Source organism: Cupressus sempervirens, chromosome 8 (assembly GCF_028749045.1).
Source record: "Cupressus sempervirens isolate cs-2001-9-10 chromosome 8, ASM2874904v1, whole genome shotgun sequence".
NCBI lineage: Eukaryota > Viridiplantae > Streptophyta > Pinopsida > Cupressales > Cupressaceae > Cupressus > Cupressus sempervirens.
The window spans coordinates 493,200,034-493,344,212 of NC_143125.1; the positions used below are offsets into that span (position 1 = coordinate 493,200,034).

Consider the following 144,179-nt stretch of genomic DNA (forward strand, 5'->3'; position numbering starts at 1 on the left):
TAGCTCTGATACACTTGATGAAGAGTGCTCCCCTTAATACCATCAACCATAATAGAAACAAAGAAATAACAACAAATGTGAGAATAAAATGTGGACTTCTTATTTGTGTCACAAATGTGGAATTACAGAATTCACAAGTACAATATGCTAACCTACATGGGTGCCTTCATTACAATAATCTACAAGATTAAGTTGTGAGCTACCACCCAGAGTTGTCCTAGACAATGTTTGGGCCTTTCTTAAATAGGCAATTTTATGGTGCCCGAGAAGGTTTTAGACATTGGAACTTAATACCTAGGGCCGACAAACCTAACAATACATATAGAGTCGACCAAATATATCTTTGACAATTATTTTAGAAATTTCAGGTAGCCCAACTTTGGAAGGCCATAACTCTCGAACCGTTGCTTTGATTGGCTATTATAACCACTTTTTCGAAATGCCAACTTATGATCTACAAGCTTGTAATGGCACAAGAACCCTTTTATCAAGGTTTTGGACCTCATCTGGGCACTTTAAGGCCTTCAATGGTGAGCCTTAATATCTTTCTGCAAATTTTTCCATTGAAAATCCATAATAACTTCTCTATTACTTAAGTTGGAGCAATGAGATTTTTATGGTAGGCTTATAATTATAAAATGAACCTTCATGTAGAAAATGAGAACATTTCGAGCTTGTATGAAAAACTTACTAAAAATAACAATTTCCCAAAAATAGTAACCACCCTATCTACTAACCCTTATTAAAATAGAAGAGACTAAAAAGGAAAATATTTTTGGGTAATGCAAGATTGCTCTTACACCTAGGATGCTCCTACATCATAAAGACTTCAGAGAATGGATTGAAAATAATAATCTTATAGATGTCCCTATCAACAATGATATCTTTACATGGAATAACAAAAGAGCATGATTTTGTAATATTATGGAAAGATTAGACAGATTCTTAATTAAAGGTGATCTCAATATTCTAGGTATGACCTTTCACACTCACATTCTTCCCCTTGCCAGTTCTAACCACTATCTTATCAAATTGGAATTTTGAGACTTAGTTAAACCTTCAAGAAATCATTTTCAAGTGTGAAAAAATATGGTTTTTAGACGAAAAACTAATGGAGAATAATTTAAAATGGTGGACAGAATGCTCGTTCAAAGGATGTAGAATGTTCTGCTTTGTATCAAAACTAAAAAGGATTAAGGAAAATATATTTAAATGGAACAAAACATGTTTTAACAATATCTTTAAAGAAAAACTAAATAACAATGAAGAGCTGAAAAAATTAAATGAAACAATTATTAAACAAGGTGTGGACAATGAAAAATATATAAAAGAAAAAGAGTTACTAGGAAAACAAGAAATTCTATTGGCAAAATAAGAGAATTTTTGGAAACAAAAATCAAGAGAAACATGGCTATCTAAAGGAGACCATAATAACAAATATTTTCACAATAGTACATTAAATAATTGTAATACTAATAGAATAACTAAAATTAGAAATCCTGAAGGGGACATGGAAGATGACCCCAAAAGAATAGCAGACATTTTGGTAAAATATTATTAAAATATCCTGAATAACTATGAGAACTCCAAAGGAAAGAAACAAAGAAAAATGTTTAATATTATTCCCAAAATCATTACGAGCAAAGATAACAAAATGCCTAACAAACCCTTCTCAACAGATGAAATTAAAGCAACCTTATTTAAAATGAATCCAAACAAATCCCTAGGCCTAGACAGTTTTCAACCCTTCTTTTTAAAAAATGTTGGGATATACTCAAAGAGGATCTATGGAGAGAAATAGAAGCAATAAGAAATGCATGTTCATTAGTAACATAAATTAACCGTACATTCTTGGCTCTCATTCCCAAAAAATCAAATGTTTTTGACCCAATATATTGTAGACCTATAGCTCTTTGTAACACCATCTATAATTTTTTATTGAAAGCCCTAGCTATTAGACTTAAAACTATCCTTCCTAGACTTATATCGGAAGAACATACAATTTTTGTACCTAGAAGGTCAATTCTAGATGGTATAATCACAATACAAGAAACTATTCATTTGGCCCAATGTAATAAAGAGGTGTGCATGTTTCTGAAAATAAACATTCAAAAAGCTTACGATATGGTGGATTGGATATTCCTATGTAAAATTTTAGAAGCATTCAAATTCTCTAATCAATGGATAAAGCTCATATTTAATTGCATCTCTTCTCCCAAGATCTCAATTTCTGTTAATGATACTCCCAAAGATTTCTTTAGTATCTCAAGAGGTATATGACAAGGGGATCCTATCTCTTCCTTCTTATTTATTATTATGGCCAAATGTTTCAGAACATCCATGAAAAAATATTAGGAAGAAGGCAAAATTAAAGGTGTTAAAGAGACAAAAAATGTTCCTAACATAACCCATCAACAATTCACAGATGATACTATCTTACTAGGTATGTGTTCCTTAAATAAAAGCTCAAAATTTCCAATTAATCATACTAGACTATTCAAAAGCCTCTGAGAAAAAGGTAAATGCTAAAAAATCTGAAATTTTCTTCATCAACACATCACTCATACAAGAAATTGACATTTGCAATATGATGGGATACCAGAAGGGTACATTCCCGTGCAAATATATAGGCATCCATTTAGAAAAGCATAACAAGAACCCCAAAGCCTAGAACTCAATTCTAGAAAAAATTGACAATCAAATATCCAATTAGAAAGGACAATGGCTAACCAAAGCAGGCAGAACAACTAAAATCAAAGTTGTTCTCATGGCCATCCCATCTTATCAACTCTCTTGTCTCCCCCTCCCCATAGGAATTAACAAAAAACTGGAGAGCAAACTATATTTTTTTATTTTGGAAAGGTATGGAAGATAACTAAAAATTAGCTTCAATCAAATGGGAAAACATTTGTAGACCCAAAGAACAAGGAGGATTAGGTATCAAAAACCTAATTTAGCAAAATGAAGCATTCAAAGCTAAGCTCATCCTACATATGTATTAGGAAAAGGAAAGCAAATGGGCAAGGATCCTTTATCAAAAATACATAGAAGAAGAAAACCCTATTTCACTATTTCGAGTTAAAATCCCACCGCATAGTTCTAACACTTAGAACTTTATGTTATCTTGTTAGTCACTTATAAGTTAAAACATTACCTAGGACATAGGAAGGGGTGAGGAGGCTCTATTGGGGAAGATTCCTAAAATGGTCTCCCTCCCCCAAATAATTACCACCTCTCTAATAACATAAAAAATACTCTAACACAACTTTGGGGGAACCAAGTAACCAATTATGGATGTCCTATAATTATGAATGGAGGGACTGTTTGGGAATGGAGACCCTTAGAAGAAGTTAGTTTATCACAAATTGAAATAGAGGAATCCCCATATTTCTTGAACCAAAGACCAGTATCGTATAAAAATAGGTAGGACAAGCTAATATGGGCACCACCTAATGATGGTATCTGTAGAATTAGAAAATTCTATATGATCCTTAATAACACTTGTAATGGGGAAGAGATTTGCATTCCCCTTAATCTATGTTGGGATCTTTCTTACCTTTCCAAAGTAGGCATTTTCCTATGGACTGTAATACAAAAGAGAATATTAAATGTTGATCATTTTACCAAACTTGGCTTCGAAGGACCTTCAATATGTACCCTTTTCAAAGCCCATTCAAAAGACATAGAGTATCTCTTATATCAATGCTCTTATTCTAAGCAATGCTAGGAGTGGCTCAGGCTGAAACTAAATTGGTCGACGCATCTCTCTAAAAATCTAGAGAGTCTTCTAAAAAGCTGGCCTATTCACTACAAGAAAAAAGTATATAACAAATTATGGAACATCTTGCCATCCATTCTAATATAGGAACTATGGAAAGAAAGAAAGAAAAGAATTGTTAATGACTCTCTCTTATACATCCCCTCATTTCTCAACAAAATGGGGGCAATCATTCAAGAAGTTATGAACAACTATCTAAGAAGATCAACTCAAGAAGAAGAAGCATTTTCAAATTTGGATGCAGAGATGAAGAAAAATTGGTCTAACCTAGTCAACCCTCCACTAATATACACTAAGAAAAGCCTTCAAGCTCACAGAGATTGCATATGGAAACCACCCCCACTAGGGTGGACAAAACTCAATTTTGATGGATCATCAAAAGGAAATTTAGGCATAGTAGGAATAGGGTGAATCTTACATACACATTCTAGAAATTGGATAGTTAAACATTTGAAACCTATTGGGAAAGCATTAAACAACATAGCCGAGTGAGAAGCTCTCAAAGAAGGGCTAAAATTGAGTTTGGAACATGGAATTCAAAAACTTGTTATTGAAGGTGGCTCCCAAATTATTCTCAATGCATTGAGAAAGCAATCTACCCCCAACTGGTGCATCAACTCCAAATTGGAGATGGTTTTATCTATATTAGATTTATTCAAAAAAACCAAAATCCAACACATTTATAGAGAGGGAAACAAAGAATTTGATCTCCTAGCCAACATTGATGAACTAATGGAATAAACTCCAAGATCAAACCTTGAGTACTTAGCAGCTAATATTATTTTTGTGGTTCATTTTCCTACTTGGTTTCTTGTTTGGATGTTTTCTTTTTCTTTATCCCTAACTAGTTTTATTTTCCTAGATTCTCTTCTTTTATTTCGATCCTATTTGTGCCTCCTTTTCCCTATACCTATCTATAGTTCTTGTGTTGCATGTCTGGACTTATTCACTTTTATTAACCTTTGTTCTTTTTAGCCTTCTTAAGTATGACTCCCACTTTAATTATTAAAAGTTGCATCTTTTTTGGCATGTATAGCTCATTATTAGTCTTCCCTTGCTCATCCCTTCTAGGAGTCTATGATTCTTTATTCTCTATGACATCAACACATTCTAGATGGTTCTAGGATTGTCTTGGACTCACATAAAGTAAGCTAGGTTGTCACTACTTCTTTCATTCTCCTCTCCTAGCATGCAGTGTCTCATATTTTATCAGTGACAAGTATCTTCAGGCTTAGTATTGTTAGTTAGGATGGAGTCCTCAATTAGCTTTTGAAGTGTGTACCATGGCTTTTAAAGGTTCAGTGAAGCCAAAATGATGGAATGGATTGCTCAATTTGGTGGACGCTATGACTAGGGTAGCCATTATTAGAGTTTTAGGAGAAAGATCCTTTAACTATGACTTTACCTAACGTACCAACACATACATAGTAGGCTCCTTTATTTCTTGTCTGGCGAAAGCCCAAATAGCCCATTGGGATATCATTTGACTATGCTAAAATTTATTTGATACTACATGGCTAGATGGTCTAGAAGAGCCAATTCTTAGTAAAGACATGAATTTGAAGATTCCCTTTGCTTAGGAATATATGTCTCCCCCTCCCAATAGCTTTTCCCATGTCATCATTCCCAAATGTCTCTTTTTGCATATTAGAGACTTGACTCTATTCAACAAGGAACAACCAAAGATGCAAGCCAATGCTATATTTAGGTGGAGAGGAATTGTGGAGGACCTAGGTAGAGAATGGATTCTCAATTATCTCAGAATCTTTGACTCCTACATTGAACATGAAATTGATTTCTCAGACCTTGACAAATTGGATTTACAGTGCCAAATTTCAACTAGTCTAGTCAAGAGAAAATAATCTTTGTCCTATTTCATGGAGCTCAACTAACAGAAGTCGATGAACTTGATGACCTCATCATGGATTATTATAAACTTGAAAATCAATCTTCTTAGGCTTGGGTCACTCTTGTTTATCTTATGTATCTGGGCTTTTGTTTTCTACTCCCTTTTGGTTAGGTTTTTGTCTGGGATGTAATTACTCTTGTTAGTTATGGGTTCTTGTGTGATTTTTTCTCTATTTTGTTCATCCTAGCCTATTTTTTCTATAGCTTGGTCAATTCCCTTTGTGGTTTTTTGAGTCATGTTGACCAAGTCTCTAGCATCACTTTGAATATATGAAATCTTTGATGCAAATATATATAATTATGATATTTTTAGATTTAGCTCCTTTTGCATCACTTTTTAATGGCTGATAGTTGATGTACTTTCAGAATTTCAAGGTATTTCACCATTTCTTTATAATGATAGTTCCTATGATTCTAAAGAATATTTTATCACTACTTAAATATTAGGCATTAACCCTAACAAGCATAACCACATTTTAGCATTAAATGATCAATCAATAGTTTATTAATAAATCGACACTGTATGTTGGTATTTTCATTTATTTTAATCTTGAATTTGTAACCCTTAGTATTAGCTTCGCTTCAAGCCTCTATTTTTGTCATTCATTCGTTTATAAACTACATATTTGTCTCATGAGTACAATCTAAATACAAACTTTATTGATCTTCTCTTCTACCATGGTATAGTGGTTCCCCCAGTCCTTCTTGCAATTTTTACATTTCTTTAGCTTCATCTGGCATTAGGAAAGGAGATTAAGAAGACTCTCTATCTAAAGACTCATCAATCTATAGAGGATTTAATCACCCTATTAGGAGTGGCCTTATTAGAGGTCTTTAGGCACTTCAATCTAGAAATGCTACCTTGTTAGAGGGTTTACAAATAGTTGTTAAGAAAACTATATTAAGAGATTTAGATCACTGCTACAATGGTTAGAAAGTAACAATGAGATGACCTAATTTCTAATGCAACTGAATTTTTGATTATAGATCTCAATTCTGGCTTGTATACTTGATCCTTCTTGATCAAATGTATCTTTGCAACTCCACAAGGATATTTTTCTTATCCTTCAAATTCACTTCCTCTTAGCATCTTCAAATCTTCTATTTTCTTCCACACATTCAATCCTCAACTTGACCTTATATTTATATCTTACACATTGTCAAGTCGGCTTGAATACAACTTAGAATACTTAATATTCATTTCCTCAGTCAACTAGAACCAGCAAACAAATAAATTAAACTCAATATTCCAAAACAAGAAAATCCTTTTTTAGTTGACTTGGCTTGGTAGACACTAACCAAAATAGATTTTCTTTCATTAACTAAGTGAGCTCGGTTAACATTGGTTCTCATGCCAACTTGCTTTGTCTCTCGAGTGAACTTGGTAGACACTACCTTCTACAAATTCTCTTTGGTAACCAAGTGAGCTTGGTTAACACTCGTTGACTTCCAACTTTCCTTTGTCTCCCGAGTGAACTCGGTAGATATTGGCTTCTGAACTTGGCAAACACAAGAATTCTCAGCATACACAGAAAATTGTCTTCATCGCCCGAGTGAGCTTGGCATACATTGACTAGCAATGATATGAAATTTTGTGTGACATCAAAGACAATGCACAATTAACCAATTATTTTCAACAATCTCCCTTTTTGGCATTGATGGCAACACAACATGGCATAATATAATGAAATTTTAGAGCAAGAATAAAGTAAGGAACATATCCTTAGCTTCATTCTAATTCTTATCCATGAGAACTCCCTCTATCAATGTGAACTTCCTCTGCCTTCATTTTTCTCCCTCTTTTAGCAAAATTATGTCTTCAACATCTCCTTCTGATAGAAAACTCTCCCTTTATGATATCAGACCAAGTTCATCCCTTTCTTTAAAGAAAAATTGTGTGAAATGTGTACTCTCCCTCTTTATAAATTTTTTTGTTGTATGCCAACAAGCTCTCCCTCTTTGACATCTCGTGCCAAAGACAATATATAAATAATATTAGTGTACCTTATGTACTATTTCATATGTAATGTGTCTTTTTCAATACTGCATCAACTGATTGATCTTCAACATGCTCTAGTTGATGCATCACTAAACTTCATTTAGTGAGCTTCAAATAGGGGAAAGACCCCTAACTTACCTCTTAGATACAAAAATTCATCCTTAGGTAATGGCTTAGTGAATATGTCTACAATTTATTCTTTAGTATTCACATATTCCAATCTTACCTCTTTATCTTGTACCAATTCTCTTAGAAAATGATATTTTATACCAATGTGCTTGGTTTTGGTATGCATCACTAGATTCTTTGATATGTTGATTGCACTAGTGTTATCATAGAAGATAACTACTGGATCCTTGATTTCTATCTTCATAACTACCAATAGTTGCTTGAACTAAACAACATTGAAATAATTAACTAATGTTGCCACATATTCTACCTCTATTGTGGACTGAGAAATACAATTCTTCTTTTTTCTTGTCCAAGGAACTAGTATTTTACCAAGAAAGAATGCCCCACCACTGCTTCTCTTCCTATCATCAATGATTCCTACCCAATCAACATTAGTGAAGGCTTGTAACTCTAAGTTTACTCCTTTCTTGTACCATAATCTTTAGTACCCTTTAGATACCTCATAATTCTCTTGATTTTCATCATATTATTTTCTTTAGGATTTGTTGAGAATCTTGCCACCATACCAACTACTAATGCAATATCAAGCCTTGTGTGCACTACATATTGCAATTTTTCAATCATTGATCTATATGTGGTTTGATCTACCTCTTTTGAATCATCATTTTTGGAAAGATTATGTCCAACAGACATAAGTGTTCCAATTGGTCTTGAATCTTCTATTCCAAATTTCTTTAGTATTTCCTTGATATATTTAGACTATTTATAATCCAACAAATAATTTTATCTCTCCAAACATGGATATCTCAAATTTTGTACTCATCTCTTCTAAAAATTCTTTGCACAACTCATCATTTCCATTAAATAAAGTGTTAGTTACAAATATTTATGCCAATACAATCTTCTTGTCTATTCCTTCTTTGATATACAGGCTATTGTTATCACTTGTTCTCTGAAAACCAATCTTTATCAAGTAGTTATGAAGTCTTTCATACCATGCTCTAGGAGATTTCTTAAGACCATACAATGTTTTGTGAAATTTACAAACCATATCCTTTTTGCTAGGATCCACAAAACCTTCTGGTTGCTCTATGTACACTTCCTCTTCAATAATTCCATTCAAGAATGCAAATTTCACATCCATTTGATAAAATTTGAAACCTTTATGTGTTGCATATGCTAGTAAAGTCCTAACACCTTCTAATCTTGCAATAGGAGCAAAAGTTTCACCATAGTCAATGCATTCTTCTTGAGAATATTCTTTACAAACTAACATTGCTTTGTTTCTGGAAACTTCTCCATCTTCATTCAACTTATTTATGAAAACTCACTTTGTATCAATCACATTCTTATCCTTTGGTCTAGGAACAAGAGTCCAAGTCTTATTCCTCTCTATCTCCTTTATTTCTTCATTCATAGCTTCAATCCAACTTTCATTATCCAAAGCATCTTTTATTGATCTAGGTTCAAATTCAGCAAGCAACCATGTACCTTTCAATTTGTTTCTTGTCATTGTTCCATCTAACTTGTCTCTAATGAACTAATCAAGTGCATGGTGCCTTCTGACATATCTTTCTATCACAGGTACTTTAAAATTAGATTTTTTTCCACAGACCTCAACATGATCTTTTGTATCAAGCTCAATTCCCACTATCTATGACTCGAGTCCAACAGACTTGGTTTTCTCTTACAGTAACTTGGTAGCTTTTGACTGTGACTCGAGTCCTTCAGACTATGACTTGGGTTGCACTAGTTGTAACTTGGTAGCTCTTGGATATTTTGGGGACTTGGGAGGTGAAGCTTGTTGACCTCCAATTTGATTTGGAAAAGTATCAGTTTCATAATACATAAATATTCTGTAATCCTCAAGTTCTTTGTTGCTTTCTTCTTCACTCTTTTCTACAAACTCATTGATTCTCACACATGCACTTTTTATTATTTTATGAGTATTTAGATTCAAACACTTGTATAATTTACTTCTGTAGGAGTATCCTAGGAATATGCCTTCATCACCTTTGACATCAAATTTACCTTTCATATATTCCTTTAATATATAAAATTTGCTACCAAATACTTTTAAGTAACTTACATTAGGTTTGTAGCCATACCATAGTTCATAAGGAGTTTGATTTGAGTTTTTCTTTAACTGTACTCTATTCAAGTATTGTAGCACTGATTGCATTCTTCCAGTATTTGATTGCAACATTATTTTCTATCATCAAGGTTCTTGCACAATCCATGATGGATCTATTCCTTCTTTTGGCTATACCATTCTATTGAGGTGTACCAGGGGTTGATAATTGTCTCTTAATTCCTCGTTCGATGTAGAATTCATTGAACTTGTTGGAAATGAATTCACCACCTCTGTTTGATCTCAAACACTTTAGCTTATTTCCAATTTCTTTCTCTACTCTTTCCAGATACTACTTAAATTTTTGAAATGCTTTGTAATTTTCCTTCAAATACAGTATAGTCATCATTCTAGAATAATCGTCAACAAAAAGAATAAAATACTTATCTCCACTATAACTCTTTATTCCAATAGGTCCACATAATTTTGTATAAACTAGCTCTAGGACTTCTTTAGAATGATAGTCCTTTCTTTTCAAATTTGTCTTTCCCATCTTTCCTATTTGACAATTTCTGCATAGACCCATATCAGGTTCCCTCAAACTAGGAATACCTCTTACTCTTTTGTTCTTGCTTATCTTGACCAGATTGTCAAAATTCACATGACACAACCTTTTATGCCATAACTATCTTTCTTCTGCTTGAGCAATAAAACATGAACTTTCACTAAGATCTAGGTAGAATAGGTTACCTTTAGTTTTCTTGCCAGACCCAACCAAATTTTCTTTTCTATCTAACAATTTAGCTTTCTCATTCATGAATTCTACCTTGAATCCAATGTTATTCAATTGTGCCACAATCAGTAGATTATGATCTAGTCCTTTAACCTAATAAGCATTATCACATCTAAATTCATTGGTTAGTGATATACAACCTTTTCCTTTTATGCAATAAGGTTGATTATATCTGAATCTAATACTTCCGCCTTCATAGTGTTCCATATGTTCAAACTTTACATTGCCACTAGTCATATGATGAGAGCAACCACTATCAATAATCCATGTATCATTCTTACTAACATGAGAAATAAGTGTCATTTTATTTGACTCATCATTTGATTCATCTTTACAGCTATATATACCTGCTCATCATCTTCGCTACTATCTGACTCTTTAGCCATAAAATAAGATTTCTTACCTTTGTCCTTGTAATCCTTGTAGCTCTTGAATTCCTTCTTGCCTTTGAACTTGTTGCTTTTCTTTTCATCTATTCCTTCTTTGTTGGGACATCTTGTAGTAATGTGACCAACTTCTTCACATGAAAAACATATTAGAGGAATCTTACCTTTATACTTTCCTCTGCTTTTGGAATATTTCCTTACAAGTAGGGCTTCAACAACTTCAATATCATTGTTTGAACTTTCTTCCTCTTCTTCACATTTTGATCATTTTCCTTTTGATTTTCCACCTTTTTTCTTGATTGAAAGCTTGGTTTCAAATGCAGACTCAATACTTTTGGAACTAGGAACATAGTTATCGTAGTTATCCAACTCAAAATTTGTCAATCTTCCCACTAGAGCATCCAGTTTTATCTTATTATTTGGATCACATCTCATCTCTTGAATAGCATACACTCTAAATGCATAGATAGGAAAAAGGGTTCTAAGTACCTTACTTGCAACTATTTTGTCATCAATATCTCCTCTAGATGCTTTGATTGCACTCACACTTGCTTTAATTCGATGTACATAGTTTGTAATGTTTTTATCCTCTCTCATCTTCATTTGATCAAACTGGCCTCTAATACTTTCTTCTTTGGCTCTCCTTACATTGTCATCACCGCCATAGATATCTTTCAATTTGGTCCACATTTCATGAGAAAAAGTGCACTCTTTGACCTCATCAAATTCAACATAATTAAGAGTTGATGCAATATCAATCATCATGATGCTATGATTTTTCTTTTCAACAATTTGTTCCACAGTCAATGTTCCAATAGGAATCTTGTAAGCATTTTCCAAGTTTTTCAAACTTGAATCATTGATGGTTCCCATGTTCAACTTCATAAGCTCCTACCATGTTGCAAAGTTGTCTCTATTCAACTTAGGAATCTCTCTTCTATAAGACATTCTAATCTTTAGTTTAGGTCCTTGAAACCTTCTCTACAAGGAACAAAAGCTCTTATACCAATTGTTGGAAATATAAGAGGAGTAACTGAGAGGGGAAGGGTGTATCAATTACCACAAAAAAAAAATCCCAAATCCCTTAGATGTCAATACAGATCAAAACATAAACTCTGATCAAACTAAATTCTATTGTTACTCTACAAACACATAGGCACTTGATTAACACTAGCAAATACTACAACTCGACAAGCATTGAGAATCAACTGTAATTTAGCAATAACTGAATATACTAATCTTAATGTGATTAACTATGATTAACCTTAAACTTAACTTAGTTGCATACATATAAAAGAAAATATCATGAACACAAGTGACAACGAGATTTAACATGGAAACTCAATTTGGGAAAAACCACCAATTGCAACTAGTTATTGTTTTCACTCTTTTGAAGTCAACCCTATTAGGAGCCAACCATGTTAAAGGTTACAAAACACACTATTAGGTATGAACCTGTTAGAGGATTTAATCACACTGTTAGGAGTGATCTTATTAGAGGTCTTTAGACACTTCAATCTAGAAATGTTACCTTGTTAGAGGATTTACAAATAGTTGTTAAGACAACTCTATAAGAGATTTAGATCACTGCTACAATGGTCAGAAAATAATAATGAGATGACCTAATTTCTAATGCAACTAAATTTTTGATTATATATCTCAATTATGGCTTGTATACTTGATCCTTCCTGATTGAATGTATCTTTGCACCACCACAAGGATATTCTGCTTATCCTTCAATTCATTTCCTCTTAGCATCTTCAAATCCTATATTTTCTTCCACACATTCAATCCTCAACATGACCTTATATTTATATCTTACACATTGTCAAATCGGCTTGAATACAACTTAGAATACTTAATATTCATTTCCTCAATCGGCTAGAACTAACAAACAAATCAATTGAACTCAACATGCCAAAGAGAGAAAATCCTTTATTAGCCAACCCTACTTGGTAGACACCAACCAAAAAAGATTTTCCTTCATTAACCAAGTGATCTTGATTAACATTGGTTCTCATGCCAACTTGCTTTTTCTGCCGAGTGAACTTAGTAGACACTACCTTCTGCAAATTCTCTTTGGTAATTGAGTGAGCTTGGCTAATACTCATTGACTTCCAACTTTCCTTTGTCTCCTGAGTGAACTCGGTAGACATTGACTTCTAAACTTGGCAAGCACAGGAATGCTCAGCAGACACAAGAAACCATCTTCATCGCCTAAGTGATCTCGACATACGCTGACTGGTAATGATATGACATTTTGTGTAACATCAAAGACAATACACAATTAACCAATTATTTTCAACAATATATTCATTGCTTGTAATAATATAGGACTTGTGTCCTAGGCAAGACTAGAGGTTTTCTTCTTCATTCTTTCCTACCAGTGCCCGTTTGAGAAAAGACACCTAATCTTATTTATTTTTATTTTTTATTTTAATACAATATACAAGGCTTTGGCCTTTTACTGATAAAAAAAAAAATTAGTTAAGAAAATATAATTTTAATATATTTTGAAATCTTCTTTTATTTATGTAAAAAAGGATTATTAAAATTTATAAATTAAAATAGAATATAGATTCTAATATTTTTAATATAATAACATGTTTAACATATTGAAAGATAATAAACTTACAACTTTGCAAAATGAAATGTATTTTTTATTTCGTTAAAAATGAATCCACTAAATTAAATACTTAAAGTTTATTATTATTTTTTGAAGAAAATAACCTTATGAAGTTTACATGTATGTTAATCTCGTGCTAATGTTAATCTTATTTTTAAAATTGACATAAACAATAATTTTATTGATAAATATCTTAATTTAAAGTTTATAGTGTTTTTGCAAAAATTCTTAACTTTTACAATTTTTTATACATGTGTACATTTTTTGAGGGATCGTCAAGATGTGCATTATGAAAACAGGAGGAAGAATATGTGGATCACATTCTTCTAAATTGCCCTTATGTAAAATAATGTTGGATTGTAATATACCAAAAAGTAAGCTAGTACTCAACATATCATGAAAACTTAATAGATTTTCTGAAAAAGTGGCCAACAAAAGTGAACAACAATTTATACAAAGACATTTGGACAATCTTGCCCTCTATAGTTGTTTGGGAATTATGGACAGAAAGAAGCATAAGAATATTTCAAGGAAAAAAAATGTCATCCTTTTCTTTGACAAATAAAATAGAAGCTAGTGTAGTGGAAATTTGGAATAACAAACCTAGAAATTCCAATCATATAAAAGGAATATTGTTACAATCATATAGTATTATTCAAAAAAATGGTTTGGATTATTTATAACCCCTCAATTTGGTAAAGGAGACAACAACAGAAAAATAGATAGAGCTATGTGCAAATGGAATCCTCCAAGATTTGGAAGGTAGAGGATGAACTTTGATGGAGCATCTAGAGGTAGCCCAGGAGCCACTAGTATAAGATGTGTTATCCATGTATGCCAAGGAAAATTACTAGCAAAAATAGCTAAACTTGTTTAGGAAACCACTAATAATATAGCAAAAATGTTGGCTCTAACAAAAGGATTAAAATTATGTAAGGACCTTGGCATTGAATTACTAGAAATAGAAGGAGACTGACTAATTATATATCATTAACACATTAAGAAAAGGAAAAAACCTCAAATTGGAGATTAGATTTTATTCTAGAAAGGGCAATAGAAAAATTAAGTTTCTTTTTGAAATAAAGTTTAAACATATTTATAGAAAAGACAATGGGATAGTTAATGAATTAGCTAATGCATGAGTTGACTAGTAAAATTACAAAAGAGACCTTCCTCAAAATATAATTAATTCACCTCCATATCAATCCATTAAATTACATGCCATTAGAATGTTTATAGTTGATAAAATGTACAAAAATCCAAGTATATATAGATTTGTGAATACAAATGAAGTAATGGAAAGTGTGACTATTATGTCATAGTGCAAATCATATATCTATGTTAGTATGTTTATTTATTGGTTAATTATGTACATTTATATAAACTATACCAACATTAAACAAAGGTATTCAAAGACAAGACAAAAAAAATTTAATTCACACATACACAAAAAACATTATGACACACATATACAACAAAATATGTATACTCATAAATTTATAAGAGAGAAAGAGAGAGAGAGTGTGTGTGTGTGTACATACATACGTTGTTAGACAAAAGTGATGATGATGAATGAGAGAACTATTATGGTTATATAAGTGATGTATGTAGAAGAGTTAGATCAATTGTTATGTTGTCATTGATGTCAAGCTAATTGACAATATTGATTCATGTAAGTTGCAAATCATCTAAAGGGTGTGGTGTTGAACTAAGAAATGGATAGTAAAGATACAAGATGAAATGAAGAAGTGATGGTAAGTATGTGAAGTTAATTGGGTAATTGATGGATTGGTACATGACAAGATAATATTGGTTTGATTATTTTACATGATTGGATAAAGAGCTAAGATGATGCACAAGAAATTTATTTTGGTCAGTAAGAAAGGAATGAAGTTTTAAAGTGAAAAGAGAAGGAAAAAGTGAGTTACACTGAGCTAGAAATTGTGGTTGGTAAAAGAAGGAGAAGGAAGCTTTAACAATGTTACTAAGAAAGAGATGTTACTGAGTAAGCATAGTGTTAACTGAGCATTATGTTAATTGAGTGATGAAGGTGTTCAAAAAAGTAGGAATGTAGTTTGGTTAAGAAGGTTAGTTTGTGAAAAAATGATTAAAGGATGACATAGAGTGAATATCTGAACTATTCTAGAAGATTCTAAGATAAAGAAAATGATAGTTAACAAGATCAATGAATAAAATTGGCAAGGTAAAATCAAATGGTGAAGATTCAAGATATGTATTGAGATCCAAGAAAAGCTCAAGTTCCTAGGTGAAGTTACAACTAGCATGATCTACAAAATGTTTTACCTAAAGTCTAATAAATTGAATGTGAGTTGGTAATTGATTGTGTAGATGAGATGAATTCATGAAAACCCTAATGAATGTGATTAAGCAATAAAAATCCATCTATATAAGGATTGGAAAAGAACTTTAAAGGTGTCAATCAAGTTGTTGAATGAGTTGATAGCCAAGAAAGTGCATAAGGGTATATTGAGTAAATCTAAAGTGTAAAGGAAAGTGGATTATTGGAGTTGTGTGATGACCAATTAGTAAGAAAATATTTGGGCAAAATAGAGATCTGAACAAACAAATGTAGTTGTAGATTTATTAGATTATTTCACTATTACATTTTAACTAGTATAGCAGAAAATATCTTAACCATGTGGATTTAATAGTTCTATTTATAAATCCAATTGTAATGTGACATTCTAGCAGATGTTCTGAGTCCTTTTGTAAGGTGACATTCTAGTGAATGTTCTAAGTTCTTTAGATGGGTCACTCATTTAAGGGTGATAAGGTCTAGATGATCTTTGGTGTAAATCCCATAACATGGTCACATCTAGAAAATGTGTATGTAACTTTTGATAGGGTTGGCTCTTAACCAAGCTCACTTCATAAGAGTAAATTATTTTTGGGTGACAAGTCCAAGGTTTTTTTTTTTTTACCCTAATCGAGTTTCCACATTAGAAACATTGGTTTTATTCCATGAATGAATATCTTACATCTTATTTTATGTTTGCATGTGAAACTGTTATTTACTTTTGTAAAGTTTAATCTATACACCACATGAATTTTGGTGATAGATTTAAATTGTTGAAAGTATTGAGAATTTTTTAAAGGAACTAAGGATAAATAATTCAACCCTCCCCCCCCCCCCCCCCCCCACCTTAGTTATCTAACATATATATCAACTTATATTCACATATACAAATCTGTAAGCTTCCAAATATATAAATTCTACATAATATACCAATTACATTTCAATGTTCAAAGACATCACATAGCTTTACATAAACAAATATTTCCTTTAAACATTTATTTTTTGTCCTCTTGGTCTTGAAGTCTTCACACATGCCCAAAAACACAAAATTGACCTTTTTCTACTTAGGGTTAACATATTGGATGTCTCCCACAATTAGTAAGTAATTATTTGGGTAAACCAAAGTAATTCCTTAACACACATTACCATTTACTTGTATCTACTTTGTTATGTGTGTACATGACTACAGATGATAAATCATTAATAACTTTGTTCATACAACTCATAATGACATGCACTTTGAGATGTACAATTCTCATACCCTATTATATCTTCCCTCATGTGTATACATGCCAATATGCTCTTTGTGAGCTTCACCAATCAAAAATGTATCTCTGTTGACAATTAACATTTATGACAGACAATTTTGTAAGCCTTCAAACCAAAACTTTGTCCTCACAACATGTTGACTTAATACAGATGATATGTTGACATAAATTACAACCTCAATATGTTTCCATACTCTCCTCTTAGCCATATTTCCAACAATCTCCCCCTTCGACATTGATGGCAATATATGAGAAAATTGGCTAAGTCCCAAAATTACAAAATTTGAAATTCTTTACATGGCGATATTTTTTTTTTCAAAATATGGATTATTTCTATCATATACCCTCTTTTACATTATGCCCCCCCTTATTCTATACTCCACCTTATACCTCATCATACTTGCATATAATTTTCCATAGAATACACTCCCCCTTTGACACCAATGACAAAGGTGAGTCAATAAATTATATACAAGTCAAAATTTTGAGTCTACCTTCTACACATTCAAGCTAACTAACTTGATAGGTGTGAGATGGAATCAACAAAGTTTCTCTTCAAATTTGAAAATTCTTTATCCCATGTATCTTGGACTACCTCAGATACACTAATTAGGGCTCATAGTCCATAGGATTCTAGCTCTACTACACTCAAATTTGAATATACAACCTTTTCATATGATGTCTTATCTTTAAGGCATTCATCCCATTGCTTTTGAATATGACTAATTTTTAGAGTGAGGTGTTCCCTCGACAATTAAAATCTCTTTACTATTATCTCCCTTTTCAGCTCAATCAAACTAATATCATCACTTATTTTTCCAATTCTACTTTGAAAGTCTTCAATATGGACATTGGGTAAATGAAGCTCATTAACAATATTTTGTAACTTTCTTGTTTACCTTTTAGCGATTTTCTAATATCTCTGATATAATTGTATGACAGAGCACATTGTCCATACAAGTTGTTGACATTAAGGTCAAGTTTTTTAATTAGCGACTCACACTTAGTCAATTGGTTAGTAGCTACCAAGCTTTTTAGCAATTTGTAGTGTTAACCAAGTAATTTAGTCACTACCGAATTCTATAGTTGCTACCAAGTTTCAAAATATACAGTTAGTTTGCACCAAGTAGTATCTACCAAGTTCATCAGTGACAGTGCAAACCAAGCTTCACAATATTAACTAAGTTGCACAATGTCAACTGTGTTCTCTGGTGTCTACCGAGTTCGCAGTGTCAATGATGTGAGTCTAGTATTGACCAAGCCAAGGAATGTCAAACAAGTGATTCAGTTTATACCAAGTTCACAGTGTTAGTGTTGACTATGCCATGTAGTGTCAACCAAGTGATTTAGTTTATATGCCAAATTTCACAGTGTTCATCAAGTCACAAGTGTTGACCGAGTTCAGACTACTTGGAAGTGATTAGTATGAACCAAGCTTATACATCTACCAAGAGCATGACGATGTTGAGTGTTGACAATGGTTGTCAAGTATCGAAACCTCACCAAGTTTTTCTTCTAAATCTGAGTGCCAACAATTGAGCTGACTTTGTGGATTAAGGTGAAACTTGTATTGTAGTTGACTCTAGTAAGTTATGATTTAGATTGGTCTATATGTAATGTATAGTATCACAGCCAAAGAAATAAGAAGTGTCAGCATATGATGAGCAGAAGTGTGAATTAAGAAGGCTACAAGTAGTATAAGGGACAACAAAGATTTATCTATCACAGCAAGGTGATCATTACATTTCAAAGAAATATCAACCAAAAAATTAGTGTTGCAGATCAGAGATCAGCCACTGGTTCATCCTAATAGGTGTATCAGCTAAATTCTTTAATAGGGTAGACTTAATAGTGTTTTGCAAATCTCTTTACCGAGTGCATACTTCATTGTATGTTTTGTAAATACTTTCACAAGGTGAACCTAGCAGTCCTTATTGCTCCTAATAAGGCATATCATTAGAAGTGATCAATTGTAAACCTTAACTGGACAACTTTATACTATAGTACTAAAGCTTATGGGTATCTTCCCCACCCTAGTTTTACTTTCTATTTGGAAGGTTTTTGGGTGACCATATCTTGTGTCAAAGTGTTATGAATGTTTTACTGCTTTCATTCTTTCATACATACAATTAGATCAGAATATTATATGAAGGATTAATTGATAAAATAAGTTGAATTTTTATTGGTTCCTAATTCACCCCCCCACCCTTATCTCAGTAACCTTTCCTACCTCACATTTCCAATAATTGGTATTAGAGCATTCTGTTTCTCAAAGAAAAAGTTTAGCAGCTTGAGCAAAGATCAAAAGAAATGGAGATATATAGGCTAGATAAGGCTATTGACAATGAAAAGTTGGATTTGGAAGTAGCCATTGATCAACTAAAGAAAGCAAAGGAGCAACTCTCTCAATCATTGAAAAGAAGAAAAGATCTTGCAATACAAATGAATGAGAATCTCTACACTGAAGAAAGAATTGAAGATATCCATCCAAAAAGAAATTCAAATGAAGTTGATGAAGCAATCAAAGGCCTACTAGAAAAGAATTGCAATATTGAAGAAGAAGTTAGAAAGTTGAAAAGAGAACAAGAAATCCAATTAGTAAGACTATGTGAAGTCATGGAAGAAAAAAAATCCAAAGAAGAGATAGAAGGAAAGAACAATGAAATTCAACATCTATCCCTTCAGCAAGAAAAATTCATTGATCAACTTACATATATAAATGAAGAAATCATGAATCTAAGATTAGAGAATGAAAGATTATAGAATGATCTATATACTAAAAAGAAAACCAATGAAAGAATTTTGAAATCTCTAGCAGACATGAATCAATTGAATGAGCAAAGTTAGTATAGATACAAAGGAAAAGCTAGAATAGTATACATAGAAGAGGGTGAATCATCCAAGCAAGGAGCTCAAAAGAATCAAAGGCCTACTTGCAATCATTATGGTAAGTTAGATCATACATCAAACATATGTTGGAGTGATGGTAAAGAAAAATTTAATGGAAAGTGTTACAATTGCAATAAGCATAGTCATAGATCAAGTGAATGCTAGGAGAAACCTAAGTTTGAAGGTAAATGTCACAATTGCAAGAAACAAGGACACATATCATCTAAATGCAAAACCAAGATATTGAATCCAACAGAATAGATTGTGAAAGCAATATTTAAATGGGACTACAACACATGGTGTAGATGCCACTATTGTGGAGAATTTGGGCACATTGAAGCAAATTGTGTGAAACATCACATGAGGAAAAGAGACACCACTAGAAGATGTTTTATTTGTACAGAACTTGGACACCTTGCCAAGAACTGTATGAATAGTGGAAGAGTTGAGGATGAAAAGAAAGCTAGTAGAGCTGAAAATATTACAAAGCAGATGAGGTGGCAATGGATTCCAAAATCTTTTGAGAATGCGAGTGTGAACAATGAAGTAGATGTCACTCAAGAGTTGGTTGACTCAAGCATCTCAACTTGAATTCCCATAGGAATGACTAAAACTGAGACTTTGAAGCAGACATCTCACATCAGTTCCAGCTAGCAAGAAGAAGAGATCCATACCAATATTCAAGATGCAAAGGGATCACTGAGTGATTTCATAAAATCAAGACCTTACTGAGCTAGGTTAGGTTGCAAGACCCTACCGAGTGAGGTTGGGATACACTAAAAAATTGTGTGGACATTGAGCTATGAATGACTCTACCAAGAATTAAGGTTGAACCAAGTAGAAGACAATCTGTCACTGAACGATTGATTGTACTAAGCATTTATGACACTTGAAAAGTGAAAATTGTTAAAAGGAAGGAAATCAAATACATTTTTCAACATGAATTTTTGAAGAGCTATTTGTATAGAGAAAATTCTATGCTTCCAAGCAACCAATGTGTTTGGTGTTGAAGATTTTCATGTTTTCACAAACTTTACTAAGCATGATGTCTTCCAATAGAAAAACTAAGAAAGGATCCAAGATTTTGGTTTGTGGAATTGAATGGAAGGCACCGGACTTCAAGTTGAGTCTGGCAATTGCAAAAGTGCTTGACACAATTGGAGCTCAATCACAAATTCCACCCAAGGTATTACTCATTAACGATATCTATTCACATTTTTGTTGTTCAATACAAGAACTTGGAACCATAGAGATAGATGAGTCTTTAAAGAATTTATGTGTGAATGGTGTGTTGAAACCCGAGCATCAACATTTGGAGACCAAGGGTTTAACACACATTTCACATATGCCCCAAGACTTTCAAATTAAATGGATTAGGTTTATCCTTAGCCATGTACACAATGGGTAGTTATGATTGGAACAACCTATTTAAATCACAAAAATATGATTCATATAATAACAGGGCTCTCAATGTTGAACAGAGCTAAGACTACCAAAACCCTAAGTCCGGTAGAACTAGAAAACAAGACTCTTGTCGAGTGGGATGGAAGAGGAATGAAGATCAACAATGTAACTGAAATGGAGCTGAAATTTTGAATTCATGTGATCGCCCATAAGATGTATAGCTCCAATCATCTCAACAGTGTGTCGTATGAGGCATTTGATCTGGCTCTCAAGGTAGTAAAGAACAACATGTCCTTCAACCTTGCCAAGCTAATGTTGAATTAGCTCAACAAAAACATGGAGAGCGTCAGGACTTCAAAGAACAATCTGTGTAATTTTGGTTCACTCTTGACTTGTTTATTCTTCTATGTGCAAAATTTCTTCCCTTCTAAAGGTTCAGCCATATGGATAAAAGATGTACCAGTGTTATATCAGATAAATGAATATATATAGCAGAGATGGGTGAAAAATTTGTTAGTATCGTGGACAATTATTTTGATTCATTCAAGGAAAAGATGAATAGAAAATATAAAATACCAAAGAAACTTGTAGAAGATTACAAGGATGATATTTGTTTCATGGTAGACTATGACAAAGTGTACATTCAAGCACTCAGACCTGGAGTGGTGTGGTTTAAGCCTTTAAGCTATGAGGTTAACATTGATGACACCAAGGATATCATTGAGGCATTGCAAAATGAACCTGTGGATCCCAAAGCCACATATTTGGGTACCTATGAAGAAGCCATGGCAAGATTAGAACTTGAAATTAAGCTTCCTCAAGAAACTAGCAAAGGAAAGAAGAGGATAGCAAAGTTGAGGCAAGCAAGTTCCACTCTCCTGTTGACTGAAGGAAAAGGAGATGATGTGGAAGAAGATGAAATAGAGGATGAAGCAGAAGAAACAAAGTCTGAGGAAGAAGAGACAATAAAGAAGATAGCTAAGATTATCATAACCAGACCTACTAAGTCATCTACTGCAGTATTCACAAGAAGTGTATCAAGATCTAGAAAGAAATTAAAGTTGGGTGAGGAGGATGCCGAGGAAAGTATTTTCACAAAGCCTCCACCTACATTCCAAAGAAAAGTTAAATGAAATAGAAAGAGGAGCTGGGATGGAAAACTTCAAAGCACTTATATATGAAACTAGGACTATAGATGAGAAAAAGCAAGTTGAAGACATGATGATGTCAAAATTGGGTAAATGGAAATGTTCTCTTGATCAACTTGTACAAAAAATTCCAACTGAGCTTATGCAAGCAATCAAGACAAGATGGGAAAATGCTAAGAAAACTATAAAAGACATATATGAACAGATTCTGAGGCAACTCATGTTGAGTCTCAGTGATAAAGAGGTGAAAGATTCCATGAAGAAAGATGAGGAAAAACTCACTTTCAAGCTCAATACATGTCTTGTGTTGATGAAAGACATAGAATATGTAGTGAAGACAACTACTACCACATAGAAGAACATTTACAACCTTTATCACCTGAATGACTTCATTGTTTATGTTAGTGATAAAGAGGATGAAGATGATAAGGAAGATGATGACAATGATGATGAAGAAAATATAGAAACAAAAGATGATGTAAATCTAGATAATGAGGAGGAAGAACATGAAGCTACCAAAGAGAATCTCCCTGGGATTCAAAGTATTGAGGAAATTGACCTAGAGAAGATAGTAGCAGTAGTTATGGCCTCATTTCTTCATTCTCTGAGAAAAGATTTAATGCCTCGAGCTCAGAGAAATCTTTTATCGAGTTGGTTGTGTTAACTACTACGACACCAAGCACCCAACCAATCTTTGCACCTGTTCAACTGAGTACCATATTGATTGAAGTGATTAGCACTTGATCTACTAAGTAGCTAGTGCCTCCACCACCATTAGATTTGGCAATACAACAACAAGGTATTTCTATTGTCAGTGCAATATCTACTTTTTTTGCTAGCCCCTCTATTTCTACTATTGTTACTATTCCTAGTGTGTGTATAGCAAGTACAAGGATAGTTAAGAACAAGTCTCAACCGAGTACTCAAGTTTCAAGTAAGGATAAAGGTAAAGAAGAAGGCATTGATTTAGACGAGGATATAATTATCCTGAATTGGGGTATCTCTACTCTGAATCTTGATCAAATGAACATCATGGGTGAATTATTGTAAAAGAGAGCTAAGAAACATAAGCTTGGAGAAGAGAAAAGCAGAGAAAACCAAGTGCTTGAAGATGTGAAGAACATATTTGTAGATGCACTAAGTATTGAGGTTGATAGTACACAACCTATTTTGGTCTAGTTAGCAGAAGTTGTCCAAAAATACAATGAAGATTTGAATGGACAAGAAAAGTTGCTACAAACGGTAAAGAGGAAATTTGAGAACAAGGTATTGGAACAAGTGGCGCAGAAAATTGCAATAAATCAAGTAGAATTGTCTACTATTCTTAGTTCATTGGAAACCTTTGCAAATAATGTTACTTCATTATTCAACAAGTTGTGTGATACATCTCTCTTCACTCAGGAAACCAAAGATAAATTATCTAAGATAGATTAAGACTTGAAGGCAAGTGCACATTAGTTGTAACTTGACCCAAGCTATAATTCTACTCACTATTCAAAAATCATATACCTAACAAATTTTTAAGTAGAGTTTCCAAGGGAGGAAGCTAGGATAAGGGCCACACTTGCAGACATCCAAGGCATGATTCTCCCAAACATGGATGCATTGTAGAAGCACATTGCACATGCCAAGACTCTCATCCATGACAATAACTTCTCAATAGTTGATCACATGATGTAGTTATCAGTAGAAGTTCAGATTGCATTTCATGTAAGTAAGGTGTTATAGGAAAATTGAGACAAGACAATGGCTTTGATTTTGAAGGCACATTTTGACTTCTTGTCACATTTTGGCATCAATAGGTAGTATACACCTTTGGCATTTATGTTAAAAAGGGGTGTATATATATAAGTAGGAGAAGTATGTGTATATATTGAGGACGTATAATATGTGTATACATGTGATATATGTATGGGGGAGTAGCATAATATTATACATATACATGTACAAATAATTAGAAAATATCTTTTACAAAAGCAATTTTGAAAAATCTCAAAAATAGAGTATGTTATCGAGTTGAAGACATATGATGGAGATAAAAAGAATGTTTTGACTTGAAAATTTTGAGTATTCAATTTTGAATTGATAAGTATTTTTGTCACTAATGCCAAAGGGGGAGATTGTTGACATTAAGGTTAAGTTTGTTTATTAGTGGCTCACACTTAGTGAATTGGTTCACAACTATCAAGCTTATTTGGCAGTTTGTAGTGTGAATTGAGAAATCCAACCACTACTGAGCTCTATAGTTGCTGTCGAGTTTTAGAATCTACATTCAGTTCACACCGAGTAGTATCTACCAAGTTCATTAGTGACAGTGCAAAGTAAGCTTCATAGTATTAATCAAGTTGCACAATGTCAACCATGTTCTCCAGTGTCTACTGAGTTTGTAGTGTTAGTAATGTGAATCTAGTGTTGAATGAGCCAAGGAATGTCAACCAAGTGATTCAATTTATACTAAGTTCGTAGTGTTAGTGTTCACCAAGCCATCCAGTGTCAACCAAGTGATTCAATTTATTTGTCGAGTTTCACAGTGTTCATCGAGTCACAAGTGTTGACCAAGTTTAGACTACTTGGAAGTGATTATTATGAATTGAGCATCTACGTTTATCAAGAGCATGACGATCTCAATTTTTGACAATGGTTGTCGAGTATCAAACCCTCACCAAGTTTTTCTTTCGAACTCAAGTGCTAGCAATTGAGCCAACTTTTTGGATTTTGGTGAAACTTGTATTGTAGCTGACTCTAGTAAGTTGTGATTTGAATTGGTATATATGTAATGTATTGTATCACATCCAAAGAAATAAGAAGTGTAAGCATATGATGAGAAAAAGTGTGAATTAAGAAGGCTACAAGTAGTATAAGGGACAACAAAGATTTATCTATATCACATCAAGGTGATTGTTACATTTTAAAGGAATCTCAACCAAAAAAATAGAGTTGTAGATCAAAGATCAACCACTAGTTCATCCTAATAGGTGTATCAGCTAAATCCTTTAACAGGGTAGACTTAACAATCTTTTGCAAATCTCATACCAAGTGCATAGTTCATTGTATGTTTTGTAAATCATTTCATAAGGTGGACCTAGTAGTCCTTATTGCTCCTAATAAGTCATATCATCAAAAGTGATCAATTGTAAGCCTTAACAGACTAACTTTATACTGCAGTACTAAAGCTTGTGGGTATCTTCTCCACCCTAGTTTTACTTTCTATTTGGAAGGTTTCTGGGTCACCATATCTTGTGTCAAAGTGTTATGAATGTTTTATTGCTTTCATTCTTTCATGCATGCAATTAGATCAGAATATTATATGAAGGACTAATTGCTAAAATAAGTTGAAGTTTTATTGGTTCCTAATTCACCCCCCACCCCTCCCTCTTAGTAACCTTGCCTACCTCATATTTCCAACAAGTTACCCCCAGTTAAACATTTTCTTAACTCTTTGATGCAAGAGTCAAGAGTCACTAAGTCTCCTATGATATTATTGCATACAACGTCAAATAACTACGCATCATGAATGAATTCTACCTTGGTAGATTCAACTTCCAAAAGGGTGCTATACTAATTATCAAAAACATTAATCACCTCTTGGGCTCTTTTCTCTAGATCTTCTTCACAAACTTTGACTTGAATGATATCCTACAATTTGTTAGTCACTTTCTCAAGAATTCCTTGAGTTCTTTTGATGCCTTTAGTCTTCTCAATAATTTTGATTATGGAAAACACTAAAATATGACTAAATATCTCAATCACAAGGTCTCTTGATGCTGCCAAGGGTTTGTTGCTCATCATTCTTGCTAAAAATGATTTCAGTGGGGATTTAGAAGAGCTAGGAGTTTCTTTTCTTTTCTCTTTAGTAGGAGTGACCAATTGTAATTGCAAACTCTGACTATCCTATTTCTTTAATGATGAGGATGCAATCATACTCACCACAATCATATTTTGTCTTTGGTGCAATTTCAAAATCTGTTATGAAAATTCTCATACATAGGATCATTGTGTGCTCGTGTTATAGCACAAGCATATTGTTCATATTGACTGTTATTGCCATCTCAACTTTTAAATATGTTAAGTTGACATGCAACAACTCACATGTTTTGTTCGCTCTATTGAGATGTGATTTTTACACAATGAGCACATTTCGTTCAAACTTGTTTCCAATATTTCTTGTATTAAGATCTTAAATAGATATGGTGTCAACATTTTTTACTTTAGACTTGCCAAGAGTTGAGCATCAGCATGGTGTTGTGTGAGAATTTGACTAAATTTGAGATATGTAGAAGTGAGAAGTCATAATTTTTTGTTGTTCCTTCTTGCTTTGTTTTGTTTGCTTGCCTAGCCTCTTTCTTGCTTCCATTTGATTCTTGCATAATAACAATGTTGGAATGCAATTTTGTTATCAAGTTGTACTATGTGCATATCTTCATGGCTTGGTATGTTTTGAGGAAATAGAACTATGTTTGTAAAAATGATTTTGTAAATATAGAAATGCTAGTTATGGATAAGCTTATGTATTATGGTTTTTTTTCTTGTTTTTTTAATGTATGACGTATTTTTTGCTTGTAGTTGAATTGTGTTATTGTTAGAGATGCTTTCTTATGAAAGTTTGAATTTAGAAGGGACCATGATATAAACATCTCCTTGAACAATATAAGGTAATTGTATAGAACACACAGATGGAAGATGCACACAACGAGCATCTATACCAAGGCTATAGACAAATAAATATCCTTATTTGAATTGTTTTAAATGTTTAAACTATCTAATTTGGTAATCAATAGTGCAATCACATTAAACATAACTCTACGTGGGAGGCTGATTTTTGATATGATGTTTTTTATATATGGTATATAAAAAATTAGTTGAAACAAAAGCAACCAATATTATGAAGAAAATAATAAGATCTATATATAAATTGGCTTCCATTTTGGGCATTAGAGAAACACTCTAATGCTAACTGACCCACCACAAAAACTAGCAACGAAAAGCCCTTCTAAGACTAGTAAGAGAAGAAAAATGAAAATGTGCAATTTACACTTAACCATACAAATAATGAAAACCTAATTGGCACACCTTATAGAAAAATCACAACACTATCCTACAATTGGTCGACATAAAATCAAAACATAATAGAAACACTATAAATAGAGAAATAAATTCTAGGCTTCCTCGTGACTCTTGTAGCATTCATAAGTTTGCCAAGATGTTGCATTAAGTTCAACAACTATATACTAGACTCAAAAGATAACGATTTCCACAAATCCACTCCAACATCTCACATATTTGATGTTAGTCATGTAGACTAATGAAGATAAGATTTGTATGCACATCATCCTATAGACCTCATTGTGCATACAAAGGACAAAATAAATATAATGTTAACAATAAATAATGTACTATCAAACAATTAGACCACTTTATCTTTTTGTAGGATATGTAAAGTTCTAAATAGACATTTGAAATATTAGTTTGCTTAGAGTCTTGTAGAATAAGACAAATTAGCCTCCACTCAGGACAAAATAGCTATAAGATTGCCTATTACTAATATCCAATCATCATTAGGCAAGAGTCTATACTACAATGGTAAATTGTGAGCTTCTTATCAAAGAGGTCTTGGGTTTGAATCTACTCCCACTTAATAAATAATAATAATTAATCACAACATATAATAATGAATCTTGGCTTTGACCTCTTACCGATAAAAAAAAAATCCAAACACCAATATACACCATTTCTTTATAGGAAATACATGCCTCTAAATAGAAATTTGAATTATTGATCGACTTTTAAGAAGAAAGCAAGACTCACTACTCTTCATAGTACACTATTCTTCATAGTACGACGAATACCAAATAAAGAAGTGTTTCCAAAAAGAAATGGCAATAATAATTTATTGACATAGCATTTGAAATGAATGGAACATTGCAATAATCCAACAATAATCTGCTTGGGTGACAAGGAGGAAAGAACAGCATCCCGCGAGAACTAATAATAATAATAATAATAATATCATCATAACAATTCTTTATATAGGAAAATATTTGTTCTACATTTACTGTGATTAGAAGTTCATTGACAATCCGAATCCTGTAGTTTGGAGCAAATACGAGCTGAACTGCGCTGGAGAATTTAGAAATACCGGCAAGCCGCTTCAATAATCAAAGACCATTAAAGTTATAGTTGCATGTTCAGTTTCAATTCGATTTGATACGTGAGCGGCAAAGGCAAAATAAGGGGATAAGGTTCCAAGAAGAAATGCAAATCGCTCCTCTTCTCCGCTTGCCTTCTTCCTCCTCTCTGCCATCTCATCCATGCTCAAAATTGTCATCTTTTTCTTTGCACAATATCAGTTGTAGCACTGCATCCTCCAAAGTTGAGGTTAATAGCGGTAAATTGTTATCCGCGAGAGAAAGGAGGAAGATGCGAAATGAGCGGAGAGAAGAGGCCATAAGTTCCGTATCTCCTTGGCGAGAAGTGGTGAAGGAAAAGCTGTCAACGATGGCGAGTCAGATGCCGAAGAAGCCTACACTGAAGCAGCTGCTGGATTTGGATACACTTGCAGAGAAAGGAGTGTGCTGGTGGAAGCTTTCGGTGCGCAAGACTTCAGAAAGGTCGGCCGCAAAGACCCTCTTTACAGAATTCCGCAGACGGTATCCTTATGCCGAAGTTGAGGTACTTAAATTCACAATTTCCCCTCAATTCTCTTTCAAAACTTACACTCTATCGATTATACTGCCAAAATCAAATAGGAAATCTAATACAAAATGAAATTGAAGTCTTGTCCAATTTGAAATCATTTTATAAAGATAAAATTGGACTGAGTACTCTTGCCGACTTTTTAAGCATATTGTCATCACGCTTACCTGGACCCCCTTAGATTAAGATCATTCCGCCCCACTTGCTTTGGAAAGTTGCCATTAAGATCACTGGCAGCAAATCTCTGCCAAGTGAACAGCAACAATTTAGAAAATATTGACTCTACTAGAGTCTCATTACTCTACCCTTTGAAGTCAGCCATTTTCTTTTCCCCGTGATATCCATATAAAATTATAAATCCAACAGCAGGAGGTAGCATGACAAACATTTAATTTGACCATGGCATGGGGTATCCTGTTACATCCCAAATTTTTCCCTAAGTTTTAAAAATTGATCATAACCGTTGGTTTAAGGAATCATTTCTTTCCTGATCATGTAAAGTGAGTTAGTTAATTATAGACGTTGTATCAATTTATTTCTTTCCTGATTATGTGAAGTGAGTTAGTTAATTATATACGTTGTATCAATTGATATTGAGTTATTTCATTCATGATCATGTGAAATAAGTTAGTTATTATAGAGGTTGATGAAATCTATAACTATCACTAGATGATCGACAATGGTTTTTCAATTAACGATTAATATATCTTTGAATTAATGTCTTGGCGAGAATGTTTTGTTTGGGTGATTGCAGGAAGAAGATTGAAAAGAGGGGAAGCATTGCTAAACGGGATCATCAGAAGGGGATGGCCGATTGGTCTAGTCATCAAAATCGATAGGTTTGACCTAAGACTACCTTGATAAGGATACTGAGACTTGACAACATGTTGCATTATAGGACCACATGAGCTATTAGAAAAACAATATAATAAAGATTTAAATAATCTAAATTAAGAACATAAAAATCATACCTTTAGAGATCCATTGTTGGAATTTCTTATTTAGTTATTATTATAAACCCATAATTACGAACACATGTATATAAAAATAAAATGACATCAATAGTTATAATTTAATAATCTAGAGATGTCATTTCACCTATATGTACACATGAACGTATAAATGAGTGCACAATAATAATTAAATAAAATAATAATAATAAAAACTCTTCACCTCTTTATTCTTTTCCCTCTTGTTTTCTTTCCTTTTCATAATTCGAATTTACGGGTCATTCAAACAGCCTTCTTGATAACCGAAGGCAGCCGAAGAGTCAAACCGACCATTTTTAAAAGAGCACCGTGGATCATATTCATTCATTCTTCTCACTGCAATTTCCACTACCCTCCCAATACTTGAATTCGTGTTAAATCAAACCAAGTGAATTCTGAACCTTAACAATCGCATAGCCTGCATTCCGTCCTTTTATCTCATTCACGTTCTTAATCATCAATAAGTTTAGAGCAAAGAAAATCACGGAAGAACATCATTTCCGGCCGCGGAAGGAGGGAGTCATAGCAATAGGTCACGTGAGTTATATCAGACCCGATTCTTTGTATATACAGTCTGTTACCCTTCTTTCCTTCACTGCTTTACCAAATTAGCAAGTTAATACTGTCGTCCAATAAATGTAACATGGAATGGAAAATGTGTGCATAAGTATAGTGTCTAGTCGGATTATCACAAGGTCTGATGACATGTTTCCAGTAGTAATAAAATCCATAAGTTTATCACAGTCTTAGATATAAAAGGTGGAACTATAATGATGACCATAAGATAATGCTCCCATTCGAATTTATTTATTTTTCTTTTATATCTAATGCAAAAGTGTGAATAATATCATGATGTCCAAACACCGAGGAATTCACCAGCAGGGATGCCATCGATGGTGAAGAGGTGTAATTGAGATAAAGTGGATGTAATCTCATATGCACCTAGGACTCACCGATAGGAAGCCACAATGGTGAAGAGGTGAATAATTGCCTGCAAGAATAAAAAATTTAAATAAGATAACTACGAAACAAACATATATAATAGCTAATGCATGTCCTAATGATGAAAACAGTTGTCAAGTTGAGTGGTGGAGATCGGGTTTACGAACCCAACTTCGAAATCCTTGGCCAGGGTAAAAACAGGCAGATGTGCCGATCATGTGATCTATTTTGTTTGTCCAGATGCTTTAGTTATTTTGGGGAATAACTGTTGGGACACTCAAACCACCTGATTCTTCAGATGGCTAGACTTAAGAACATCCCAAGCCCGATCCCAAGGTAGGGAGGGCCATTCTATTAAGTTAAGATGTGTGAAGATAAGTATGGTCCGCGGTTGGGAGGTTAAGCCTATGTCAATGCTTCTTCTCTCACCAATGCCGAGGCTTGGACAACAAGACAAAGATAATTCTTCATCATATCTGTATGTTCTTTGCATATTTACTTTTGGATTAATGAAAGCATAATTTGATAGTGTAGAACTATATGCATGTTTTCAAATAAAAAGTAGTTGTTACTTTATATTTAGTTGAACATGTTAGATTGAGTTTAATGATAACGAAGTAATCATTTATTTAATTCCTTTACATTTTGTTGATGTTAATATGCAAATAGCAGTTACTTCTTTCTAGTTATAGTTAGTTGAGATCATTGTCTTGTGAATGGGATTAGTTTCTAGTTATATACTAAATAAAATTGGTTAGGAAAATTCGTATGTTACATATGGTATCAGAGCGCTGGGTTTGACACTGAACCTAGGGCACCCTACCTTCTTGAAACTTGAAAGATTCTGGATTGACTATAGGATGCAAGTACGTAAAACACCACGTAAGAAGACACGACACCCCATCTTTCCCTATCTCATTAAAAATATGACTAAATATGACTACACCTGCAGTTCTATACCCCGAGATAATGAAACTCTGAATCAGACAATTCAGCTGATGAAGAACGAAAGAGTCAGGTGGACTCCTGCTAGCAAAGCAACATATAGAAACAAGCTGATTCAAGGCTGGAATGCTCGGCAGAGCAATCCTCTCTTACAGTTTCATAAATCCTGGATGGTGCAAGATATGTACCAATCTGAACCAAAATTCAATGCTGCAAAGCAAGATTAAATGTTATGTTGATGTAAACCTCCTCAATAGAGGAAATTTTGTAAATAAAGTTGCTTAAGTGAAGCAATGAAATAATAAATTAAATTAAGTTATTTGAAATCATGTGTTTGTAAGACTTTTCTTTCTTGTAAAAGATATCTTCTTTTCTCATTATTGATACAATTGTAAATTAACAGGCATAAAAATGAACAACAATGAGAACATTGTAAATCAAGATATAATACGCAAGAACCTTCAATCTTCTAATGAACTGCTATTCTAGATTTTGCAAGAAACACAACTAAAGTTAGAAACCATGGAAAAAAGAATGAGTGAAATGGTAGCCTAGATGGGGCAGAACCGTGAGGAAGTTCAAACCACACCACCTCCTCAAGTAGAGACAAAAGTCTCTGAGCATAACAAAATTCCCTCTCCCAAACAATCAGAGAAGCCAAAAAAGGAGATAGTAGCTGATTTATCCACAGACATTAAGAAAATAAAACCACCTAAGTTTTTCTAAGTCTGTAGAGGAAGCAGAAGCATGGTTAACTGAAATGGAACAATATTTTGAGATTAGGAATTTCTCAGAAACCTTAAAGGTAGTTTGGGGAATATATCATTTCATCGGAGAAGCTGCAACCTGGTGGGGAAATACCAAGGTTGAACAGAACATTAGGACCACTGAGATCACCTAGGAGAAATTTGTGAACATATTCTGGAAACGTTGGCTGCCGCAAACCTTTTATGATTAGAAGCTTTTAGATTTCCAAAACTTAAAGCAAGGAGACATGTCAGTACATAAGTACTGGGAGAGGTTCACACGATTGCTTAAATACGTACCACCTTATCAGCAAGATACTAATTTGAAGGTGAGGAAATTCATTATGGAATAGGATAGGAGGAGCTGTTGATGTTCTCGCTCCTCGAACCATGGAAGAGGCCCTAAAGAAGGTTGTTCAGCAAGAACACAAGATCAGAAATGATGATTCCATCCGAGACAACAAAAGAAAGACAACCTGGAATTCAGATGGTGTTGATTTTGGGCCTCAGAAAAAGCAATTTAAGGACTACAAAAACAACAAACTAGAGTTAAAGAGCAATGGGGCAAAGGATGTCAAAAGCAATTATTATACGAATAAAAACAATTGGAATAATGAGAAGAAAGGACCACCAAGAGGATGTTTTAACTGTGGAGAAGGTCATTGTTTAAAACAGTGCCCCATTAAACCCAATGTTAGCCAGCTACAACGACCACCTTTACCACAACAGCAACAAGTCTTTCAGCAAAGCATTCACGCAGCTCTAGATAATAGACAAGCAGAGTAGTAGATAGGCCCCATTGAAACTCCGAGTAAGATTTACGGGAACCCTGTGTCCATATTAATTGATATTGGAGCATCTAAATGTTTTATATCACCTAAAACCATGGACAGTCGAGTATGCGAACCAATCAAGGGCTAAGGTAGAGCAATGCCTATTTGAAGCTCAAGTTGACTTCCTGAATTTCTCAACAGAATTGAACTTATATGTAACACCCCTGGGGTCATACGACATTATCATAGGAATTAATTGACTCAGTGAACATAAGGCCAGGGGAGATTGTCTTGCCAAAACTGTAAACTGTGTGGATGATCAAGGCAGACCAACAAGCATTTTAGGGATTAAACATGAAATTAGATTAAAACAGGTTTCTGCAATGCAACTTAAGAGATATGGGAGGAAAGACTGTGAGATTTTCGCAGTTAGGATCGAGGATACAAGGGAACTTAAAACCACCACTTATGGGGATGACTACATCTATGAAGATGGGGAAATCAAGCAAAAGTTAAAAGAGTCCTTCGAAGAAAAATACCCTTATTTGAAGAATTATCAAGATGTGTTTCCTGAGGAACTTCCTGGACTACCCCCTTCCCGAGCATTTGATTTTACCATAGAGTTGATACCAGGAGCGGAACCCATATCCTGAGCCCTGTATAGAATGACAACTACAGAATTAATGAAATTACAGATTCAACTTCAGGATATGTTAGATAAGAAGTTGATCCGGCCTAGTTTCTCACCATGGGGAGCCCCAGTGCTGTTTGTAAGGAAGAAGGATGGAACCATGAGATTACGTATAGATTACATGATGCTTAATAAAGTCACCATCAAAAACCGGTACCCATTGTTGAGGATAGATGATCTTTTTGATCAATGAAGGGTGCGACAGTATTTTCAAAAATTGACTTAAGGTCAGGATACCATCAGCTTCGAATAAAAGATGAAGATATACATAAAACCGCATTCAGAACCAGGTATGGACATTATGAGTTTACAGTATTGCCTTTTGGGTTAACCAATGCCCCAACAACTTTCATGAACTTAATGAACAGTATATTTCAGGATTGTCTGGACAAGTTTGTTTTGGTCTTTATGGATGATATCTTAATATATTCTAAGAACGAAGAACATTAGAGACACTTAGAAATAGTTTTGCAAAGATTAAGAGAACACAAGCTATATGAGAAATTATCTAAGTGTACTTTTTACCAGAAAGAGATTCAGTATCTGGGGCACATTATATTAGCTCAGGGTATAGCAGTGGATCCATCAAAGATAAAAGCAATTAAGGAATGACCCATACCTAGAAATGTAACTAAAGTTGGGAGCTTTATGGGGTTAGCAGGGTTCTACAGAAAGTTCATCAGAAACTTCTCAAGAATAGCCTATCCGATCTTTAGAGAAAAGGAAAGAAATTTATTTGGACGGAGAATTATCAATCAGCCTTCGAGTTTTTGAAAGAAAAACTGACTTCAGCATCTATTTTGAGGGTATTTGATCCACAAAAGCAGTTTGTAGTTATAATAGATGCATCTGGAGAAGGATTAGGAGGTGTGTTAATGCAGGATGAATAGGTTATTGCTTATGAATCTAGGAAATTGAAAAATTATGAACAAAATTATGTACCCCATGATCTTGAATTAGTAGCAATTGTGCATGCTTTGCAAATGTGGAGACATTACTTAATCGGAAAACCTTTTGAGCTTAGATCTGATCATCATAGTTTGAAGTATATTTTCGCCCAACCGAATCTTAATGCTAGACAGAGGAGGTGGGTGGAATTCTTAGTAGATTATGAGTTGGACATAAGTTATATTAAAGGTAAGGAGAACAAGGTGGCAGATGCCCTAAGCCGGAGAAGACACATCTCGGCGATAACTATTGTAGACTTTAGGTTGAGGGACCAAATTTTACGACACCTGGAGTGTGATGAGTTTTATACAGAAATCAGCCTAGCACTTATCAGAGACCCGCAAGATCCTAAGTATTCAGATTTTAGCTTAGAAGAGGATGGATTATTAAGATATCACCACCGAATCTATGTGCCCAACGACCTTGAACTCGGAAGACTGATTTTAGGTGAATTTCACTTAGCCCCATATTCAGGACATCCGGGAGTAATGAAAATGTTATCTGATATAAAACCTCTATATTTCTGGAAGGGGATGAAAAGGGAAATAATCGAGTTTCTAGTAGGATGTTTGGAATGCCAGAGAGTAAAAGCAGAACATCGGTACCCAGTAGGCCTGTTGCACCCAAATGAAGCACTAGAGTGGAAATGGCAGGTAATATCCATGGATTTCATACAAGGGTTACCTATGACACGGAATCGACACAATACTATTTTGATCGTGGTTGACAGATTGACAAAGGTTGCTCATTTTATACCAAGAAATTTATTTGATGGAGCACCCGAGATTGCTCATAAGTTTATAAAAGAGATTTTCAGGTTGCAAGAAATTCCGGAGAAAATTATTTCAGATAGGGATGCTAGGAAACTTCTAAATTTTGGCAAACATCATTTATAGCTCTGGGCACCAAGTTGAACATTAGTTCAGCCTATCATCCTGAGACAGATGGTCAGACAGAACAGGTAAATCAAGTATTACAAGATCTCCTAAGATTATACTATATGGACCGACAATACCAATGGGAAACATATTTACCCTTGGTAGAATTTGCATATAATAACTCCTATCAGCCACCATTAGAATGATTCCCTTTGAGGCTTTGTACGGTCATAAATGCAGAATCCTAGTGAGTTGGAATCGGTTGGAAGATAAAATCATTGTTGGGCTTGAAATGCTTCAGGAGATGGGGGAATAGGTAATTCAGATTTGTCAAAAGTTAAAGGAAGCAAATGACAGACAAAAGAGTCATGCAAACGCCAAAAGAACACCTAGAGAATTCTTAGTAGGGGACAAGGTGTTACTAAGGGTTAAGCCTCAGAAGTGTACTATCAAGTTTGGCAAGAATGCTAAGTTAGCCCCGAGATATGTGGGACCCTTTGAAGTTCTAGAAGTTGTGAACCCAGTGGCTTACAAGATTGGTTTACCACCAGCGCTTGCCAGGATGCATGACGTCTTCCATGTGTCATATCTTAAAAAGTATATTACCCACCATGAACATATGATTGATTGGAAATTATTGCAGGTGCAAGAATCAGGGGTGGTAGAGGTAAGATCACTCAAAATACTCGAGGTACGTAAGCTACGCTTATGAAATTGGGAAGTAACGCAGTGCAAGGTCCAATGGGACCAACATGCTGGGGATAATGCCACTTGGAGGATTATCATGATATTTTTCAAAGATATCCCTATCTTTTTTTTGAAATTGAAAACTGAATATTTCTTTTTCTTTCTATATAACTAGCTAAGTACTACTTAAGTTTGCCATTATGTTCATTGAGGACGATGAAAAATCAAGGGGGTGGGTATGTTACATCCCAAATTTTGCCCTAAGTTTTAAAAATTGATCATAACCGTTGGTTTAACAAATTATTTCTTTCCTGATCATGTGAAGTGAGTTAGTTGATTATAGACGTATCAATTTATTTCTTTCCTGATCATGTGAAGTGAGTTAATTATATACGTTGTATCAACTGATAATGAGTTATTTCATTCATGATCATGTGAAATAAGTTAGTTATTATAGATGTCGATGAAATCTATAACTGTCACTAGATGATCAACAATGGTTTTTGAATTAATGATTAATATATCTTTGAATTAATGTCTTGGCAAGAATGTTTTGTTTGGGTGATTGCAGGAAGAAGACTGAAGAGAGGGGAAGCATTGCTAAACGGGATCATCGGAAGGGGATGGTCGATTGGTCTAGTCATCAGAATCGACAGGTTTGACCTAAGACTACCCTAATAAGGATATTGAGACTTGACAACATGTTGCATTATAGGACCGCATGAGCTATTAGAAAAACAATATAATAAAGACTTAAATAATCTAAATTAAGAACATAAAATTCATACCTTTAGAGATCCATTGTTGGAATTTCTTATTTAATTATTATTATAAACCCATAACTACGAACACATGTATATAAAAATAAAATGACATCAATAATTACAATTTTATAATCTAAAGATGTCATTTCACCTAAATGTACACGTGAACGTATAAATGAGTGCACGATAATAATTAAATAAAAAAATAATAATAATAAAAACTCTTCACCTCTTTATTCTTTTCCCTCTTGTTTTCTTTCCTTTTCATAATTCGAATTTATGGGTTATTCAAACAGCTGTCTTGATAACCGAAGGCAGCCGAAGAGTCAAACCGGCCATTTTTAAAAGAGCGCCGTGGATCATATTCATTCATTCTTCTCATTGCAATTTCCACTACCCTCCCACCACCTGAATTCGTGTTAAATCAAACCGAGTGAATTTTGAACCTTAATAATCGCATAGCCTGCATTCCATCCTTTTATCTCATTCACTTTCTTAATCATCAATAAGTTTCGAGCAAGGAAAATTGCGGAAGAACATCATTTTCAGCTGTGGAAGGAGGGAGTCATAGCAACAAGTCACATGAGTTATATCAGACCCGATTCTTTGTATATACAGTCTGTTACACTTCTTTCCTTCACTGTGTTACCAAATCAGCAAGTTAATACTGCCGTCCAGTAAATGTAACATGGAATGGAAAATGTGTGCATAAGTGTAGTGTCTAGTCAGATTATCACAGGGTCTGATGACATGTTTCCAGTAGTAATAAAATCCATAAGTTTGTCACAGTCTTAGATATAAAAGGTGGAACTATAATGATAACCATAAGATAATGCTCCCATTCTAATTTATTTATTTTTCTTTTATATCTTATGCAAAAGTGTGAATAATATCATGATGTCCAAACACCGAGGAATTCACCAGCAGGGATGCCATCGATGGTGAAGAGGTGTAATTGAGATAAAGTGGATGTAATCTCATATGCACCTAGGACTCATTGACAAGAAGCCACAATGGTGAAGAGGTGAATAATTGCCTGCAAGAATCAAAAATTTAAATCAAATAACTATGAAACAAACATATATAATAGCTAATGCATGTCCTAATGATGAAAACAATTGTCAAGTCGAGTGGTGGAGATCGGGTTTACGAAACTAACTTCGAAATCATTGGCTAGGGTAAAAGCAGGCAGATGTGTTGATCACGTGATCTATTTTGTTTGTTCAGATGCTTCAGTTATTTTGGGAATAACTGTTGGGACACTCAAACCACCTGATTACTCAGATGGTTGGACTTAAGAACATCCCAAGCCTGATCTCGAGGTAGGGAGGGCCGTTCTATTAAGTTAGGATGTGTGAGGATAAGTATGGTCCACGGTTGGGAGCTTAAGCCTATGTCAATGCTTCTCCTCTCACCAATGCCGAGGCTTCGACAACAAGACAAAGAGAATTCTTCATCATATCTGTATGTTCTTTGCATATTTACTTTTGGATTGATAAAAGCATAATTTGATAGTGTAGAACTATATGCATGTTTTCAAATAAAAAATAGTTGTTACTTTATATTTAGTTGAACATGTTAGATTGATTTTAATGATAATGAAGTAATCATTTATTTAATTCCTTTACATTTCGTTGACGTTAATATGCAAACAGCATAGATAGCAGTTACTTCTTTTTAGTTATAGTTAGTTGAGATCATTGTCTTGTGAATGGATTAGATGCTAGTTATATACTAAATAAAATTGGTTAGGAAAATTCGTATGTTACATATCCTCTTGCCTAGAAGATTGTTTGAAGTTTATTGATTTTCATGGTGAAATATACCTTTGACAATGGAGACTCTCTCTCTCTCTCTCTCTCTCTCTATATATATATATATATATATATCAAGGTTGCACGGTATGCCTTTTTTTTTAAATTTCTTTTAAAATTGATATTTAATAGAAATTTTGAAAATATGTGCTTTCAAAACAAGAAATCTGAAAATATGAGTCACTGAATCATTATATGCTGAATGTTTAGATGCATAACAAAGAAGGCAAACTTTAAATATGAATAAGAAGATCATAGATCGTATAACGATATATTGCAAATGATAAATTATTAGTTCTAACTTGAATAGTGAAAATCAGAAAAAGCCTAGTAGTTAACTGCTGATCAACATTGTATCAAAGTTTAAAACTGATTACATATTGAATTAATCCTGATAAACAACAAGCTAATATGCAAATGAAAAACTGAAATAAAAATCAGTCATCTTAATCTATGTGGCAACTTTTTAAACATTTTGCAAGGGGGAAAAATTTGTGAGTTGACATGGTGTTTTTTCTTGCAAGGTATGTACCCAGTAAAGTATTTAGTGCATGATATGCACACCAGTGCTCGGTACGCATTCTAGGGGTCTGGGTATGCCCACCCATGCAACCTTGATACACACACACACACTTTGAAATAACTTACTATCTGTTGTGATATTTTCATGCATTGCCCCATTAAAAATGGGGATCCAGATCCAATTTCTTTTTAAGCTTAGTATTTTAGAGGTCTTAGTGTTAGTCTCTAGTCTCTTACCTCTGCAAATGGGTTGCAAATGGGTTGAGTTGTGGATTTTCAACCAAGTCCTGGGATGTTGTTGATTAAAAAAGCAAGTTTTGAATGGGCCTTGAAACCCTGTATAAAAGATCTAGAGATTAAGCATTAAAGCCCAGTAGACGACAACACACAAAAGACAGAGCCAACACAAGAAAGCCAGCCACCAAAAGACAACACAAAACGACTAGAAAACCAAAAAGACACAGAAAAGACCGGGGCAGAGGGCAGCAGACAGGCATTAACCCATTCTCTTTATCATCTTAGCTGCTTTTTCCTCCAACTCATCCATCTTCTTAGCAACATCTTTGATCCGTTTAATTTTGGAAGAGGCCCCGATAGACATTTTCTTTGTAGTGGCCCTGGTTTTTCTTGGCATACCTTCTTTGTTCTCAACCGCAGGTCCAGAGTCATCAGCAACCGTGACAATGGTTATCTCCCCCTGGCTGCCCAACATCTTAGTGATCAGAATCTTTATGTATTCATTGGAGGCTTTGATAATTTTATAGCTCTGTTCAGCTATACTTCTGAGGGTACCTTCAATACCATTGACTTTGTTTTCCAACTTCATCATCTGGGCTCTAGTCTATAGAAGGTGGCCGAATCAATCAAAGAGCCAGTGGGGGTGTTATCCAAGTTAGTTGCATCCTGGTTCTTGTTCCCACCAGTCCGCTCCTCAACACTTGTCACCTGGTCCTTAAGGTCTAGAATCTGATGAAAATTCCATTTTATTGATCTAAAGTTATCAAGAAGGCTGTTCGTGGTATTGTTGAGAAGGTCGATGTCTTCCTCCTTGCTGTTATCACTAAGAATGATCAATGAGGGATTAATCCATGTCCTGGGATGTTGTCAAGACAATACTTTAATGTTTCAACTAAGAAGAGTGCACAAGGCACTCTCACAATGTTGTGGCTAAGTGTAGGTCTTCAACTTGGTGCTAACATGGTTGGATGAATATTTCAATGTTAGGAATGTATTTAGACAAGTCAAGGAGAAAGGATGCAATTCTCTAGGACCAATTCTGACAAACTTTCTATTTTAACAAATCAACTTTTTTTCGAATTATTTTTTTTTTGCTTTTCCTATTTTTAGTATTTCTAGGTTGATTTGAGAAATGTCTATTTTCAGAAACTTGCATTTTTGTCTTTTTTCTTTTTTTGGGAACTACTTTTTTTTTTAAAAGAAATGCCAAAACTAGAGGATGGACAAATGAATGAAATAGGTGAAAAAAGCTTCCCTGAAGGAATTTTGAATGGGTCAACTAGTCAAATAGACATGTTAAAAATATGATTTTTTTAATAGGTTATCAAAATAGAGCAATTATTAAAAATTAATGTGAGAATAAGAAGTACTAAGAAGTGGTTTTCTCAACAAGTGTTTAATAAAGCTAAGTGTTGAAAGTGAATGTGAACAAGTTGAAAAGAAAAGGACACAGGTTCAAACTTTCCGATAGTTCAAGGAAAAAACAAATGAAAGCAAAATTAAATCGCACCTTATGTTGCTTTGACAAATTTGGGGAAGTTTCAATTTTCTTTTGCTTTAATGATTCATCAACCTCTTGAGGGGAAATAACTGATTAGATAAAAGCAAAGATGGGATTTCTTACTAGGAAGAAGATGATAGAGCATTTTTTTAATTCTATTTATGAGAAAAACAAATAAAGTGACATGTCGACCTTTGCAAGGTCATTAATGAAAGGACACTGATAGAGTGAAATTCATTTCAGCACAAGTCATCTTATAAGTTAGCAGAAGAAAGTTCCCAACTCAGAGAAGAAGAAATAATAAGTTCAAAATCATAGAATAAAGGGACCCAAAGAACTTTCAAGATTAAAGTATAAGGTCAGGGGACAAGTTTCTAGTACAACAAATTGTTTTGCCAAATTTGGAGATGGTTAGGGGACAACAAAAGGGGTTGGCTATTTAAAAAATAAAATGTGTAGGGCAATTTAAAATATTCATATGTAAACATGGATAAAGCATGCACTTATACATTATAGAACGCTAAAATATAAGAATTAGTAAATTCTAATGGCAGATTTGTTTTATTTTGAGAGTCAAAGTCAAATTGCATTGAGATTTCAAAGTCAAAGTCCCCCCAGGCGTCTTTTGTCCCCGAGATTTTTCCAAGACTGGAACGGCGAAAAACAAACTTGGGGATGCATGCTTGGGTACCATAGGATTAAATTCATTAATTACTTGTAGAATTTCGATTTTCATTTTAGCCCTACTTCAAGCTTGCAGCAATAGTGTTTTCCTCTGATTTTTCCTATGTTTTCATAGACAGAGGCCAATTCTTAAGTTTTTGAGAATCCGATTTTAGGAATATATGAAATTTTCATTCTTAACTTGTTTCCTTCTGATTGTTGGAATTTTGAAATGCATAAAGTTCATCAATAAAATCAGAATAGGAATGTATTCTTCTTCCTTAAATGTATTTGCAGCCTTTAAATGTCACTGTCTATGAGTTTCATAAGAGGTACAAAGTCTGCAACAAGAAATAATGGAGCTGTAATCAGGAAAGATCAAGTTAAGGAGGTTCTTAAAGGGTTCTATCCTAAATCCCAATTGTCATCTAAATTGAATAAGGTCAAAGACATCGATTTCAAACAATTCAACATTGTCTAGTATAAGAAAGGACTGTTTGGCAAATCTAGTAGAAGTGATGTAGGTATTTTGAACTTGGAACAATTGAAGGAGAATGTAAAAAAAGAGTATCTCAAAGAATTGGAAACTATCCAGGAAGGTCAGCAAGATGACATGTTTTTCCTTATGATTTACATGAACAATTTTCATGCACAAGAGAACAAGTGGGAAACGGTCCATAGTTTCGTGACTCTTTGCAAGTCGGGTGAGTATCCCAGGTTGGCAAGTCAGGTCAGTCTTGTCGGGTCTGGTATGGCGAGCCAGGTCAATCTTGTCGGTTTCAATATATGATAGCAAAAGGGTGAAGGCAAGGGTAAATCTTCATAAATTTCAAGAGTTTTGTCGCATTGCTGAGTCATGGCCGAGTTCAAGCCGGTTCACGAGTCTAGTTACCCTAGCCGAGTCAAGGCTAGGTCTGAGTTTGGGAACTTCCAAAAACTACTTTCAGCCAAGATATTGAAGGTTTGGATATGATAGGAGTGCAATTAGATACCTTACCCAACATAGAAATGAATGAGCTTAATTCACTTATGGTCAAATTTAGTGCATTCATGGATAGAGAGAAAAACAAAGCGAGTCACATCTTGGGATTTGGTTCTTGCTGATGTGAGTTTTGTTCCATTACAATATACAAATTTGAAGACTCAATATTTCAAGATGGAATACCAAATTTGGATCTCTCTCTTGACTAAGGCCATTTCTCATGCTAGACTTGCCAAGTAAGATCATGAAATGGCTTCAAGGTTCCCTTCAATTGTGGATACTCGCTCAGTGAAATAATGTGATCTACTGGTAATCACTCAGGGGACTTATGCTTGTTCATTCAAGACTAATCAACATACTTCTACATATTTGGCTTTACAATGTGCAATGAAAACGTATCCAACCTTTCCACTTCAACTCAAACCTACACTCAACTTCTACTACTTCTAATCCTAACAATAAATGCAAGGAAGTGTGGATGAATGTGGATTCTACTAGATGCAATCTTGTTGGCAACTCCACCCACCTAGTGCAAGCTTCTAAGGAATACTCAAATTGTTTTCAAGTCAATATCTCCTCTTCAATCCCATCAAATGAATGCAAACTAAAGTTTGAATATTAATTAAAGTTAAGTGTCAATCACTAGCTTGCCCCACAAGGCACTCCTACCATTAGGAAGAGGTTGGTGGCCTACTTTATGTTGAAGCGATATATATATATATATATATATATATATAAAACATAAGGAGAGACTCTTCACATTCAAACAAAAGGTCTCTTTATTTTCCCAAAATATAAATCTTTATTTTCAAATACAACTCTTCGTATTTCCATGTGTTAGCGCATGTCACATGACATGTCTTTATATTTAATATTACCATTTAAATGTAAGTATCCGTATTAGCTGAAATTAACCACAACAGTAATAAGCTAAGTCACAAGATTCGGCGAATATCAAGCTTGATATTCGGATATTGCCGAATTTGAAACTTGCCTTAAAAATTCGTTCAAATCCGCCATTCATTCGACTGCCAAAAACGGACTTCGTCAAGTAAATTTAGAAATTGCCGGCAGAGTTTGTAGGGTATTGTCGAGCAAAAACGTCTATAAAATCCGATGCGAATAAGAAGAAAATCCAATGCAAATGAGGAGTTTGTTGAGGCTGCGTTTTCTGAAACGTTTGTCCAGCGGCATTTTTTGTTGAAGCGGCATTTAACTCCTCTCCTGCATCTTGCCTTCATCGCTGTTTTCCCTCTCCTGGCCTGGGTGAACGTCTGAACCCCTCTCGTGCCCGCTTGGGTGAACGTCTGAACCCTTGTCGTGCCCGCCTAACGTCCTGCGATATATTTATTTTCCGCAATTTCAATAGTAACAACTTTGTAATAATATGATTCAGTTTTTCGCAATTTCAATAGTTGTTATTTGTAATAATATGATCCAGTTTTATTTGTAGATTTATAACTTTGTAATAATATGTATAAGTTTTTATTTTCAATAGGTATTAAGTTTATATTTAGTTTTGTTTTTTTAATATAGTTTTTAGATATAAAATTTGTATATAGTTTTTTATTAATATAATTTGTATAAAAAATTTATTTCATTTTATATAGTTTTTTATTAATATAATTTGTATAAAAAATTTATTTCATTTTATATAGTTTATAAAAAATTTAATCTTTTTATAATTCTTTGTAATCTATTTTGTAATAGTTAATTCAATATTTGATTTATTTTTTAAAATTGACTTAAAATAGTGATATATTAATTTGTAATTAACATAATTTGGAAAACTTTTAAAATATTAGAGTTTAGAGTCGATTAGATATATATTAATATGTTTACTTTATTTTGCTTTGTAAGTTTATAATTTTTATTATAATTTAATAAATAAATAGATATATTATATTATGTTTAGTAAATGTATATTTCAATTTTTAAATAATATAATTATTAGTTTAAATAATATAATTATTAGTGTAAAAAGTTGAACTTTAACATGTTTAATTCTAAATTAACATTTTTAAATTATTTATTGAATTATTTTGTTTTAAAGTTTGAAATAATAATATATTATTTTGTTTTTTATTTTATAGATTGTAATATGGCTCCCCACAAATCAACTTCGGAGGCGTGGAAACATGTGACTCAAAACGGTCCTAATAAAGCTCAGTGTAACTTGTGTCCGAAAGTTATTACTGGAAGTTTAACAAGGGTCATGGATCACTTGCTTGGTATTACAGCAGGTAAAGGTGGGGGTGTTACTGCATGTCCAGGTGTGACCCAAGAGCTTAGGGCGATTTTAGAGAAAGAGCATTCGTCTTCTATTGCTCAAAAGATGAAGAAGGCACAAAAGAAACAAAGAATTGAAGACGTCTCTAGATTCACATCAACTATACCATCATCTTCATGTCTACCTCAGGTTGTAAAGGCAACAAAAGAGAGCGGAACTCTGAATAGCTTTTGGAAACCATGTGAGAAACAAGTAGTTGATGATTTACTAGCTGATTTATTCTATACTAGTGCAATTCCTTTCAATGTAGCTAGAAATCCACTTTATCGTGTTGTATTTCAAAAGGCTGGAGAGTTTGGCAAAGGGTACATACCTCCTTCTTCTGAGGCTTTGAGAACAACTCTCTTAGAGAGGTCAAAAGATAGAGTGACCGATAAATTAGATGTGGTCAAAGCCTCTTGGAAGGCAACAGGGTGCACTATATTGAGTGATGGATGGTCGGATATCTGTCAAAGACCATTGATTAATGTTTTAGTGTCTTGTCCTGAAGGTGTTGTATTCTTGAAGGTTATTGACACTATGAATCATAAAAAAACTTCTGAATATATATTTCAGATATTAGAGGAAGCTATTCTTGAAGTAGGGGTTGCAAATGTGGTTCAAGTGGTTACTGATAGTGCAGCAAATTGTGTGGGAGCTGGCAAGCTGATTGTAGAGAAGTACCCAAAAATTTATTGGAGTCCATGTGCAGCTCATTGTTTGGATTTGTTGCTTCATGATTTGGCAAAATTCCCTTGGATACATGAAGTAATTCATAGAGGAAGAGAAGTTGCGAATTTCATACGAAATCATCGTCTCACATTGAGCCTTTACAGGCAACATGCATCTAGAGAGTTGTTGAGGCCTTGTGATACAAGATTTGCTTCATTTTATATCACTTTGAGAAGAGTGGTTGAAGAGAAAGCGGCTTTAAGATCTGTAATTTGTTCCAATGAGTGGGAAAATTCAACTCTCTCAAAAAGTGGTAAGGGGAAGATGATAGAGAAAATTGTTTTAAATAGTAGCTTTTGGGAAAGTGGGGCAAAGGTTTTAAATATATGTAGTCCAATTGTTGACGTGCTCCGCATGGTTGATGGTGACACTCCTTGCCTTGGAATGCTTTATGAAAGCATGGACCGTTGCAAGGAAGCTATTCAGAGAGCACTAAATAATGTGGAAGCAGAGTACATAGGGATATGGGAGACTGTTGATTCAAGATGGAAAATGATGCACACTCCTTTACATGCAGCAGCTTGCTATTTGGAGCCTAAACTGTTTCACATTGATAGACAAGGTGATGCTGAAATTATGGCAGGGTTTTATGAAGCCATTAGTAGATTTGAACCAGATCCAACAATTGCATCTCTAATTAGAGAACAATGTTGGAAATACAGAGAAGCGGAAGGGATGTTTGGAATAGCAGCAGCCAAATATGATATGACACGAGATGAGGTACCTAGTTATAGATGGTGGATGAGCTATGGGGCAGAAACTCCTGAACTTCAGCGATTTGCCATTCGAATTTTGAGTCAAGGAGCAAGTTCATCAGCATGTGAGAGAAATTGGAGTTGCTTTGACCACATCTATTCCGAAAAGAGGAACAAGTTGTTGTCTGGAAAGTTGGGAGATCTTGTCTATGTTCGCAGCAATTTAAAATTGCTTATGAACAAATCAACAAATGAGTCATCTTCACAACAACAGACTTTGGAAGACATTGCAGTACCAGACGCAGATGAGCCTGACTTTTTTGAGGAAGAATTGGGTAGTGATACTGATGATGATACTACACCATCTGAGCCAAGTGCTCTTGATGACTTCGAGCTTTCTTGAAGCTATGAAGTCTTGACTTTTGATTGAAAATATCTTTGCTATTGTGATTTCACATGTTTCTTATGTTTTGTACTTAATAAATGCCTCATCAGGCTTATGAAGTTGTGAGATCTATTTAGCAATTTTTACTATTTTGATAATTGATAAGATATATTACATACATCTAGAAAATAATTAAAATTGTATAAGGCGAATTTAATTCGAATTTTTTTCCGAATTTTTACTCTTTCCCGAACTTCATTCGAATTTTATAGTTGCCGAACTCGAATTCGAATTCGAACCTTGTGACTTAGGTAATAAGTAATAATGCTCAGAGATAAAAATCTCTGTTTATTGTACTGGGTAAAGAAATCAATGCATACAAACAATAGAAAAGAATAGCAGAACTCCTTATATTATTCGCATATGCTAGAACATTACATTATGCTTGATCAGATGATTACAATGATTACTCGGAGGGTGTATATATACTTCCCGAGGAACCTTCCCGAAGGAGTCTGTCGGCTACATACAACATGTCAGCTACAAACTACTTACCGACGACGTCGGCTACAAAATATAAAATCTACCGATGACATCAATCTGTTGGCTACACAAAGTTTATGACGACATCAACCCGTCGGCTACAAAATATTTACCAACGACACCATCCCCCCCAAAAGAAAAAGTCGTCTCCGGATGACAATTACAAAATATCCGAGACAAATTAACAAAATAGACTACACTAACTGAGTAACAAGATAAATCTGTTTCTGTCAACCACTTTCACATTCATCCCATGCCTGCACCAAACTAGTCTCCAACCCACGTTGCATCCGGAGCCTTTGCTAACACAATACTGTCTCCTTAAGCTGACCTTGATAGCCACCCGTGCTGCTTTCTCTACTTCCAACTCTTGGGTACCCTGAGCCAAGTGTCACTATACTGCCTCCAACTAGATGATCAACTGCTCCCGAGCTCTCTATGCATCCACCAAGACAGCCTCATGTCCAACACCTACTCCAAGTTTTCTGGTACACAGACACTTCATGCCTGTAGCAGCTCCAAGTCTTCTTCAATTGGTCAAACTTCCCACGATTGATAATTGCAACGATTGGGGGCAGCACCCTTGCGGGGTCGAGGGGCCCCTTCCCTTTGGAATCATCCGTTACTCATTTTGAACAATTTGAATCTGTCGTCGTTTTTTTTTTTTGGCTACTCCCTCTACTCGTTCGCTGCTGTGCCTCTTTCCTCTGATCTGTCTCTCTATCACTCCTAACTGCTCTGATGCTTTTGCCTTCCACAGCTGACCCACTAAGGTCATGAGCAATTGCAACCTTCTTGCCGTCTGAGAGAACACGCAAAGCCTTAGAACATAAGCCACGAAAACTTCAAACACATCCGACGGATATTAGAACAACATCCTCGAAAGTAGACAATAACACCGAAGAAGTAAAGTCAAGGCGTCCGCTGAGAGAGGTCACAAACCCTCGCAAGCCTTCCGCGAAAAATAGAAGTAGACCTGATTTACAAGCCTTCGACAGAAAATAAGCACAATGCCGTGCTAATCAAGTTGTTCTGCGGGGAAATGAGGCCATCCACGGAGCAGGAAAACTGATTGCAGAAGCACAAGACAATTCGCGGGAGAACACGCCACCAGAAGTGCATCCGCGGGAGAACATAAAATATCCGCAGAGACAATTGATACCCACGGAAGAGAAGTCGACCGTGGAAGGTGAACATGAACGCGGAAAGAATATTAAAAAATTGTCCACGGAAAACATCAAATGCTGCGGAAGATAAGATACCCGTGGGGCTAGAGACACCCACGGGAAGGGGTTGCGTGGGACCACTCGCGAAAAGTTTCCCACGGGACAACCTGTCCGCGGAGCAACAGTCCGTGGATGTGCTCGCCGGTAGACTTCCGCTCCTTCCCACTTTTTTTTTTTTTTTCCATTTCTTTTTAAAATTTTTTTTTTTGAGCAAAATACAACAAACTCAGTTATCCCTCTAAACTTCGCCATTCTGCGACGACGAGGGAGTCGTTCGGACTTGGCCCTTCTGTGACGATGACAGAGTCTTCCTGGCATGGTACATCTTCAGCTTTGAGCCGTTGATTGCCTCCGGTATTGCTTGTCCATCTAATGTCCGCAATTTTATTGCTCCATTGTCGCCTACCTCACGGATATGGTATGGGCCGACCCAGCTGACCTTAAACTTTCCTGGTTTATTTCATCCGTCATACTTCAACACCAATTGCTCTGGCTGAAACCTATTCAGTTCCAGGTGCTTATCACGCCGCGCTTTGCGTCTGTTCTGTGTCACCTCCGTGGCCCATTGTGCTTGCGGTCATCACTTATCCAGATTATTTCCTTGCTGTCGGCACCCTTCAACTAATTTTATGGTGCAATGTATTCTTTTCTTTCTGTGTGGTCTGTTCATCGTGTGTCGGACGGTGGGATCTTTCCTTTGTCTGGGTTCGTACTATATGTTCTTCCCCTCAACTTCAGTCATAACCGCCTTTCCTTCTTCCAATTCTCTGTATTCCTTCAGACATTCATTTTCCTCTTTTTTCTCACCTTCATCGACCCTTAACATATTACAACTTGAAAAGAGTTCGTAGTCTTCTATCTGCGAGTGGTAAAGACTGTTGACAGAATCTAAATCGTCGTTCGTTGATCCTCCTTCCAACCGCAGGACTCCCTCCTGATTTGGTTCCATACGCTGCCTCCCTTCATCTTCTTCAGAATCTGATGACAGAGCTTCTTCCCCCACCATCTAGGTGTGCAAATCAATGACAAATCTCCGGCCTTTACTTTCAAGTGACAAGGTGTTTTTCTTCCAATTGTGTCTAACTTTGGCTTGAATAAGCCATCCGCAGCCTAGGATGGCGTTGTATCCTTTTCTCTTCAATGGAATCACGACGAAGTCCAATAGGAACAGCTATGTGCCAATTGTGACTGGTTGCGCCATGAGAACGCCGAGAGGTTTTATGCCATGTTGGTCCACTGTCAGCAACTGAAATGTAGGGGGCCACAATGTCGGCTGTCCCAGCATCCTCTAGGTGTCCTTGGGTAAGACATTTACGCCAGACCCTCCGTCGACTATTGTGTCTGTGAGAACATGTCCGAGGATCCCCATCTCGACGACCATTGGATGCCATCCGGATGTGAGGGCTAGCAACATTGGATCTTCTCCGCCTGTGGCAATTTCCTTCCCTCTACGTGGTTCTCCTGGTACCTTAGGAACTGGCACAATATTTGTGAGAGCGGACTGGAGCTGAGGCATCGTAAGAAGCAAATCATTTATCTTGACTGGTACCTCCTTTTGTAAAATTTTCTGTACGATGTTTTGTTCCACGGCATTCCTTGCCGAGGTGCTGGTGGTGTCTTTCAACTAAGAGGTCTCCACTTGCGATGCTTTTTCAATCTTCGCCCACACTTCCCCCAGTTTCCTCTTTTCTTCTGTTGGGTCCGAGTAGACTTTTGCTTGCCTCCGTGTAATTGCGAGAACCTCCTCTTCATCCGTCTCGACAGTGATCAAGTTTACTTTGGATTTTGGGCACTTGGCATCTTCATGATCGCTTGGTTGGCACCATCTGCATAACAATTTCGGTGTGTTTGCTATTGTGCACTCCTGGGCAAAGTGACCCCACAAATTACAGGCTCGGCATTGAACAATCGGTCATCTGTTCGCATCATACTAAATTCGACTCCTCCCGCCATTATTGGTGTTGCCGCTGTTGTTGTTTTGATTGCGCCGATTATTTTTGTATCCTCCCGACGTGGCACCCTCCGTGCTTGTGTTCCCGCTCCCTTCGGACGCGGAAGCTTCCTGTGCCAGGAACACCTGCTGAGATCCTTTGGTTTTCATGTTAAAGGGGCATTCCTTTGTCGAATGTCCCATGATTTGACAAATGTCGCAAAATTGGTTCTTTGGACAGGATCCTTTAGTATGACCATCTGTCTTACACTCTGTGTACCACAGCTCACTTCCTTTTGTCTCCTGCATGTTTTTAAATTCCTTCATCATGTGGATCATGTCCTTCTGTAGGGTGCGGACCTTCTTGGTACTGTTTTCATCATTACTGCTATCCTCTCTGGAGGACACGTCATTGGAGTCGGAGGAACTAGTCTTCTTTTTCTTTTTCGTCCTCTGCTCGCTTTCCAAGTTCATTGCTTTGTTGTATGCTTCTGTATATGATGACGGCGGCACAATTTTCATTTTCTTCTGCAACGTCGGCCGTAGGCCTTCCATGAACCATCTTTTCTAAAGTCTGTCGGCTGACTTATTTTCCATTGTACTTATCAAGTCTTTTAATTTCTTGGCGTAGATGCAGACAGTTTCATTCTTTTCCTTCTTAGTATTGAATATCTCTGCTACAATTTCATTATCATCGTGCAATAGTTGAAATTCTGTAAGAAACTTCTTTTTAATATTATCCCAACTGTTTAGCTTTTGTGGATCTATATCAGTAAACCAATCAATTGCCACACCATGTAGGGTTGCCAGAAATTGCCTTACCCATTCGTTCGCATTTGTTATGCCATTTGCCCTCTAGATCGTTTCACATGTTTTATAGTGTCGGATGGGATCGACCATACCATCGCCATTGAACTTCGGCAGCTTTTCTTTTGGTCCCGCCATCACAATTGGATTTTGTAAACAGGCGTTGCTCGGTCCTGCAACAGTGGCGTTGTTCACTCCCACACCGTGGCTTTGCACTCCCACACTGACGGTGTGCACTCCCACACCGGCGGTCTGCACTCCCGCACCGATGATCTGCACTCCCACACCAGCGGTCTGCACTCCCGCATCGGCGATTTGCACTCCCACACCGGCGGTCTGCACTCTCACACCAGCAATCTACTCTCCCACACCGGCGGTCTCAACAGCTTTGAATCTTGGTGAAGAAGGATCTTCTGAAGTTGTCCCTTGCGGAAGTGTATCTCGGACAAAGAGTTCACTCCATACTCGTGCTCCCTCAGCACTCCGAGCCATGCGAGTTGATTCCCTTCCGTATGGATTCTCTTCCCTTGGTGAATACAAGTTCAACAACTCTTCTCTTGCTTCTTCCACCAATTCCACCCGCTGGCGAGTCTCCTTCAACAATTCCTCAGTGCTCCTATTTCCGTCAACAATCTTCTGAAATCTCCTTCGGCGCTTGGCCTGTTGTGCCAAAATTAAATTTCCCTAAGCTGTGTGAATTTCATCTTTGTCCTTCAGCTTGTTCTTGTTTTTATTCAGCTGATTCGGCATTAGTCTTCATTCTAGCCTCTGTTACAGGTCCATCGGGCAACGACGCCAAATGTTTACCGTATTGGGTAAAGAAATCAATGCATACAAACAATAGAAAAGAATAGCAGAACTCCTTATATTATTCGCATATGCCAGAACATTACATTATGCTTGATCAGATGATTACAATGATTACTCAGAGGGTGTATATATACTTCTCGAGGAACCTTCCCAAAGGAGTCCGTCAGCTACATACAACATGTCAGCTACAAACTACTTATTGACGACGTCAGCTACAAAATATAAAATCTACCGACGACATCAATCCGTCGGCTACACAATGTTTACGACAACATCAACCCGTCGGCTACAGAATATTTACCAACGACAATCTTTGTCGCAACTACACACTCCAACACTCCTTCGCAAGAGAGATATCTTCTAGCTGAACAATCACAGACGACTGCAATCAAAATGTAAGTGATAAAATCTAATCACACAAATTTATGAAATTACTCAACACAGAAAACTTGCAAGAAACACAACCAACCTTCATCACAGACTCTCTCAATGTGATGATGTTATGGAATCTCTCAACATGACACTAAGAGAAGAATTTGTTAATAATCATGGAATCACTCAACATGATAGACCTGAAACTATTACTCATAATCATGGAATCACTCAACAGGAAAAATCACAAACAAGTTTTATCACGGACTCACTCAACTTGATGCTGTCATGGAATCTCTCAGCATGACAAGTTAGTAAGGTTCACAACCGACATTTTATCCCACTCTCTCAAGGTGATATAGTCAGGGATTCTCTCAACATGACTTCCAACTCCCATCGCGAAATCTCTCAGCACGATGTCATCATGGACTCTCTCAACATGATGTTCACTCCCAAAGTGAAAGAGTTATCAGGTTGACCTTATAACGTTCATGAATAAGAACTCATAAAACCATACCTGAAACTCTTTTCCAACACAAGTCTCAAAATCTATAATATAAAATATTAACAATGTGTATAAAAATGATAGGGATTCCATAAGCACTCCCTCTTAATAGAAATGGTTTTAATTACCATGTTCAAATAGATGACGTAACCTCCCTCTAATGTTGAACATCTCCCATGGAAGTAAAAAGCTCCTTCTGAAGCTCAACTTCTCCCTCTGAATATGAAATCCTTATCTTGTTTCATCCTACAACCAAGGTAGATATTAATAAAAATTAACCTTAAAAAAACTTCTCATAATTTTTTTTCAGATCTTGATCTTCATAAAATTAAAGATATCAATGTTTTTAAAAATAAAATGAAAGGTTTACCTTTGATGCTCCAGTCTAAAGAAATCAACTCTAAAAGAATGTTCTTATGCTTCACAATCAACATAAATAACTTGAACTTTTTATTCATAGCCTCCCTCTTCCATTAGGAGTAGAGCAAGCATCAACCATAGAGCCCTCCTTATTCTTCTCTTTTCCATTTGTTGACAGAGAAATAGTAGGAGCCAATCACCTCTTCTGTTGCAGGCTTAATATTGTTCTTTGTTATTTGTTTCAAGACCTTTCTTTTCTTTACAGGACTAATGTCCCATCAAATTCCTTCTTCCTTGCTCCAGCTACCACACAGTTCACTGTACTTAACGACAAAGACATACAACCGGCCTTGTCACTCACTTTTCACAATGATACCATCAATTGCGTTCAATGATTGCAATGAATTTGCATCAATAGATGATCTGCTCCTGTCTTGCTTCCTTTTTTCACTTAGTATCCAAAAAGAACTTGGTCAAGGCACTATTCATCATCTCCAATTGGGGGAAACAACTCAATTGACAAAGGAGACTTGATGCAAAGTGCACAATACTCTTCACCATAACGGAAGACTTCTAGTCTCAATGTTAAGATATAGATTATGCTTCTCAAATTGGCAATTTGTTTTGAAAAACGGGAAAAGCAATGACAAGTGGCACAAAAAACGGAATCTTGGCAACTAAGTAAAACAACTGCCTAATTTTAGCCTACAATTTTGAAGACAATTTTTTAGGAAGATCGTTTATATAAAGAAACAATTTCATTCTTTCTCTAAAATACAAAATGTTGTATACTGAATTGAGAGCAAGAGTGGAATTCAGAAGGCTTGTGAGGAGAATCGTGAAGTAATTTCCTCAAGAAAGTGTGAAGGTATTAAAAATCGTTGAGAGAAGATTTTTTTAGTAATTTGCGAAAAGAGGATTCCAAACTTCATCAGAAAGGAACTTTTTTTAGTGAGTTGGAGAAATTTGCATGTTTATTGAGAAAAGTGTGAAAAAAGAATTTCGAAGAGAAAATCCAAAAACCTTGCCTAAGTTCCAAAATCTTCTTCTTTAGGAGGAATTATTTTTGCATTTTTATGCTTTTTGCATATTCTTATGCACGATCATTTTTTGTTTTGTCGGAAGGAAGAATGGCAAAACCTTGAGGGGCATGAGAGTCATGAGGACAATTGATAAAGAATGGAAAGAGAGGATTTGACACGAAATCCAAAATCATGGCGAAGTGGACAGAATTTGGAGATACAAGCCTTGGTGGCCTCGATTTGAAAGAATTCAAGCGGAGAATGTTTGGATACAATGACCATCATCCTATACACCTGGCCACCAAGATCATGAGAAGTGGAATTGTTGTTGCAGTTGGCTTCCCTCTCGCCTTTCACCATCCATAATTGATTGTGGAATGTGCCATACATTATAGTCTAGAGATAGAACAATCTAGGATTAGACGGAAACATTCTTGCAGATTTTTCTCCGGGATCCATGTCTCAGGCATTTGGGATTCCTTCACACCCTAGGATGGTCACAAAAACACAAGAGCAAGCACTCAGAGTCTACACTGTTGGAATTCAGTTCTGTGAAGAAATAATTAACGAGAAATGGTTGAAAAAGAATGGATCACATGATTCCAAGATTCCTCGAGAACTAGTATGGCTTGATTTGCAATGGGAGTATATTGACATAATAATGATGCTTAATCGTATTTTTGGGGTGCCTCATTCCTATAAATTTGAATCTTGGATGTGGTCCTTCGTTGAGTAGGTGGCAAGTGATAGGAGAAGGTGATAGGATAGATTGGGTTGGACTCATAAATGATAACTTGAATGAACAATTGATAATTTTAGAGCACAAAAGAAAGCTTTACATGAGCTCCTATGTCATCTATATGCTAGCACGAAGGATGAATTATGATAGACTAAGATGCAAAGGACCGACTGAGAGCGGAACCCAACACCTAAAAGTTCATAAATGCTACCCACAGTTGCATTTGTATTTCAGGGATGATTATGTAAGGGTTTGTTGAAAACTACAATTGGAACAATTGTTATGTTGTCATTGATGTCAAACCTTATTGGTGAGATAGTTGCTACATGAGTAGAGTGTCATATCAAGATGATTGATGAAGAGGATTTAAGAAGAAGAGATAACAAGAGGACCTATTGGAAAGGTTGAGTTATGAGGAATTACAATGGGCACTTGATCAGATGGACTTTGGCAAGATAATGTGTTGTTTAGTCATAATACTAAGTGGAGAAGATAGTTGTGTTGAAGCCTAGAAGAGATGATCACTGAAGGAACAAATACATAGGCTTAACCGAGCTTCAAAGAAGATCAAGGAATTTATAGTTAAAGCTGAGCTATGCTAGTATCGATCGAGTAAATAGTAGAAGCCAAGCAAATTCAATGTCGACCGAGCGCCGGTATAAGACAAAGCAACAGAAAAGTTGGACTGAGCATGAGTAAAAGGACTGATTGGAGACAATGGAAGCAGAGGGAGAGAAGATAGTATTGACCAAGTTATCTAGTGATGACTGAGATCGAAGAACATAGTGTTGGTTGAGTGATAACATTTTATAGTTTGTGAAGGAATTGAGATTGCTGGCCGACATAGTTGAATTCTTGGAATATGTTAAGAATGTTGAAGATAAGGATTGATGAGCTGGAACATTTAATGCAAGGGAAACCGTGTTTGAGCGTTTCTATGCATTGATTCAAAGAGAAGTTTCTTGAAGAGGAGGGAGGAAATGAAAAGATGGAAGGATTTGATGAATCTGACCTAATCCTAAGATCAACAGTGGTGTTTAAGTGGCAAAAGGTCAAGCTACCTATTTAAGGAGGCATAAGGATTAACTTAGAGAAGTTGGAGCAGATTTTGATTCTGTTGATTGGTGAACTTGAGCATAAAGCTGAACAATGAAGAGTTGAGGTGAAGAGTGATTGCTTGAAGGGTTGCTAAGTGAATCAGTTATGGATATGATAATGGAGGCCAGCCAATGAATTAGCTGTTGAACTGAATTGTGATCTGCATTTGCAAAGTGAGTTGTATTTATTCAGATCAACCTGTTGTTACTTTTTAACCATTGTATCAGTTGAAATCCTTTAATCAAGGTTGACCTAACAATCATTTGTAAAACCTTTAATCAAGGTGACATTCTAATGGAATGTTTTTAAGTCTTCTAACAAGGCCACTCCTAATAGGGTGATTAAATGCTTTAATAGGGTCACACATAACAGTGTGTATTGTAACCTTTAGCAGGGTTGGCTCTTAACAGAGCTCACTTTAGAAGAGTGAAAAATTGGTGACATGTTGGTGATTTTTCCCAAATTGGGTTTCCATGTTAGATCTTGGTGTCTTACTTGTGTGGATGTTATTTGAGATGTTTTACTATTAATGTTTTACATTCTGCAAGTTTGTTATTATTGGGACAATGGACTGCAAGTTTATGTTATTGATATATTGCTATAGAGACCAAGATACTTAATGATTAGATCCAAGTTGGTTGAAATGTTGAAAAGTTTAATTGGTACATCTAGATCTGAGGATAATAACCCAACACCCAAAAGTTCATGAATGCTACCCATAGTTTCATTTGTATTTCAGGGATGATTATTTAAGGGTTAATGATGTCTTTGCCATATGCATAGTCAGAACTGTGCAAAAGAGATTGCATATGAGATTATCAATCGGTGCATTAAAGTTGGTGGAGGATTATGACACTCGGTTCATTCAATTGCCCACCTTTTCATACATGCAAGTTCAGGGATTTTCCATGGAGCTGTACGAATTTCTGAGATACCCAATGGATAAGATGGTCTTGTTAGAACTTACTCGACAACTCACAGTCTATGACAAGATTTTGAAAGGGAAGAGGAGTTGGGATTGCATTTCCCAATTTCCATTGGAGAAAGAAAAACTGTGACAAGCCCATGTTTGAAGGCAACAGAGAGATCATCGGATGAACTCCACTTCTTTCGTCTTCCACTATATCCCAAAGGTCTGGTTTTGACCCCTAGAACAAGATCACATTAGTAGCGGGATAAATGTACTAGCATAAAGTTCACCTCGAGAATGTTTGGGCGAATGCTCTGGATGAGCACGGAATTAGAAAAAGGATGCATTCAAGACTATTGTTGAGCATTGTTAGAGCATGAAACATATTCCAAGTTCCTGCTCAGATGGAGGAGGATCCAAATGTGATGTCAAAAGGATTCAACCCAAAAATGATAGTTCATCCACATGATTGACAAAAGAAAAAGGTTACAGATGTAGACACTCTTTCAAAGCCAATCTTGTATTTTACAAAGTTGTGGATTGAGTGTAAACTCGCTAAACTAGTTGTACTAGCAAATAGATTTACATATAGATAAACTGACCATTGACCACTTAGGGATGAACGATTGGGGCAAATATTCGAAGGGAGTATTGGAGAAAGAGAAACTCCATCAAAAGGTGTAGAAAGTAGGAAAAGGAAAGAGGTAGCTCGAGAAAACCTTCCTAGGAGTGAGACAGATGTCCAAAAGCGTCAACAGAAGAAGCAAAAATCTGGAAATGTTCTCTCTTCTCTGAGTCACAGTCCTAGTGTTCAAGACATAGAAACATTTGAAAGACAGGAAGTAGAGACAAGCATAAGGAGATTTGAGCGAGAAGAAAATTTGGCCAGGCTAGTACATGACAAATTGAGTATAAATGCCTATGAAAAATCTATGTAAGGGAAAGGAAGAGATCAAGATAGAGCTACGGAGGAAAGTCTCACTGCAATCTTAGAGTGAGAAATGATGGAGGATGAGGTTGGTCCAGAAGAGGAAGAAGCTCTTGCAACAGCAATACAGATTCCAACTGTTGAAGTTGTAGCTCCTGAAGTGACAGTGGATAGTTCGGGAGGTGAAGATGAGATCAACATTCAAGTAGTCCAAAGGAAAGAACAATTGGTGATCCGAGGAGACCAGAGTATACTTATTCCAGAATGGTTAAAGCAATGAATTCAGAAGAGTCAACAGAAAGAGGTTGATCCAACAATTGAATTGCAAAAAAAATTGGACTAAGCAAACCAATTTGAGGAACAATGGAAAGCAAAAGATTAACTAAGGCTGATAGAGGAGAATTGGGTCCAGGATTTTGTAGATTGCAAATCCTACAGTTGACAAGGGTAAGGATCAGATTGCTCCAGATGAGTACCATGTCATGGAAATCTATCTTGGTCGTGCTTCCTAGGAGCAAATCATAGAATAATTTGACGACCCTACTCAGGCTTTAAAAGATTGGCTGAAGAAGCTGGAAGAAGGATACCAGAAACAAAAAAGAGAAATCAAAGCCTTGTCTCATTACATTATCAACTTGCCTCGTCCAATAAGAGAGGAAGGTCCATCATTTGTCCCTATGATTGGTGTTTAAACTGAAGTAGTTTAGGATATTGACAGTATCAAGTGGATTACTCTAGGTGCGAAGGTTTGGGTTGAAAGAATTTAGGAAGAAGCCTTCAAACATGCAGAAGAATTGGTGCAAGTGTATACGAGTGCATTGGTTGTAATCTCCAGGATCTAGTGCATGGAGGAATCATGGGAAGATGAGCATATTTACCAAAATGAAATGATTTCCGATATTCAGAATTTGATGGAGACCCCAAAGAAGGCATTGATCGATGGTGGAGAGCTTCACCAAGGAATCTACTCAATGGAAAAAGGTTGTTGATAATGTCAAGCAGGGGGTGTCAAACGTAGTCGCATCCTTGTTGTCACAAAGAATGGTAGAGGATGAAATGACAATGGATAATTTGAAAGTCAAGTTGGAGGATTTATTTCAGTTGAATGTTTTTGAAAGAGATGATTTTGAGAACTTCTCCATATTTTCGAATACCATGCACACCATTTAGGACTTATTACCGGATTGGGAGGAAACTTTAGGAAAGGCAAAAAGAGCACTTGCAATTATGGAATTCAAGCAAGAATTGACACCAATCATCAGTATAGAAGAATTGGAGACGACATTGGATCGATTTCATGCCTTCAGGCAGGGGAATCAAGGATATTCCACCCCACTCCATGCTTGAACGAGCATGCATAGTGGGTATTTATTATCCACTGTAGTATTTGATTCTTTATTGCATTAATGTAGATTCCTTTTATTTGCCTTAACCCTAATTAGGGTTGATGTGGCATGATTTGGGCCGTCGGTTATTGTGATCATCCGGGCCATCCGTTGTAATCGAAGTCCTATATAAAGGCCTTACTTGTCATTTGTAAGTGAGGATTTCTTGAGATTGTTGCTATGAGCCACAGAGATGATAGAGTTTTCATTGAAGCTTGGTGAACACTTGGTGTCTCTTGGTGCTTGCTTGTTCTTTTAGATTCCCTCATTTAGATTAAGTTTAGTTTAGTTAAAGTGTTGTGATTGCAATGGAGAAGATTATGATGTATTGATGAGTTACTTTGGTTCATACTTTTAATGTTTTAGTTATTCTAAATCGTTGTGCAAAGTTAACCTGAACCCCTTTCATGCATATATTTAACTTCTATCATTCATATACATTGTTCTTTATGATGGTGTATGTGGTGGTTTGAAAATATTTTGCATAACCCTTGAAGATTGCACCAGTGCACGTGTAGTTGTAGCATAACTTGGTGAAGTGGAGCTCAGTAAATTAAGGAATTTGTCCACCAGAGTACAATTTGTTGTCATCAGTTCCATTAGGATTAGAGTAGAATTCCTAAACTCTGTACCATTTCATTTTCTGCATATTCATGAAAATCGAAAAAAGTCAATTGCAAAACCTTTAGATAGCTCCCACATCCAGTATGGAAATGAATCTAATAAACATGCGTAAGGCCCCTTGTGATCATCAGCAAATCATATCAACCACCGAGCTTATCCATAGTCAAGACTTGACATTGAAGGAACCTTGGAGTCGTCATATGATCTTTTTGCAATCTTAGCATACACAAGACCTTTTTCAAGAGATGATAAGATATTTCAGTATTTTGTTCTACTAGTTGGTGGGTCATAAAACACGCATCAACATCTGTGATATTTTGTACTTGATCAACTTGTCCATTTGATTGCCTTCATCTCCAAGAATTCTTGAAACTTCATGCAACTCATTCTCAAGAATCCCCTTTTGTATCATACGTGAAAGCACACCAAGGATTTCCTCTTTTCTAAAATTGCAATAATTTTCTTGTAGTTCCTCAAGTGTTCCCCAAGTGTTTCTAAATGTCTCTCTTCACTTGCTATCCTTCCTCTTCATTGGATGAAACCAGTTGCTTCCTTGATTTTATTCTCAACATCTTCTTGTAATGTGATGCATGTGAGTTCATCCTTTACTTTTATGTCTTCTTCATTATGCTCAACCATGCTGCCCTGATGCAACTCAATTTCCTTGGATGGTGACGCAACATGTCTCTCCTTTGATGTTCAACCTAAAATATGAATGAAATCCTTGTTACCCTACTTCGATGATTCCTCATACCACCCAATTTACTACACCAAGTTTGGCACCAAGCACTTTATCTGATTCCTGTTTTCCTCTTGATAATTTCTTTGAACTCAAAGAGCTTTGATTCTGATTTGCAGAGTACCATACGCTTGTACACTTCCAAAAAAGAAATTCTTTAAACGCCATGTCCATCCTCAAAAGAAATACCAAACAATACATCTGCTCATGCTCTATGGTACCATGTATTCTACAATGTCTTGATGTTGCAATTAAGTGGAGGACAATCCACATAGATGCAATTATTTTCTCAAATCAAACCAAATGGGAAGAACATCAATGTAACAACTAAATTTCTAAGCCTTAATACTCCTTATTTTGTTGAATAAAATAAGCTAGCTACCCATTCGCTTGAAAATAATTAACAAAATGACTGATTAACTACATTCTCTTAGCTAAGATTAATTATCCTTAGAAGAACGATCAAGTTAGATTAACAAAATATAATACACATGAAAGTGAAACGATGTATAATCGAAATATTATAACCACCATTTCATATAAACAGAAAAAGTAGTTGCATAAGAGATATAGCTGCAACTGAAATAAGGTGCGAATGAAAGAAAATAATGAAATTCTAGCAAGGTTCAGATCGCACCATATCAAACGAAGTAGAATCCGATCAGTTCTGTACAAGTCTTGACATTGGAGGAGAGGAGAAGTATTTTAAAAGGCTTAACCTCCCAACCATGGACCTAGTGTAATCCCCACTTATCCTCATCTAAGAATGACCCTATCCTGTACAGGATAAGGCACGTGTAGACTATCTCGTCTTGCCTCCTGAGCATCTTGGTACTAGAGTTGTCAACTACATAGCCGGTTAGACTGCAAGACCCTCCATTAGACTATCCATCCAACTATGAGTTATCCTAACCTCTAGTGATCATAGTAGCATCATTTGCCACTAAAGCTACCCTAACTAGGGATTTTAATTAAGGACACTATGTGCCCAATCACCCACCGCTTGACTTGACCAGACAATACCCTTTTCCCCACTACGAGCTGATATAGTTTGTAATTCATCTAAGTTCTGATATATTTCTTTGTTTTCTATAGGCTATTCATGCTTTCCACAATATATGGACTACACTATTCATTGCTACCATTCTTGGCAATCCCTAATGAATTCTGGTGTACTTTCAAGGTTTCATTATGTTTGATAAATGAAGTAAGGTAACATCTTTTACCTTCAGAAATTTATAAATGATAGAAAGATAAAGAGCTATGGTTTCAATGTAGCTAAACCCTTTCAGCCATGGCTAGGCTTCCCAATCTCAAAAACATATGAGGTCGATGCCTCTGTATTGGAAAGCTCATGACATATACCCATGGTTCTTATTATTATATTGCATAAGTATTAGAAGTGAACCTATATAAAGAAATATTGGAGATCTGATGTAAGCCCCACGGGCTCCTTGTATGACTAATATAATAGTCCTATCCTAGTTGAACTGGCTTGCAAATCCTTGATAGGGTTTGACTGGACGAACACAAGAAATTATTAAATCATGAACTAATATCGATTAAGCATGACATAACCTGGAAAAATTTAAGAGAAATCGATCTGACAAGAAGGCTGCGAAATATTTATATATCACTTGTGTTTCTTTTGCTGACCGAGCTCCAGTGATACTCAAATGGAAGGCACAAACCAATGGATGCTAGCAAAGCAATAATTGGATTGTCAACGATCAATGGTTTCCAATAAGGCTTCTTACAACACTGTTCTATGTATACTGGTTGAGTATGAACAATATGATTATGGAGGGGAGAAATGGGTAGATTGCTTATAGGCATATAAGAGTTGTGTGCGTGAACCTTTGCTCAATTAACTGCATCCGCTTGAAATATAGATGCAAGTTCGGCTATGGAATGGACAAAGAGAGTTACGTTGCATGCAAAATAACAAGGTGGCAAGGCATGCATTCACAATCTTGGTAGAAAAATATGAATAATAAAATGGCCGAAATATTAAATGGAACATAAGATGCCACTAGACTTAATGAGATAAAATTAATTTGTTTTGGTATTTGGTCAGCTCTCACACTATAATAGATAATACTTATATTATCTAAGTGTACTTGTACGTGTTGCTTATACACATATACATATGTTTTACATTAAGGTATACATTCACGTGTATGTACATACGCCTTAAAGTATATGTATGCACATATGTGTTACTTCAAGGTACACGTATACATACATATACATATATATGTATGTATGTATAGTGAAATACGTACAAATATACCTAGGTACCATGGGTATTATTTATAACATAATATATCCAACATCAAATGGTGCAGAACTCCTGTGTTAAATTTGAAGGTATTAATTTTATTTCTCTTATTTGTTCATGTGAAATATAAATAGATATTTATTTTTTAATTTGGTGACCTAGTCAGCTCATGGTGGACACTTGACATTATCTAGTTTGTCCTAGTCTACTTTTTCCTGACCCATGGTTTAGATGAATACCTGATGGCTTAGTGGCAGGTTGGTGCTCATGCCCTATTCCCTCTTTGCCAATGCTTTCCCCCCTTTGTCGCACTTCTGCAAAGAGGAATAACATGGTGAAAGTATATTTCCAAATCATTCAAATACAATTAAGTTACCATAACAAATAACCATATTTACTAGCCATTTCCAATTCTTATAAAATCATAACATGATTATCCAATGTTTTCTAATTCCCATGAAATCACAATGAATAACCAAGATTTTCAATTCACTTGAAACCATAACAGCTATACATAGCATTTTGAATTGAGACAAAAATAGGGGATGTAACCTACCCCCCTCCCTTGTGTTTGATCGTCCCTGATGAACACTTACAATTGGACACAAATAATAATCATAGAAATAATATAAAAGCTTCGACAAAGTCTTAAGTTCTCAGTTTAGATCATAATGCAATACTTTCAATCCAAAGTTTTTATACCTGGAAAAAGATGGGGAAATTTCTAGAAGATTTCATCATAATCTTCCTAACTAGCTTTCTCCTCAGCATTTTGGTCCCACTGGCTCGTGCACTAGGTGATAGCCCGGATTCGTAAGTGTAGCTTACGCACTTCGAGTATTCTAAGTGGTTTTATTATCACCATCCTCAAATCTCGCACTTGCGAGAAATTCCAATCAATGACATGCTCAACATTGGCTATATATTTCTTAAGATAAGATACATGAACACATTATGCATCCGAGCAAGGGCTAGAGGTAGTGCAATTTTGTAGACTACAAGGTTTACAACTTCCAACACTTCAAAGGGTCCCACATATCCTTGGGCCAGCTTGGCATTTTTTCCAAACTTGATAGCACTCTTCTAGGGTTTTACTTTTAAGAAAACCTTTTCTCCCACTTCAAATTCTCTAGGATTTCTTTTAGCATCCACATAACTTTTTTAACAATCATTCATTTCCTTCAACCTTCGACAGATTTGAACTACCTGATCTTTCTTTTCTAAGAGCATCTCGGGACCAACAATTAATTGATCCTGAATCATGTTCCAACTTGCAGGAGTTCTACGTTTTTCGTCCATAAAGGACCTCAAATGGTGCCATCTTAATAGCAGATTGATATGAGTTATTATAAGCAAATTCTACTAGGGGAAGATATGCTTCCCAACGGTATTGCTGATCCATACAATATACTCTTAAATGATCCTCTAATACCTTATTTACCCTTTCTATTTGCTTGTCAGTTTCTGGATGATAAGTTGAATTGATATTCAATTTTGTTCCCAAATTGGAGAACAAAGTTTGCCAATTCCTAGATGTCATTCTTTCATCTCCATCTGATATAATATTTTTTGGAACCCTATGAAGTTTGAAGATCTCTCTTACAAATTTGTGCTCTATCTGATAGATTTCCTAGAATAAAGTGAGCTACCTTTGTAAGCCGGTCCACTACCACAACAATAGTATTATGTGTATTTCTAGTCATAGGTAACCCTTGTATGAAATTCATGCTAGTTATTTGCCATTTCCACTCCGGAACCTCAATTGGGTATAGCAACTCTGTTGGATACTTGCATTCAGCTTTGACTCTCTGACATTCAAGACAGCTCGCAACAAAGTTGGCTGTCCCCTGCTCCATACTCTTCAAAAAATACAATGGTTTCATACAGGCTAGCATTTTTGTCACCCTAGGATGTCTAGAGTAAGGGGCAACATGGATTTCCCTCTAAATCATCTTTCGAATTTCAGAATCCTTAGGTATATACATTCTCCCCATATATCTTAAGAGTCCATCTGCTTCTAGATGGTATCCTTTATATCTGATATCACAAGGATCATGATGGAGGGCTTGACACACTTGTTTATAGAAGTCGTCCCTTGGTAATCTTTGAAGCACCTATTCCTTGAGTCCAATATTTTTTGTTATTATGGCAGAAATATGTCTTTTCCTACTCAAGGCATCAGCTACTTGGTTCTCCTTCCCTTTGATGTAGTTGAATTCAAGGTCGTAATTTGCTAGAAATTGCAACCGTCTCCTTTATTGAGCATTAAGCTTGGGTTGAGTGAATATATATTTCAATCCTTGATGATTGGACCTTAGTTTGAATGGTTTCTCTATCAGATAGTGCTTCCACATTTGTAGAGCATGAATAATGGATGCTAATTCTAGGTGATGCGGTGCATAATTTTGCTCATAGTTCTTTAGCTTCCTAGACTAATAAGCAATAACTTGACCATCTTGCATCAATACACCCCCCAATCCATCTCCTGATGCATCAATGATAACCACAAAGAGACCCTCAGGATTAGACACTTTGAGTACTAGTGCGGTAGTTAATGTTTCCTTTAAATATTCAATTGCTGATGGACACTTTTTTGACCATACAAACCTTTTTCCTTTTTGTTGTAAGGTAGTTACGAGATGAGCTATCTAAGAAAGTCTTCAACAAATTTCCTATATAACCCAACTAAACCCATGAAACTTCTGACTTTTGACACATTTCTAGGTGTAGGCCATTCCTTGATTGCTTTAGTCTTGGCAGGGTCCACTACAATTCCTTTTGCGGAGATAATATGCCCTAAATACTGAATCTCCTTTTGATAGAAAGAGCATTTAGATAATTTCCCATACAATTTGTGATCACACAATCTCTGAAGAACTATTTCTAGATGCTTTTGATGCTCTTCCTCATTTCGTGAATAGATAAGGATATCATCTATGAATACCAAAACAAACTCATCTAGATGATCTTGGGATACACTATTCATAAGATTCATAAATGTTGTAGGGGCATTGGTTAACCCGAAAGGAAAATTTGTAAACTCATAATGCCCATAACGAGTTCTAAAGGTTGTTTTATGAATATCTTCTTCTCTGATTCTGAGCTAGTGGTACCTTGATTTGAGGTCTATCTTTGAAAACACAGATGCTCCTCTCATTTGGTCAATAGATCATCGATCCGAGGAATTGGATATCTGTTTTTAATGGTGACCTTGTTAAGCATTTCGTAATCTATGTACAGCCTCGTGGTTCCATCCTTTTTCTTAAAAAACAATACTAGGGCTCCCCAAGGAGAGATGCTAGGACGAATGAGTTTTGTATCTAACAATTCTTGCAATTTTACTTGCAACTCCAACTTTGTGGTTGTCATCCTATAAGGCGCTCTGAATGTGGATTTTGCTCCCGACACCAAATCTATGGTAAAATCAAATACCCTAGAAGGAGGTAATCCAGGTAGCTCTTTTGGAAACACATCTTGATAATTCCTAAGATAGGGATGCCTTTCTGCAACAGATTCTTTCATTCCTTCCCTAATTTTCCCCTTTTCTATAATGTAATCATCTTGGTAAACTTTTTCCTAGGCCTCATTTGGATCTTCTATTTTGAGTGCATAAATCTCACACCCTTTTCTTCTACATCTTTTAAGTTGCATGGCTGATATTTGTTGAGTTTTAACTTTGAATGGTATTCCTTGAATAATCACAGGGTTCCCATTGTCATCTAAACATTCCACTATTTTTTGAAGATAACCTGTCTTACGTTCACTAAGCCAATTAATTCCCATAATAATATCATAAGGCCCTAGAGGTGCTACATACAGGTTAACCTCAGTTGAAGAAGTTGGGAAGTCTACCCGAGCTTAAAATAGACATTGATCTACCCTATCCTTTGATTGATTGGCATACTCAACAGTCCAAGTGTTTTCCATATATCCAATGCTTTTTGGAAATCTACTTAACAACTTTGGGGATATAAAACACTCAGTGGCTCCAATATCAATTAGTATAGAGATTGGGTTTTCATATATCTTACTCAGGGTCTCTATAGGGCCCAACTAATGCTCTGCCTGTTGGTTAACCAATGCTGCATGAATCCCCTGCTGATTAGATGTGCCCTTATGGGACATTGATTGGCATAATGATCTCCGCCAAAGATGAAACAACCCCTTGCTGGTCCCTTCTTTTCGTTTCCCTTGCTACTATTATTACCATTGGAATTTCCCTTTAAATACTTTCCATGGCTTCCTCTGAACTTGGGTTTGTTGGCCTTGAAGTTCTTGAAGCTATTCTTGTGAGTTCCTTGGTCAAAACTAGAGGAACTCCAACTTTCCTTCCTCTTATTATCTCGGATGGAATCATCCTTCTTTAACTTTTGCTCCTGCCTAATGGCCTTTTCAAGAGCCTCCTTCACGGTTTAGAGTGCTAGTATATCTATGGTTCCCCCGATTTGGTTATTTAACCCTATAATGAATTTCTTGACTTTGAAATTCCCATCCTACTAGCCAGCGGGAACATACTTCAAAAGTTGAGTGAATCTTTTCTACATGTTCACCCATAGGTCCCCTTGTTAAATATTTTGAACATCTAACACTTTTTGATCATAGGAGGATTGGGGTGGTCATCGATTCTTAAAGATTGTAATGATTCGATTCCGTACACGAAGCACAACAATCTTTCTCTAGATATCTTTGGCAATCAGATGTACTGCGTATAGTGAACTGGAGGCTGGCATAGTGGGGTGAGATGGTGTATGGATGCCAATTGGATGACAAAATGGAAGTCTATGCAGTATGTATGGGTGTCGAATGTTGATGTACAGGAGAAGGTCGTACGGTCACAAGCCATACGGTATGCTGTTGATGTCAATGTATGTTGTACAATGGGGATTTCAGCTTGCGTATGGTGGTATCCTTGGCCGTACGGTGATTCAAGGCCATATGATGAGGGAAGGGTGGTTGTACGGTTGAACTAGAAGGCCGTATGGGATGAATATTAAGTGGTCGTATGGTGGCTTGGCCGTACACTAATGAAGGCTGTGCGGTGATGGACAGAATGAAGGTAATGGAGTATGGGTGAGGGTGGAAAAATAAAGAGTTAAAATGCAGATAGCACAAAGATTGAATTACCACATTACACAACAGATAATTGATCAAATTAAACACAGTGACTTCTCCAATTCGCAAAAAGATGGTGCTCCGATTTGCCAGATCCGAGCGAAGTATTACAGGCGACGGAATAGGGTGAGGGTTGATTCCCACCAAAACCGATATGACCAAATAGGGAAGATCTTTCACTTTCAAAATGGCGAATAACAAAGAATCCCAACTGGAATTTGTAGTACAAAGAAATAATCCAAAAATGCATACATAAAGACTACCTCTAAGCCGTGCTTAAATACTCGTCGGGGAAAACTCTCTGAGGGTGTACAAAGATAGCTGACGATGACACAACTACGGAAACAAAAATAAAAATGGGTCCGAAATACATAAAATCAGTCGGCCTGTTACAATAGTTTGATAAATGATTTATTTTATAATGGGAACATTACAAAGATGGTGACAAACTTGTCGCATGTAATTCAGTGGTCTTAAGGTTCAGCTCCATCTTACTGTTTTCCTACTAGGTAGTAGCCTCTCCAGTTCCCCAAACAACCTTTGAGGACTCAAAGAAGCTCCTAATATCAAATTACTGTTCTCTCTCAGTCAACCATGCCTTAGAGACATCACTAGACTCAAATCATGAAAACTTAGGGGGTTTGATCTTCTTTATGTCAACAGATAACTCACTGGCTATTTGTTTCTTCTTTTGAATCTCCAACTATGTTGGAGGTGGATTGTTCTCTTGTTCAGTAATCACAGATAGTTTTGGCTCGGTTCTAGGCTGGGGTGAGGATTGAGTATCACCGTTTACCTCTACTCAATTGCATCCGCCTGATATATAGATGCAACCTTGAGTACTGAATGAACAAAGAGAGTTGCTTTTTTGCATGCAAAATAACAAGGTGACAAGGCATGCGTTCAAAATCTTTGCAGAAAAATATGAATAACAAAGGAGCTGAAATATTAAATGGAACATAAAAGGCAGCTAGACTTTATGAGATAAATTAATTTGTTTTGGTATTTGGTCATCTCTCGCACTATTATAGATAATACTCATATTATCTAAGTGTACTTGTACGTGTTGCTTATACACATATATACATATGCGCTAAATTAAGGTATATGTTCACATGAATGTACATACGCATTAAAATATGCGTATGCACGTATTACTTCAAGGTACACCTATATATATATATATATATATATATATATATATGTATAATGAAATGCGTACAAATATTCCTAGGTAAAATGGGTTTTATTTACATCCATAACATATTTGACATCAAATGGTCAAATGGTGTAGAACTCCCTAGTTAAATTTAAAGGTTTATTTCATCTCTTATTTGTTCTTGTAATGTCTCCTTTTGGGACATTAGGAATTCAAAGACAAATTCGTAAAATATTAATTTAGGCTTAAGGGAGCTTAATGCAAATTTATTAAATGGGTCAAATTAATATTATAAAGTGAAAGGTGACAAGAAGGAAAAAATGAGAGGATGAGAGAAAGAAACTGAAGGGTCACCATTTTGAGCATAAAAGAAGGATGAGGATTTTTTTTGGGCATCCTTGCATTTGAGATTGATTTTATGGTTTCTCTTTGGAGAGCACAAGGAAGCTTTAGTTTCTGTTTAGAATTCGAGGACACAAACCCTCAGGTTCTTCTTGGGTGGATTGGACGTAGCCCCAATTCATCTTTGTGAGTGAATTCATGACGGAGTTCATAGTTGCATTTCAGGTTCTTTTCTGATTATCCAATTTGATTGTTATCATTGTTTATACGATTGGACTGATATTGTATTGCTGGTTTATAATGCAATAATAAATTTTGGAATAATTGCTAGTTATTTACTAATTAATGGTTGTTGGTTATTTGTTGGTTATTATCATATAAATTCTTTTTTATGATTTTGAATATTCTTTGAAGAAAAATTGAAGAGAATATCCAATTGGGATATTCAATGGTATCTGAGCTAAAAGTCCTGCCACCCTGTGGAGTTTATTCAGAAACAAGTTTTCAAAAATTCCTATCAAAGGTTTGTATTGGGGTTGATCAAATTCATAGAAAGTTCAGAATTATCCCTGTGTTGGAAATAGTTAGAGGGTAACAAAGATATAAGAAGTTCTATCAGATAGGGAAAACTGATAACTTCACTAAAGATCATAGTTACACCGCCCTGGGAGACGGGGGGACAAGTTTCCGAGACGGGGGGATTGATTTGGGGACGGCAGGGGAACGGTGGCGGGGGATGGGGGGTGGCGGAAGGAGCAGGGGTGTATATACTATACATATGGTACGTAAAATGCTAGTTATGAAAAGATGTGCTATAATTATACAATATAAGATACAAGGATGTAAAAAACTTAAACATTGAACGTTGTATTGAAGTTTTCAATTGGAACATCATGATTCATGATCAAATGACAAACAAACAATGAACATTGAACATTGAACATCAGCAAATAATAAATAAAAGCTCCTAATGCACCTTATGCTGATAACATCTTGGAGAAGGTCTACAATTGATAGTGGACAGCTTGTGTGGACCACAGGATGACAAAGGCCATACCTTTGGTAAGAGGGCTAAGATATTGGATATTATGGCAAAGACTAGATTTTTTATCATCATGTTAGACCTTTGTCGAGATTGAATGATTCTTAAAATGTTTCATGGTTTCTCAAGTGGATATAGGAAGCATCATCCAGACAATGTGAAGGCCTGCATTAATACTATCATTTCATTAATCTTGGATGAGAACGATGACTTGTAAGCAATTAAAATCAAATTTGTTGGTTATGTGGAGAAGGGAGCACATAATCTCACCTATGGCTTATGAGCTTGTGGAGGAGATAATTGAACATAAGTTGGACATGTTCAAAGAGTTCATGACTGAACATGAGTTAACATCAGCAGGTAAACAAGTTGTAGGATCTCCAAAAATTAGCAAAAACCAAATGAGAAGAGAACATATTTGTTTCACATGCCAGCAAACTTGGATCCAAAATCACATTTTTAAGAATCATAATTAAGTAAACAAAGAAATTTAGGCCAGCAATGAAGAAAAAAATCTCACAACCTTGCCCCTCCAAAATAACACAAATATTGGTTATACAACTCTCTATATTGGTGACTTAGAGGTGGTTATAGGCAAGCATCTTGAAGAGGATGGTCTAATTGGAGGAAAGAGTGTGTTGGAGACTTTAGATGATGAGAATTTGCCTAAAAATGCTAACATGGCAGCCACCTTGTCATTGCACACAAATCAATCAAACAGGTGGTTTGAGACATGTGATGAGTCATGTGTTTCTTACAACAACAACTCACTTATGCATGATTGTGATTCAAAGGACCAAACAAAGATGGCAATCAAGGATGATGGTATTTTGGGTGACCAATCAGAAAATGCTCTTCATAATGACAAAGATGAATAACAATTCTTGAAGGAATAGTTGAGTCTCTGAAAATATGATTGTTGCAGCCTTAGTGAGGTATGATGGCACTCATAGGATTGTTGAGGATCTTCACATGAAGGCACAAATGGAAAAGAGACAAACGAGAATGAAAAAAGATTCTTATGTTACTACTTTATAGGGGGTTAAAGTAGTGACACAAATGGAAAAGAGGCAAATGAGCATGGAAAGATATTCTTATGTTGCTGATTTACAGGGGGTTAAAGTAGTGTTGGAATCGTTGAAATCAGATTATAAATGCCTACTTTCAGACAGTAATTACATCTTACAAGTTGCTCAAAATTATGCAATTCAATAAAGGGGAAAAGAGGATGAGGTTAATAAGCGCAATGGAGAGCTTAAGGATGCTCATAAGGCATTGGATAATACACTAATTGCTCTTCATGAAGCAGAAAATCAGATTGTTGTCACCAAACAATCTAGGGAACAAGAGAATAAAGGAATGCATGAGTTTTTCTAAGAATTGATTAAGGAACTTGATAGCATTCAACAGGCTTATGACTTGGATAGCTGCCCTTAGAGATCAAGTAAAAGAATTTTGCACCATATTAAGCTAGTAGACAATTCTTTGTTTGAGGTGGATGCTGATTGGACATTTGATAATCCACTTTTTGAGCTGAATACAAAAGATCTTTCTGATTTCTGTGATGAGGATGATCTTGACTAGAGGATGTGTGACCCAGATGCATTTTGGAGCAGTGAGTTTTGTTCAAAGGATTGATGTGGTGACCCGATTTTCAGAATTAACACTATTTCTCATTCTTTGATTAGCTTACACATGGTAACAGTTTCTGACTTACACATTAGTTGGATAGATTCCTTGCTTCACCAACTGATTAAAACTTAGTTGAGGATGGATGTGAGTTATAATTTGATAATAGGGGATGGATTCTTAGTCCTTTCTTTACTTAGGATAGCAATTTACCCAGGTGTATTTCAGACTGATGACGGAAAGTATGGCCTCTTTGCACCTTTGGTATCGATTTTAGCTATTGAGCAATTTGGTTACTTCATTAGTAGTTCAAGATGGACAGTTATGATGGAAATTAGTATGCATTTCGATGGGAGCCACTCGTAGATGGAGAGTTGTCTAGTATTAACAGCTCCTCGAGACATTCATATCTTCTCATATCTGATGGTCATGATAGTATAATAGTTTTGGGATCCTTGTATTGATATGAGTAATGGTCTACTTCAGCAATGTATTGGTGAGTGGCTTCACATTTTTGGACCCATTACTTATATTAGAGTAGCACAACAATTTGTTGGAGCATTTTTTCCAAGGTTGGTTTGGGATCCAGTAGTTGATAGGATGAGTGCTTTACCTCTTGGGGGTAATGAGGAGTTGCTATACAGTCTTGGGCTTGGAGTAGTTTTAATCACAGTAGCACAACAAATAGGCGTAGCAGTAATTTTCAGATTGGGCTACAGGGCTACCTGCAGATGTATACGGGATCCTGGCACCGATTGCTTGAGGACAAACAATCTTGAGGAGGGAGGACTTGTCATGTCCTCTTTTTGGAACATTAGGAATTTTAAGACAAATTCATAAAATATTAATTTTGGCTTAAGGGAGCTTAATTTGATTTTTTTTAAATGGGTCAGATTAATATTATAAAGTGGGTTAAAGGTGACAATAAGGAAAAAGACGGAAGGACAGGAGAAGGAAATTGAAGGGCCACCATTTTGAGCATAAAAGAAGGATGAGGAGTATTCTTGAGCATGCTTGGATTTGAGATTGATTTTATGGTTTCTCTTTGGAGAATGTAAGGAGGCTTCAACTTCTATTTAGGATCTGAGGACGCAAACCCTTAGGTTCTTCTTGGGTGGATTGGATGTAGCCTCGATTCATCTTTGTGAGTGAATTTGCGACAAAGTTCACAGTTGCATTTCAGGTTCTTATCTGATTATCCAATCTGACTATTATCACTGCATATACAATTGGATTGTTATTGTATTGCTAGTTATTTACTGATTGATGATTGTGCAGAGGCGTGAAATGCTAAGTGGAGGTTGTGGCAAAAGTCGAGCGAAAAGAAGGTTTTTTATTTAGATGTTAGCTGTGCCAAATGAAAAACCAAAAAATGCTCGTTATGAGTGTTTCAGACGCGAGTTGCAGACAAAAAAACCTTAGATGTAGTGTATTAGAAGCGATTTTGAGCAAATATCAGATGTGATTTTGGCAAGTAGCAAACCCGATTTGGAGCAAAATATTAGACACAATTTTGAACAAATATCAAACGCAATTTTGAGCAAAATATCAAACACGATTCTGAGTAAAATATTACATGCAATTTTCCAATTATGAAAAAAAATTGAGTTGTAGATGGATGAAAAACCCCTACACGAACTAGGGCTGTTTGAAGCAAAAAAAATGATTTTTTTTTTTTCTTCGAAAATAAGGATCTGATCATTTTGACAAAGAAATTAATGATTTTCGAAAAAATTTGAAGTATTGGCTTTGATACCATATTACAAAGTAATTGGTAAATATTTTCTTAATATTAACAAAGACTAAGAGGTCAATATACACAAAAGAATGAAATGATGTTTCCTTAGGAAACAATTGTAAAGAATAGAAACTTTCTATTCTAGCTGATAGAAAACTAACAGTTATCTACAACCTAACTAAATATTAGAAACATTCTAATATTTATAATAGATTAAAAATAGATAACCATTAACTAATAATAGAAGCTATCTATTATTGTAATAATTTTCTGATTATTATGATATAAAATCCTTCTTATGATTCTGAAAATTATTTGAGGAAAAATTGGAGAGAATATCCAATTGGGATATTTCAGTTCATGTTAAATATATTTGTCTTTTAATTTGGTGACCTAATCAGCTCATAGTGGACACTTGGCATTATCTAGTTTGTCCCAGTCTACTTTTCCCTGACTCAAGTAGTTTAGACAAATACCTGATGGCTTAGTGGTAGGTTGATGCTCATGCCCTATTCTCTCTCTACCAATACTTCCCCCCTTCACCACACTCTTGCAAGGATGAATGACATGGTGAAAGCATATTTTCAAATCATTCAAATACAATTAAGTTACCATAACAAATAACCATATTAACTAACCATTTCCAATTCATATAAATGCATAATGGTTATCTAGTGTTTTCTCATTCACATGAAATCACTACAAATAAACAATATTTCCAATTCATGTGAAATCATGATGAATATCCAATTTAACTGACCATTTCCAATTCACTTGAAATCATAATGGCTATACAGAGCATTTTGCCTTCTGACATATCTAGCAAGTACAGGTTCCTTTCTTCTAGATTCTGGACTTGTAGGCAAAAATAGGGGATGCAACAATCCACTAGTGTGTCCATTGAGAAACCTTTTTTTTTATTTATAAATTTTACTTTAAGAGAGATCTTCTATCTCAAAATTAACTTGAAAGCTCATTCTTGTTGACAATTGTATGGATGAACTTTGTCAACCCTCCTAGCGCCAATTTTTTTTGATGCAAGTTTTGTTCCACTACATACAAAATCGAATACTTGGTATTTTGAGATGAAATACGAAATCTTCAACTCTCTCTTTAATAAGGTCATCTCTTATGCTAAGCTTGCAAAGTAAGATTATGAAATGACTTCAAGGGTCTCTTAAACTGTAGATACTTTCTTAGTGAAATGATGTGATTTGTTAGTAATCACTTAGGGGACTTGTGCTTTGTGCATTCAAGACTTATCGACTTACTCCTATAGATTTAGCTTTACAATGTGCAGTGAAATTACATCCAACCTTTCCACTTCAACTCAAAATTAAACTTTACTTCTACTTCTACTCCTAACAATGAATGCAAGGAAGTGTGGATGAACTTGGACTCTACCACATGCAATCTTGTCAACAACTCCATCCATCTAGTGCAAGCTTCTAAGAAATACTCAAATAGTTTCAAATCAATATCTATTCTTCAATCCATCAAATGAATCTAGACTAAAGAGTGAATATCAATTGAAGTTAAGTACCAAGGCACTTCTACCGCCAGCAAGAGGCTAGTAGCCTACTTTATGTTGAGTCAATCAAGTAACATCCACAATTTCTTTCGTCCAATTGAGTTACTTCAACATGAAATGAAATCTAATCCGAATGAAAGATTGAGGAAACCATGCGACACCTCAAAGTAACATCAAGTAATCAACCATGACTAATCAACAATGAATCATTAATCACTTTGATAGCATTATAGCAACAATTTTTTCAAGTCTCTCCCGTAGCTAACTTACATCTACTTCTTTAGCTCTCTAATCTAATCTCCTTCAATCTAATGAGTTACAAATGAGAAGGCCTTGGCCCTTTATAGATGTTCAATTACAATGAAGGGCCAAGATTTGTTCAAGATCAAGGGCTACGATTTATCCCTACAAACCCTAATTAGGGTTGGCAAACTGTCAACCAATTACATGAAGACACCATCATGTGGGCCAATAAGGAAATTACATAGCTCTTGATAGCCAATGAGAAAATTGCACACTTGGCATTATATGATTGAAACATGTGTATTAGGAAAGTTTTGATTGGTGGAAACCAAGTGGGTGCCATCTCATAATCCTCATCTTGTAGATTTGTTCAACTCTCTAACAATGGAAAAATATCTCTTCATACTCAACATTGCCAAGCCTTCAATGTTGATGGCATATTACTAAATTGCTTCATCTTCTCAAACCATCTTCATCTTGTGGAATTTGTACTTGTATTATTTGAATTGAATCTCCATCTTGATCTTCATCTTTGGCAACTCGATTTGAATCCTTCTTCTCATTTGGAGTCCTTGAGCTATCTCCTTGTAGCATTCAGTTGCTTGATCTTTCTCTTCACTTGATGTGCTTGAGTTGAGTTTGATTGTCTTGGATCTATTTGCCTTCTAAGCATAGTTTGAAATCCTGTTTTCTGCCACTTCTCAGCGAGGCAAAAAATAAAGTTCTCAACTAATATCAGAAATAAATCGGCATCTTGTCGAGAAAATCGAGAATTCTTCAAATGATGTAAATTTAATAAGAAATGCTTTTTTTTTTTTGCAAAATTCAATAAGGATATACATCTAATGAGTCAGTAAATGAGTAAACAAACCAAACAAGCTGATCTAGATATATATACATGCAAAATGTAACAAAGTTGCATCCTCATGTGAATGTCGATGGCTGGCAAACATATTTGGAGACTTTGAACTCTAAAGAAAACTAGAAATAGAAAATTGTCTTTGTAAAAATATAAACAAATACAAATGTAAAGTAAAATATGAAACTAATCTACATCTTCCTCTTCCCCTTCCCACTAAAAAGAAAAAGAATTTAGAAAGCTTACTTGTGAATTCGAAATTTGTTTCGAATCCACTTGTGATCTATCTAAAAGGCTTCCAAAAACTATTTCTCTGTCGAAATTGATGGAAGTACTCCAAGGGGTGTTCACACAAGTTACAAAAGGACTCTACTTGTCCAATCTTCTTAGGATCCTAATCTCTCTCCTAGGACCCCAATAGCCTCAAGACTCCAAGCCTAAGACTACCCTAACTCCACTCCAAGAGTTAGTCTTCTTGTGTTTAATCTTGAAGGACAACATCACTAGTTTTGTCTCAATGCTTCACTCTTGCTTGAAGGATTCTAGGTATAAATTCTTCATATCAACTCCACCAATGCTGCAAGGGTCATTTCCACCATTTGTACACTCATTTTGCATCCTTTCAATCCCATTTGAATAGGTCTCCAATCCCAATTCAATTGAGTTCCAACTTCATTGGTTATAGGACTCTATCAGGCCTAATTGACCAAGTAGCCCTATCCAAAGGGTTTTTCTGGATTTTCTCCCAAAACTTACAAACAACCCCAAAAACTAACCTATTATCTTGATACCCTTTTGGAAACCCTAACAGATTTGCAAGGTCTAAGGTTCCCAAGTAATCCGTACATCAATGTCCTAAAATGTAGGGCTAATAGGGCTATTTGGGTTCCTAGGAAGCAGGGGATTGATTTCTACCTAGAAATCTATTCAAATGGATTGGCCACGCTCTTAGCTCACACCTAGGGCTCTATAGGACTCTAATGTCTCTATAACCACTCTTGGTTCAGTTCTTTCATACTCACCCTTGCTTCTGCATTTAGATTTTCATCTTCCATACACCTAGCCGGACAGTCTAAGCTTGCCTAGGGCATGGTCTTAAAAATAGAAAATCGACTCCTCTAATCTCCTACTCGAATATTCACACTGTACAGAAGCTTCCCTAACACATTCATCCAACTTTTGGAGTTTCCTACAATTGGATTTCATGGGGGAGCCAAGAAAGTAAAAACTACTTTGAACTGGACCAATTTATTCTCTAAATCCTAAGCAATTTTCTAAGCCTAACAAATCAACTCTAATCAACTTGCTCACTGAATGAAAATGTCTTATCCCTACCTCTACTTCACGAATCCAACACTAGATTAAGCTTTTCAATCCATTAGAACACTATTAACACTCAAAACAAGTTGACTATACTCAGAAAACCAGAACACTTTCTCTATTCACATTAAAAAACTTGCATACAATCAACTCTACCTCAGGAAATGAGCCACAAAGCATCTTAAGGTGCCTCTCCCATGTTTTCAAGCCTTTAGCATTGATTTCCCACTCCAAGAATGAACGGAATCCAAAGTTGTCGAGTTGCATGCAACATTTGCAAAAATTGCAAAAAATGCCATGACAACTTTTGAGCATCTTTTGCATTTAAGATGACAACTAACTTTTAGGACCTCTAACCCATACAACTTGATGATCTAACATCATTAAGGCCTTCTTAGGCACTTTCCATACTTTTCTTAATTCTAGGACACATTTAGACCACATTTCCTATTCAAAGGACTAACAACTTGAAAACAAACTAAGCTAAACTAGATTGGATTAGTATGAGTTATTAACCCATCTAGTCACATACACACAACAAGACCTTCTAAAACCAAAGCAAAAACATCCCGACTTGGCTAGAGTCAGTTACAAGCCAAAATTGACTAAGTTTTTGAGGATAGCCTAGGTGCTCCTACACTAGAAACTCTTCTCCTCTCCTCCAAACACTCAAAATTGCAAAACAAACAATGAATGGGCAAGTTGCTAGGTGTCCCAGTTTTACTGGTGTTGCCCAAGAGTAGTTAAGTTATCGCAAGAAGTGGCCAACTTATTGGTGAGAATTCAAGGTCTTCTCGGCTTGAATTTCTCGCCAGAAAACCATAAGTTTTCTCGTTTTGGAAAAGTTCTCACAAGAAGTAGAGATATCTGCCACTTCTCGGAGATATTCTAATCAATGCTTCTAAGCTTCTTCCTCGACTGATATTCCCTGCAAAACAAGAGAGAAAGAGGCATTAAGCTCTCAAAATTGATAAACAAAAGGAAGGAAATCTGAAAGTCTTCATGAGATAATTGCATCAACATCAAAGAGTCAAAATCAAATTTCATGGCCTCAAGACCAAACCCTTTTTCTTTCTTACAAATTTGAAGTGAAATTATGTCAAAATCTGGGAAGTACAAGGATTTTACAGTATAATGAACCCAAATTTTAACCCTCTCTTCCACCTTTCACATCTGATTTATTTGAGAGAGATCGCTCACTCTTACCCAGAATTATATCCCCTCAAAAGATCTTATCTTACCCCTGATGCTGATCTACCAAACTCTGTCACTCCAGTTCTTGTAAAAAATTTGCAGTTCTATGGAGGGAACAAATTCGCTGCTAACCCACGACAAAAATTGCTGCCCCAAATGTAGATAAAAATCACTTGCTATGTAGATGGAATTCGCTGCTACAGGAAGAACAAAGAATGTAATGATTCCAAACTCCATCTTTAAATTTTTACTTCTTTATAAAAGTTTTTGATGATCATTCCCCTTATGGGTGTATAATGCTCATTTATATACTTCGTTATAAGAAAAGGTGTGACTTTTCATTAAATAATTTTAATATTATGATTAATATTATTATATTAATTATACAATTAAAAATAATATTTATTAGTTTATATAATAATATTCAATTATTGTTTAATTTATTTTTAATTCTTTATTATTATTATGATATAATATATATATTATACATTATATTATATTGATATATAATATTATATAATGATTTATTATTATATCAATAGTCAATGATAATGTATTTAATAATTTATATTGGGATCATTTATTTAATTCAATAATATTATTATGATGATATAGTATATTATGTGATGGTGTAATATGGTTATATTATATTATTATTAGGGCTCATGACAAGTCCACCCTTCCTCAAACTGCTTGCCCTCAAGCAATCCCTACTTCTTACTTGACATATCCTAACATACTTGGATAAAACAAAATCGATTCTTATGCCTTGATTATTCTAGGTTATTAAAATAATGATCATGCTCACAAAATCATCAAGTATGAATATACACAATGTATACATATTAATGCATGAAGATACGAAGTAGACACAAAGTATACATACTGATGTAGGAAGACATGAAGAAGATACAAATTATACACATTGATGCTGGAAGACACAAAGTATCCACATGAAGACATAAAATATGATGTATAAACGTCAAAGTATACTATCTATCTCTTTGATATGCTTATTTATCTACATGGGCGTGTTCATATTGTGAGTGGTCGGATTATTGTGCTTGGGCATGGAAATAGTCTACTTGAGGCTCCCTCATGAACAAAGCATGTTTTGGGAATCTCTAGCTCAACATGACCAAATTACTCCCCTTGCCCTTCACAAGATCCTTATTCACTATAAGACTTTGGGGTAGGTAGATACTTGGAAACAATAATGCATGTACTATTCACCTACACTATCTTGATCCTATAGTGAATGGTAGAATTACCGTGCTCAGGCATGGAAACAGTCCTACTTGAGGTTCCCTCATGAACAAAAAGCCCATTTTGGGAATTTTTTCCTCAACGTGACCAAATTACTCCCCTCCCTTCACAAACACCCTATTCACTATAAGACTTGGGGGTAGGTAGATCACTACTTGTAATGATCCTGTTAGAGACATGTATTAGGAAGTAGAAAACATGAGTTGAGAAAACATTAATCATTGGTTAAGTTGATAATACTAATAATCATCTTTAAATATCAAGTAACTAGATGGTTCTTCTTTGGCACTTTCCATTTTTATAACGAAGGGTAGAATTATTGTGCTCAGGTAGAAATAGGCTCCAAGAGGCTCCCTCATGAACAAAGCCCGTTTTGGGAATCTTCTCCTCACTATGCCCGAATTACTCTACCTTTCACAAACTCCCTCTTCATTAGAAATATAGAAAGACATAGTTTGAATATTTCAATGGTTGAGATATGCAATGAATTATATTTTTTCCTTAATGCATATATGAGATAGTAATAGGGGATTCATGATCTTATCCTAGTTAATATTAATAACTTGAGATGTCTCCTTGAATTAGCATGTTATTCTCTATGGTATTTAATTAATTTGTAAGAAATTATACTCTCATGTTATCAATGATATTATAATAATTTCAAAATATATTTATCGAGCCTACATATATTAATGATTATGCATAGTTTAATTATCATTTATTATAAATGATAAAATATGTGTAAAATAAAAGAGGTTGGCCGAATTATATGAATGGGGGACATACCTTTCAGTTATTATTTTTGGGCCCACCCGTAAGCTTGGGTTATATGAGCCACGCCAACTGTATTTGACACGAGTTAAGATGTCCCACTGATTATTTGGGCAGTGAGCGATGCAGAGTACTTTCCTTGTTTATTGTTTAAAGATTCAAACTTTTCTTATTAAAGTTGGGACTTGGTAATATTTCCAACTGTAGTGGGGTTTTTATTTGATTGGTCTTCTTTCCTTACATAACCTTTCATATATATTTCAATCGGTAACAGCAAGGGTACTTTTTATTTATTTTTTCCCGTTTCTCTATTTTCTTACCTCCTTATTTGTTGATCCTCCATTTTGGGATTATCACCTTTTTAAAAATTGCTTTCAATATTATGAATTTCCTTTCAATATCATGTTTTTTTTGCTCCCTCAAGCCTTACTGTTTGACTGGATGAAACCTTAGTGGTTTGGTTTGGGTTCCAATGTCAAGTTTCATCTTTGATAATTCATTTCAATGTTCTCTACGTTATATGCCAATGACGTAGCTTGTCTTTCACAAACTTTTGTTGTTTGACTTTTCCTTGTCCCTTTCCTTTTGGTCTCTCACATGATGATAATACAACCAGCTATATGTCATTGCTAAATATTTGACTTATGTTGCAATATGCGATACTGGTGTCATGTGAGATCACAGTGAACGTCACAACCAGTGTATTAGTGATATGTTTGGAGCAATGCTACAAAATTTGAATGTTTAAAATTTGATTTGTAATTGTCTCTGATATGTTTTCATGGTGATCTTTGATTATTGTGAGTTGATATGCAGGTTTAATAATGAGCCTATAATATGTAATTATCGTGATATGATGTTATCACCTTATATTGGTGTGATATGATAGAGATTAATGTTTTCTTTGATGATACTGTCCAACTCGGTATGTCAATCTCTAACTAATGTGACTATGATATGCCACAAGCTCTGATTATTCTAATGATGCATATAGTCATGGGACTAAAATATTTAAGTTTATGTTTTGTACTCGAGTTCATGACTTACTGTTGTAGTGACAGGTTTGTCATTGATTTGATAGCATAGTCAGTGTGATGTTATATTGTTTCTTATGCTTAGTAGATATTGTTATTATTCCATAGGGCTTCCAATGAGTTTATTTTAGTATCACTTTCTGCAATGCTTTTGTCAGATGTGAATGGTGTCTTAAAACGATTTACTTGCAGCAAGGATATAATACTTGGTATTCAACTTCTTGAGATTTGATCATGTTGGTTTATCGCGAGAGCTCTGCCTTGATTTTAACTTAATCAATGGATGGAAATACTTCAGGACACATAGGGATATGACAAGATTTGTAGAACTAAGGGATGAAAAACAACAATTGATACAACTTTAATATAACTATGGATAATGTTCGGTTGGGTGAATGAGAGGCAATGAAACACTAGATGATGACCAATCTTTAATATATCTGTTCACAAATCTTTTGATCATAACCATATTGATTGGATGGTAAATGTTATAAGTTCATCAACACATTGAGAAACTCAATTTGGTAGAGTGTTGAATGTCAATTGGACTTAGATCAGCAATCAGAAAATAAAGGTTTATAACAAGGCATTTTAGTGTCAGAAAGGGACAATAAGTCATGAGTGAATCAAAGCTAGGCCATCAGATAATTAGTGCATCTTTCTGTTATTTTAGAACTTTATCTCCAATAAGAACTGACTCTTGATAGGGTTTCAATTGATAGTCATAGAATTAGGCTTTAGGTTTAATATTTTACTTTGGATGAAAATAGAGCCATCGAGAACTCATAATCCGTCAAGGGTATAGTGTTGTGAAGTTTTCATATCATCGCCCCAAAATTTTTGGGGACCCTCTTTTTTTTATTGCCTTGGCAATAATTTTTTGAAAGTTGTCCAAAAATTTTCGATTTTAGAAAAAAATTCGCCTTGGACACCTTCGGGCTAGGAGGGAGGAGGTTAGATTTGTTTTTCACCCAGTTTTAACTTGATTTTCCGGAACTTGTAATTTAATCCTTAGGCCAAACAATTTCAAAATAACTTTTTTTTTCTTTTTTTTCAATGGTTAGAATAATACCTGACAGGATAAATTTACAAAATTTTGGACTTAGACGGTTTTATTTTGAAAAATGGATGTAATTATGTACTCTTTAGCATTTTCAAAATTATTTTTTTAGATTTAATTGTTTCAAAATTTTAATTTTTTGGTGAAAAAATTGATTTTGTAATGGTGAAATTGAATTAGGAAAATCAATTTTGGATTCTAGAGAAAGGATTTATTTTTGTTAAAAAATTAAAATTGCATTGCAAGATCAATTTTGGATTAAATTGCAAAACTTGGCATTAAAAGGGTTAAATCCACCTTGAAGATTTTAAAATCTTGTAAGAAATTGATAAATTAAAATTGAAAAAATCGATTTTAGCTTGCTAAATCTGATTTTAAATGATATTTTAATTTCTAAAATGTCATTAAATGAAAATGTTTAGCATCTCCAAGGCTTTATTAATTTAATTTTTGCAATTTTGGTCTTAACCAGCAATTAAAAATGCAAAATTTCACTATGGAAGAGGTAATTTTAATGAGGCATTTAAATTTGGGCTAGAATTGTGCACTAATTAAATTTTTCTCTCTCCTAGGGCTAGTCGGCCAGCTAGGAGGAATGTGTGGAGTTGAGTATAGGAAGGCTTCCCCCTTCCTTCATTCCTCATTCCATAGGCAGGTCTCTTCCTTTCCTTGGCGATTTTGAGGCAGCCTTCTTCCATTCTTGGCGATTTTTCTTTGCAAAGGGAGAACGTTTCCAGACAGCGATTTTTGCAAGGAGCAGATTTTCATATTTGAAGTCTGATTTTTTTTCTTCCATAGAGAGCTGCAATTTTTGCCCTAGCTGAAATTTGTGGAGGTCTGACTTTCCTAGGTTGGACGATTTTTGTTGATGAAGAAGTACATGATCAAGGACTTGATTTTTGGCACATGCACGGGCAATTTCAAAAAGACAGAATTCTGATTTTTTTCAGCTAGGGCATCATTATTTGCAAAGGGTTTGAAATTCTTAGGTCTGATTTGAACTTCAAAGAAGACCCGGCTATTGGTAAAGGTGAATTCAATTCACTCTAAAGCTGAAAGGTGGTCCTTGAGTGGATTTCTCTCCTTGTTCTTGTCTAGTTTTATTTCTCTTGGTTCTTCTTGCATTCATCATCCACCACTTCATCATTCCATCTATAGGTTGAAGATTGGAGAGATAAGTGTAGAATCCATGATAGGACATTTGGTGAGGCAAAAATAAGCTAGACCACCCTAGGAATGAAGTTGAGAGATATAAGTGTAATCCATTCTAAGGCAACAAAGAGGCAGAAATTAGTGATAGTCCCACCCCTAGGTTGAAGATTGAAGATTGATAGTGTAGTGATAGGACTTGACGAGGCAGAAATAAGTTAGAATCCATCGATAGAAAGAAGGTTGGTGATCGATAAGGGTGGTCCATATCACTTAGAACGAAGGGGCAGAAATAAGTGTTTAGGATGGTAGATGTTAGTGCAAGAAAGAACCCTAAGAGAACAAATACTAAGAAAGACAAAGAGGATATGATGCCCAAAACCACCTTCTTCTCAAAAATGAGGTGAATTACTGATACCAATATCGGTACAGTGAACATGATACAGGTAAAGGACAGACTAAAGGAAGGACAATCCCCCATGGCAAAGAAGATTTACAAAAGTGGAATTGTACACGCAGCGGCCTTCCCTCCTACCTTGCCTTGCCTAGAATTGGTTATGGAATGTGCATCCAGGTTTGATTTGGTTAGTAAATCCATCATTTTTGACGATGGGAAGAGAGTGTTGGCCAACATCGGTGGACAGGTGATCGAAGAAGCATTTAACATCCCTCAATACAAAAGTATGACAGTAGTAATGATGGACCAGATGGCCAAGTCATTTCAAGATAACCAGGAGGCTTATTTCATGCATGTAAAATAGGATTGGCTACACGAAGGAAAGAAAGGAGTCACTAGATCATCGAAGCTCACCGTGGCAGACTTCAAATCGGAATATGGAGATCTCATTGTGCTTCTTATCCGGACCAAGGGCCTAACTCAAGGTATGCAATTCGAAAACTAGATGTACTTCTTTATTGATGAAATTGAAAATGGGAAAAGAAGATTTGATTGAGCTAGAATTTTAAGTGAAAATCTAGAATTACAGCTTAGGGCAGTGCAAAACTAGAAGCAATTCCACATGGGGTCCTAGCCCTTCTATTTGATTGCAAGTTGGCAAAGGTTGAAGTGCGAGCTTTGGTGAAGAATGAAATCGGGTGAAGGGCGAATATGATTGAAGATTGAGATTCAAGAAGCCTCACAATTTTAAGAAAGAGCCGATCAGTAGAAGAGATTTGAAAATATTTGAGGCTAGGCAAGGCTTGGCTATTCGTGCAAGCTAGCTTGGTTGGATTCGAATGGGAAGGTTGGAAGACTAGGAAGGTTAAGAAAGGCAAGAATAATGGGGGAGGTTAAGTTCAATTTCAAGGTAGTGGCCAAGAGCAAGGCTCTCAAGTTGCAAAGAAGTTCATATCCAGGGAAGCCATCGAGGCCAAGACAAGATTACCCCAAGTGCATGAAGACCTCATCCTTTCAGGGTCAGGACATCAAGTACAAGCAAGTTCGAGTGGTGATGAGAAAGTTTCTAAGGACAAGTTCAAGCATCCAAAGCTTCACCTTATCTCAAGGATTGAATAAATTTATAAGATAAGGTTGATGAGGTGGCATTTTCATGTACATGCAATCAAATCATGCCAAGTGTCCTATGTTCTCATTGGTTGACAAATTATTGTAATTTTCTCATTGGCCCACAAAGTTGGTGCCTTCATGTAATTGGTTGAATAATGGTAACCCTAATTAGGGTTTGTAAGATATAATCTTGGCCCTTTATTTTGCCTCTTAATCTCGGCCATTCATTGTAATTTGGAGCCTCTATATAAGGCCATTTTGCTCTCATTTGTGAGGGAGTTATGTTGGAGAATTGTTGCCAAAATACTATCAAAATTGTTCTCTATTCATTGTTGTGGCTTGCATGGTGGATATACATGATCATTTTGGTGTATTGCATGGTTCTTCTCATCTCTCAAATTAAAGTAGGATTTCATTTCATGTTGTTAGAGTAGAAGCAGATGGCTAATTGTATGGTGATGTTAGTGAATGTTTGATAGGGACCTATATACTAGGCCACTAGCATCCTAGTGCCTTGTTAGGAAGCCTTGTGTGGTAATCTAATCCAATCGCTCCTAAGTTTTACTTGCATATCATCTTTCCGCTTGTACTTCAAGTTGGGTTGGAAGATAGGTGTCAGTGTGAAAATCCTAAGAGTATCCCTTAGAATCATCGCACCAATGGAGGTAGGGCCGCTAGCAAACTTTCATTTGGTTAGACCCCCGTCCATTTCCTAATTTCTCCATCCACAGGAGTAGTAGTAGAGCAATAAGCATTCAGTGGTAGGAGTAGTTAAAAGTGAGTGATCAAGGAGAAAAGAACAAGTCAAACAAGCAAAGTACCACTAAGTTATCTTCGAATGAATAATGTAAGGCCGCCTACGTGATTACCAGCAAATCATATCGATAACTGAGTTAGTATCCACAAGTGTAAGGAACATTGGAGTTATTCTCATGTCTTCATGAGTATTAACTTTTCAAGAGAGGAATTGAGCGTTTGATATTCCATATCAAGTGTTCAATTGCTATATGTTATGTAGTGGTACCAAAAATTGACATCAACACATAGTAACTATTTAAAAGTGTTGTTGCATTCCACTCATGATCTTGCATACACGGGAGATTTCAATTAGATAGATCTTGATAACCGTTACACCTTTCTTCATTATTATTGGGAGTGATATACGGAAGGTCCATATAAATAATTGCATGATTCCAACTATTTCTTCATTAATTATGATTAGGCATCCTTTCGAAGTAGACGTAGTTGCCATGTTTTCTATTGTGGTGCCTTGTTTACCTAAATAGTCTTTGTAGTTATTACTAGATATATCCTCATCAATCGTCCTCAAAAAATCATTTCAATTAGTGTTTGTCTGTTTGAATAATATATTAGATCAAGTCTATGAATTAGAGTAGAAAAATATCACCATGGTATAAATCACATCTTCTCTTCTTTGTGTATAGTTTTCTTTTTTCTTTGCATCCTTAATATATATAAATAAACTCTTAATTTCTTTTCTTGAAACTGTTCCCATTAGGATGGCAGGATCATCCTCTGATACCACTGTAATGATTCCAAACTCCATCTTTAAATTTTTACTTCTTTATAAAAGTTTTTGATGATCATCCCCCTTATGGGTGTATAATGCTCATTTATATACTATGTTATAAGAAAAGGTGTGACTTTTTGTTAAGTAATTTTAATATTATGATTAATATTATTATATTAATTATACAATTAAAAATAATATTTTATTAGTTTATATAATAATATTCAATTATTGTTTAATTTATTTTTAATTATTTAATATTATTACTATGATATAATATATATTACATTATATTATATTAATATATAATATTATATAATGATTTATTATAAATTATAATATCAATAGTCAGTAATAATGTGATTAATAATTAATGTTGGGATCATTTATATAATTCAATAATATTATTATGATGATATAGTATATTATGTGATGGTATAATATGGTTATATTATATTATGATTAGGGCTCATGACAAAGAAACTGCTTGCTTTGAATGTGAAATGAGTTGAAATGACTTCTTTATATAGGTATTTGAAGGGGTGGAGGGACACTTTTTCCAAGGAGGCTGGCCTAGTGCCTTAACTAGCCAATAAAATCAGTTGTGTAATTTTTTTTCTAGGCCTTCTTAGGTAGATCTTGACCACAATTTTAATTTTTTAAAAATAAATTATTTATGCAAAGAAAAAATTCACTTCCTTAGACCATGGCTGACCCTTTTGATATAGAGGGGAAATTGGGTGCTTGAGAGGATAATTAATCCTCATGATAGGGCAGAATCCCCCCTCCATCTAGGATTATTCTTTGTTAACTTTGGTTGCCATCATCCTTTTATTTCCCCAACATCATGCTCCTTATCGTCTTTCATCAATTTCTCCCAACCTTTAGGCTCCAAAACATACTCCCATCTCGATTTTCATCATGTGGAAATTGAAGAAGCTTGAGGATTTTTGCCTATTATCTTGTTGGAAATTAGAGGTATCCGAGGATTCCTACAAAAAATGATCTCTTCATCTGATTATTATCGACATTTCCAGCTCCCCACCACATGTGACTTAGAGGGAAAGAATAAGCCCTAAGCATCATTAATTCTTAGGGTGGCTTTTAGATGTAGGTGAGGATAATTATTTTTGGGAGCGTGGTGGAACCCAAGATTTTCATTTTTTGCTCAGTCAAATCTTGATATATGTCTATTTAGTAAATTATTTATAAATGACTTAACTAATCAGGCTCTTATAATCAGAAGAGACTATTATGTTATGAAGTTCCTGATTGTAATTGTTTTACCACCACATGATTGTTGATTGAGAAGCAAACTAATTGTGTTTGCTTATACATTTACAGTGATTAAATAGGGACATGACCCTACATAGCCTTTGGTCATGTAAAGTCATGTCTCTACGAGACATGACTTTGTTGTAGCTTCTGTCGGATTGATTTTATCATAAGATACCTCGTTGATGGTAATTTATCTTTAATATATATTATGCATTATATATTTTATATATAATAATATAATAATATATTACATATATGGTTCATATATTAATATTATATATATGCTTAAAAGTGAGTTATACATATAGTTATTTATTAACTAATGATGATTAAACTATAGGGACATTTCTCTTGAAGAGACATGTCTCCTCTTATATTTATATAAGATCCAAATCTACATTTGAAAAACATCAATCACATTGGCAATGTTACTACATTTGTAGAAACGATCCTAGACAAACAACAGCATTTTCTCTCTTCTTTACTTGTGTTTTGAAACTCGTCGGCAAGGGTAGAAATTTGAGGTCTTAGAGGATTAATCCTCGAAGGATGGTGGAATCCACCTTTCTTCCAGGATTCCTCTTTCTTTCTTTTTTAACTCCAAATTTCTCTTGACTTTGCATTTATTCAAGTCAATCCTTCATAACTCATTCTATTAACTCTATCCATGCTTTTCAACTTCAAGTAGAGAGTGGAAATGCATCATTTTGAGGATAAAATTCTCATCCAAGGGTGGATTCCACCCATTCCCAAGGATTCCAAAATTTGTACTCTAAAAACTTCACTTCTTTCTCCCAAGCTCATCAACAACTCTCAAGATTTAACCTTTCATTCTTTATCTTGCATTATGTTATAAAAAATGGTTGAATTAGATCAATCTCAGAGGAGGGAAATCTGATACAATTGAGGATAAATTCTTGGGTAGGGGTTAGATTCCGCTCCTAACCAAGGATTCCAATATTTCATACTTAATCAAATCTTACCTCTCTTTCTCAATTCGCCTTTTAAGTCAAGTCTTCATTCCCAAATCATTCAATCTGCATTATCCTCCCATAAAGATGTCAAGTTTGACTCTATTTATAGGGTGAAATCCTAGTGGCTTGAGGATAAAAATCCTAGGCTAAGTGTGGATCCCACCTCTCTTGGAGGATTTTTGCATTTTTGCTTCATCAAGTCCACCATGCTCTATCTTTGTTTTAACATCAAACTCATGATTTCAACTCCTAATCCTTTGATCTGCCTTCTCTTTCTTGAAGAAAAAGATGTTGAAGTGTCTTACTCAAAAATGGGGAAATTGAGGTATTCGGAGGATAAAACCATGGGTAGGGAGTTGAATTCCACTCCTACTCGAGGATTTTAACATTTTATACTTATTCAAACTCTACCTCATTCTCCCTCAATTTTACTATCAAACTTCTAGACTTAAACCTTTTCAATCCCTTAATTCGCACAATGTCATCAAGGCTGGATTGCCTAAGTCTAGGGGTGAATACTACCCCTACCCGAGGATTCACCCATTAGTTCACCTTAAAACTTCACAAAAATTCCATCTTCTCTTGTTATATTTTGACAATGCAAGTTGGGGGGCGGGAGGTTGCCAGTTGTCATTCCAATTTTGCTTGGGTGGAAACTAAGGTTAGGCAAGGATTTTATCTTTGAACCTGATTGGGACCTTGTGCTCGAATTTTGAGCTTGCGAGCTAACTCCACATTTTAACACTTAGTCATTTTTTCAGCTCAGAAGTCGAGAAGATTTATATAAATATAACATTTAAGTATAGGAAATCTTATATTCTAAGTTATATTTGTATAAGTATTGTCAGGATGTTTGAGATAGATTTTAGTTTCATAGGAGTTATAATCAAGCTTCTAGATTTTGGGATTATTCTTAAAACTCCATACTTAGCCAAATTCAAGGATTTAGCACGCCTTAAACATTCTAACCTCCCACAAGGTATCTTGACTTTCTAAGACCAAATTGAAGTTGAAACAAGGATTTTCAAAAGGTTTTAACTCATGTCATCACAAATCAGTTGGTTTCAACTCCACCTCCTTGACTAGCTTAGCCTAAGTTTCGCTCATATTCCTGATTGACTTGATTTCCTAGCAACCCAAGATTGTCCAAACTCACTCTCGGACTTGGATACTTGATAATTGCTACCAACTAAAAACACCTAAGATAACTACTGCTACTGCTACTGCAAAAGCTAAAAGATAGGATCGCCATTTGCAATGGGGCGATCATGTGAAGACCTCACAACACTTCTATGGATTAGCTTGCTAGGTGTCAACATTATTTTATTCCAGATGGCTCTTCTTCGTTGTCCCACGTGTTAGCAATAAAACAACCAATAATTTAATAGTTAGTTGCACTTTTGTAATAGACCCTAATTAGGGTTCTATCTTGTAATCTTGGTCGTTGAGCTTGTTAGCCGACTGGATGGTCCCGACGGTGTTTCTGTAGCCGACGGAATGATTGTTGTCGATGTTCTGTATTTTGTAGCCGACGAGTAAATAGTTTGTAGCGGACATAATGTTTGTGGTCGACGGACTCCTCCGGGAAGGTTCGGCAGATAGTATTTATATCCCGTCTGGGATCATTGTAAATCATCTTCTATTTTCATCTTATCAAGCATAATGTATGTCTGACATATGCGAATATAATTCTGCTATTCTGTTCCATTGTCTGTATGCGTTGATTTCTTTACTAGTACGGTAAACATTTGGCGTCGTTGCCTTATGAACTTGGAAGGTGGGAGGAATGAAGATTAATGCCAAATCAGCTTAACAAGGATCGGAATAAGGTCAAGGGAAAAGATGGAATCCGTACTGCACAAAAACATTTAATTTTGGTATAGCAGGCAGACCGCCGGAGGCGATTCCAGAAGATTGCCGACGAAAACAGGAGTGCGGAGGCATTGTTGGAGGAGACTCAGCAGCGGGTGGAATTGGTGGAAGGAGCACGGGAGGAGTTTTTGAATTTGTGTTAGCCGAGGGAAGAGAATCCAGGCGGAAGAGCATCGACTTGCACGGCTCGGAGTGCTGACGGAGCAAGAGCGTGGAGTGAACTCTTCGTCCGGGATATACTTCCGTGAGAGACAACTTCAGAAGATCCTTTTTCTTCACCAAGGTTCACAGCTGTTGAGTCTGACGGTGTGGGAAAACAGTCCACCGGTGTGGGAGACTAGTCCATCGGTGTGGAAGTGCAGTCCACCGGTGTGGGAGTGCAATCCGCCGGTGTGGGAGACCAGTCCGTCGGTGTGGGAGTGCAGTTCGTCAGTGTGGGAGTATAGACTGCCGATGTGGGAGTGCAGACCGTCGGTGTGGGAGACCAGTCCGCCAGTGTGGGAGTGCAGACCGCCAGTGTGGGAGTGAAGAGCGCTAGTGTTGCAGGACCGAGCAACGCCTGTTTACAGAAACCAGTTGTGATGGCGGGATCAAAAGAGAAATTGCCGAAGTTCAATGGCGATGGTATGGTCGATCCCATTCGACATTGCAAAACATGTGAAACAATCTGGAAGGCAAATGGGATAACTGATGAAGACGACTGGATGAGGCAATTTCCGGCCACCCTACGAGGCGTAGCAATTGATTGGTTCACTGATACAGATCCACAAAAGCTAAACAGTTGGGATAACATTAAAAAGGATTTTCTGGGAGAATTTAAACTGTTGCGGGATGATAATGAAATTGTAGCAGAGATCTTCAATACTAAGCAGGGGAAGAACGAAACCGTCCGCGTTTACGCCAGGAAATTAAAAGACTTGATAAACAAAATGGAAAGTAAGCCGGTAGATGGACTTTAGAAAAGATGGTTCGTGGAAGGCCTACGCTCGAAGTTGCGGAGGAAAATGAAAATTGTGCCACCGTCGTCATACATGGAAGCTTATAATAGAGCATTGGACCTCGAAAGTGAGCAAAAAACAAAGAAGAAGAAGAACACTAGCTCATCTGATTCTGATGACGACGAGCCTATCGGAGAAGATAGTAGCGACGATGAAGGCAGTAGCAAGAAGGTCCGCGCCTTATAGAAGGACATGATCCGCATGATAGAGTTTAAAAACATGCAGAAGGAGCCAAAAGGCAGTGAGCTGTGGTGCACGGAGTGTAAAACCGACGGGCATACTAAAGGATCGTGTCCAAAGAACCAATTTTGTGACATTTGTCAGATCATGGGCCATTCGACAAAAGAGTGCCCCTTTAACATGAAGACAAGAGGATCTTCGCAGGTGTTTCTTACACAAGAGGCTTCCCCGTCAAGCAGTAGCGGAAATAGGAATAGTGCAAGTGCCACATCCGAAGGATACAGGAATAATAGCAGAGGGCAAAATAACAACAATACAAATAATAACAATAATAATGGGAGCCGAAGTCGAACTCAGTATGATGCAAATGGACGGCCGATCGTTCAATGTCGAGCATGTAATTTGTGGGGTCATTTTGCGCGGGATTGTATAACGCAAACACACCGAAATTATTATGCAGATGGTGCGGACCCGACGATCACAAAGATTCCAAGTGTCCAAAGTCTGGAGTAAACTTGATCACTGTCGGCACAGATGTAGAGGAGGTTCTGGCAATTACACGGAGGCAAGTGGAGGAAAAGAGAAAAGTGGGGGAAGCGCAAGCGGAAATTGCAAAGGCATCATCGATGGGGACATCTCAGTTGAAGGACATCACCGACACCTTGGCAAGGAACTTCGCAGAACAAAACATTGTACGACAGATCTTACAAACAGAGATACCAATCAAGATAAGTGACCTCACAATGCCCCAGTTACGGACGGCCTTTCTGAATCATACACCATTTTTGAAAGCAACAGAGGACACAGGAAGGGACAGTAGTCCAACGACGGCAACAGACCCAATGCTTCCTTCGCTCACGACGGGAAGGCATCCGGTGGTCGTCAAGATGGGGATTTTGGGAAATGTTTTGACAGACACAATTGTTGACGGAGGGTCCAGCGTGAATGTCTTACTGGAGGATACCTGGAAGAAGTTGGGAAAGCTGACATTGTGGCCACCTGCATTTCAGTTGCTCACGGCAGACCAACATAGAATCAAACTGTTGGGAATCTTGAAAGCGCAACCGGTAACTATTGGAATGTAACCATTTTTATTGGATTTCGTAGTCATTCCATTGAAAAGAAAAGGCTAGATTGGAAACGAAATACCCTATCAATGGAGCGCGGAGGCAAAAGATTCATAATTGACCTGCACACACAAATGGTAGGTGAGGAGGCAACATCGTCAGACTCAGAAGGTGAAGGCAACAATGACGACGAAGGAAAGAGGAGAATGGAACTGGACGAAGAAGTATTGACACTAGAAGGAGGATCAAATGATGACGACCTAGACTCGATGAATGGCCTTTACCATTGGCAAATAGAAGACTACGAATTGTTTCCGAGTTGTAATATGCTAAGGGTCAACGAAGGTGAGAAAAAAGAGGAAAATGAGTGTCTGAAGGAATACAGAGCAACGGAAGAAGGAAAGGTGGTTACGCCTGAAGCTGAGGGGAAGAACATACAGTCCAAACCCAGAAAAAAGAAAGATCCCACCATTCGGTACACGGTGAACGAACCGCATAGGAAAAAACGAATGCGTCGCACCATAAAATTACTTGAAGGGTACCGACAGCAAGGAAATAAGCTAGATGCGCGACGACCGCAGGCACAGTGGGCGACGGAGGTAACACAGAAAAGACATAAGGCGTGGCATGACAAACTCAGTAGGTTTCAGCCGGGGCAGTTGGTACTCAAGTACGACGGTCGGGATGAAATCAAACAGGAAAGGTTTAAGGCAAGATGGGTTAGACCATATCAGACCCGGGAGGTCGGCGACAATCGGGTGATAAAATTGGAGACATTGGACGAGCAAGAGGTGCCTCCAGTAGTCAATGGATCTAAATTGCAAATATATGGTGTCAGGAAGACTCCGTCGCTATCGCAGAATGGCCAGTTGACTCCCTCATCGTTGCAGAATGGCGACGCCTAGAGGCAAAATAGAGGTGCTATTTATTTATTTTATTTTTGAAATTTAAAAAAAAAAAAAAAAATTTGAAAAAAAAAAAGCCTCTGCGGGCACCTGTCCAGAGGTCTTCTTTCCGCGGGTTGTTCACGCCGTTTTCAGGCTCAGAGCTCGTGTTCGATTCCCTCCTTTAACTCATTGCCGCACTCTGAGTTCCATGCGGGTTGTCTCTCCTTGTTTGATCTGCTGTGGAATAATTTTTTGCCTTATTTCCTGCGCCCTTCTCTCTTTCTCTACGGAATTCTTCACTGGCCGGCAGTATTATAAATTCGCCGCGGAGTGTTTCGTATCTCCCACGGGCGACCTTCTGCAGATAACATTCTTCTGCCAAGCGTGTCTTTTCGCAAGATCCATACTCTTCCCCACAAAAGCTCTCTCCCCTGCCACGGAGTAACGAAGTAACAGAGGGAATTTCATTGATTACTGAGCATAAAACGAATGTTTGTGTGGATTTAGCCAGCCACGTCCAAACCTCTTCTTTGGCAGAAGGAAGGTGACAGGAAGCTCTTTAAAAAAAAAAAAAAAAAAAACCTCGACAAATCAAGCTTGCTCAGAATGAATAACAGAGGATACCAAAGGGAAGGGGAAGCATCAGTGATTGCCAGAAAGAGTGTGGAATCGGCAGAAAATGTCAGAAATAGTCTGTTCCGTGCATTTTTGTGTGGGTTTCAGAGTGCTAATTTGGTCTTGGCGGCGAGGGGCTGGACCCCCAGTCCTGGCGGATATCAATCGTGAGAGTCTGACCAGCTGAGAAGAGTTGAAGTTGCTGCAGGCATGGACTTTCTGTGTACCAGAGGCACTGGGAGTAGGTGTTGGCCGGGAGGCTATCTTGGTGGATGCGTAGAGAGCTCGGGAGGAGCTAATCATCCAGTTGGAGGCAGTGCAGCGACACTTTGGCTCAGGGTACTGAGGAATTGAAAACAGAGAAAGCAGCACAGGTGGCTATCAAGGGCTACTTCATTGAGGAGGCAAAGTGTTGTGTTAGCAGAGGCTACAGGCACGGGACAAAGTGACAGTGATGTGTTAGAAGCAGATTTATCTTGTTGCAATTAGTCCGTTAATGTATTTTGTTTGTTAATTTGTTTCAGATATTTTGTAATTGTCGTTCGAAGACGACTTTTCTTTTTGGGGGGGATGGCGTCAGCCGACTGGATGGTCCCGGCGGTGTTTCTGTAGCCGACGGAATGATTTTCATCGATGTTTTGTATTTTGTAGCCGACAGGTAAATAGTTTATAGTGGACATAATGTTTGTGGCCGACGAACTCCTCCGGGAAGGTTCGGCAGATAGTATTTATATCTCGTCTGGGATCATTGTAAATCATCTTCTACTATTTTCATCTTATCAAGCATAATGTATGTCTGGCATATGCGAATATAATTCTGCTATTCTGTTCCATTGTCTGTATGCGTTGATTTCTTTACCAGTACGGTAAACAGAGCTATGATAAATTGACTATTGGTTTGTTGTTGGGTCCATATATAAAACCTTCTCATTTTTTATTTGCAATGGATAGAGAGATTCATAAAATAGGAAGATAGTTAGCTCTGACCCTTTAGAGTAGGAGAAGGAAAATACGTAAGACTTGGGGAATTAAAAAATTGATTTCTTGAAGATATCGTGAATTTCATGTTTCAATTTGTTGCATTGTGTATTTCCAGTTTCTGAATTATTAGATAAAGTGCTTTGATTTTAATGACAAATGTAATAGTGTTTGATGAATTTCCACAGTTCCTACTTCTTGTATCTTGTTGATTGCAAGTTGTAGTGTAACGTTAGCTTGATCCCTTGTTATATGGATGCTTTATTTCGATCATTAAATATGTATTGTTTTTTATGATGGTGTTTATTATACTATGGAAATTCTTTTCTTAACCTGTAGAGTATTACACCATTTGTTGTGGAGTTCTAGTTGATCTTGGCAAAGAAATTGGTTATTTTGGAAATTGTACATGGGAACACTATCCATTGATATCATTGTCCTTAGCAGTACATTTAGATCATTCTAACCCTTCCCCTTTTAATTTCAGTTTTGCAATATTCAACAAAGAAGGTCTAGCCAACGCTGCAAAAGAAGTGGAGAAAAATTTAAACATAAGTCCCTTTGTGTTACAAGCATAAAGCAATGACCATTGAGCTTATCTACAGTCAAGACCTGGCATAAAAGAACCTTGGAGTCACTTTTATGATCTTTTGTAATCTTAGCATCTACAAGATTTTATTCTAGAGAGAATAAGATACCTGTTAGCCCAACTAATAATGTAATAGGTAATGCTATGAATGTATGTGAGAGAGTAATATTAGTTGTTATGTTGTCGTTGATGTCAAAATCTTTGTAGGCTTGACATTATGCTAACTCAGTAGAGTACTATATCATTTGATTGATGAAGAGGATTTGAGGAAAGTATGTTGAAGACAAAATTGATAAGTATGGTATTCAATGGGTACTTGAATGAGTTGGACAGTGATAAAGTAATGTTGGTTTGATTGTTCTACAATCATGTAATATTGTAAAGTATTGAAGTACACAAGCTTAATCGAGTGATAAGGTGAATGAAGGAAGACCGTATTAATCGAGCGACTACAAAGTTGACCTTTGGCAAAGTAAGAAGAAATTCAGTATTGTTCAAGCAAGTCTTGGATCAACCAAGTACTATATCACCTGAGTGAAACATTATGTTTATTGAGTAATGATTGGAAGAACAAGTTGAAAGAAATGGAATATAAGGTCGACTTTTGATGGAAATATGGAATGTTCGATATGGTAAAAGGCAGGAGACAAAGTTTGTTACAAGATCTACAACTAGGAAAATTTAGTAAGGATCTGATGATGGAGATTAAAGAAGGATAAGGATGAGTACAAAGTTCTATGCAAAGTTATATTTTCTATGTGGTTAAGGACAATTGTGATTAAATGACAATAGATGGAAGAATCTGGAAGTCCAAAGACGACTATTTAAGGAGGAGATCAAGACAATTTTTGTTGCTGATCATATTGCTGATTATGTTGATTATGCTACTGATGATGTTTTTGTGAATGCGAAGTATTGAGGAGATAAGAGTTAGGTGAACTAAGCAAAGCAGAGGAAAGCAAGGAGCAGAGTTGGTGAAAGTGAAGGTGTGAATCAACTGAGTGAGAGATCAAAAGGAGAAAGAGCAAAGAATAGAGATCTAAACAAGAGAAGGTAGTTGCTATACTTAACATATCACTTCTACTATTACTTTCTAATCATTATAGCAGAAAATCTTGGAAAACTGAGTGGACTTAACAAGTCTGTGAAATCCTATATAGTAACATCGATTAGTGATTTTTGTAAGTCCTTTAGAGCAGGTCACTCTTTAGACAGGATTAAGGAGTGATAAGGTCTAGATGATCTTTTGGTAAAATCCTCTAACAAGGTCACATTAACAATGTCTATGTAACCTGTAACAAGGTTGGCTCTTAGTTGAGCTCACTTCAAAAAAGTGAATATTTTGGGTTGTTGGTCCCAGGTGGTTTTTCCCTTTACAGGGTTTCCACTTAAAAATCATGGTGTTAGATGTGTGAATGTTATTTGTGTTGCAAGTTGTTTTACATGTTTTTCATATTATTGCAATTTAGTTACAACTAAATGAATAGTCGATAATAACTAGGTTATTTTACCAATACACGGTTATGCAAAGCACATTAAGTTAACAGTTTGAAGTAAAATGGTTGAAAGAGTAAAAATATAAGTTGGATGTGTACACCAAGTGATTATTTATGAAGTTTATGAGGTTTTTTTTTTTGGCACCAAGATTGTTTGAAGGGAATGTAAGATAACTGGACATAACTGCTCAACAGCCCCCCCCCCCCCTCCTCTCAGTTATCTAACAATTGGTATTAGAGCACAGTGTTTGTAGAGAGAAGTTTAAAAGAACTTAAGCAAAAGATCAAAGATGTATAAGAGAGAAGTACCAAGAGTGAACAAAGAGAACTTCTCATCATGGAAGAACAGAATGAAGCTAAATCTATCTGGAATTGGAGATAATGTCACACATTGGTTAGAACATGAATATGCTACATCTGTTGGTCCTCTCACTGTGGAGCAAATGAATAAAAGAGAAATCACAAAAGCATGATGATTGAGATTGTTTATGCACTCAATAATGTTGAGTTTGATGATATCAAAGATTGCACTATTGCAAAATAGATGTGGGATAAATTGACACTTGTACATGGAGGAGATGATAATGTGAGAAGAGCCAAAGTTGAAAGTCTCAAAGGAAAATACAATGACATGAAAATGAAAGAAGGTGAAAATGTTGCTCAGTATGTAAACCGAATCAAAGAAGTTGTAATCACAATCAAGGCTATTGGAGGTGCTATTAGTGACTCTGAAATTGTAAGTAGAGTTCTTAGAACTCTTTTGCCTATTTATGCTATCAAAGTTTCTTTTATTCAAGAAGTGAGAGCCATGCCTGGTAATGTATTGACACTTGACAATTTAGTTCGTCGGTTGACTGCATTTGAGTTAAGCAATTATGACAATAGTATGGTTACAATTGGAAATGCATTTAAATCTTCTCTAACCATTGGAAGTTTGAAGAAAGAAAAAAAAGTAAAGAGGAAAATGAATTTGAATTTGAGGATGATCCAGATGGACTTGAAGCATTGCTTGCAAGAAGGTTGTCAAGAGGTAAAGGTAAATATAAAGGTAAACTACCCTTGATTTGTTTCAAATGTAATGAAGTTGGCCACTTCACTATTAAATTTCCTAATAGAAGTAAGAGTGACAGAAATGACAAGAAAGATTTCAAGTATAGGAAGAATAGGGATTGCAAAGACAAAGGGAAGAAGTCTGCTACATTGTTGAAGAAGAGCATATTGAGTCCAGTTCTGATGATGAGAAGGAAGTAGTTAAGATGGTTTATGTTGCATTCAAAGAAGATTTAAATGGTCCTTATTTCACATGTTAGTAAGAATGACTCATGGATTATTGATAGTGGATGCTCACATCACATGAGTGGTGATCTAAATAAGTTTGATAAATTTGAAAAAATTGATGATGGTGGAATTGTTAAGCTAGGTAATGATGTTCCATACTCAATGGAAGGTAAAGGACCACTGATGTTGAATGATAATATCAGATGTGATGATGCATATTGGGTTTAAGGACTAAAATATAATCTTTTGAGTGTTGCATAATTGAATACCTCAGGTCACAAGCTGAGATTTCAGAACAGAAATGTCAAGATCTTTGATGATGAATGTAATCTGATTGGAACAGAAATGCAAACAAAAGATAACTTATTTTATCTTGATCCTACTATTGAGACATGCTTATTTGCTAAAACTGAATATGTATGATTATGGATAAGAGGTTGTGTCATGTGAACTTTGACAACATGGAGAAAGTAGAAAGAAAGAGTAAGAGGCTTACCGAATCTGCAAAAACCTGAGAATGATGTGTAAAGAATGTCAGCTTGGTAAGATGCCAATCTAGTTTTTCTAGCAAGGCACACACTTCAAATGATATCCTAGAATTGGTGCATATAGATCTATTTGGTCCTATTGGTGTTGACAGTTACTATGGTGATAAATATTTCATATCATTTGTTGATGGCTATTCAAGAATGATGACTGTTATGTTTATGAAGGTGAAATTGCATGCTTTTGATATTTTTAAATGGTATAAAGATAGAGTTGAAAAGGAAATTGACAAATCTTTGAAATGTCTAAGATCTCATAGAGATGGTGAGTTTATGTGTGCTGAATTCACTAATTTTTGTGCTGAGAATGGTATTGAAAGATAGTTATTTGCACCGAGGACACCACAACAAAATGGGATTGCTGAAAGGAGAAATAGATCAATTATGGATTGTGCAAGGACTTTGATGATTGAAAATGAGTTTTCTCAAATATTCTGGAGAGAACAAATAAGTACTATTTTTTACACTCTCAACCGAGTTCAATTGAAGAAAGGAACAAATAAAATACCCTATGAACTCTGGTATGGTCACACACCTAATGTAAGTGATTTAAAAATCTTTGGAAGTAAGTGCTATATTCACAAAGATACAAGGGATGGAAAATTTGATGCTAAATGAGATGAAGGTATATTCCTTGGTTACTCATCTAAGAGAAAAACTTATAAATGTTTGAAAAAAGCTACTAACAAGATGATTGAAAGTGCAAATGTAAGGTTTGATGAGTTTGCAGAAATGAATGATGTGGAGAGCAAGAAGGAACCTGGAAATTACAAGAAGTTTGTATAAGTTTATGAAGAGGCACCGAAGACATTGCCCGAGTTACAGCAATGATCTACCGAGCATTAGTCAATGACACCCGAGTTACAAATGCTTTACCTGAGCATTAGACAATTCAACCTGAGGAAGAAGTTCAACCCCTTCCGAATGAAGAAATTGTTGGAAATCAAAGAACTGAACTTGTATTGGCCAAATATGCGAGAAAGAATCATTCATCTTAACAAATAATTGGAGACAGAAGTGTTGGAGTACAAACAAGAAGTAAGTTAAGAAACAATACTTGTTTTCTTGCTGACATATTTACCAAGCCACTGCTTAAGGATTCTTTTGAGTATTTAAGAGGTAAATTTGGTGTCTTGCCCCTATCCAAAATGCACTAGGTGAAGATTCATGTTGCATCAATTCATGAATGAATTATAATATCTTTGAGGAGTTGATGCAAAAGTTAACACTTTAGGAACATTTCTAAAGTTGTGAAAATAACTATGATGAAACTAATGAATACTGTACATGCAAGGTACAAGGATAACTACAAGGTTTTATAAGTTTCATATTGAAATTTATAATCACCTTTGGCATTGTTGTTATAAGGGGAGAAGTACATAAAGGGGGATATACTGAAGAGGGAGAATCTGAAGGAAAAGATAATAAAAAGAAGATGAAGAAATCAAAGAATGCTAAACAGAACAAGCTCATATCCTAAAGGGGGGACATGTTGAAAACGATTGTTGTTGTTGCTAAAGATACAAACTGAGTTACAAAAATCCTAAAGATGAAGTCAAAGAGTTGAAAAGTTGTATTGTTGACAATACTTACATTTGATTATCTTTTATAATGTTTTGTAACGTATAATCATATGTTTTGTATTGCCATCAATGCAAAGGGGGAGATTGTTAGCACCAACTGATAATGTAATAGGTAATGCTATGAATGTATGTAAGAGAGTCATATTAGTTGTTATATTGTCATTGATGTCAAAGTCTTAGTAGGCTCAATATTATGCTAACTCAGTAGAGTACTATATCATTTAATTGATGAAGAGGATTTGAAGAAAGTATGTTGAAGACATAATGATAATTATGGTATTCAATTGGTACTTGAATGAGTTGGATAGTGATAATGTAATGTTGGTTTGATTGTTTTACAATGATGTAATATTGTAAAGTATTGAAGTACACAAGCTTAACCGAGTGATAAGGTTAATGAAGGAGACTGTATTAACCGAGTGACTATAGTGTTGACCGCACAATTTGGCAAAGTAAGAAGAAATTCAGTATTGCCCGAGAAAGTCTAGTATCGACTGAGTACTATATTACTTGAGTGAAACATTATGTTTATCAAGTAACAACTGGAAGAACAAGTTGAAAGAAATGGAATCTAAGGCCGACTTTTGATGGAAATATGGAAAGTTCGATATGGTCAAAGGCACGAGACAAAGTTTGTTACAAGATCTACAGCTGGGAAAATTCAGTAAGGATCTGATGATGGAGATTGAAGAAGGATAAGGATGTGCACAAAGTTATATGCAAAATTCTATTTTTAATGTGGTTAATTACATTTGATCTCAAATTGATGATTTTGATTAAGCGGCAATAGATGGAAGAATCTAGAAGCCTAGAGACAACTATTTAAGGAGGACATAAAAACAGTTTTTGTTGCTGATCATATTGCTGATTATGTTGATTATGCTGCTGCTGATGTTGCTGCGAATGTGAAGTATTGAGAAGGAGAATAAAACCAAGTGAACTAAGCAAAGAAGGGGAAAGCAAGGAGTAGAGTTGGTGAAAGTGAAGGTGTGAATCAACTGAGTGAGAGATCAGAAGGAGAAAGAGCAAAGAACAAAGATCTGAACAAGCAAAGGTAGTTGTTATACTTAACATCACTTATACTGTTACTTTCTAATCATTGTAGCATAAAATCTCAAAAAATTGAGTGGACCTAACGAGTTTGTGAAATCCTATATGGTAACATCGATTAGTGATGTTTGTAAGTCTTCTAGAGCAGACTACTCTTTAGACAGGATCAAGGAGTGATAAGGTCTAGATGATCTTTTGGTAAAATCCTCTAACAAGGTCACATTAACAATGTGTATGTAACTTGTAACAAGGTTAGCTCTTAGCTGAGCTCACTTCAAAAGAGTGAATATTTTGGGTTGTCGGACCCAAGTGGTTTTTCTCTTTATAGGGTTTCCACGTTAAAATCATGGTGTTAGATGTGTGAATGTTATTTGTGTTGCAAGTTGTTTTTCATATTATTGCAACTTGGTAACAACTAAGTGAACAGTTGGTAATAGCTAGGTTATTTTATTGATACACGCTTATGCAAAGAATAGTAAGTTAACAGTTTGACGTAAAATGGTTGAAAGTGTTAAATGATAAGTTGGATGTGTACACCGAGTGATTATTTATGAAGTTTTGTCAGTGCTGAGATTGTTTGAAGGGACTATAAGATAATTGGACATAATTGTTTCACCCCTACCCCCTCCTCCCATCCCCCCACTCTCAGTTATCTAACAATACCTTGGTATTCTATTCTGTGTTGTGGGGTGTCACAAAACACTCATCAACACTACCTTAGATGGTTTGTCAACTATTTTCTATCTTATGTAGATATGAAAATAGGAACCTACGAACCACATAATTTGGTTAGGCACAATGAAGCTTCAATTTTATTTTATTTTTTAACTTTGCAGTATGGCCAATGCCATGTTTACAAAATAAAGAGCTTTTCTTTTTAATGTTTATACTAGAAATTACGATGAATAGCTAAAACGAAAAAATAATGAACAATGACACAATATTTACCCTGGCAAAAAAGCCTAGCCACAAGAAAATATCACTTATATTTAGTGAAAGAACAGAAGACATATTTACAATTTGGCCAAACATTAGGCCGAACTTCTAGCCCCGATGATAGCACCTTTGTAGATATAAAATATACAAACAATTAAAGAATATCAATATATTTTCATACGAATTCCTTCTGGAAGAATATATAAAATTGGCTTGACCCTTATTGTCTTGCTGTTATCAAGTGAAGTCCCTTCGTTGTCTAAACTCTTCATTGCCTTGCCGTTACAAAGAAGATGACGTTATGTATTGAGTTGGCTTCAATAATATATATATTTATATGTATAATATATCTGTGTATATATATGTATGTATATATATATATATATATATATATATATAATATACATATACATATACATATACGTATACACACACACAAGTATACGTGTGTGTGTGTGTGTGTGTCGAGTATAGGAGAGAAAGATAACTCCCACAGCTATAACAACAACACTCCTTTTAGCTAGGCAGTTACCTTCCTGATATTCATGTTATGGTTTCTCTTAACATCAACATGACACCCACAATGGCTACAACCATTTGTGGAAGAGAGTTTATCACATAATCTCTCAACGTGATAATGTCATGGAGTCACTCAACATGACACCCACAATGGCTACACCCATTTGTGCAAATGAGTTTATCACGAAATCTCTCATCATGATAATGCAATGGAGTTACCCAACATGACATCCACCATGGCTACTCCCATGTGTGGAAAGAAACATGTGCACAAGTACTCATCACAGAGTTAGTCAATGTGACACTATCATGTAGTTTCTCAACATGGTGTCCACCATGGCTACTCCCATGTGTGGAAAGCAACATCGTCTCTCAAAGGCCTTCACCTTATTTTTCTCCATCTCAGAGATATGCATTTTAGCAAACATATAGGATTACTGATGCTAAGAATCCCTTTCAAAAAGGGCAAATTTCCACAGCACCAAGCTTGTCTCGACAATGTGCAAAACTTGCAGTGAATCAAAGTTGGCTCCAATGTTTGACCAAACAATCCTACAAAGAGCTTTCAGAGCCACACTGCTTATCAAGCTGTTAAATATGTTGCAATGTATTCAGCTTCTGTAGTGCGTTATGCCTCAAAGGTGTGCTTCCTGCTACACCAAGAAATCATTGAAAACCTCAAGCTTGAACAACATCTAGAGGTGATTTTCCTTTTAGTTACAACTTACACTCCCTCTTAGGTATCTTCATAGTGACCATATTTGTTACATCAGTGAAGAATCATCAACTCCAATGAAGCCTTGTACAGACACAACACAATACTTTTCTCGACAAGTTCATACACTCAACAAATGCCTTTACAGAGATTCCATTAAACTATTTGCACTTTCAGCAGCAAGCTTGATGAGCTGGGAGCATATATTAAACCATGCGTAGGTACCAACGCCTTTCAAATATTTGGCCTAGTATTGCTCATGAAGTATTTCCTCATACCAATACATTAGCAATGCTTCACCTTATTATTCAAATAATAATTTTTTCCACCTCTGCAGCAAAACTTGAGGGTATTCATGACAAATATTAAATTAATAATAAATGTATGAAATAAGCTTGATATTAAAAAAATTATACGTGTAACAAACAAGTGTCAGGCCCCTTTCAAACCAAAGATTATTTGGGCCAAGGTTGAGACTCCACTTTATGAAGCATGTTCCAAACTATAGTTTGTGATAGCCATCAGCTGTCGTCGGTAGAAATTGTGCATCAGCCGACGGGTCCCTTCGGTAGAAGTCTTGTTATGTAGCCAACGGGTAAAACAGTTTGTAGCGGGTATAATGTACCTGGCCGACCGATACCTTCGGGAAGGTTCGTCGGAAAGTATTTATAACCCCTTCGGGAAGCATTGTAATCATCATTATCATATCTTATCATGAGAAGCATAATGTACTGTTGGTATATGCGAATAATAATAATAGTTCTGCTGTTGCTTTTCGGTGTTTGTGTCTATTTCCTGTGTGCGTTGCTTAATTAATCCATACGGTAAACATCAGCTTATCGCAAAAAACACGGCTTCTAATCTGCTCTGGCTATATGATCGGAAAAGACTTACTAAATGGTGTGATTGAAACGTCTCCAAAAATATGAACTGTTACTCTTGATAGTTTCTCCTCACACAGCGTCAGCTGCTGCTCTGAAGAAATTTGAAACGACTCAACACAAAATTCACAAGGTGTCAATTTGCATCTGCCGCTATATGCATACACCAATATGAGGATCTATTCAACCTTCCAAATCAAGAGTATCATGCAAGGAGTGGCAGCTGTATTAAGAAGAGTCATACAAATGGAAAGTCACCTGATCATTGCAGAATGCCTACACCTTCTGGCAATGTTCAACTTCAACTCCCCAGCAGTCGCACTGTCAACAATCTACAATCATATGTCACTGTGAAGTTTTAGATGGCATTCAACAAAGTTTGCAATGAGTAAATATAAGGAGACTGCTCCAGCAAGACTACCGACAATCAACAGCGACAAAAGATGAGCAATATCTTTAGCAGAAGCAAAACATCCAGTTCCACTATGGCATGCCCAAGTGTTACACACTAACTCCTTTGTTAGATATAAACCCACAGTTTCTTTACCCCAAAATTTCCAGGCTTGATGTATCTCAAATGCTTGTGCTATTGCTTGCTGGAGACTCAACAGCCAAGCCATGATCCATGCTTGAAGACGTTTAAGAAATTGCTATTGAAACCCCCAATTTTGAGGGTATGAATCGCCACACCTTCGGACGTCAGGTAAAATATAATGCAAAGAGAGTACCAATGGATTTCATGCGAACTAGAGCCTTAATCCCTTTGCAGGACATTCTTGCTGCAGTTGGTCTGCTTGTACCAAACTATGAGGTTATTTGTGTTCCCATATTTCATGGCAATAATATTCAACTTCCCAAAACTTGATTATGGCCTATTCTGAATAATTATTATTTGTGGTGCCTGTTGTCTCCACGCCAATATTACTTCAGTGCCCATAATTTTATATAAAACCTCTGGCTCAAATATATTAAGAGTGAAACAGGCCCTACGGTCAATAACACTCAAACAATAATTATTAAGCCTCAAATATTGTAATTTCCAAACCTTGGCAAAGAAGAACATTTGTCTTCAATTTGTATTGCTGTGAATGAAAGAGCTTGAATAATTAGTGGCACAATTTATTGCATAAAATAGTGAACTTTGCTCTGATACCATATATATGTTTATACCAGAAATGAAGATGAGCAGCAGAAACAAGAAATAATGAACAATAAGACACAGTATTTACCTTTGGAAAATCCTCCAATTTGAGGGAGAAAAAACCAGCCACAAGAAAGTATCACTAATATTTACTATTTAATGAAAGAACTGAAGACAGATTTACAATTTGGCCAAACACTAAGCCGAACTTCCAGCCCTCATGATAGCACCTCTCCAGATATAAAATATACAAACAATCAAAGAATATCAATATATTCTCACACAAATTCCTCCTGGAAGAATATATAAAATTGTCTTGACCCTTCATTGTCTTGCCATTACAAAGAGAAGACCCTTCATTGTCTTGACTGTTCATTGCCTTGCCATTACAAAGAAGATTGCGTTATGTGTTGAGTTGGCTTCAATAAGATGAAAGATAACTCCCACAGCTATAACATCAACATTTCCTAGCCTGCATCCCTGTGAATGGTGTTCCTGTAGGCTGACTTAGTTTTCGGCATATAAATATTCTAGAAACTTAAGCATACATAGGAATGGTGTTCAAGAGGCTCCATTCTGAAACCATCTTTTGAGCATACACTCTTGAGAAGCCCAAGTTAGTTGGAGTTAGTATCTGTCTTCTAAGGTACAACGAATGTGTAGAGAGAACATATGAGTGAAAATGGTGGGTAAATTTGATGGAAATCTTGTGTATATGCTTATTCCAAGTTTTACTTGCTGATTCTGTGCTACTCAGGTACCTCGCATTTTATGATGTTCTTCAATTAAGTTGTGAGAATGTTCCATGTTATCTTCTGATGCTAGTTTCCATTTCACATTTCTTCTTTTCTTTCTATGGACAGATATCTAGCTAGAATCACTCAATATTTCCACTTGACTTGTTGTAGATATCATCTTCGCCATTGGCCAAAATAGAAAATGATTAAGAACAAGTTTGTGTGTTGAGTGGACTAGTTCTCTGTGGGGAGCACAGTGGTGGGAGTGGTAAAAGTGTGTTTAATGAGGGACAAAGCTTCCCACAATTATGTTGAAAATTAAGATGTTTGGCAGGAAGGAGAGACCAGAGATATACAATGAGAAAATTGGGTCTGGTATAGGAATCTAGAAACTGAAGAGCTGTTGACATTCATTTGGTTTGATGTTATATTCATCTGAGCAAGTGAAAACAACTGTATGCTGCTCGTGTTTTGATTATTGCCCCAGCTGTTATATTTATGCAAACATTGAATTTCTTGATAAGTAGGAGATATTTCCCACAGCAAGTCAAATTGTGATATTGCTATCAGGATTCAACTGTGTAGTTTTTGAGTCAAAACTCACTGACCCATATTTCATGAGTAGTGGTTCACAGAAACCCATTGACCCATATTTCACGAGTCATGGGTTTCTGTGAACCATTACTTGTGAAATATGGGTCAATGAGTTTGACTTAAAAACTACACAGTTGAATCCTGAAAGCAATATCACAATTTATTGTCGAGTTTCACAGAGCAGGGTGCAATGCTGTTGCCTAATATTGCTTGATACATGCTAATACTCTTGATTTACATTGCTTCACAAAGCTGGGGGGGAAGTCTTTGCTGAGTCCATTAGAAACTTTTTTGAGTTTATATATTTATCATTGTTTCATTTTCTGCTCTTTCTTTACCTCGTATTCCTTGATGTTGGTTATACACTCCTCAGTAATATCCTTATTTAATGAGTGTTATATATGCTGATAGGTTGTTTTTTGTAGATTTTTGTACCAGAGGTACCCTTTTTAAAGAAATTGAAAGACGGATCTTATTCCAAAAGTACGAAGATAAATATTCCTGGCTACATTTTCATAAAATGCCTTCTGAACAAGGAGATACATGACTTCATAAGACATTCCCCAAGTATACGCTTCTTTTCTGCAACCAAAGTTGGCCATAGGTAAACATCAATTCTTGTGCTAATCCGCTTGATATATGTTTTCTCAAATTTATTAGATATCAATTGTATCTGATGAAATTGGATATTTTATTGCAGCAAAATAGCATGTAGCATAATTGTAGGTGTGATTATTACAAGGTTAAAAACATATATTGAGATTTCCTTTAGGAAAGAAATTCAGCGTTGTATTTAATAAATTGTTTCCACATGCTGTTCACCACATTTATACATTTAAAGACTTAAAAATGCCAAAGACAATATAGCAGCTTGTGAACTATACTCAGTAATTTCTTGTTACTGGGTTGACATTTGATTTTTTAATCCAGAGTTTCATCTTCAAAGTTCTCAGGATGAAAACTATTTACAGATAAAATCTGGAGCTTCTGTTGAAAACAGTGAAGATAAACATTGAGGGAACTGTTATAGTATGAATTTTAACTTTTCATTTGAAAGTAACGATTTTTTGGGTTTCCCAATGATTGTGTGGAGCATAATAAATATCCTTGAATTTAGAGTAATATTTACACCAAAGGCGTTCCCTATCCAAAGTTGCAAAACTTCCTTTCAAAATCAATGCTAAAAAATGTCTAGTAAAGTGCTTGATTGAAACAATCTATACCATTGATTTTATTCTGGTGAATATCTGTGCTTATCTAAAAGAGACGACACACCCTTCAAAATGAGCGGTGGACATTTGATGAGAGATGACGCATGACTATTCGGAATGCCTCCTGCGTACATCCCTCTTTACAAATTTTATTTTGTTTGCCCTGTTAGGGGAGAGGACCCAGTACTTGAACACCCTATCTTCGTGCTTATCAAACTCTACATAAAAATTTCAAATCGCTCCCAGTTTTTTACAGCAGCTTACTCAGCGAGTCGCCTACTTATAACTAAGGTTTCAAGTCCACATCACCCGTTATGATGCCACACCAGCATGCTTTTTGCCAAGTTGTCAGGCCAAAAAAAAAGTGAGACCAATGGTCGTGCATAAAGGGTACCCATAGTTGAACAGCTGATGTGGCATCACATCATTGGTTATTTTTTATAACTAAGGGTACATTTTATTCAATTTTGGGTAGTTAGCATTGTACTAACAACTTTAAAGTCATAAGTACTGGTACAATGTTGTCAAAAAAATTGGACATTAAGTCAATAACTGTAGGTATCAAGTGAACAACTCCTATCACAATTATTGGAATGTGTTCAAGTACCGGGTCCTCTCCCCTATATTTGCAGTTTGTTTGTACACATAATTGGCAAACAACATGTTATTTTGGCAGTTTGTTCATACACGTCATTCAGCCTAATTATCTCATGTCTTGTCAGTGTGATTACGCTATTTAAAAATTAGTCATATTGACTTTTTGAAATTGAAGATACAAAAGAATGTGTGTAATTTTAAAGTTTTAGTTTGTAATGGTTGTGTGCCCATGGATAATGGAATTATTTTTTTCCCCGACAGCCATCTAGGCTATTATTTTTTAACCATTCACTGTTCCTTCTCCAAATTAAAAATTGCATATAGAAGTCTGCCGTTGATTCACAAACATATAATAGTTTTTTTGAAGTACGGTTTTTATTCTTTAAATTTAGTTGATTTAGAAAGACGGAAATATAGAGGGGCCAGAATGAGAGAGGAATATGGAAATAGTTGTTCTATCTAATAATTATCAATAATTCATACTTGCTGTAATTAATCAACAAAATAAATATAAAATAATAATCTACAAAATCATTTATAAAAATTTGAAATCTTATAATCTAATTTAGGAAGAAAATATCTTATAAAATAACCATATAAATAATTATAAATATATAATTAAATGTGAAAAAATAAATGTATAATTATTGAATATTATAATAAGATTAGTAAAAAGAAAATAAAAATAATGATTTTTTATTTAACTGTTAATATAATTTGTTAATTATCAGTTAGATTATTATTATTTTTTTAAAAATAAATGTCATGTTTTTATTAACATTTAGATTTTATATATTTTTACTTTGGAATTTGCTTATTTTGTCTTAATTTTTAGTTTATATTTAAATTGAAAATATAATTTATTTCATTTGTGCTTGAATTCATGTAAGTGGATGTGTAAATTATTTGAGTTATCATTTCTTCACGAAGATCTTTGTTACACTAACATCATTACCTAAATGACCTACCAATTGACCTAATGTACTACACAATATAAGCCAAAAATAGAACAATTGTTTGTCTTCACCTTCCATAATTCTTCAGTGTAGCCATTGCGCACTAAGGTGCAATTGCTAGTTTGTTGTTCATCTCAAATGTTATGTTAAAACAAGTTTAACCTTCCAACAGCTAAAATACGCTGCTATTGAAGTATTATCTAATGTCCAAACTTTGAAATTAAGCATCTTTGCATAGGATTAAGTATTTAACCAAATTTCTAAGCCAGACTAAGGGAATATATAATTGGAGAAGCTCTTTTATATGCACTTGATTGCTTCTTGCAACTTCTCAGGCAGTTGACAAATCAAAATCCTATTCTGGTAACAAATTGCATATGTATAGTGAATGCCTACACAAGAGGAGCTTTATAAGCTTGCATGTAAATATCGTCTCATTTTGTAGGGGGATCCAAACATGTGCATAAATATGAATAAAAAATAAAATCTCTTCCATCCTTTCGTTTTCCTCTCTCAGTTCTGGTGGAATGCAACCTTGTCTTTGTGCTGTTTGTCCGCATACCACAGACTTCATTGTTCTTCCACCTTTATTTTTGAAGAAGTTTCTCCTTCGTTGCAGTTTTAAAAAAAAATCATATTGTGCTAGATCTTAAAACTGGAACCTTGCCATTCTTGATTGTGAGTTGTATTTCAACCCTTGATGTGGTCATCTGTGTTGTGTTGTTTTTTGTTAATGAGCTTTGCAATGTGTCCAGCAAGCCAAAGATTGAGTTTGAATGATGGGTAGAGTGGAATTCGCTAATGCATCAAAATTTGTTGCCTAGTTAAAGGGTGTGCATCTGTTCGAAGGAATGCATGAAGTTCCAAAAGTGAAAAATGCCACCCAACTATAAGGAGTGCTCACTTGTGAAGTCTAGCATGAAGGAAAAAATCTACATCTCGGTTGCAAAGCACATGTCCTATAGAAGAGGAAAGATACCTTTGTCAAAGTAGAAAGACTGCTTCCATAGAACAGTGCAAGCCTATGAGAAAGGAAAAATTTGCTAGCATGAAGAGGAGCATATGCTGCATAACAATTGAATATTTTTTATGAAAGCAAAAAACAATGTAATGCTACCATCAAGTGTGCAGCTTTCTGAAAGCAAATGAGGTTGTTAAGTGCAGAAATTGCAGCTGTTTAGACAAATGTGTACTGGTAAGGTAAAAACTAGAAATTCAAACTAAAATACTGTCTCAGTGAAGAGGTGCATGTCCTAGTGAAGGTGAACCATATTACAGAGTGATGGATTTTCATAAGCAATAATTGCAATACTACTCTGAAGAGTGCTTGTATACAGAGCCCAACTGGATTTTAGTTTGAAGTTTATACATGCTTTTATATTAGCATGCACTGCACACTCATGAAAAGATAGAGATGTTTTTGAACCAAAAGAATAGATTCTCCACCTGTAATCAGCACATCCAGCATGTATTGTTGATTATTTTAACATTAGCAAGGGTTTTCACCGTAATTTTGTTAAAGTTTCTGCATTAGTCTATATTTTTTGGTCATTTGTGAGCACAAAAACCTTGCCCCATTCAACATCTGTAAGAGAATTTGTAAACACCAAATTTTGTGAGTTTGCAGATGACAAATAAATGGGGATTCATGAATTTCTGATAACAGCAGATTTTCAAGTATAAACAGCAGAACTTTTTTGGGTATGTTGTCAGGTTTGGGGAACTTCTCAATGGATTTCGTTTGGTCAGAGTAGGTCTTGATCAGAATCAATGCTGAAGTTAGTATTTCATGCACTATCTCTAGTATAATAGCAGACAAGTTTTATGTTGTATCCAAAGATTAGATAGCATTTTAGGAGGCTCAGTGGAGACTTGCAGCTTCAGTCTTACTTTGGATTACAATACAATATAAGATGAAAACAGAAATAATTAGATTCAATCATTGCTTTGTTTGGCCCCCCCTTTTTAGTTTTTTGGCTTGTTTATGTTTTGTATGAACAAACCTAGGCGAGTTTAATCACACAACTTGTTTGCTTTTCGTTGTGTTGTCTGTTCGAGTAGCTAGGCATATTGTTTGTTGTTTTCTGATTTTCTTGCATGCTTGCTCAATCTGTTTATGGAGTGATCTTGATTCACTTGTTCTCTTTCCATTTTTCTTTCTTCTAGACTATCCTTTCCAACCCATTTCTTGGTAGGATCTGGCTGGATGGTCAAGGTTTTTTCTTCTCTCTTTCATCTTTTCTTTGCAATGACAATTGACAGTTAGGATTGACCTTGTAGAACTGGATGAATCCCATATTTTGTGCAACTTTTTCTTGCAGCTTCCAACTAGGGTAGTGTTAATCAACAACTTTGTCAACATGTCATTTGGTTCACACCATAGTTACACCTCCCTAGGGGATGGGGGGACGGTGGAATGGGTGGACAAGTTTCAGGGACGGAGGGGCAAAGGAGCCTTAATTTGGGGACGATGGGGGCACGGCGGAGGGACGGTGGTACGGGATAGAGGGGGGTTGTATATACTATATATATGGTACTTAAAATGCTAGTTATGAAAAGATTTATTGCAATATAAGATATAAAGATCTAAAAGAGTAAATACTTGAACATTGTATTGAATTGGAACATCAAACATCAAACATAAATAGTCGAATCAACAAATAGTCAACACTAGGATGTGCCCCCCATCCTCAATGGAAGTGGGAGAATCTAGTGGCACTACTAGGGATAGGGGAATGGAGTCCACAAGTTCCGAGTGCGTCCCCCCGTCTCCGAGATGTGGGGAAAAGAGGGGGGGACGCGTCTCCGTGTTACTATGGTTTACACCCTATCCTTGCCTTTTAGCTCCCTAAACCATGAGGCAGCTTGGCAATTCTAGGAATAGAGAACTCATGATTAATAAATCTTACAATGAGTATAATCAATTGTCAGAACTATACCACCCAAGAAAATCCCAAAGTCTATCTTTCTTTGAGTATCTAGTATCCCCGGCGGACATTAGTAATTTATGCATGCATGGTGAGACATTTTTCTTGCATACAGTACCTCCATTACTTACATAGACTTAAACAATAAATTCATTTTTCAAGAATTGTATGTTACGATTCTATAAATAGTAGTGATTGAGCATAAAATAAGTTATTGCATACTATTTGTGGTTTGAGAGGAAGAAAAGATAGCAAGCTTCTTTCACAAAATCTGGCAAATCTTATAAATATCTGCTCCAATCTGATCGTAATCTGTGGTAGTTTTGATAGGATGAAAATATAGCAAGATTCTTTCACAAGATCTGGCAAATCTGCTAAATATCTTCTCCAATCTGATCTTCAGGGTTTCCTTTCAAGCTCACATCAACATCCTTCAAGAATTCTTTGTGCACTGAAGATGCCGGAAGACCCAAAACCAAGATTACAAACTAAAAAGTTTCTCGTGGTACTTAAAATAATATTTTTTATATTAATAGTTTTCAATGCTAATTCGCCTTCAAACATCAATAAGGCATCGATTCTGTTAAACTTAAGAAATACACTAAATAATTAGCACTCCTGCGCACATCATTAAGTATGAACTACATGGAGTATGTTCCTTATATTTTGAAGTCTAATCCATATATACATCTTCAATTTGACTTATAGAGGCCCAAAAAAGATTGCAGATGATTTAAAGGTGGCTCATAATGTGCAGCAGCAGTATAGGGTGGAGGATAGTGGGCAGCTGAGTTCATTCTTAGTCACACAGAAGATGCAAATACCCAAATCAATATGCAGCCAATCATTTATGGAGGATCTTGTGCTAATTGGCCATTTAATGCCTGTGTGTTATGTAATTTGCTGATTATACTCCTCTAAAATGTTCAGCATGTGAAACTATAGTTTCTTCAGGTTTATTCCTTGTGTTCTTGAATCTGCTTCATTCAACACCAATTTATGTTGTCAAACTTTCTTTAGAAGCTATTTTGTGCTTCTGGCATTAACCTGTTTTTAACCTTCTCTCTTTGGGTCAATTATTCTTTCCTCTTTCTTCCATGCTTTGCTGACCTGGGCTGTGATTATACAAATATCTTCAGGTCTCATATTAAGGATGTGCTTTTTTCTTAGGCAGAGTCCAGCCTATGAAACACGGGGATAAGTCAAATGTGTTTGCTCTGTGTAGGGTGAATTGCAGTGATCCATATGAGATAATAGTAGTGGTTTTTCACCGGGAAATGATGGTAGAGCTTGGATAAATTGTACTTCTCTTCACATCTTCTAGATGTTAGAAATATCAAATTATGATAGAGTGGATGACGATGATCTTTTAATAAAAAGGGACTGAACTCTGAATGGAACTTGAAACAACCTGCATCTGTCAATAGTGATTTCAGAGTCTAAATTTGACAGTTAAACCAGCTTGTCAAGCATTTTTTTGTGATGCTTTTTTGTTTGATGTCGTCCTGCAAATATTAAGAGATATCTTAAAAAAATTCATATGTAAGTTAGATTTATATATCAGAATAATACTGAAGAAAATTTGATGATCCGTCCAAAGTCTCCCATTTCATGTGATACACTTTTCTAAAACTTTTTTCCTATTTTATAGGGAAAATCACTAAACGCATCTGTTCAGTCATCAAATTTAGGCCCTCAGGATAGTCCATAATGATGGTTAAAACTTAAAACAGCTGTTTAACCTGACAATACAATTTTACTTTTGAACTGGCCTTAGGTCTTTTGAATAATTCAAAGTGTTCAAACCATATCATTAATGGCTGTCACAGTTTGAATGCTCTAGATACAATCCATACTTCTAGAACTTCAAATAATCTTGGGTGAAACAAAAAGGCAGTACTCGTCACAAACTATTTGTCTTCTACATGCAATCATTAGTAAAAGTCACATGTACTGAAAATTCTTTGTTACATTCTTTTCCTTTTCATTTGACTTCATTAAAAACAGAATGTGAATTCTACTCGAAGGCAAATTTCTCCAACCTTAATCTACCAAATGTTGTATATGCTTCTTACATCTTAAATGATCCATGTATAGACTGTTAATAGAAGTAAGGGCTCTGTGTTTAAGGCATTGCTCTCAACTTGAAAAGTACGATTAATCTCTATGAAAGTACCTACCGAAAATTTAGACAAAGTGTTTTTAATTGATCTATCTATTTTTTATTTACAGATCTCAGGTTGGAAAACTTAGCTTAAGTAATTTTCTCGTCACATCTAATATACCAGTTAGCTCCTTTCACGGATAAATGATAAGAACTACCTACCCTTTATGAGACTTCAACTTGTGTATATAGCACCCCAGTAGTTGATATCACTATATATTTCATTTTGCTGCCATGAAAGGTAATTTTAATTGATCATTGTGTGTGCTTCCAGTAAGAGGTGGATAATGAGACCAAAACCAGTTTCTAATTTTGAGATGGAAACAACGCTTAAATGGTTTGAAGAGGAACAAGAGAAAAAAAGCCAGGAAATTGAAGATGAACTAGCAAAAGCAATTGGGAATAAAGAAAAGGACAGTTTGGTTAGGCAGGGGCGTCCTGAAGCACCTAGGCAGGAGGATTTTTCCATTGACAAGAATCCTGATGAGTCTCTTGTGAAGCGGCTAAGGAAGCGGAGAAATTTTTCTAGTAAAAAAAAGTATAAACTCATTGTGGGATCTAAGCTCACTTCTGGACGTGTCAACAAGTTTGATTTAGAGACTTAAAAGGTTAGTCTATTTTCTGCAAACCCTAATAATGGCGCTTTTAGTGACTTGCTTCTAACTGGTAGATGTTGAATTATTTCATGTCGAAAGGATAAACAACCAGAAAACATATTTCATGTTTACACTCTTTTTGTTGCTTTTGCAGTTACTGCAGGAAAGAGTTATGCCTATAATTTCTGGGATGGAATACCTCTGGATTTGAAGATCTATTAGCTTTGAGTAGGAGAGACTGTAAAGCTTGTTAGACTGGTTGTGTGAATGCATCCTCCATGCTTCCAAGGCGGCAGATTTCAACCAAATGTTTGACACTAAATACTTATGGTTGCCTTGTGTAGTCTGTTGTAAATTACTCATACTTGGACATTTATGCATTTTCTGATGTAGCTAATACAGTCCCATCAATTGTCGACCATGAATGGATTTCTGTTTGGAGGTGTTTTATAGGAGCAAATGCATCTTAGGATGAATTCAAGCGCATATATGTCCTTGGTGAGGCGGGGTTGTGGTGGGTGTCCTGCAAATATTGTTTGGTACTTTAAAATATTGCTACAAAAGATATATAAACAAATGAAAAATTGAAAGACAACATATCATTGCAAACAATGAAAATGTCAAATATCATTGTACTTGTATTATATATAAAAAATAATATTAAATATTCAAAGTTCAAATACCAACTAGCACATGGCCCAATGCATGTTTAATCATTGTTCATCCCCAATGTTTATACAAATCCCTTATCTCTCAAACCATTGAACTCATCAAGTTCAAGTTCCATTAAATCAATATCGACGAACCTTCTCTATTTTGTATCTTCATCCAATGTTGGCTCCTTTCGCTCTATATACCTTTGAATTATTGGTCCCCTTTTGTACACATATTATTTCAATCAATGGAGTGCAACTCTTGTATAGTTACAAACTTCCTTGCTGAGTTTACTCATTTTTCTTAATAGAGTGGATGAGCTATAAGAAAACTAGTTCTCAACAACTAAAGAACTAAAAAATTGTGTCAGAAAAAAAATGGTTAGTGTGGTTGTCAAAAAATTAAGCCCTTTTTATAGTCCATCATAGGATTTGGTCTTCTTGTGCCACGATCTCCCTGTCCACCTCAACGTCTTATAGATATCTTTGAGGAGGAGCAACTTATGTCCACTTGGTATGAATCACATTAGTATGTGTACGATCATACATGTATGACTTTTGTGAGACTTTTGTGAGACTTTTGTTCACCTTAACATTCTATATAAGAATTGCTTCTTTGGCCCTTTGCGAATACCACTTTGGGTTCAATGCAAGGGAGCATTGAGCTATTCCCATCAACAATGAATGATTGAAGTGATCATTGTACAATTATAAATTGGGGTCATTCTCTTGTTCAATGTCCTTCATTATGTTAAACATGTTGTGATGTCCTCTATTGGGAGGCTTCTTCTTTCCCAATAATTAACATACATAATTATACATTATTTTGCCTTCATTTATTGAGATTAGAAAACATTGAATTCTTCATAATATAATAAATAACCATTTGTATTTAGGGTTTTTCTCACTATTTTCCACACCCTAATGGAGGATTGTGTAATTAATTTGCTAGGGTGCTTGGAAATTGTCTACAAGTAGACTACCTCAAATTTTGGGAACACTTGTTCATACCCATCTCAAGACTTCTTCCTTGAGGCTTTAAGAATTTATGTTCGAACCCCATCTTGGTACTTACCTCTTGTGAAGAATTACTCTACTTTTCCTTATACAAACCCGCCTATCCTTACAATGACATAATGGGAAGACTAGTAGTCTTTCATGTATTCTAAATGAATATGCAAACAAGTGAAATTAAGAAAAACTGTCATAAATCCAAATTTCAGTATCATGCATGCATCCCAAGACCACAATACATGAATATAAATCTACTATATCCATTTCTTACTTAATCCCATGTACCCCCTTTCCTCAAATGAACCTTCTACCCTTTATATCTCTCAATGTGAGGGAGAGGTCACACCTTTTTATCATAAATGCCCTTTGGCAAGAAAGACAACCTTTTTATCATTAGCACCCTTGAAAGAGTGCAACTCTTATTAATTCCTGCCTTTGAAAGGGATATGGCCTTTCACAATCATATCTTTACTTATTTAAATCAAATTTGTACTTTTGAATCATCCTCTTCTAAATACATAAACACTTAGTTTCTTCTTATTTCCTTCCTTTTTGGATGCCCATTTTAAATGAATCCTCTCCCTTCTTATATCCTCCATCATATGGAGGAGTCACACCTTTTTATTAATTTGACCTTTTGAAAGAGTTGTAACACTTGACCCTTAATTGCAATTTAATCTTTTATTCTAGGAGATTCTTTTTCTTTGGATCGGTAATAATTGATGATTTATTGAATTATGGGAAAAAACATGGTCTAGTCTAGTCATTACAACTCGAAGACCATAAGACCCAATTAAAGAAAGCCAACACCTTTCAATGTCATAATACAAAAGCTCATTACATGGCCAACAATATTAAAATTCTTGGGATCAAATCAATCCCCTTGCATCTTCCTACCACCCTTGGTCTAGGACCGAAGTACCATACCAAAGGTTCCTTAGTTTTTTGTCTTTTTTTCTTTTTAAGAGTTTGCCAATCCTCTTCTAGTTGAGCAACTTTAGTTTGCCAACTTGAACGATCGTCAGAGGAGATCTTTACATTGTCACACGAGCTATTGTCTTCCTATATCAAGGCTCTCTTATTCATAAATTTGACCTCCTTATCCTATTACACCTTGGCCTCTTTTTCTCCCTTACTTCTGGTGTAGCGACTCCATTGTTTTGCTTCTGCAACATAGTCCCTTCCATATTGAGAGCTTTAGCACTGTCAGCTACTGGAATTTTTGTTTGTTTAGAAGATTGTTGGGCCCCCTACCCCATCACAACCTGAGAGAAACTTTGTTGCCTTTCAACCTTCTTCTCCATAGTATAATGAATTGTATCTACGTCCTTCCAACATGTAGCCATTTTTTTTCATTTTTACTTTATCACAATGCTTAGCTAGATGTCCAATTTGAAAACACCACCTACATTTGAAAGAAAAACCTTCATAGTCAAAAGATTGTAACCAACAACCCTTATAAGTTTTGATCTTAATCTCGCTAGGAAACACACTAGAAACATCCATTTCTACTAAAATTTGTGCATACATTGAGTGTAAAAAAATTGAAGAATAATCATCCACCATAAGAAAACAACCCAACCAATTTCCAATCACTTCAAAACAAGAGTCCAAAAAAAAGCAGGGGAGGATTTGGTAGTCTTACCCACATCGAAATCTTGTCAAACCTTTTTGAGATGGAGAAAAAGATGTCATGGCTTCAACATCACAGAATACTTGTCTTTCTAACACCAAAAATAGTAAAGGATTTTCTTCCTATCATGATCTTTTTCAAACATCACAACAAAAATCCCCTAGCAATAGGGTAAACTTGTACAAACCCGTCCAAAATGGACATTAAATGCTTTATAATCCACCTATGGAGGTCATTAAGACTAGGCCAAAATCCTCTAAAGCGTCCTACTAATACTAGATTTGAAAAAAAACTAATGCATTTTGTTCAATCTCTAGGTCAACATCACCCCGTGAATCCATAGTGGTGGACCCCGTTATAGCAAGAATACCAGAGCCCTATTCTATGACATTATGATGGATACTTCCATTCAAACATACAAGTGGGTGAGCCTTTTTTACCCTCTAGAGATCCAACCTCACTCCCGGATTTGTAAGACACCACCATTAAGGTTTACTTTAGTGTTGAATGTTCACCAATTGGAAAATTTCACACATCGACACATATGGATTCGACAAATTATTTGAACATATGGGGCAGGTTCCGTCGTCCTAAATATTTTTAAAAATGGGTCACACCCCCAAGCCTATTGCCCAATGATTAATGCCATTGGCTCTCTTTTTTACATGATATAAAGAATCATATTTATTTTTGGCACACAAAAAAATCAAATAATTCGGCTACATTTTTTGAAGGGAAATTTTTGGATGACCTAAATTCTCCCATGGTTTTATAAGTTTGTTTTAGGAGGGACAAAATTTGCCTCACATTTTGCAAACGTGTGTCCCACTTTGGATGTCATTTTCATCAATTATATTATTCTGGCCATATATTGGACATACCATATCACCTCAAAAATGACAAAAGGCGTATTTTTATTACATGTGCTTTGCTAAATATTTTGTATACGCTATAAGCTTCCTATTGAATTTTCCGAAAAAGATTGGTATAAATGCATTTATAGATCAATTTAAGTTTACACAATTGAGGGTCTCTAAATTCCGATCAATAGAAAAGTCTTAATTTCTCAAACTATCGAGAGAAATTGGCAAGTGGTGACTGTAATTAACACAAAGGTGAGTAACTCAAATCCCTATTTATTTGCAATTTTATGTTCATTCTTATTTAGTAGGTACAAGTTAGACTGTTAGTGTTCAATGTTCACTCAAAAGACCTCAAACATGAATATCAAACATGAGGACATCTATATTTTATATCGTAGTTCGTACAACCAATGAATCATATTTAGATAAATAAATCTAATAGTTGATTGTAACTTCTTCAGTTCAAGTTGACATTTTTTTGCTAGCCTATATTGCTTTGGAGACATCCAACATGAACAAAGGTAAGAGTCCTACATGTGGGGAAAGCCAACAATGACTAGAAAAATGTAGAACCTTATCATTATATTTTTGTGACAGAAAAGTTTGTGGCCAAAATTAGGAACCTACATCATCACAAGTACATTTACAAGATTTGTCACATATTGAAGAAGTTGGCAAACCTAATATCTCTAATCATGATGAACTTGAAGAAGATTTTCAGGTAAATATCCATAGTGGTCAGTATTATATAATCGACTTGGATAAGAACTCCAAAGATGATGATTGTGCACCACTAGGAAAGAGCAAAAGGAAATACAAAGAAAAAATTATATGAAATCCAAAAAATATCAGAAGTGTGATTTATTGATCTAGAATTTTCAAATAGAATGAGCCTCAAAGCATCCATTAATGGAACATGTGGACAATCCAATTAAAGGTGAGCCTCTGGTAGAATGCAGATGTAAGACATGCACAATGATAAATAAAAAGGAAAAGAAGTTGTAGCTAAAAATGACACCATAGAGAAGCATATGGGTAAAGTTTATGAGAAGAAAATCATAGATGTAGGAGTGGAAGTAATAAGATGGAAAACGAAGGAGGGATGTCAACAAGTTAAGAATGTAGAAATATTTGAATTTCAGGAGAAAATATAGTTGAAGTATGTTGAAGTAAAAGACTCAATTTAAGCTTTTCTTATCAAAGCAATGGAAGTAGAATAAATGGGGAAAGTTCTATAGTTAAGTGTTGTCTTTTATATTTTGAGCAAAGGGTATGCTATGATAGACTACCCATCATTGAGTTCTTTATTACACGTTTTGAAATTTCGTAACTATCCAAAGAGTCACTGGTCAGTAAACATTGGATGAGAATGGGCAAGTTGTCTTGTTGAGGTTGAAGAAGTAAATATAAAGGCAAAAATTAAATAGTCATTTTTTTGCATTGTCTTTAGATGAGGTTACAACAATAGATAATACTTCCTAGGTGTGTATGCATGTTTATACTGTACACAATTTTGTCCTTCAATCTAATCTACTATATGTTGTTAAAATGAAGAAACAATAGAAAACATATTTGAACTTGTAAAGAGTTCTCTAATTGAACATGGAGGTATACATGACATGAAAATTGCCCAAAAGTTGGTGTACAAGAATGTTCTTGTCACATAGAGAGAATTTTTTCTCGCACTTTACATTGTTGGCATTCATTGCATAGCTCACATAATGAATCTAGCTTTTGGAATTGTCAACAACTATTCACAAGTACATAGTTGAAATTCTAATCAAAGAGATCTATAAACAATTCTACCAAAGTCTGAAATGAGTCAGAGAATTTCAACAGTTTGTTGAAGGAATAACTGATGGGAACAAGCTTTTGAAGGTTACTGATAGTAGATGGATCTCTTTGGATGGACTAGTGCATCAAGTTTTTTTCTGAATATCCATCATTGCTTGGTACAATGGAGTCCACTTGACAAGGATGGCATACAGAAATTATCGTGAGCTATTTTGAAAGTTAAGTAATGTAGAGACACTCTTAAGGTTAGCAGCTTTTTCCCCATGCTAGAGAACATGAGGAATATAATGAAGAAGATTCAACAAAGAGCTATGTATATTATAGAAAATAATATGTTGCATAAAATGACATTTGTGGCCCTCTATAATCTCTATAAACATCTAACATCATTTTCTAAGGATGGTAATTTTTTCGAGTGGATCAAAATCTTGATAACTTTTTAAAGATTGATGGAAATTGGAAGTTTTGTGCCAATATACGTGGTTTTTAGATACCAATTTACTACTATGGTAGGCCCAAGCCCTAAAGACGAGGAAAGAAACCCATGAAGTGAAAATTAACTATTGCAAAGGAAGTCTTTCCCAAGATTGTTGAGTTTCTAACTAATTCTATGAAGGTAATTGCCCATGATCTTTCCTTGCAAATTATAATTAGATTTCCTCCAAGAAGTCTTCTTGAAATTGTGTCTAATGTATTTCTCAATTATTGGAGTCTCAGAAGTCTAAAAGATTTTAGAGATAATCTATTGTTTTTATAAATACATTTTGTAAAACCAAAGTAATCAATTGGGTAACTATAAACAAAGTTTTAGATAATTCTCATCTGAGAGATCAATCACGTCGTTTTGCAGATACAATGAATGAACAATATGATCTTTTGTAGAACCCCAACGAAGAAGGATCGGTAACCAAGCTTTGAAGGAATCTTCCTTAGAGCGAGTGTTGATGGATTCAATACCAAAAAAATTTAAGCTTGTTGATTTATGGTTGACCATGATATTGGGGGTCAGTGGAGGATGAGAGAGTTTTAAGTGCTTTGGGGTTACTAAAGTCAAAGATAAGAAACAAACTAGAAAAGAATTTGGAAAATTGCCTAAGGCTATATACATCAAGGTATGAAGTCCATATTTTTCCTTATGAAAGTGAACCAAGTTTGTGGTGGAAATAATGTCAAAGAAGAGGGTTGGGAAACATTTCAAACCAAGTTGGGAGCTTCAAAAACAATGATATCATTACTAGTAACTCAAGTAATAGTACTAGTAGTTTTTATGTTGAAGTTGAGCATGGGGATCTTGAGATGCAACTAAGAGAAGGTATGTAGACTGGAGAAAATATAGTGAATAATGAAGGATGCTCTAAACTTGATGGCTGGGAATCGAAATATTCAAATGATGAGATGGTGCGGCAACTCTAACAATTGTAGCAGCATCAGGTCCTAAGCTTTAGGTATTTATTGAAGTTATTAGTATTTACTAATGTCCACTTTCTCGATTCTAGATACTATTCTCTTCATCTCATCATCTATCATGCTTGATAAGTTATAGCATATTCTAATGTCAAACAAGCATGTATGTCAAATGATGCCATCGATCATTCAACTTTTACTAGTAATTTTGATTTTTATTTGCATTATTAAGCTCATATCATACACTATTATGAGACAATCCTCGAATAATTTCATTTTCCTTATAAATATAGCAATTCATATGATATAATTCATATTGATTTTCATTACTTTATTTACACATATGATACTTGATACAATTCAATGAATTTATTTTGCAAAAGTTAAATTTCAATACCCAATTTCATAATCATAAGTTATAAGTTTATAACCATTAGAGTAAGCAAATGACCCTAAATTCCTTTTTATAGAAATAAGTGAGCAATAAAAACTTTAGGTTGATTTTCCTTATGGGAAGTGTTGGCTACTCAAATTGCTGGTTGAAATCCTACGAGCTTGCCACTCAATGATGGGATGTTCAACATAATTTGGCCTATGAATGAGCTTCATTCTTCAAGAATCAAATACCCTTGCAATTTAGGCCCTGCAAAACCTAGGTGGGTGCACCTACGCTATAACCCTTAAAAATGGTTTAATGCTTCTTAATGTGGGCTTCTTAGATGACAATCTTGAAAATTGCAAGTAATCTTTCAAGGAGAAATCAAAATAACAATTAATGTCTTTGGAATATTTTTAAGTGTTGAGAATTTGAATGGGTGTATTTAGTAACATGCACAAAACTCAGGCAAAGAACCTCACCAACTACAATTGTATATTAACTTAAATGAAATGAACATGGCCAGTCCTTAATCCAATATTGGGAAAGCCGAGTCAACCTCACATGATATTGCTATTATCTATCCCTTTGGAGACACGTTGCACACTATCAATTGTTGGATAGAGAACTTAAAATAAAACCCTAGTCTAAATGATTTTAACCCCAACTAAAGGAGACTAGTTAGAAAAATATTGCATTGCATGAAATATTTGATAATCAAGAGCATGTATTAATTTTAATCCATCAAACAATAGTGTGAATCCAAGAGGTCAATGCAGAATTTTAGCAATTGAAAAACCAAATACCCAAATTGAGAATAAAAGAAAGTACCTTTGAATTGCTTTCAAGATAAGGAAATACATTAGATTAGTATTAGTTACATATACCAACAAGAAATTGCATAAGTTTCAATATCTTTGTTCTATTTCATTTGTAATAATATTGCTAATAATGTTAATATGTCAAAAACCATATCTATCAACCTATTATATAGAGGTCTTGGTACCCCTTCTCATAGAAAACAAAGGGGTGCAACATAGCTAGGAACCTCTTCAAGATATAAACTATCTTAACTAATTATTGCCAAGTATATAGATAATCATGTCTTAATAAAAAAAAACAAAAACAAAAAACATCTTTAAAATTTTGATTACTATTCATCCTAATCCACATCCTCATCTTCATTATTTATTGTATTTGTTGGCCCCACCTTGAGGATAGTCATGTAGTCATTCACCCATTTTCCAATTTGTGCATATACCCACCATGTGAATTGGGATGCCTTTGGGATGAATGTTTATAGATTCAACTACTTCCTCCCTTTAGCAATCCTTACATCCATTTGGAATTTAGTGAATTTGTTTTCCATGACAATCAATTTGTCCAATAACTTGTGAAATACATCCATTTGAAAATCTTTTTTTCCTTTAAACCTGACCATAGCTCTTTTTGGCAACACTACTAACTCATTTCTCCAACTTTCCAAATCTTTGACTCTTTCCTCACTATCCTTAATGGAAGGAAATGCCCAGTGATTTGTGGAAGTGATAGGCACCAACTTTTGTTCCATCTTTTGGTACTCTTGGTCCATTTGCCCAAATTCCTATATATTGTATCAAGCATATCAACTGTGGCTTTAATCTAAGGAGAGTCAAGGTCTCTTTTGGTCACCTTAGGCATTCCTCTAATTTAATGCTTCATACTTTAAGAGATCTAAATTGATATTCTTTATTTATTTTAACCCTTTTTAGAATATCAAAAAAATCACTTTCCCATTTTCACAATTTTTCCCTATAATGGCTCCTGAAACTCTGAAATTTTGCAAATTTGCAACTGTTGGACAACATTGTTCGTGATTTACTGAAGAATCACTACTTCACATGCTATACACTTCATCCCTTCCGAAATAGCGACAAATCACCATTTCACATGGTACCAATTTTGTTCTCCCTAAAACAATGAAGTTTAGCTATTTCGTAAGTATCTTTCCACCTCTTCTTTGATATGGCAAAAAACTTGATTTTTCCAATGTTGATTGAGAAAAACAAAAATTCTTTTCAATTTTGACAAAGAAATTTTATGTTCTACCACTGGCTCTTTTTGGGGACATATGCTTATTTTAAGCATAATGAAATCTCAGTTATCTATGGAGTAGACCAACATCAAGGCTAAAATGCATCATTACCTTCACCCTCTATCAAAAACCTTGTGTTCATGTCGACACATGCTCATTCTAGTAATATCATCCATGCCTTCTATATTCATGAAATCTTCTCCATATGTATCTTTTACAAGCACTAACCAGGTCAACAGAAAATAATATCGTTCCTTATATTTAATCTCATGAGTCTGGGATTCCAACATAAACTACTACTTCTTAATGTTTCCTTGTCTTCCATATCCAATAAAGTGTTTGCAAAGGCACTTCCTTGATCATATAGGTATCTAAGAAAAGATATGTATTTGAGATACTATGGGGAATTCCAAATGTTTTTTTAATTATCTTATTTTTCTATATACAACAAGGAAGGAAATCTCATACTTATTTTCTCCTTTATATCTTTGTTGTAAAAAACCAGCTCTCCTAACCTTTTGCATGATTCATGCTTCTTGTTATTTTTGCCCATGGTATCATGTCCATTCCTTTGTTGATCATGTAGTATATAATTTTTTCCTGTAATAGTTATACTCATGTACATTGAACTTTGCACTACACATCATGTAGGATTATCTTTCTTTAAGTTGTCAGAGCTCAAATATCCTTCCTCACATGACATGGTATGTTGAAGGCTGTCTTCCTCCTCATCTAGAGTATTTTTGTCAAGATTTCTTTCTGAATGATTGCTTGTGGAATATGCTTTGTTCTTTGCTCATGATTTTGAAAAACATCATAACTGGTGCTATCTATAACACTCATTATGCAATTTAGGATGTCAAGGCCTAGAGCCCCTTTTCCTTCTTCATCAAATATTATTTTGTCATATATTTGTGCATCCTTTTCAAAGCACAAATTTAGAGAAAAACTTTGACCATGTCCTTTGATGTCTTTCTGATATTGAAGCTCTAATAGTTTTGCAATTTCATCTTTACTAGGAGAATACTTCTCCTCATCCCTTAGTTTATTTGATCCCACCATACTTCGGTTGAATCCATCCTTTCCAAGGTTTTGTTTCTTTTGGTGTTCCTACATGTATCTTCCTTCAATGTTACTTCTTTTTCCAAGAAATTATTTTTAGTTATTGTGTTAGAATCATTAACAACCTCCAGATCATGAAATTATTTTGGATACCCTTTGGGTGTGGTTTTCACATCCTAGTTTTTTTCTAGCCAAACTTGTTTCATTTTCATGGGTTTGTGAGCTACAACTCCTTTTCTACTTTTCTACATATTGGAGAGTTCTTGTGAAGGATATAGTTATGTTTCTTTCCTCATAAAGTGGTTGCTGCCATACCTTTTCTCATGGTTTTTATGTCCTTCTCCCTTCCTATTATATAAAAAGGCATGCATAAACCACCTTTCAAACTGCATCGATGATGAAATGCTTCTAGAGGGTAAATCTTCATATTTTCTTCTTGCATCTCCTCTCAAGGTTTTAGCAAAAAGTATCATCATACTACCCTCCTCATATACTTGATTCTTGTTTACTAAGGTATAAAATGTGTCTAGATGGCACACTAGCGATCCCTGCCATTCTCCATAGGATTTAGGGACAATGTTAAATAAATTTGAGCACAACTTATCTGGTTTAAAACTAAATCTCCTAAGCTCAAATGGTTGATGCCATTAGGAGTCAAGGGTTTCCCTTTGAATGGATGATACATTCTTAAAAAAAAGAAATCTTATCTTCAACAAGAGAACATGTTATCTTTTTATGAACTTTCTCCCTCAGTAGAGTCACTGATCATTATAGAGTCACTGACTCTTCTCAAGGAAAATTTGATCTATTGGTTCTTTTGTGCTCCTCTCTCGAGAAGAGTACACTTTGAACAAAATATTCACTTCTAGTCTATGAAACACAAAATTCTAGGTAACTTCACAATGTCAATTGTGAGCAACTCTCCCTAGTAGAGTTGCCAATCTATTGGTTACTCAAATTTTTGGTTGAAATCCTATGAGCTTGCCACTAAATGTTGAGATCTTCAACAAAATTTGGCCAACGAATGGGCTTGATCCTTCAAGAATCAAATATCCTTTCTCTTTAGGCGCTACAAAACGAAGGTGGGTGCACCTTCACTATAACTTTAAAAAATGATTAAAGGCTTCTTAAAGCAAGCTTCTTGGATGATACTCTTGACAATGATAGGTAATCTTTCAAGGAGAAATCAATATGATGAAATGAATGCTTCAGGAATGCTTTAAATTGTTTGAAAATTTGTAGAATATGTGTGAAGAATGCAAATGGATATAGTAGTAAATGTCACCAACCACATCTAATTCCCAAGTGGCAATGAACATGCTATGAATAATGTCCAATTGGTCTTCTTGCTCTAGAGTCAGATGTAGGTACATAAAGGGCTTTGGCTCTTCGTCTACTAGATGCTCCTAGATTGGTAGTTCCATCTTTGCAAATTGAACACCTAAAAACACAACTTGGTAATGTAAGATATCTAACCTCTTCCTCAAGATCTTCACTATGACACTGAACTAGTTTTCTCTCCTAGTATTACAAACAAATTTAACGATCTCCCACTTTGAATGCCATTTCAAAACATTTCACACAGGTTCACATTCATTTGTGCCTTTAAAATTTGTCATCTATGATCAATCTTTTAATTCGAGTTTGTACTTCCCAAGACAGATCATCATTTTCGCTATCTTGTATGCCTCTCCAACCATGGGTTCTAAAATTACAATCAATGTCTTACCTTTTATGGTTTCTTCTTATTTGAAACTCAGTCTTGCCACTTTCCAAGATTCTACAAAATTTTGCAACCTTGCAAGATTCCCCGACCACCTTGTGAAATTGTGATTTCTGAAGATCGTTGCTAAGTCCCTTGTGAAATGGCGATAAATCATTATTTCAGTGTGCCTTGGACCTACCTCGCATGAAATTCAAAAATTTCACATGTTTGCTAAGTTGTTGACTTCCTATCTACAAAATACACAATTTTCATTGTTTCGCTTGGTTACTAACTCCACCCTTCCAAAAATGCAAAAAAGGCTTTCTTGTTGGAAATCCAGTGGGAAAGTATGATAGTGAGAGGGGGAGGATGAATCAGGATCACTTAGACATTTACCACATCAACCATAAACCATGTTCATACTTGATTCACCATTCATTACCCTTAACCTTGTAATCAAATATGCAATTTCATGAAATATCAAATCTAACATCTACTTGCATGAATAAAACATATAAACACATAACACCATATATGGTAATGTAGAAACCCTCCCAAGTGAAGGTAAAACTGCGGTGGGGATGACACCCACAAAGTCTTCACTACTACAGCAATAAAGTGTGTATGTTAGGGCTACAAAGTTTGATCACTTCTATTGATCTACCCTGTGAGGGGTCTGCACTATTGAGAGCTTACAAGATTGTTAAGTCTACCTTGATTAAAGGATTTAAACTACACATTTGAGTAAGCACTCTTTTAAGAGATTTACATTGGCTTGTTAGGACCACTCTATTAAGAGGTTCACCCCAATACACCTGTTAGAATGTAACAATACCTTGATCCTTTGCTTTGTACTTGAATGTTGATGACAAATCACCTCTTTTCAATATGTAATCACCTCTTTGTGATTGATCTGCAATAACTGCTCTTTTCACTGCTTGGTCGCCTTACTCCACAACTTGCTAATTCACCTTAGCTTCACACACGTGCAATCCTTTAACTCTCAAAAAACAAAATTTTGGCTTGGAATTGAGCTTAAATAACCATCTTAGAAGTTTCTAGATCTTAAGCAACGATTTAGATTCATCCTTTTTACTGCTTAATCCTTCCAATATTTTGATTGGTTGATCTCATTGCATAGGGATTAATGACATGCGATTACATACATAAGTACCTTCTTGATTAACTCATTGATCATAAAAACATGCTTATAGCCTTGAAAAATGGTTTACATATGATTTTGTGCCATTTGAAACATATATACACAAATTATTTAATTAGATGCTTGATCATGCTTGTTCTTTATGTTGTCCCTTTGCACATATTGTCCTCAGCTTTGACTATACTATTCAGCCTCTATAGTACTTGACTCATGTGTTGCCTCATGTATAACTTGACAACCACCGTGTACTCGGTGACTATTGGTTTGCTGAACAGTCACTATTGTTGGACAACAACTGAATGTATACACTTCTTTACATAGCTCGACCTATATAGAGTAGCTCAGTCATAGTGTTGACCGACCAACTCTAACTTTAAATGACTAAGTGTTTTGCACTAACTGACAATACTATGATTACCTTTAGGGTCAAAATTTCTATGGAAAATCTATTGATTTCTTTTTAAGTCTCCATCAGGAAGAGTAGCATAAATTCAATATCAAAAACATTTTTGCATTTGATGGGCATGTTCAAAAAATTAGCATATGGATTCTAATCAAGGTATTTTTTAGTGGCTAATATTTGTAAATTGGCTAATTTTAGAAAACATTTTCTAGTAATTTGGATAATAATTTAAGATCTAATGCAACCTAAATCACCACATTTTTATTAAATTTAGCTCTAAAATATTTTAAATCGCTCAATAATTTGTTTTATTAAAAAAATTAAACACAAAGATTCACCACAATATTCGATACATGATTAGATTTGATTCATCTAAATATTATATATTATCGAAGAAATTAAAATTAATACACCAATAATTATCACAATTATTAGTTACTTTAGGGATATATCACCAATATTTAGTTTTCACTATTGATTTAAAATATAATGTAATTATCCTCATAATTTCCATGAGATAAAACATGTTCAATTTTGATTTGTAATATTTCATGATGATTAGTGAACTTCCTATTATTATTGAGATTGACCAATATTTTCTACTTGAAAATTATGATTCCAAAATAATCACCAATGTAAATAATATTTAAAAATAAAAAAGTTGAGAGCTTCGTCGATAAAAATAATTTAGTTTTTCAAAATAAAGAAAGATTCACCAATATTTTATATCTTTTTTTGGAGGGGGGTTTTTGAAAGTTTACCCTGATTTTTTACTACATTTATGCTGCTCAAGAAACAAAGTACAAACTTTAAACTCATATTAAATCATTAGAAATAGAAATAAAGTATAGACTATAAAGATGATTGATAGTAGTTTCAAAGTTTCACATACTACAATTGATCAATTGTGAGATGATTCTATCAGAGTTCTTAGGATGTTCAATTATGCTTCATCTGGAAGTTGAACATTTGTTATATTAGGGTAAGTGCAAGATCATGGTGGGAAAAATAGTCGATGTGAAGAAAAACAAGTTTTGAAACATCCCTAAGCACTTAAAATTTTGTTTTGAATTGTTTCCCACCAAGTCTAACACCAAACCTAAAAGTGAATACCAAGCCATATCAGGTACCCAAAATATTGGGTACCTAATATCTTTAATGTTTTTTTTTCCAAAATTGGATAGTCGATATATCAAATACATGATTTGCCCCTTTTTTTAAAACTTTTTTTTTTAAATTCTTTTTTCTTTTAATAATACTTATCATCCCTTTTAAAAAACTTTAATATGTATTTCTTTAAGGGTCTAAACATCCTTACCAACACATGTAATGGTAGGAAAAGGTCAAAAGGGGTCATAGGCTACTCAATGACCCCTTTTAACCCATTGGATCACATTACGTGAGTTTGGCGGCATTGAGGGACCCATTCAATGACAACATATATTTTAGGGGTCCTAGGACCTATAGGGACATATCTCATATGTTTGATTGAATTGAAAGGGGTAATAGAGTAACCTATGATCACATTCAACCTACTTGATGACAATAAATGTCTTTAGGGGTCCTAGGAACCCTACGGACATATCTTGTATGTTTGAGTTGGGTCTAAAGGGGTCATAGGTTACACTTTCAACCCATTTGATGACAACATATGCCTTTAGGGCTCCTAGGACCCCTGAGGACATATCTCATATGTTTGAATGAGTTAAAATGGGTCAAAGGGTAATGTATCACCTCTTTTGACCCATTCAATGATAACATATGTCCTTAGGGAGTCTAGGACCACTAGGGACATATCTCATATGTTTGAATGGATCAAAAGGGGTCATGGGGTACCCTATGACCTCTTTCAACCCGTTTGATGACAATATATGTCCCTAGTGGTCCTAAGACCACTAGGGACATATATCATATGTTTGAATGGGTTGAAAGGGGTCATAGAGAAACTTATGACCCATTTTGACTCATTCGATGACCACTTATATCTTTCAGGGTCCTAGGAACCCTAGGAACATATCTCACATGTTCAAAAGGGTCAAAAGGGGTCGTAGGACAACCTATGACCCTTTTTGACCCATTCGATGACAACATATGTCCCTAGGGAGATATCTCACATGTTCAAAAGGGTCGAATGGGGTCATAGGGAAACCTATGATCACTTTCAACCCATTCAATGACAATATATGTCCCTAGGGGCCTAGAACCCAAAGGGACATATGTCACATGTTCAAATGGGTCCAAAGGAGTCATAGGGAAACCTATGAACCCTTTTGGCTCATTCAATGACAACATATGTCCCTAGGCATCCTAGAACCCCTAAGAACATATCTCACATGTTCAAATGGGTCGAAAGGGGTCACAGAGAAACCTATGACCTGTTTTGACCCATTCGATGAAATTTATATGTCCCTAAGGGTCCTAAGACCCCTAGGGACATATCTCACATATTTGAAAAGGTTGAAAGGGGTCATAGGGAAACTTAAGACCCCTTTCAACCCATTTGATGACAACATATATTTTTGCATGCTTAGCTTAAACCTTGTGAGTCTCTCATTGACTTGTTTCTCAACTTTTAGATTGTTCCTCATCTCTTCAACTAATTGTCTTGGTCTTTCATTTTCATAAATTACCTACATGTTCTCATCATTTGTTTTGTGTGTCCATTCATTTAGTTTATCATTCTCTTGATGCAACCTTTGAATGATAAAACCCCTGTGTTTTATTGTTCTCTCAAGATTCCTCTTTTTTATTTCAAGAATTTCTTTTGCAACTTCAGCTATCTTTAGTCTTAGAGCTTTTTTTTTTTTTAAAAGAGGGGTAAACGCTTTGACCTGGAGCTATGAACGAGTGAGGCCACAAATGGGGGACCTCATCCCCATTAGATTTGAACCTTGATGGCAAGGATAACAACTCAACAACTTAACCATCACAACATGCCACTATTGGCTTCTTTAGTCTTAGATCTTGAATCTCATGCTCTCTCTTCATTTTGGTTATCTCTTCTTCCAAGGAAGTATTCATTTCCATTAGATCTACAATTATTGCATCAAATCCTTTAGAAGCTTCACTTCTATCAAATAATTCCTCAAATTTTGTTTACCCTTATCTATAATTATTCTGATAATTATTTCCTTTTCAAAAATGAGACTTCCATCTTCTTCTTTAGATCTTTTATTTGAGCATGAGCTACACAAAAAGCTTCTTCCAGTTGTCTCTCTCCTATACCTCTCCATATTCTTAAATCTACTCTCAATTTGTTAATATTTCCCTCTAGAGAAATAATCTTTGCACAAACTTATGCTAATTCAAAACTTTAACCATAAAATTTTCTATAGCAATTCACATTATCTAATAGTAACTATTTCCTAGTTTACCGATATGTTGTAATAGTAAAATAGTAAAGTAAACAGTAGTAAACCATAACACAATTTACCCAATCATAACAAAATGATTTTTGGTCTCACAAAAGCCCTTGGTTAGAGGAAAATTAAGTGGTTGGGACAATATCCATAACCCTTCATTACAGCTAAAATGGTTTTCCAATTAAGAGCTACATAAGTCACCTTCTAAGTGACTCACCTAATTAGAAGTGAGTGATACATTGTTATATGTATATAATAGTATTGTGAAGAACTACTCTGTCAAAAGATGTTATCACAATTTTATTACAGCCTACTCGATTGAGAGATTTCATAATAATCTGTAGAAACTATTAGGTATTGTCACAAGATAGAAAATAACCTATAACTACTCTTCTTCCAAGGTTTGTCAAATCCCTTATGTACTACTTATGCCTTCCTCTCTATTCTTTGATCTCAATGATCATTTTGATCCTCTTTGGTATCCTCTTTGTTTTCTCAATGTTCACAACCTTATCTCTATCACTCATTTTGCTTCTTATTCTTGTTGATTCCTCTTGACCTAATTAAGGTTTCCATTTTCTTGGTTTCAAATCTTTATGATTCCTCTAATAAACCATTTTCCTTATCTGTCAGCTACATAATGACTTTATCATTTCCACGGCGAAACATTGTTCATCAAACTCTCCTCGTGATTCTCATCTAAATCCTTATTACAAATCCTTATTAGTGATCTCTATACATTATTTTAATCCTCTCACCTTCCTATGTAAACCATTTTACCTTTGATTAAATTCAGTGAATCTACTAATAACATAATAGGTTCGATCTTCTTTATCATCAGATTAAACTCTTTACATGTTCATCACTTTCATGATCTTCGATAATTGCAGTTCTTTGATGACTAACTCTTGTGTACCTTATAGACTTTCACATATCCTTTGTACTAATAATAATCTAGTTATCTAATAATAACTTGTCTATTTCCTTTATTCTGATAAGTCTCCTTCTTTCCACTAATGTTTCTTGTATACCTATTTTTCTTTTTTGAATTGACTAATATATTGACATATTTGGTTATTTTTCATCAATAACAAACTTGATTCTAAAATCATCATCGTCATCATATGCCGATGTGAAGTTGCTCCCAAACAACTGGGATTTTCTTCCATTCACTACAAGAGCTAGGTTCCTAACATTTAGGAGCTCTACCCATTTCTCTATTTCAGTTTACACATTCCAAGTTTCCATGAGCACTACCAAAATTCAAATTTCCCTTCAAAATGTAGGCAATGAAAATAAAACCACAAATTTCCCATAAAGCATGTAAGATATAATTAGTAGGCAAGATGGACATAACCCTTCTCAAATTTATAATGGTTCATAACAATGCTCTTGTCTGCCACTGCCATTATTCAAAGTTATACTTTCCACACACTTTGTGTCAAATCACCTTTAATAATATTCTTAAGTTCTTTATCAAACTTAATTTCCTCATGCCAAAGTATAATATGGTTAGTATGGACAACCAAATTGGCACTGCAATATGTTGGCTTATTAGCTTCATGGTATGCATGCATAATAATGACATTTAATTAAATCTTTGGCCTCTTTTATAAAAATTTCAACCATCTATGCGGGCAGGGAATTTCCAAGTAGACATCTAACAATATTGTTAGAGTCTCCTTTAATCCATATTTTTCTACATTGGAGGTCCTTAGAAAGTTTTATGATGTGTAAGCCCCCATTATCTTCAACAACATAACTAGATTGGGTTTCTAGTGGGATAGTCATGACCCTAATATAGTTCCCATTCATATCCCCTGCGATCTCCTTATATCGATATTGACCTAACTTTCCTTTGGTAACCCTATCAAAATTTACCTTCAACCAACCTTCTAGAGTGTTAGGCTAGACCACATCCTCCCTATTGCTCAATATTTTTCTTTTAATACTAAGATTAAAAAGAAGGAAAGCATTAGGAGCATATTCATCATCTCACAAACTGCCTTCTTTTCTAATGGAAACAAAATTCTCCTTAATTTATCTAATTGTCTTCTTTGTGGCCACCAAGTAGAAGCTTATCTATCCTTGAAAAACTATATGGTTGCATTCCTTCTGAATATTCCAACATATGTGTGGAAAAACTAGCACCTAAATAGCCTTAGTATTGATATAGAAGTCAAGCAAGACCATTATGAAATAAAGTCTTTAATACTTATGGGGAAAAGCCATGATAAATTCCAACTAGACAAAATGTATCCCAAACCTCACAAGAAAAGGAAGATCAGAAGAACATATGGAGGGAAGACTTGGAATTATTCTTGTAATCAATTAACAAGTAAAATTCCCTCTTGCATAAATTATCAATTATAAGAATCTTGTTTTGAATCATAATACAAAATAAAATTACAACCTTCAAAATCAACCCTTTAAACCAGCAAGAAGCTTAGAAAGGATTGGTTTCCTCATGGGGCTAGAGCTTCAATAATCTAGAATATATAGAGTAGTATCCATTCTAATAGAGAGCTGAAATGATGGAGTCAAGTTGACCCAAGATGATATTTGAAGCATTAAGCCAAATTTGGATATCCAACAAGCTGGGATTAATAGAAGTGAGGTAAACTTAATTTTCATCACTCCAAGTAATCAAAAACCATATTTCCAAAGGCCCTTATACAAGAATGAATGAATTCCTCATAAGCTAAAAAAAAATCATAGGGAGACAATCTTTGAGCCAACTGTCTTCCCAAAATTTGATGCTTTTACCATCACTCAGATTCCATATAGATCCTATGTCATCCAAATGCTTAGTCTTGCACTGAGCTCCAAATAAAAGAACCATTATTAACATTAAGAGACACAAGGAAATCATCTACTGAGGGGGAGTTAAAGAGATATATCTTCTTCCAAATTAGATTGCATTCCTTATCTTTCTCACATATTCTCCAAATCTATTTGGCTAGAATAACTTTATTAAGAAGTTTGATTAACCTAATGCCAAGACCACCTCCAAATTTATGTTTACAAATTTGATCCCAAGTAATCTATGATATTTTATTCCTTTACTTTATCATAGACTAGATGAAATTAATATGTATTATTTCCATGATATCCACATACTTGGCTAGGATTTTGAAAAGGCTTAAAGCATAAGTAGGAAGATTCTGAAGGTAGCGTTTGAGAAGTGTAACTTTATTGGCTTGGATTAGTGAATTTTCCTTCCAAATAGATAACTTACGATTAAGTTTATCTACTAGACCATCTTAGAAAGAGCATGGGGGTTTGAGACAGAAAATCAGACCCAGTTAGGAACCATGAAAAATAGTAATAAAACACCCAAAAATTATAAATATTTTTTTTGTCTCCCCTTTCGATTGTTAATCAAACATATAGAGATATTTTATCTCAATTAATAAGTTGTCTTTTCACACTAGTATAAGTCTTCATAGTAGTCTTGTTGCGTGTAGCCTCCCTAACAGAGGCCTCCACTATTACAATGGTGTAACCTATAAATTGTTCATGTATGCAAGACTAAGGGTGTGAAGAAGGTCTCAGCCCATGAATGACACCTTCAAAACCAAGATAATCTAGATATCTTCCAATACATTAAGCCATGATAGTAGAGAGCATTGGAGAGATAGGTTCCCGCTCTCTCAAGCCTTGAGAAGGTTTCAAAAACTTAGAAGAAGACTTGTTTACCAAGATAGCAATAGTGGGGGTGGAGATAAGTTGGTTTATCAACCAAACAATCTAATTCCCAAAATAAAAATCCTTAGGAACCTTCAACAAGAATGCCTAATACACCCTATCATAAGCTTTGATAGATGCACTTTCATAAGAAATTTGTAATTCTAAAGATCTAGCTAAGGAATGAATATTGTCAAGAACCACAATGATAGAATCCAATATTTGTCTACCAAGAACAAAACTATTTTTCTAGATAGAAATCAATCTTAATATCAACTTAAATATATAGATGGTAAGGACTTTAGGTAAAAATCTGCAAAGATAGTTACAGAGGCTTATCGATCTAAACATGTCAATAATATTTGCCCCAAATTTCTTAGGGATAAGAACCAAAAAATATAGCATTTATTTCTTTCAAGATATTTTTTGATCCATAAAATTCCTTAACAACATCAGAGACATCATTATGTATGATATGTCATATTCTTATGGCTCGACACTTTATCCCCTTCAAAAGATATATCAACTTTAAGAATTTTAGAAGAAGAGGGAATCACCTCTAGAAGATGGTTCTAATCTTCAATAATTAGGAATAGAAGAAATTCTATCATGTTAAATTAGATGCACTTCAATTTAGGACCTTTTAGCTCCTCTTTAGTGTGTTTGCATTTTACAATTGCACCTTGAAAACACACTTCTCTTCTCTTCTTCTCCTCCTCCTAGGTGAAACTAAGGTAGGACCTAACAAATCCTCCTCAATTTACCTTCTTTCTCATATGTCCACTAATTTAGGACACAACTCATGAGTATCCTCTCTTCTCAAGATCTCAAATCCTAGATTGGATCTTTGGTTGATAGTCTGGAACATCTATCTCACCCCTACTAGTGTTGAATCTAGAATAGGTAGACTAAGAAGGTTGACCTTTTAGACTAGGTTGACTTGTTCCAAACTAGGTTGACCTAGGTCAACTTGTTCTAGACTAAGTAAACTTGGTCCAGAATAGGTCAACCCAAGTTGACCTAGTCCAGGAGCTTCCAATGATTTCGGGCCTAGTGTTGTTTTACCCCGATAGTAAAATCCCACTTGTACAACCAACCCTTGTAGGGTAATTTTGCCAATATTCTAAAAATCTATGGTAAAAAAATACATCAAATCCCTCATTTGCAAATGAGAGGATCAATAGGCAAGCATGTGTGGACACCCCAATCTGTCATAGGGCAATCACAAGGTGAAAACAAGGGTTAGTTTCTTATTCTTCATTTTGAAGAGAGGTTATTATTCTTCATAAAGCATTCAAAGGTGAGTACTTCAACATGGAGTTGTGAAGGGATCTTAAAGATGGTTAGAGTACTTTAGCCTTGGGGGCTTGGTATGTCTTCTACATCATACTTCAGATCTAATTCTTTATATTTTCATATATTTAGGTACATTTACATATGTGCACACTTACATGTTAGGGTTTCACTCACATAGTAGATTCTTAGTGATTTTTGCATATTTACATTCTAGATCTACACATCTAGGATACACACATACACATAACATTATTCCTAATGACTATTCATGGAGGTAGAAATCACCAAAATGGGGGGTTGATTAAAGGGGAACCCCTTTATAGCTACCCAACCACACACACGCACACACACATTGTTAGACTTACATGATATAACCTTGGTGCATGCAGATTTGGAAACTATTCCCTAAGGACTTTCTAGAGAAGTTGGTTTTATTTTATTGCAATTTGTCAGATTATGTCAACTTACAAAAAGATTTTGTTGCTCAAGTCAACATAGTACTTCCTTCTTTCCTGATGAATGATTTTTGGGTTTTGTACCTTTTATCATTTCATTCTATGATCTACAATTGGGTTTTCATAAATAGGTCTTGATCTGCAATGTTTGGAGCTGAAATTCATATCTATCGTATTATATACTTATGTTTGTATGTATATTTGGTTATTTGTGTAGATTTTAGATCTACATTTATCATATCTATCTTATTTAGATCTATTTAATCTGATGACATTGCATGAAAGATGCCTTGCTAGTGTACTACCTTGATAAGTCTCTAGATTTTGTATTGGCATCCCTTTGTCCTCTTTGGTTTTTCTAGTCAAACTTAGAGCTTGTTGAGATTTATGCTTGGATACCCTTCTTTCTCTTATATTGAATGGCTTATGGAGAAAGTACTGAACTTGTTTAGTCTTGTTTGCATTGTTATCATTGATGTCATTTTCCCCCTTAACATTTTGGTGAACTCGACATGAACTCTCCTTTTGTTTAATCTTGGTAGTTAGATCTTTCTTCTATGTATTACATTTATAAATACAAAAATACAAAAATATATTATTGAATTTTTAGGATTACTTTGCATTTTAAAGGAAAAAATACATTCATATATCATTTTATTCTTGAGTGATTTTTTTATGCTTCAATGTGTATGATTTCATTCATGAAGATTTTGATGATGCATTTGTTAGTAAACTTCCAAAGGTGTCTAGTAGCGAAGGGTTGGATTGAACTAATGGGATCTTAATTGAATCCATTCCTCCTATGACTTCCTCTACATCTTTCATGACCAACCTTTACACTTGGGTTCTATCATAGCTTCCTATGTATGATATTTATTGTAGTATTGAACCTATGAGATTTTCTCAACCACTTATATCACTCTTAAGGGAGTTCTTCATGATGATAAACCTCTTATAGTCCTTAAAGGGAAACCAAATTACACCTCATTTTCTCACACTTATCAGAAACGGAATAATCCTCAACTAACTATTCTGGCAGCTCCTACACCTTTACCTACTTCTCAACTAGTGCTTTCACAAGTACCTGCTAGTTCCTTTGGAAATGATTATGATCTAGTTGAGCAGTTACACCCTAATTCTATTAACATCTCCTTATAGGAATTTCTTCAAACATCCCCTACCTATCATGAAGCTTTACAAAAGGCTTTATCCACTCTTCCTAAACCTTTGCCTAATCCATACCACATTAATTCCCTCTTAGAGTGTATGCATACTATGCCTACTCCTGTTTGGATTGTGTTTATAGAAGATGATTTACCACCTAAGGAATTTCAAGATCAATATGATTCTCTTATAGTTTTGGTTCTTGTCAATCAGAATCTTATTTAAAGAACTTTAATTGATAATGGATATGGATTGAATGTTTGTAGTTTGGATATGTTGAAAGTTATCAATGTTTATATCTTTTCTATAAAACTAGATTGTGTTCCTATTCGTAGCTTTGATAATATTTCTAAGAAAACTTTGGAAATCATAATACTCCACGTTAAGTTCAATCTAGTTGTATTAGATACTCTAATCCACGTGATGCCTAGACCTCTCAACAAAAACCCTTTTTGGGAAGACCATGGTTGTATAATATGCATGATATTCCTTCGACCCTTCATTGCAAACTTAAGTTTATCTCTGACAGCAAGATGTACACTTTTCATACGGATGATAGACCTAATAGTTGCTACAATGTTAAGTCTTCTAAGGTGCTAGGACCTAGGGAAGAAAAAAAAAAGGATAAAACTAAAATTAAAGACCTAGAACCTTCTTCCTCTTTATCTAAAGATGACTGGAGCACTTTGGATTTTAATCCTACATTCATTGAAAAATATCCTACATTCATTCAAAAATATAAGGTTTTTTATCTCTCCATTATGAAAACATCTAAACAACTCATAGAAGAGAAAGTTTCTTCAACTCCTCTTTCTAGATAGTTAAGTAATAATTTTATCGTTGATTCATCTAAGAAAACATTAAAACTATTAAACCTAATTATCATGATTTGGCAACTTGAAGATCCTTTGACTATCTTTAATATGGTTGATTGTTATGATCATAGATACTATTTGCTCACTAAACATGAGTTTTATGGTCAAGGATGTGGAAAATTTCAATAGGTAATACAAGTTTCTCTATCTAATGATGATTATGAGCATACTTATGGTTTGGGTTCAATCCTTATAAGAAACCTTCCTTATTTCTAAATGTGAATCATATTTACAAACACACATCTTATCGCATTTGATCAATCACCTTCTTTAGGTAATTTCTCCTTTAATGTTGAATTAGCTGATATCTTGGGTGCATATGAAAATTTACCTTCTTTCCATCATAATAAGAGGAAACCTTATTTTTTGAATATTAATGGATATTTTGGAGAAGAAATTGAATCGAAACCATATATTGATCCTCTTCCTCTTATGGAAGAAGCACAAAAGAATAATCTCTCTTGGTCAATGAAATAATAGATGTGCTAGTTGATCCTAGTGATTTTGAGAAGGTTATTAAGATTGGAAAATATTTGGATGAAATCGAACAAAAACAACTTGTCAAACTTCTTCTAGAATTTTTTGACATCTTTGGTTGGAAATACTCTAATATGTCGAGCATTAATCCTAAGATCATCACTCACAACATAGTTATAAATTCTAATGCTAAACTTGCTAGACAAAAGATTGTAAAATGAATCCTAGCAATGCTCTTCTTGTTAAGAATGAGGTAGAAAAGCTCTTGGATGTTAGTTTTATATGTGCTATAGATTTTTCCCCTTGGATTTGTAACATTGTTGCTATCTCTAAGGGTGAAAATAAGATAAGGATTTGTACAAGGCTTCTTTGAAGGATAATTTTCCTTTAACTAACATTGATATGATAGTGAACTCAACTGTTGGACATGTATTAATCTCTTTCATGGATGGATTCTATGGGTATAATAAGATTTTCATTTCACCTTTAATCAATATAAGACCACTTTTATAACTCCTTGGGGAAATTTCTATTGGGTAATGATGCATTTTGGATTAAGAAATGTGGGTGCTAATTATAAATGTGCCATGACATTGATATTTCAGTTCTTCTTACACTTGTGTTAATATTCATCCACACAGGCGATCTTTTGATGATGCTAGCAGCTATTGTATATGTGTTGATGATATCTACTTAGGTGATTATTGTGATGTTGTAGATTGAACTAATTGTAAATAGAGATTAGCATGTGAATGAAATTTTGAGATGAGATTGGTGTTGCCAAGGGTTGTATGAAGTCTTAGAAATATAATGTGAATCTTATAGACTTTAAATATGGATGAACTATGTGTATTTAATCAATAAATGATATAGTGAATTATTGTACTTTAATATTGTAAGAGTATTGTGCTACAGAGGATTATAGTTCTAGGTTGAGATGAGTTTGCCGATTGTGCAAATATGTGATTTAATTTTAACATTGAATATTGACCTAGGATACATTTGTATACCCTAG

At 35.3% G+C, this 144,179-nt stretch overlaps 1 protein-coding gene across 1 annotated transcript; it reads left to right on the top strand.

Annotated features, from left to right (window-relative positions):
- Positions 1-28,773: 28,773 nt before the first annotated feature.
- On the top strand, positions 28,774-118,126 carry PTAC13 (plastid transcriptionally active 13). Its single transcript, XM_089798166.1, has 4 exons — positions 28,774-29,388; positions 109,680-109,858; positions 117,384-117,717; positions 117,860-118,126. The coding sequence occupies exons 1-3, from the start codon at positions 28,972-28,974 to the stop codon at positions 117,712-117,714; spliced, it is 927 nt and encodes a 308-aa protein (XP_089654292.1). The 5' UTR covers positions 28,774-28,971; the 3' UTR covers positions 117,715-117,717; positions 117,860-118,126.
- Positions 118,127-144,179: the final 26,053 nt, after the last annotated feature.

Bases quoted from the DNA above. Each gene is read 5' to 3' on its own strand.
- PTAC13 (XM_089798166.1), top strand. From the start codon at position 28,972: ATGCAAATCGCTCCTCTTCTCCGCTTGCCTTCTTCCTCCTCTCTGCCA. The intron at 29,389-109,679 runs GTACTTAAATTC...TGTTTTTTGTAG, and splicing joins ATCCTTATGCCGAAGTTGAG to ATTTTTGTACCAGAGGTACC. The intron at 109,859-117,383 runs GTAAACATCAAT...GTGTGCTTCCAG, and splicing joins GCAACCAAAGTTGGCCATAG to TAAGAGGTGGATAATGAGAC.